The following is a 121,896-nucleotide window of genomic DNA, read 5'->3' as shown; positions in this document are numbered from 1 at the left end:
CACAGCACACATCTTTTTTCTATTATTTGGGCAGATTGCAGGTGTTGCCACCACTCCCCATATGCTCAGTCATGCTTAGGATAGGTGAAACTGACCATGGGGAGGGAGGCCTGGAGTGGGTAGGGGAGGAGAAAGAAGGAAGAGGGGAAGAGAGGAAGAAAGGGAGAGGAGAGGGAAAGGAAGGGAAAGGCAGGTCTGATCATTTGCGTGCTTACTAAGTTCAGTGGGATTTACTTCTGTGCAATCATGCTTAGGATAGGTAAAACTGACTTGGGGGAGGAAGGAAGGGGGAGGGGAGGAGATTGGATGGGTAGGCACTGGGCAGAGGAGAAGCCCCTTTCCTTTCCAAAAGGAAACCATTGTGAACAGTATCATTCTTTTTCAGGGTTTCCCCCACCTTAGGTAGGCACATGTAGCCTCCCACCCAAATTTAAACCAAAGCTGTCCATGGCCACATCCACACCAGACCTTTATTTCAGTTTAGTCATGGCTTCCCCCAAGGAATACTGGGAAGTGTAATTAGCAAAGGGTGCTGAGAGTTGCTAGGAGATGCCCTGTTCCCTTCACCAAACTTCAATCAGAGCAACTGACTATTAAACCACTCTGGCCACTGGAGCTCTGTCAGGGGAATAGGAGTCTCCTCTCAGCATCCTTCACAAATTACACTTCCCAGGATTCTTTGAGGGAAGCCATGATTGTCTAAAGTAGAATAAAGGTCTGGCGTGGGTGTGGCCCCAATTAGCCAAGCCAAGCAGCTGTGAGTCTAGCTTTTAGAACACTGACAGTTGGTTCTTACTGAGCATGATTCGCCTTATCATTGAGTTCAATGCTAAATTTCTTAAATTAATTAAAAATCAGCCAGGCATTGTTTTTAACTTTTAAACTGCAGAAGATGAAGGTCAGAGTATGGGGCAAGGTCAGTAATAAGATTACAGGTACTCTGTGAACATGGCTGATTTTGAGATTATGAGAACTCTGACAGAAAAAGTCCCAAAGGAGTCTGGTTTTCTCTCTTTACACTTTAAACTCTCGATTCTCTCTGTTTTGTGTATCACCATGAAAATTTAGAGGGTTGTTAAGCAAGCGTTTCTGATTTCCGGACTATAAGTTTTGTAAGGTTTTGTTTTGAAATGAACTTATGGGAAGCATCAGAATGGCATGGGGGTATTTTGAATTTAACATTGCGGAATGTGAAAAATCCATGCTGACTATAGTATACAGACATTCTTGTGGCTGTAAGATTAGGTTGTCTAATCTTAGCAGGGGTGTGGCTGTAAGGGGGCATAGCTGTGACTAGCATGAAGGGCCCCTACACTTCTGAATTTGCCACTACATTACTGTGCAGCATCAATATCCCACCTTTCATGTTTGAAGGGCCAAGGTGAACCATTTTGTAGAGGTTGGCTCTCCCACACTTACACATTTTAATTATTTTAGGGAAACCTTAAAAAAGTCAGAAAGGGCAGGAAACAGTAATCCTGCTCCCTCTGCAGCCACCTCACCCCCAGTAGGGGTAGAAAGGTGAAATCCCCTCGCCTCTTGGCGGCTCCCTGAGTGGTGCCAAGGGCTGAGAAAGCAGGCGAAGGAGGGCGCTGGTTCGCCGCCAAGCCAAGGGCACTGGCGGCTTCTCTCCCCTTGACGCCCAGGACTATGCGCCCTGCCCCTAATTACATATTAGCCTGGTAGCGGTCGGCAGCAGCAGCAGCAGCAACAACAACAGAAATGGGGCGGGAATGCGAAGGGCCAGGATGACTCTGTAGGAGCGGGCGGCAAAGGCGCGCGAGGCCGAGAAGGTAGCGGCTTTGCTGGCGTCATGGCGGGCACGCAAGTGCACATGTGCCAGACCATATTTCCCTCTCACGCTAACCACCTCGGGGAGCTGAGCGCTGGGCAACTCCTCATATGGATCGACACCACGGCCTGCTTGGCTGGTAAGCGCGAGCGCCCTCCCCCTTCTCCCACCCCCTTCATCGCTCAGAATGGCCGCAGCGAGGAGCCGTCTATCCGCGACGCGTAGCGGCTATGGTAGCTCTCTCTTCTCCGGTGAGGTCCGAAATAGCGACAATGGTTGGCACGCTCTCCCCAGTCACAGACCTTCTCTGCCTTGCCAGAGTTGCATGACACAGGCAGAAAGTCAACTGATGCAGCTTTTATCTACCTAAAGAGATGAAGCTAGGGAGCAAGCTTCACCTGCTGGACTTTCGCTTGTCTGTAAAACAGAAGACAGCAAGCCATCAGCTGATGAAATTACTTCCTCCTTTACATACTGTGGAGAGAGAGGATTTGTAGTGTCTGTCAGTAAGGCCAGGTTCCAATTTACCTGGGAGGAAAGCTTACTGAACTCACTAGGATTAACTTCTAAGTAGACACAAATGAAATGGTGCTGTCAATTCTTTAGACTGCAATCCTGACTATATCTACACAGAAGTAAGTCCTATTGAATTCAATGGGTCTTATTTCCAGGTAGGTGGGTTTAGGATTGCAGCTTTAGTGATCTTTTTTGCAGATTAAGAACACAGAAACAAAGAGGCTCCCTTATACCTAGGCAGATCATTGGTCCATCTAGCTCTATTGTGTAAATGACTGGCAGCCGCTTTCCCGAGTTTCAGAGACTTTTGTCAGAGTCATTGAACTTTATTTGCAAATCCAATAAATAGCAGATACTGTTAAGCCCAAAAATAATGAATGATGTGTAATTGTTTTCTTTGTGTGGTATTGTTATAGAATTGTATGATGATTGTGCTTTTGCTTGCCCTTTCTAGAGATTTTTTCCTCCCTCAATAAGGATGGGGCATTTGTAGTACACAGTAGCTTCATGACTTATTCTGTTGGTAAACTATCACCAGGGGTTTAACACCTTAAGACTATCTTTAAAAAATAAATAAAACATAATTGCTTTTCTCTCTTCTGTTATATTTATGTATTGCCCCAATTACTGAGTTTTATCTTTATTGTCACAACATTCCTATGAGGTAGGAAAGAGTAGTTAAGCCATGGTTCGTCAAGCATTTTGGGCCCATAGGCAAATTTGGAATTTGGAGAGAGTGCCATGGGCACCACCCCTTTAGTAGATGCTCTTCTGGCTACTGTGGATCATTACCCCCCAAAGTCAGAAACAAAGAATGCGTGCATGCACGCACGCACACACTTTGCATTTTCATGGGGTCTGGACAAAAGTTGGATCCAGTAGAATTAAAACAGATCCTCTTGAATTTCTATGATTTTACATGCCCCCCCAAAAAACACTGTGAAATTAAACCTTATATTAGTAGGCTGCACAACAAACAGCAGGGATCTACTGCTTGCTAGTACACACAACAAATGATGCAAAGCAGGGATCATCATGGATCTTCATGATTTTTACTAAAAATGACAACAAAGCAACTAACAACTCATAGAACACATATGTGGACAGAGAGGTGACCTATGAATTGATGGTTTTGAGGGGATCTCTTGTAAAAATAATGAAGATCCATAAGGATCCAGGAAGGTGAGGGGGAGAGAGAGAAGACTCAAAGGCTTCTTGAGTACCAGGGAAAGTCCCGAAGAGGGCCATTGCACCGATGGGCATCACATTGGTAAGTCCAGTGTCAAGCCGTATTTTACAAAGCCAGAGCTGGGATTTACAAACAGGATTCAATAAAAGCTTATATTGTCTTCTCTGAACTTATACAAAACAACTATTGAACACTCTATCCACCAGGCCAGTTTCTCCATGGAGATTAGTATATTGTTACAGCTGTTGGATGACATTCCTTTGTTAATCCAGTTGCTTACTAATAATCAGGAATGATTGGTTGAAGTTTTTTCAGTGGTAACTAATGACTGGAGTTGTTTTCCTGACTGGACAGTTTGCCTGTGAGGTTGGATCTGAGACCACTGATCTGCCAGGGAGTCTGTGTAGCAGAAAATACATTTATTTGCATCTGAGACATGATGGAGAGAACTGAGAGTATTTAGCTGGAGTTGGCCAAAAATGAGGCATGGTGCAAGTGCCCTGTTTGGAAACCCAATGTAAGATTAGCATATGTACTGCCTGTTTCCAGTATTGGTGCTTGCCTATTTGCAAGGAAACAAAAGTCCCCAGTCTCTCATCCAAAAGTCTCCCATCCAAAGGAAATGAAACCATGCAGTTCTGCCCCTGGACTTCTAACCGGGAGAGGGCGGAACATTTAACAACAAGGTTCAAAAAATTGTTGCTTTGGTCACATCCACCCCATGCATTTAAGGCACATTTATAGCACTTTAATAGGCATAGCTTCTCCCCAAAGAATCAGGGACCTGTAGTTTACCCCTCACAGAGCTATAGTTCCCAACACCCTTAACAAACTACAGTTCCTAGGGTTCTTTGGGGGAAATTGCACATGAAAGATATGGTGTAGATGTGACCTTTGTTTTAAGTGAAGGGCCAGCATGGTTTAGAACAGTAGTCCTCAACCTTTTCAGACCAAGGGCCCACCTTTCCCTCAAACATGCATTTGGGGACTCACTTTTTAATTTTAGACCATATATTCAATTGGTGGTAGTGTTGTTGCTACAACCCACCAGTTGAAGACCAATGGTGAGAAGGCAGATAATTAAATTTAGCTGCGTGGGACCTGAGTCCACCCCTCCCCCCAAGGTATTTATCTCAGAGGTGTGCAGAAGATAGCTCACGCAGTAGACTGAAAAGAGTTTCTGACTCCCAGTTGTTTAACAGTGGCAACAGTTGGGCTTCCTTAAATTAGGCTTCTGAAATGAAGAAAGCTTTGAGTAACCAGAAACAGACTTCTCAGAATGTGCTCAGAGGCACACCTTGTATGTGTTTTGCGCTTGGTTCTGGGGTTCTAATTTTTAAAAAAGAAAACCTCTGATAATCCTGAAGCCTACACACCACTAATGTACCTTACAGGGTTATTCTGAGAATGAAATGGAGAAAAATCTATAAATGTCCTATGCTTGGAGGAACAGTAAGGTATAAATGTCACAGATAAATAGAAAAGTTTGCCATCTCTGCCTCACCCAAGAGGATATAATCTAAATTATTTCAAGCACTATCTGAACCAGTACCATTTTATCTATCCCACAGATAGCCCATTTTCATGTTCATAGTTGCTTTGAAAGAGGATTAGGCTATCAATGGCTATCAGCCATGTTGACCATGTTCTTCCTCCACTGTCGGAGGCAATACGCCTCTGAATACCAGTTGCTGGGAAATGCAAGCGGGAATATTGCTGTTGCATTCAGGTCCTGCTTATGGACCATAGGCATCCAGTTGGCTACTGTGAGAGCAGGATGCTGGACTAGAACAACCTTAAATTTGTTCCAGCAGGGCTCTTCTTATGTGATTACTGCTGCCAATGGAGACTTTGTTGCTAGAGTTGAATTGCTTTATAGTGGTTCTTAAACTTCTTACCGCACTTTTACTCCCATTTTTATTACTGCTGTCTCTTATTAGTTCATTTTTAACAATCCTTCAAGTCATTTTTATGTAGGTATCTCCCAAAGATAAGCATTTTAACAGCATTTTTTTAAAAAAATGCAGTTTTATATACAGTATCAAAAATATATATAGAATAATATAATGCCTTTAATATCTGTATTATATGATGGATATGCCCACTTCATTACCATGACTTGTGTGTAGACAAATGACATAACAGTGTTGGTGTACTGAACCTTGTACCATCGAACAAACCTCTCAGTATATTTGAGCATGAGATTTCCATCTGAAAGGATGGCAGATTTTGGCTCACCTTGAATAGTGCAGTGAAGTGTATACTTTCACACAGTAGAGTGATAATTGCTAACACAGAGATTTACCTGCCCTAGGAAGAAGAGTGCATGGGGCTTAATTTGTTTTGAGTACTCTACTATTGAAATGTATCTACATAATCAGACTAACTGTTATTCTAAAAGGGACTTGAATCCAGACATACAATTTAGTTTGTCTGTGTTTGCTTGAAAAGATTTTACGGATTTTATCAGTTCTTTTAATCACAATTATCTTATATATATTTGTTTTTAACAATTTTGTGGATTTTAGCTTTTATTAATAACCTTATTATGTATGCAACTTAAAGAATTTTGTGATTGTATAGTATATATCATAGGAAATTCTCAATTAAAAAAAGAGAGATTTATTTGTTTATTAAATGTATATCCCACCCTTCCTCCAAGACTGAGCACAGGGTGGCAAAAAAAAACCCCACCAAAAGTACCTTAAAACATCTCAAAAACAAAAAACTTTAAAAGATATTAAAACAAAACATCTTTAAAAACATGTTAAAACAAAACATTTTAAAAACATTTTTAAAAACAACTTTAAAAGCACAGACACAGACTAGCATAAGGTCTCTATTTAAAAGGCTTATTGAAAGAGGAAGGTCTTCAATAGGCACCGAAGAGATAACAGAGACGGCGCCTGTCTAATATTTAAGGGGAGGGAATTCCACAACACTAAAGGTCCACTTCCTATGTTATGTGGAATGGACCTCCTGATAAGATGGTATCTGCAGGAGGCCCTCACCTGCAGAGCACAGTGATCGACTGGGTAAGATGATCTTTCAGGTATCCTGGTGCCAATTTACATAGGACATTGTACACCAAAACTAGAACCGCTTCGTCCAGTAGCTAATGGGCAGCCAATGCAATGCTTTCAGCAGTGGGGTAACATGTTGGCAATACCCTGACCCAGTGAGCAGTCACACTGCTGCATTTTGCACCAGCTGCAGATTCCAGACCAACCCCAAGGGCAGCCCCACATAGAGCGCATTACAGTAATCCAGCCTGGAGGTTACCAGTGCATGGACAACAGTGATCAGGCTATCCCAGTCCAGTTTTGTGATTAAGCAATCTAGAAATCTTTCTAAATAAATAAATACAATTTAAAAACACATTTTGGGGGATATATGCTTGTTGGGAAGCTGCGTCAGAACTAGTGTATGTAATGTAAAGGCAGTAAAATAGTCATAGGATAATAGTGTGCATATTTAGAAGGAATGCATTGTATATGTAAAGTGTCCCTGATAATCAAATTCATTGTGTTTAAAAGCATGCTGAGAGAAAATTGACTGATATTTGTAACTGTCCCCCCCCTTCTTCAAAGCGGAAAAGCATGCTGGCATTTCCTGCGTGACAGCATCAGTGGATGACATACAGTTTGCAGAGACTGCCAGGTAAAACTTTGCAGTTATTATCAACACTTACCACTGTATTCTTTTATTTTATATGTAACAGAGATTAACCAGAACATATAAAATTGGAAAAAACAATCCTAGGAACATAGGATGTGATTCCCTAAGAGTAATAATTCCCCTAGGGCAGGCATGGGGAACCTTTTTCCTACGGGATCTCCGGGGTGGGTTAGGTTTTATACTGTACTAGTGTAGGATGGTTTAGATGATTTGATATTATATTGTGATTGTTATGTATATGTGGATATTGTATTTTATATTGTGTACGTCGCCCAGACTGTCCGTTAAGTCGGACAGATGGGTGACTAATAAATAAAAGTTTATTTATTATTTTATTTATTTTTCAGCCTGAGAGCTACATCCTCTCATGAGCAACCTAGGGGCCCCATAGCTATGGTTGGATGGGCAGATGCAGAAGTAGGCGGAGAATGTTACCTTTGTATTCCAGCCATGCAAATATTAGATACACATCTCTCCGTTCAGTAGCATTATCACAGTCCAAGGAAACATGCCAGCCAGACAAAGGCATTCAAGGAGGGCATGGGTGAGGGGCATGGCCCAGGGAGAGGTGGGTAATGTGGGGAATTCAGATAGAGAAACCTGCCATAGCAGCACAAATTTGTTTGCTATGAGATGAATGCACCCATTTCCTGAGAAGGTAATTTTTAAAAAAATCTTACCATTTTCTTTCTTGATCTGACAATAAATGGCATTCATGCATAAGAAGTCATAAATTAATATTTATTCCATTTTTAAAGATTATACTTTTAATAGATTCATAGTAGTACAAGGAGTTCAAGAAATAGATCTTGCTTTTAACTTCCTGAAATGAGAGGGTTTCTTTCCCCATCTAAAGCTAATAGCTAGCTATTTGCCAGTCAAGTGTTTGTCTCAATTGTTAATGTGGGGGAAAGTCTGACAGTTTTATAAAGTTATCCTTTCACCTGAGTGTTAATTAATTTAAAAGGCTATAATTAATGTTAATGTTCATTAAATTTGAAAACTGAGATAACATTTCTTTCTGCTATGTTATGAAAGGATGCCATGACTAAAAATACAGTGATTAACTTCTGCAGGATTTTAGACTGTCAGTCTGTGTGTTTTCTTGAGTAGCAAGGCATCGAGGGTTTATGAAATATTTACTAAATGGGACAAGTCTGTGAGCACAAATACATATGTAAGTGTCATATCTATGCACAGCAAGGTCATCTTGTTGCAATTATTTCTGATATGAAGAAATTATATATCTGCAGTGATGTTCCAATTGTAGTATTATGTGGATTCTTCACTTTTCATGTGGCTATTTCAATCTTATGCATACTTGGTAGAGATCAAGCCTTACTGACTGCAACAGGGCTTTCTTCTGGGTAAACATGCATATGCTTAGATTGCATATGCTTAGACTCTCCAGGCTATTTTAAGTATCCTCCCCTCAAAAACAAATTGTTACTGTGCCATGTTTTTATGTTCCTTACTTGTCTTTGAGATGGTTAGAATTTTTGAATATCTGTAAATATGTTATTTATATGTGATACCTATTTTGGTGTTCTTTTAGAGAATAAAATTTCCACCATTTAAGCTGCCTATGGGGGAAAAACAGTTTTTTACACATTAAACAACAAACCACTGTTCTTACATTGGGTGAATTCATGAGCACTGTCTATTTTACATATGTTTGTAGTTTAAATTCTTTTCCCTCTTTTTGCATTTTCTTCATGTACCCTTTCTGAGAGCATTCAGTCTGCTGCACTTCAAAAGGCCCTCATCAGTTACAAATGAGAATGCAATGGTCTGTGACACAGCAGTGTTCCTTGAATTCCAATTCCCAGGGTCTATGTTCAGAGCAAGTGACTTTCAGGATGCTCTTCAATAGTGACAGTGGAACTTCCGATGTATAAACAGAATTATTAACCATAGACAGAATGTCACTGGCCTTACAATGACTCTTCAGAGTGGTTATATAGTGTTCCGATAATGTACATACTCCAAACTGCAGGGGCTCAAGGTTCTAGAGAACGAGAGTAGATCCTAAACATTTCAGGGAAATATCCTGAAAAAGAAAGGGTTTTCCTGGTGCGGTTAGAAGAATAAGCCTGAACCACATAGCCACTGCTTCACAGAACTTAGGGGGAAGGAACTTAGGTTGGTGATAGCATGCATGTTTGGCATGCCAAAGACCCCAGGTTTAATCCCTGGCATCACCATTTAAAAAGGATTAGGTAGCAAGGTCTGCCTAAGACCCTGTAGAGCCATTGCCCGTCAGAATAGACAATGCTGGGCTAGACAAGTACTCTGACCTGGTGGAAGGTACTTATGTTCTTAAGTAAGTAATGGGCAGAAAAGCAGCCAAGTGGTTTGGGCTCCAAGCAGCAGCAACAACATAAGGACAATGTGTGAAACTTGCCTAGGGAATACACCAGCCTTGCAAAATAAGCCCATGAAAATTTCTGACATGCAAACATTTCTACTAGCATGATGAAGGCTGGCAGGGGAAGGACAAGGAGTTATATCCTTCCCCTAGCAACTAGAGGAGGACAGCCCACTTGGTTTCTATAGTAGGCACAGAGGACAGACAGAATGGTCCATCTCTCTTCTACTGGACCACTCGCTTGCTTAATGGAATTCCTTGTTACCATTAGTTACCAGGCAAGTGCTTAAATACAAGGCTGAGAACCCCTTTCTTTGTTAATACTTCACATGTCCCAGGTGTGAATCATAGCAATGAAAACAGACTCAGGTCCAGGTCAGGTCCAGCTTGGCTCTAATTAAGACCTGCTACACTCTCACTCACACACACACAGACACACACAGACACCATTGACAGTGGAATGAACTAGTCTGCCCGGTATCCTTAACATTAGCATCTGAGGAAATAGCAAAACAACACTGACCTGCATCCACTTATTCCAGCTATAGAAACCCCTTGCAATTTGTAGTTAGGCCAGAGTTTTGTTTAAAGTCCAAGCTTGGCTGTAGGCAGTGGGCAAAGGCTGACCAAGTATCAAGCATCAAGTAGACTTGATGGCCTTATAGGCCCCTTCCAACTTTACTATCATATGATTCTATCCTTCCTTACCATTGCTCAGCGCATACCCTGTGGAATCAGAATGCTTTATTCCTCTCCCTCTGTCTCAGGTATTCATGACTGACCCTGCAGTAGCCAGCAGTGTAGTGTTGTCATTGTTAGCTCAGGCCTAGTACAGCCCTGGCACTTCTTATAATATTGTGTTATATTATGAGATTATGATGCTTTTTCTGTTAATAGAGTTGGACAAATTATCAGCATTAATGCTAAGGTAAACCGGGCATTCACTACCAGTATGGAGGTAAGAATCTGCATTTGTTTGACTAGGTTTGTTTTAAGCTGAGATCACGTATGTTATTTAGGCAGAATGAAGCAAATCAAGATATGAATTCATTTTAATTCCTCTGTATATGACCATAGCCAACAGAATGTATTGAATGGGGCTCATGTCTCTTCTCTCACTAGCTTGTATCCTTTTCCCTACATCTCATAAGCATGTCTTGCTACAACCCAACATCCCTTAGCTGCTTGGAGCTACTGTCTTTCTCTCTGGCTGTCACATATGCCTCCATTCACCTTGACATTGTTTCAATCGATCCACTCCCCAAAAATCAGTCCTCTGATCATTTTTGTGGTCAAGGTTATCTCACCAACATTTGTACTCTTTATCTAGAACTATCGCTATCTTCTGTTTCAAATGAACCAATATCTGCAATTTTGCAAACTTTTAAAATGTTTATCTTCTTTTTGTTCAAAACATTTTGTCCCAACAGTTCGTTAGAGAGTTGAGTACAGAAACTGAAGGAAAAGTTCATAAATACAAAACATCTGCAGGTTTATCAGTTCAAAATGTACCCTCAAGTCTGTTTTAGTCTTTACGGGGTTTAGTCCTGCATGTCTATATTTATTTATTTATTTATTGTATTTATATACTGCCCCATAGCCGAAGCTCTGTGGGCGGTTTACAGTAACTAAAAACATTAAAAATAATAAAGACTATAAACACTATAAGGAGAGCCAGAATGGTGTAATGTTTAGAATATTGGACTAGTAGAGATCATGATTCAAATCCCTACTCAGATCAAAGCTTGTTGGGTGACTTTAGGTCCGCCTAACCTGTTGTGATGCGTCCTTCCCTGGCTCTCCCTGTCAGGTTCCTACCTGCTCGTGGTTACTGCCTGTCTCTAGGCACCACCAGGGACTCCACCAGTCCGGACCGCACTCTCTTATGGTTTACCTATCCGCTCTAGCACAGATCTCAACAGATTCCCCTGCTAGGCAACCACCAGTAACGTCCCAATACTAGTATTCCCAGAGACTCTGAATACTGGTATTGTTATTCTCTTCACCGCTGCCACCATTTGTTACAGTTCCCCTTCAGCCTTGGTCATTACCTTACCCTCCCTTCTGGTCTGTGAAACCCCAGTCAAGGATCAGGCCTTTGGTAAACCAAATTAAGTATTTATTACAGATAACAAAGCTAACAAGATTAACAAGATTTCTTCTTAAGGCACATAAGCATATGGTTTTACTCAATACTAATCCGAACTCCACCTCCCTCCTTCTTCACTCTCTCCTGGCAAACAACTCTCTCAAACCCCACCAAGCAATCCACTCTTTCTCTTCTCCCCCCCCCCGATTCCACTCTCACTCTTCCTTTTATACATTCAGCCATTTGAAACACTCAGCCAATCATCTCGCATTCTACTGCCCATTCACTCCCCCTCCTCTTTCACTCCACTTACCATGTATCTTCTAAAACAACAACACTTACCATATATACATTAATATAGGAACATCACACCTGTCTCATTGGGTGTTGTAAGAATGAAATGTGAGAGCGTGAGAACTATATATCCTCCTTACTTGTAAGAAAGGCAGGATATAAATAAAATAAATATTAGCTGAAAATGACCAAAGTGTTTGCACCCCACCTTCAGATCCTGTTGTATTAATTAACCACCAATTAACATTCCATAGGATTAGCACAGTTGCTTAGGTTGCAGTCCTTAATATGTTTACCTGGCGGTAAGTCCTACTGAGTACCCAGGCTGAAGTTTTGAGTAGACATGCATAGGATTAGACAATTGGGAAGTAATGGTGATAATAAAGTATTTATGAAAGCTTGGTGTTGTCAGTTATTTATTAAGATGAAGGAAGCAATTCTTACTACATAAAGTGGTTTCTAAATTATGTAACTCCCTGTAATTTAACAATGTTATTATTTGCATGTAGGTCGGTGTCAAAGTTATGTTACAGGATTCCCTCACTAACTTTCAAAAACTGATTTGTGTGGCTTTCTCTACATATGTGGCAAGACCAGTATGTAATGGCAAGGTAATATATTTCATGTAAAAAGGTCTAATGGCACAGTTTCTTTTGCTTTATGAAGTTGCTGGAAGCTTATATTAGTTATTCACTGTATTGGCAATTAAAGGACTATAAAGTTTAGTTTTAAACCCCAGTCCTATGACCTCCAGATTGATTGGCTGAATGATGCTACCTACATCTGATTTTGCTACTTTTACCAGCTATTCTTTTGGGGGAGAAACCCCCACAGATCTTATTAATTTTATGACCGTCAAACACAAAATGTTCATTAGTTATGTTAGTGTTATTTCTTGGTTAAATTTTGAAACTCTGTTTCAAAATATCATAAAACTGTTTAATTTTTGTTTTAAATTAAAAGTATATTTTTCACATGTTTGGTGCTGTAAACAACAAATACACACTGTAGCCCTATTAAACTAAGACGGACCTAGATGTGTCCAGCCCATGTTTTCCTTGTAAATCAAATAAGGGGGTAGAAAATTACCTGTAAAATAGAATTGGCAGGTGGGAAAGGTGGTGCATAACACTTTACCACCCACTGATTTCCCACTGCAAATGCCTCCCAGTCCAACTTCGATCATCCCCCACATAGCTGGGCTTTGCACCCAGAAGTAAACTTATCTGGGATAAAATTGCTGTGGGACATTTGCAGGAGAATTTGTAAATGCAGAAGGAGTTAACCACCCCAGTTCTACTTTTGCAAGTTCCCCTTGCCAACACATTCACATTGGCTTCCTTCTCATATAACAATTAGCCATGTTCATTGGCTTATCAGTATTAAGCAGCATGTTGCACAGTTGTTTCTCCCATAGTGTAAGCAGGAGCAGCAAGCCGTGAAATTTTGCTTTGGCATTTACATCTGATCCTGGGATTGTGGTTTGTTTTTCCTCCACAATCTACAGAAATGAAAACATGGTTTGTTCTTGGCTTGCTGATCTTGGTTTGTTAGGAGTAAACAAACCACGATCCTGGTTTGTACATAGTGACAAGCCTAAGTTTCATGGCTTGCTGCTTGGTTTGTGCCAGAGAAGGAGTGAAGCAGAAGTGATTGGGCAGCATGCACTATCGTGCTACTTCTTTCCAATAAGCCATAAACGATGGCTTATATGTGAACTGAGCCATAATCTCAAATGGAAAATGCTAAACATAGAACAGCATAATCTCAAAAAAATGCAGATTTAAGAACATCCATTTCCTGAGGCTATGTGAAGTTCTGCGTTTCGTGAGATAACATGGACTTCAATTTTCACAATTGATATTTTAATTGCTTTTAGCATTTTCCATGTGCAATTCATTCTTAATGTCTACATTTGGGAGAAAGGGTGAGGGCTGATCTGGATCAGGATTGGGGGTGGGGTGCAGTTTAACTCTTTTCCAATGTTTTCATTCTCCCAAAAGCTGCTCTTTTCCTTAGAGTGGAACCCCCTATTGGTGAGGGAGTTCACTGGAAAACAGTGGGAGAGAAAATGGATTTGTATGGGAATATCTAGTTTGGGCCCTTAGCTTCACTTCTGGAGCTCTAATCCATTTAAAGTCCATGACAATAATTTAGTATCTAAGTGCTTAGTTTACATGATTTATGAAATGATCTGTAGACTGAGTCACTATGTCCATAGAAGCTTATTTAAATGTAATTTGTACCAATATTGTGTGTTTTATAGCTTTTTAACATCTGGTAGGAGAATTGTAGTGGGCAAACATGGATCAAAAGATTTTACTGTGAGAATTTGACAGTAGCTTACCTAATGGGAAGTATCACTATTTCATTGCATTCAGTGAATGCCATACACTGCATTTCTAGTTTTGTTTTCTGAGACAAATTTTCAGGAAAGCTAACCTAGGTTGATTTTAGTTTGCCATTTGTGTGTGTGTGAGATCAACATTTGGTACATAAGTGAAATGTGAGAAAAAGTATGTCAAGACATTACCAGTCCATTATTTCTTTTTATCTAGTATTAATGCTTAATACAAAAGTGACAGAAAGAATGATAGATATTGGTGTTGTTAATGTATTCAAAGTAGAATTTCACTCTGGCTTGACAATCAATTTGCAATCAATTTTAAAAAATCTTAAATGTGTTTAGGTTGACTTAAAACCAGTGAAGCTTCTCACTGCACAAGATTTCCTAAAGCATACTCTGGCTGCTGAAAGAAGAAAAATCCGACTGGATCATGAACACGTCTGTAAGAACCTGATGGAAGAATGTGGCATGAATGATGGTCAGTAATATATTATTCATTATTATTCTTGGATAATTGTCCTCCCGTCAACACCCAGAGTGGCTAACAATAACAGTAAAAATAAAGTCAGCATAAAACAATAATTCAAATTAATTGTTAGCAGAATGACTTGAATAAAACAGATATAGTCCAGAGAGAAAAGAATCTGATAATACTTTACGGGGGGGTGGGGGGAGACTTAACAAAAACAAGGTATAACTTGAGGAGTAATAAACAGAGTTTTGTGTTTCTTAGGCCAGGCCTGGTACATAGCATACTAAAACATACAGGGGAAAACTCCCTCGGAATTACATAGCCAATTAAAGGACAAGTTATCTCAGCAAAGATCATGTCATTCTGACTAGTTGTTAGGAAACACCACCACCAATTACCTTCTTGGTTAACTGGCTAACTGTACACAGAATTAACCCTTAGGTTGCACACAGAATGATCTCTGCTGTTGCACTTCCAACACCAATATCAACAATGAAATGCAACACAGCAGACATAAATACTTGGAGTGGAGTTCAATACTACAACTATGTACCAAAGCCCTGAACAAACAAGTATTTTTTAAGTTGTCACCTGAAAGATAAGAGATAATTGTGCAGGGCACAGCTTAAATAGAGAGATTGGTGTGTGCTTCCTACTTCTGAGTGGTGAGGAGTTCCGGGGTACCACTATCCAGATTGGGTTCCCGTGGAGGACCAATCATTCACTGAAGACTTACCACATTTTATATTATTTATTTATTTACAAATGGAGCATAAAGTAGAAGCAAGCAGTCAACAGATCTGCTAACCCACATCAGATCCCCAAAGAGAGATACTTACACATTCAAGGTGCCTTCAGTTCATCACTCTCTCTGCTTCTTTTTTGGTTGTGTTTTTCCCCAAACTGCTTTTGTTCACACACACACTCCTCCCCCTTCCTTTGGTCAGAAGCAGCTCACTGGGTGGAACAGAGCACTAAACTAGCTTCCCAGCAGGTGGGTCACTATTGCTTTCTGGGAGTAAGAGAGGTGAGGCAGCAGGGAGGTCGGCGTGGTGCAAATGCACCAGCAAAGCCAATCCCATATTATGCTAATTTAGTGTTGGATTTTCTCTAATAGATCAACATGGCTGCACACATTTTTTATTCCCATATATCTAAGCTATCTGCACTGAAAAAAGTTTTGAAATATATTTGAAATTTAAAAAATGCTCCTGTACAGGATGCATAGTTTTTGCAGTTTTCTTAGACTAGCTGAAATCAGTACAGGTGATATAAGAGGACATTTCAACCTATGGAATTGACACCTGTTCATAAAAAAAAACCCAAAAGGCACACTGTGACACTGAAAAGCAGCTCTTCTCTTTAAAATACACTACCACAGCCAGCACTCGCTTATCAGTGATAAACAGCAAAAAAGTATTGAATTAGTTTGTGCTAAGATTGCTTTCCATTAAATATCTACAAAGTGCATGAGCAAAGTGCAATTTGTCATCTAAATACAAATTCTACAACTTGATAAGTAGGTCCAAAGTGCAAAGCACTCGACTGGATCCAAACTACAACACAGGGGATTGTAAAATGGATGTAAGTAGGGCACAAGGCAAACACTTAATTCAGGTCAAGTGGAGTCATGTGACAGATTAGCATGACTGGCATTTTTTTTTTAGAAAAAACATCTTACCTCTTTGATGGAGATCTCTTCTTTCCTGAAGACAGATTCCTCCTTCCACTGTTGAGTTAGGGGTCTCAGATGGACCTGTAGTCCAGCTTCATTTTATTTTTTTAAGCATACATTAATGCCACTGTCATTCTAATTGACCCATATAGTCTGAATTATTGGAAAACAGGATCCACCAATTAGCTCTACAGCAGAAGTACCCTGGGCTCAGTCTAAGCACAGCCATGGAATGTTAGGATTTTTCTTATGGGATACATCTCACAAAACCTATACTAGACTAGTCACCCTGTTGATTTCTGTGAGGCTGCTCTGGGATAAGAAGTTTGAGAACTGCAGCCACAAAATTGGACTGTAAAAGTGTAATTGGACTGGTTGGTAACTTTGCTAACATCATTGGCTGTCTAATTCATACATTTTAGACCATGTTTGCAGTAAAGAAGATGCAATTTCCACAGATTTCACCCATGTGCAGAACATTGAACTTGTCTTGCCTCCTCATGCCAATCATCAAGGAAATACATTTGGTGGCCAAATTATGGCTTGGATGGAAACAGTGGCTGCTATTTCAGCAAGGTTATCATTCTTTTTCGTTCAGCATTCTTGTGTGTTACAAGTTATTGGGCAAGTCTAGTGAGATATTGCAAGCCTTTCTTTCTTTCTTTCTTTCTTTCTTTCTTTCTTTCTTTCTTTCTTTCTTTCTTTCTTTCTTTCTTTCTTTCTTTCTTTCTTTCTTTCTTTCTTTCTTCTAGTTTAATGTTTATCTAATCACGCAAAGAATTCCATCATCCCCCTGTAGCTGGTACATGTAGCTCTCTCTCTCTTTGCATGTGTGAGACATGAATTTCTATTAGAATTCCCTTCACACACCAGTGGGCCTGATTCATTGCCAGGGTGCTGGATGTGTCATTCCCATTCATTATTCATGTAGCTCTGATTTGTTACCTGAAGTTATACCAATAATAACTGGCTTTCCTTTGTTGCTGGATAAACAGCTCATTTTATTAAAATTGCAAATCTGTCACAGGTTTTACACAGTCATAACACCAATGACCCAAGTGAGCAGCATTTATATGTAAGCACACAAGCTCATTTATATATCTATATCTATAAACAGTTCCCAAATAACCCTGCAATATATCTGGTTCAGAAAAATGGGGATCGGACTTTGTTGTAACAAAATAACGTATCAAACACCGAAAATATTTCTTTTTTGTACTTAAAAGTGATGAGCATTATAAGTGAGGTTAAAATTACCGAAATGTAGTGGAAGCAATGCTAAATGGTGACAGAGAGCTGTCTATTTTGCTTGACAAATAGCTGACCTTGCTACAAAGCTTTTGTAAAACAGCTCACAATTAGATTTGACCTTTGAAGGTGCCAGTTAGAGTTGCTATGGCCACAGACTTACAAGGAATGAGAATGAGGTTTATAAAAACAAGCAGTACTCCAACAGCAAACTGAAGATATGCTCAGAAAGATTTTTCTAAAGTTTATGTCCTCTTTTAAATATTGTGATACTAACCAAGCAGTAACAATGCTGAACTCAACAAAAATCCACTAGAACAGATGTGGGGAACCTTTGGCTCTCCAGATGGTGTGGAACTACAACTCCCATCAGCCCTAGCAAGCAGGGCCAATGGTCAGGGCTGATGGGAGGTGCAGTTCAGCAGTATCTGGAGAGCCAGAGTTTCCTCACACCTGCACTCCAATGATACCTGGTTTGTTAGGTATAGTATGAAACCTATACAAATATGGAAGTCTTAACTTTCTAGTAAAACAGTATCAGGTTTGCAGGCCAGCCTTAACAGTGAAAAAAGACTGCAAACGTAATCTACTCATTTTCACCTCCGTTCTTGACATTAATCTGCTTGTGTCTTTATTGTTGTGAGTATCGCAAATGAGATATTTAGCAATTTAAATAGGAGGAGCAAATTGTTCCTAATGAAAAACCAAAGTAATTTGAATGCATTATAAAGATGCACAATTCAATTAATTAGAAACAGATAATTGTGCACACTTAACAATTCTGGTACATCATAAAGGGTAATTGAGTTGAGACTAAAGATAAATAATGGTCTAAAACAATGTCATCTCTAAGCTAAACAAAGGTTAGGAAGAAATTTCAGCCCTACAATATCACCACAGCAAACCAATGCTTAGTCTCAGCAAAGTTTTGTAGAAGAATTATACTCTTAAAATAAATCTAAACAAGGACTTGATACATTTGTCACGTATATAGGAATGTAGCTTCTGCCTTTTTTTGGCTTTTTTAAAGATATAGACATAGAGTTGCTTGCATAATTATGTGGCAATGCAGAGGCTATTAAGTGCATAAAGTGTCATTGTTCCAAATATTGGGCAAAAGATTCCTTTGATAGCATAGGAGCTCAGCCAAGGGCTATGGAGGGATCCTAGCAGTTGAGCCGAAAGGGCTAAGGCCTTATTAGGGCATGAAGTGAACAGCATGGCAGGTGATTGTCCATGGTTGCATTCTATTCTGGTCCAGTAATGCATGATATGAAGAAATCATTTGGAGAATCCCAATGTCAGAGAAATCTCCCTCGTGGCAACATTGAAATGAGAACTTCCCATATGATTTGTTGCTGTTGTATATTCTCATCTTTTTAATACATTACAGTATTTTAACCACTCTAATGCTGCTTTTTTTTTTTAACTGTAAGTTTCTAACATTTTTATATAAGCTGCCTTAGACATCAGTTTGATAGAAAGGCATTATTCCTGTATTTTACCCACTTTCATGGATGAAAGATTTTTCAGATGGTAACTATATAGAAAATACTGATATTTTCTCAAACACGATAGTTCTTGTTCATATTCTTGCCATATGCACTGAATACACAAAGTCCTCCCTCCTTTTTTGATTCGTGCCATGCAACCTTGGTGGTCTCCAGCCCACCTCAGAACTGTCTCTCCCCTCCTTCCCCAGGTTACAACAGCTTACAGTCAGCATTGTCAGATGATGTTCTGTCTCATCCTTTAGCAAGTCTTTATAAATATGAGCAGCCACAAAGAACACCCCATTAAAATCACTCATCAAATAATTTTGAATTGATTAGGAAAGTAATCTTGATTAGTGCAAAATGCAGCAGCTTGACTGCTCACTGGGATGGAATATCACCATCATATCACTGCTGAAAAAAATCATACTGGCTGCCAGTTAGCTACCAGTCTAGGTGCAAAGTTCTAGGATCAAAGCGGTATATTGCTTGGCACCAGGATACTTAAAAGATCACCTAATCCCCTATATACCAACCAATCACTGCATTCTGCATGAGAGGGCATCCTGCAGATACCATTCGATTAGGAGGTCCATTCCGCATGGAATCAGACCTTTAGAGTGGTGACACCTACCCTTTGGAAGTCCCTCTTATTTATTTATTTATTTATTTATTGCACTTGTATACCGCCCCATAGCCGAAGCTCTCTGGGCAGTTTACAGCAATCAAAAACATTAAAACACAATTTTAAAATTTAAAACAATATAAAAACAATTTAAAACTCATGCTAAAATGTCTGGGAGAAGAGGAAAGTCTTGACCTGGCGCTGAAAAGATAACAGTGTTGGTGCCAGGTACACCTCGTCAGCTACATCATTCCATAATTTGGGGGCCACCACTGAGAAGGCCCTCTCCCTTGTTGCCACCCTCCGAGCTTCCTTTGGAGTAGGCACCCGGAGGAAGGCCTTTGATCTTGACCGTAGTGTACGGGTGGGTTTGTATCGGGAGAGGCGTTCCATCAGGTATTGTGGTCCCAAGCCGTGTAAGGCTTTATAGGTCAAAACCAGCACCTTGAATCGAGCTTGGAAACATACAGGCAGCCAATGCAAGCGGGCCAGAATCAGTTTTATATGTTCAAACCGTCTGGTCCGTGTTACCAATCTGGCTGCTGCATTTTGCACAAGCTGCAGTTTCCGAACTGTCTTCAAAGGCAGCTTTGAAAGGCAACTAAGAGTATTATTGCAGTAAGCTAACTTGGAGGTTACCAGAGCATGGACAACTGAAGCCAGGTTATCCCTGTCCAGATAGGGACGTAGTTGGGCCACCAACCAAAGTTGGTAGAAGGCACTCCGTGCCACCAAGGCTACTTGAGCCTCAAGTGACAGATGGTTCTAGGAGAACCCCCAAGCTACAAACCTGCTCCTTCAGGGGGAGTGCAACCCCATCCAGAACAGGTTGGACATCCACCATCTGGTCAGAAGAACCACCCACTAGCAGCATCTCAGTCTTGTCTGGATTGAGCCTCAGTTTATTAGCCCTCATCCAGTCCATTGTCGCAGCCAGGCACCGGTTCAGCACATTGACAGCCTCACCTGAAGAATATGAAAAGGAGAAATAGAGCTGCATGTCATCAGCATACTGATGGCAACGCACTCCAAAGCTCCAGATGACCGCACCCAACGGTTTCATGTAGATGTTGAACAGCATGGGGGACAGAACTGACCCCTGTGGAACCCCATTCTGGAGAGTCCAGGGTGCCGAGTAATGTTCCCCAAGCACCACCTTCTGGAGGCGACCTGCCAAGTAGGAGTGGAACCACCGCAATGCAGTACCTCCCACTCTTATTGTATCTCAGACAGGCTATTTCTCTATTTTCTTTTCAGAGCCTGTAAAAGAAATTCCTCTTTCAACATGCCTTGTGAAATCTTTATCCCTGCTAGTGACTGTCTTGGATTTGAATTGATTTTTTGTATGTGCTGTTGTTGTTTTAAATGGTTTTTATATTTATAATTGTGCTTTTTAATTGTTTGTATATATGCAATTATTTTAACTGTTTTTATAAGTAAATATTTAGTATGTTCTTTTATTGCAAATCACTTCAGGATGCCTCATGGGAAGCAATTCATAAATGAATTAAATAATAAACAATTAGGGAAGAGATGGCACTTTTATACATGGAAGGGCTAAGCCAAACAGTTCACTTTTTTTGTACAGATATGGACATTGAAACCACAATTCTCAACTCCGACTGAAGATACTCTTTTTATTTCAAAACTTTTATTGAAACCGAATTAGCTTTAAACTTGGAATTTCTATTTTATGTAGGCTTAGTTTGTTGTGTAGAAATACTGCACAGTTGCACTGATATGAACAGAAAAATCATGATAATATGTTTTACTTCACTGTCCTTTTTTCTTTCAATTCAGTCGCCTGTGTAAGCTGCATCCAACGTTGAAATCTGTAGATATGTTTAAATTCCGGGGCCCTTCAACTGTTGGTGACCGCCTGGTCTTCAGTGCTATAGTTAACAATACTTTTAACAAAAGGTAAAAATCTTGTCTCAGTGCACTACTATGTGGTCCAAAATGTTTCAGTTTGCGGTAAGAATATAAAAATTAAAACATATATTGAAATGATTCTCTTTTGGTTAGAACACATACATTAAAAGCTTCAAACAAAGATTATCTCTATATTTATTGTAAAACAGCTGGAGACTGTAGTTACCTACATGTGTACCTTATTATTTATGCATATTACCATTGGCCAGTTGTTATGTGCCATTTTCTGTCCTAGCCTAGTAGTGACAGAGCCTAGCACATTAGTAGATCTGACCACTGAATAGGATGGTGCGAGGCAGGAAATGTAATAGGCACAATACACTTGGTGTGAGATCCTAACTCACATTTGATGTACTGTAGAGATCAAGAAATATCAGTCTCTCTAAACAGCCATCACAGAACAGGATATAGCACTGTCTTCATGATATTATGATATGTTGTTCTATTGCCTTCTTTCTGCTCCCCTCTGCATCTTTTCACCAGTACTTGTGTTCTGCTGCAAAGTTGTATGCTTATTTCAGAATCTATAAACCACCCTTAGCATTTGAGATATGGTCGAGGTGGTGGTGCTTAGGGATTTGGCTACATACTTCAAAGTTTTGGGCAGAGCCATGTGAATGCTGCACTTTTTTAAAAAAAGTTAACCTGCTGTTAGGCACAGTTGATATTTTGCTTATTTTTGCGTATTTTATTCTGTTTTGCTAAATACAGAAAGAGGAAGAAAGCTATGTAGATCACTGTAGACCTACTGCAATATCTTCTGAGGATTCACTGGGCTTTGTCTGCATACATTCAAGACTATCTTGGGATAAATACTAGAATTTGGGTGTGTTTTTTATAGAGGTTCAACAGGAAATTGAAATTTGCAACCAATGTCAAATTCTGTGCTGTTTTTGTACGTATGTAGAACTTTATGCCAAGTACAATTGTGGGTTGAAGTTTATCTGGATTTACACAAGGCAGTCAACTCCACTTGATCTAATTATAAATTATTCATCTGGGTTGGGAAAAAATTCATTGAAAAATCAGTAATTTGAGGTCTTTTTACTTTCAATATCATATTTTATTTCATTGCCTTAATCACAGCTTTAAAAAACTCATCCAAATGAAATATATTGCTGTGTACTGATATAATTAGTTAATATAGTACTTAGTGCTATATTCACTAACAAGCAAAAAAAACTTGCGGTTTAAGAGCTTACCTATAGCCCATAAATATTTCTATCAAACTTTAAAAAGTAGGGAAATTGGGCAGCTATAGTGAATGCACCAGGGGAGCAGGAGACCTGACCTCCTCTTTGAGATACTGTACTGCCGTACAAATTGGTCAAAATGCAAACACTATTTGGGTTGGTCTTTCACAGTCCAATCCACTTCCTATGTAGCTTGGAAAAATTTGGTAACGTGCCTCTGAGCATGTGGTGAATGGTGGCAACACCTGCAATCAGCCCAAAGAGCAGAAAAAAGACATGTGCTGTGCTGATCTTGTTTTAACAAGGAGGAAACAACAATATTAAGATTGTTGATATAGTTCAGATAGTCACTTTAAATATGTTTGATTTACTTTGCAATTTTAGTGAAGTTTCCTATAGTAAATCATTTTCTTTTGCTTTCTGTGAATATGTGAAGTAAAGCAACACTTTGCAAAATTTACACTAAGAAATCTCCAAAAACAACTGTGGAATAATGGCACTCACTGTTCTGACCAGGGCCGGCACCAGGCATGCCAGGGCCCTTGGTCACCAGCCTGCCACGGGCCCTGGTACCTGCCTGCACACCCCACCTACCTTTCCCTTGAAGCAAATGCTGTGCGCGCATCAACTAAGAAGGCAGCAGGGGCATCAGCCCCATAGGGAAACCTCAGACACCATCTTGGTTGATGGTAGGCATGTGCCTGCAGCATGGCCAGCATTTACTTCAAAGGAAAGGTAGGTGGCGCATGCAGGTGGGCATTGCGGGCCTGCACGGTAGTAGGGGGGTGCCTGGGAGCTCCCTCTCTATAATCTGCGGCAGGGTCAGGAGCTGACACTGCCATGGATTGTGGAAGGGAGCGCTACCCACCCACCCTAAGGACCTGGCCACCCTCTGGCACTGGCCCTGATTCTGACTATCCTGGACTGTGAAAGACAAACCCAAATTGTGTTTCCATTTTTACAAATTTGTAGGGCAGTACAATATCTCAGAGAGGAGGTTAGGTCTCTTGCTCCCCTGGTGCATTCACTATAGACACCCAATTTCCCTGCTTTTTAAAGTTTGATAGAAATATCTGTTGGCTATAGGTACGTTCCTAAACTGCAAGTTGTTTTTGGCTATTAGTGAATTTCTCTGCTTTTTAATTTAGGAGGTAATAAATGGGATCCTGTGCAAGTTTGCTGGGAATGGATTGATTATCTGCATGCTTATTGAGTTCAATGGGATTTACTCCCCTGCAATCATGCTTAGGATAGGTGAAACTGACCACAGGGGGAATGGGCAGGGGAGGAGGAAGAAGGGCAGGGGTAGGGGAGGAGGAAAGGCAGAGGGGAGGAGGGCAGGTTTGATCATTTGCATGCTTATTGAGTTCAGTAAGATTTACTCCCATGCTATCATGCTTAGGATAGGTGAAACTGGCCATGGGGGAGGAGGAGGAGAGGGAGGGGGAGGAGGAGAGGAGGGCAGGTCTGATCATTTGCATGCTTTTTAAGTTCAATGGGATTTACTCCCGTGCAATCATGCGTACAAAAGGTGAAAGGGGAGGAGGGTTAGGGGGGAGAGAAGAGAAGGATGGGGGAGGGAGGAAAGGGGAGGGGAGTGGGAAGGGGAAGGGGAGTTGAGGAGATTGGATGGGCGGGCACTGGGTAGCGGGAATCCCCTTTCCTTTCCAATAGGAAAACATTATGAACAGTATCATTTTATTTTAGGGTTTCTCTCACCTTTTTATTCTACAGCAAGCACATGTAGTTTCCCACCCAAATTTAAACCAAAGCTGTTCCTGGCCACATCCACACCAGACTTTTATTTCATGTTAGACTAGGGTTGCCAGGTCTCTAGTTTTCACGCGGAGACTCTGGTTTTTGGGGGTCCGCTCCGGGTCTCCATCTGAGTCACCTTAATCTCTGGACTTTTAGCTTTCATTCTAAAAAAAAGTAAGTTTCTAAGTGGTCTGGTTCAAAAGATATAAACCAAAATGTCAGCCCCCCCCACAACTTCTGTTAGTATTGGCTACTCTAATCTCTGCCCTTTCAGGTTTTTAGCCAATAAGTGAAGTCAGGGTTGTGATTGACAAGATATGTTGACACTCAAACCCCAGCCAATACCTAAACCCCATTTCAAGTTCTGAGAACAGTTTCTTTTTCCTGCTTGTCTTATGTCAAGAATTCAGTAAATACATAGCTTTCAGCAGTATAAAGAATATTTTCTCTGTACAGGATTGGAACTTGCTTCTGAGTAAACATGCATAGGATTGCACTATAATAGAAGATCACAGCAGGATCTTAGTAGGCATAAAAGTGTACAAGCAGTAAGTGTACTTACTTGCAAAAATGGCATATTATACATTTTATCTTTCAAATTATTTTTGAACAGAAGTTTTAAAAAGTGTACATGCTGCAGTGTTATACTTTTCTAATTAAGGAGTCAGACAAGTTTAAATTTTACTGGACTGTTGAAGAGGGCAGTTTTTTTGTCTTATTCATAACCTGTTTTGAAAACGTTCCCAATATGAAGCATTTCTGGGAGTAAAGCTGCAATGCTAATTCCACACACTTGGGAGCTAACCCCATTGAATTCAGTAGGACTTACTTTTGAGTAGTCATGGTTAGGATTGTGCTGAAAATCAATGGGACTTTTGAGGGAACATAGAAAAGGATTGTAAATCCTTCTTTCCCCCTCCAATCCTTTTTTTAAAGCAATTATGCAGGGCTTACTTAGGTATCACTGTTTTTATTTGGCAGGAAACTAACTAATTTTTAAAAAAATTGTTCTGCAATGGCCAACTGGTTTTGACAATTATATACCCCTATTATATGGGGTGTATGTATTTTTACATTTCCAGTGTGTGTGTATATGGAATATTTCCAACAGCCCTATGGGGTAAGGTTGGAAACCAAGGCAGCTCACAACAAGAAATAAAGCCATTTAAAATTCAACAACCATAAAACAGGTATAAAACAGTAGCAAAACAGCTTAATGATTGGATTGGGTGAGTGAAGTTCCTTATCACAGAATTGCAGTTCTGTGCATGCTTCCCTGTCTGGGTAAGCCCCATTGAATACATTGGGAATTGCTTCTGAGTAAACATGCATAGGATTGCACTATAAATATCTTTACAGGTTGTGTAAATATAAACATATTTGACAGTCATGCTTCTATAAAAAATTCTTCATACTATGTCTGGATATGTATCTTATTTCACACTATGGTTGTAAATTATTATTTACAGTTTATTATTTCCTCTACATTTTTAGTATGCCCTTCTTCCTTGGGGTGGTCATAGTTCCCCTCTATTGTTTTCACCCTGAGAGGCAGATTTGGCTAGGAGATGGTGCGTAGCCCATGGTCACCCACTAAACTTTGGGGCTTATTTCCATTTTAAAATTTAATTAAATTTATATGCAGGCAAAGTTCATGCAGATCTACATAATACATTTAAAGCACATCCAACTCACATTTAAAGTGCATAACTTCCCCCAAAGAATGCTAGGAAGTGTAGTTTCCCCCTCACAGTTATAGTTCCCACCACCCTTAACAAACCACCATTCCCAGGATTCTGTGGTGGGATTCATGTGCTTCAAATGTATCTTGAATGTGCTTTAAATGCATGGTGTGGATCTGCCCTAGTATGTTGTGCATTCATTAGTGAATTGAAAAGAACAATTTTAAAATATACTTTTTAAACAGGGCTGTGTTGCATGCAAAGGTCCAAAATTCAATCTCTGCGAAAGACTATGGCCTGGAATCCTGGACAGCCAATGCTAGTCCATGTTATCATTACTGAGCTAGATGGTACCAAATGGCCTGACTCGGTATAAAAGAGGAAGGAGGCCCAAGGGCCACAGTGACTCTGAAATTTATTTATGTATTTTATTTACAACATTTATATACTGCTTTATTGTAAAAAAAAAACCCTCAGAGTTGTTTATAGAAGCAATTAAAACAATAAAATGATTGGCAAAAACAGTTAAAGACAGTATTTAAAAACATTCAAAATAATAAAACCAACAATGAGTTAAAAACAGATAGAAAACATAATAGCTTCTACATGCCTGGGTGAAATGGAAATGGATTGCCTGCAAGTCAATCCTGACTTATGGCTACCCCATGAATAGGGTTTTCATGGTAAGCAGTATTCTGAGGCTAGTCGTCCCCAGCTCGCTAGGGCCTGCTCAACTTGCCACAGCTGCACAAGCCAGCCCCTTCCTTGTTCTCAACTGCCAGCTGGGGGGGCAACTGGGCTCCTTGGGACTATGCAGATTGCCCACGGCTGCACAGGTGGCAGGGCATGTAACCCCTGAGCCACTCAATGTGGGGGTGATCTTTAGCTGGCCCTTGACACCCAGGAGACACGAGCAGGGATTTGAACTCACAGACTCTGGACTGCCAGCCAGGCTCTCCTCCCCACTGTGCTATACCAGCTATTACATGCCTGGGTAAAGGTAAAGGTGTCCCCGCACTTGTGCGAGTCGTTTCTGACTCTTAGGGTGATGTCTTGTGACATTTACTAGGCAGACCATATATATGGGGTGGGATTGCCAGTTCCGTCCCCGGCCTTTCTTTACCCCCCCAGCATATGCCGGGTACTCATTTTACTGACCACGGATGGATGGAAGCCTGAATGGACCTCGACCCCTTTTACCGGAGATTTGACTTCCTCCTTTCATTGGAATTGAACTCCGGCCATGAGCAGAGCTTCGGCTGCGTTACCACCGCTTACCACTCTGCGCCATGGAGGAAGCCTTTACATGCCTGGGTAGGCTAAACAAAAATGTTTTTAGCAGGTGCCAAAATGAGTACAATGAAGATGCCTGCCTAATGCCAATAGGAAGGGAGTTCCAAAGTATAGGTGCTGCCACACCTTCTTACAAGAGCAGAACAAGTACTATGTGGAACCCCTATCATGGAAAGCAAACCTTGAACTTGTCCTGGTAGCAAATCAGCAACCAGTGCAGATGTCAGAGCAGAGGTATTAAGTGCTGATAGGGTCTCATTAATGTCAGCAATCTTGCTGCAGCATTCTGCACTAACTGCAGCCCCCAGGTCAGGTTGTGCTGCATGGGGATTTCTGTGACCTTGGATGACTGGCTGCCAGGATTTTTTTTAGTTTTGATTAGGAAACCTGACTGGTTGTGGGATGCTGAGTTTTCTGCCTTACTCATAGGAATTTTGTGGTTGGTATGGTATTACATTTAGGAAATTATCACTGTCTTTTCTTTTTCTATTTGCTTTGTTTACCTCTGACCTTACTCCCTTATATCCATAGAAGCAACAACAGTGGTTCCATGTGGTTGGCTCAACCCCCTTAAATCCACTGATGATGCATGTTATTTGCATGATCGTTTGTTTTTTCCCCAGTAGTGGTAAAAGAGAATTTACATACTAGGAAGTGTGGCTTCAATTGCTGCTGTTCCCAGTCTACTTCCTGTAAAGGTAGACCAAACCATGTGTGCTTTTTCTCTGTCAATTATTACTCACTGGAATTGGGTTGACTGTCAAAGTGAGTTTATAGCAGCTCACAAAGTAGGCAGGAAAGAGTAGAGAATCTTCTTAACCCTTACTCATTTCTCAAACCTCTCTCTGCAGTGAAGGGTCAAGTCTGTAAAGACGTTTGGAGCAGCCACGTTAAAAGGCAAGCAGGGCATTCCAGGCAGGGGGTTGCCAACCCTGCTTTCATATGGATATCATTGCAGAGAATCCCTAGTCAAGCCTTATCAACAGCACAATCCTAACACTATGTACTCAGAATTAAGCCTGTTGAGTTCTATGAAGCTTAGTCCCTTAGTGTGTTTAGAATTGCCGTCTTCAGGGGCATCCATCTTTCCTCCTGAGTGCTCCCATCTAACATCTCCACAGCACTAGACTTTCTTCCTACAATGGCCTTCTGGTGATTGGCCTGGCCTGAGGGCACTTAACCCCTTCTTGCCAGAAACAAGTAGGCTAGATTAAATGTTTTCTTACCTAGGCTCTCTAAGCAGGTGAGAAGGAATGATCCCATCACTTCAGCTGGACCTGGATCTTAATTTCCAATCAGAGAAATCTTTTTGAGTGGAATGCTCCAAGCAACTGTGGTTGATGCCTATTGTATCATGCTTAATGGCATCACTAGGGCACACCCCCTATGACATCACTAGGCACACCCCTGAAATCTCAGGGTTTGGGATCCTTCTGACCTGGCAACTCTAGACAGTCATGGTTTCCCCCCAACAATCCTGGGAAGTGTAGTTTGTGAAGGGTGCTGTGAGTTGCTAGGACAGGCCCTATTCCCCTCACAGAGAGACAATCCCCAGAAGAGGGGCTGACTGTTAAATCATTCTGGCCACTGGAGCTCTGTCAGGAGATAGGAGTATCCTAACAACTCTCAGCACCCGTCACAAATCACACTTCCCAGGATTCTTTGGGGAAAGCCATGACCTTCTGAAGTGAAATACAAGTCTGGCCTGGGTGTGGCCACCTGATTAGCCAAGCCAAACAGCTGTGAGTGTGGCTTTTAAAACACTGACAGTTGGTTCTTACTGACCATGCCCAACACTATAATAGACTTCAATGTTAAATTGCTTAAATTAATTAAAAATCAACCATGCATTTTTTAAACATTTAAACTGCAAAATATGAAGGTCAGAATATGGGGCAAGGTCAGTAATAGGATTACAGGTACTCTGTGAACATGGCTGATTTTTAATTAATTTCAACAGATTATGAGACCACTGACAAAAAAGTCCAACAGGGGTCTGGATTTTTTTTCTCTTGTTTTATACTTTGAACTTAGGGAGTTGTTAAGCAAGCGTTTCTGAGTTCAGGACTATAAGTCTTGTAAGGTTTTGTTTTGAAATGATCTTATGGGAAGCAGCAGGATGGCATGGGGGGTATTTTCAATTTAACATTGCGGAATGAGAAAAATCCATGCTGGGTATAGTATACAGCCACTGTCGTGACTATATAATACATATACACATAGTGGCAATACTATAGACTTGCAGTGCAGTCCTATTTAGGTTCATTGAGTCTGACTCCGAAATAACTATACATAGGGTTACACCCTATGCATGTCTGCTCAGAAATAAATTCTCTTTAGCTCAATAGTGCTTACTCCTAAATGAAAGTGTATGGGATTGCAGTTTAAACAATTTCCTTCTTTTTTCAAATAACATATAACTTCTCTCTATAACAGTGTAATGCAGTGCTTCATCTGTCACACTGTTATTCACTGAAAGCTCTTCTTTTTCAGTATTGAGGTTGGAGTTCGTGTTGAGGCCTTCAACTGTGAGGAATGGGCCAATGGCCAAGCACGTCATATTAACAGTGCCTTTCTAATTTTTAATGCTGTAAATAAACACGGAGAGCTTCTTACCTTCCCCAGAGTCAGATACACTACAAAGGTTAGCTATTTCTTTTTAATAGGAAGAGAACAATTGTATACAGAGACAGGCAGAAACAAGATTATCAGATTGTTAATTTAATCTTGTAGTTATAAAATTGATAGACTAGCAGAGTAAGTGAAGATTTAAACAATATTGTAAGACAATTTATATTTTATTTTATTTTCATATTCCTCCCATTTGGGGCACAGATTCTAAAGTGCTTTAGATTCATATTTTACCTGGAAGGTTATTAAATCACCATGACCAAGGACTGAAGTACTCCATCATTCTCACGTGAAAGGCCTCCTTGTTGGAAGTGTGGCAAGAGCAACTCCTATTTGATTCTCTTTGCATTCCTAAGGGGATATAGGGAGAGGGTTCTCCAGATGGTTAGGCTGCCTATCCTTACCTGTATTCCTCTTCCTGTCTTCCTTCCATTGTAAACTGATACTCTGAGGGAACTGATTGATTGATTGATTGATTTTAATATTTCTACCCCGCCTTCCGGCCAAAAGGCCCTCAAGGCAGCTTACAAAAAATATAAAAATACACTAATAAAACATCAATAAAATATCAATAAAACATCAATAATACATCAATAAACAATAAAAACAATACAATTTGTAATACAATTCAAAGTTAACACAAACTACCTCCCCCCTCACTTTGGCAAAATAGGTGTTATAGACATTGGGCTACTTTGCAAGGCTAGCCACACTCTCTCTGTCATAGTCCTATCCCCATAGTTCTGGGAGTGGCGTGGCCCTCTCAGCCGGTGGAAGTTCTGGCCCTGGAGCTGCCAGTTCACCTTGCGAGGGTCCCAAAGGTGGAGCCCGATAGGGGGGGGGAGGGAGAGCAAGAAGCCGCTGGAGGCCTTTCCTCGCCGCAGCCTTCCTGCATCTTGGGCCACAGCAGCATCCGTGGACAAAAAGCGAGCAGCCCCTGAGAGGAGACAAGCGCCGGAATAGCTGTATTGAACTGGAGTGCAGGGTCTTTTTCGCCCCCCCACGTCCTCCTGCAGCAAGACGTAGAGCATCCCGATGGAGTTGTGCATGCCGAAGATGGAGCCGTTGCACCAGGTTTCCAGCGTTGTTGATGAGCAGGAGCCGCTTGAGCCAGCCAGCTCCGCCGCGGAGCGCCCACCCAGCCTGGAGCACGCGCTGCAGCCCCTTGTCCGAGGCCAGGTCAGCAGGCAGGCCCTGCACGCGCAGCACCGGGCAGGCAGCACGCAACTTGCCCTCCAGCTTGCCCAGGGCGCCGGCCGAGCGCGCCACTAGCAGCAGGGCCGAGCCGGGCGCCAGCCGCCAGCCGCGGGGCCAGCAGGTGCACCAGGCTCCGGCCCAAGCCCTGCGAGGCACCCATCACGATGCACATGGCTCGGCCCAGGCTGCCGCCGCCCGGCTTGGCCTCCATATCCGCACGTATCCTCACTTCCAGCCTCTCCTTCCTTCCTTACTTCCTTAGACCAGCTGAGAGAGAGCCGATCTTCCTTTTGTGTCTCTCCTCTAGCATGGGGGCAATGATCAAGCCTGGCCATTGCACTTCCAACTTAGATAGCTGGACCTAGAGCCTTTCTATCAAGTATGCATTTCTTTTAATAAAGTATATTCCTTATTTTAAAACAAGTCTAAAGTCTCAGTGATTCAAAGCAAGGTAAAAATTTGCTTTCTCTCAAGGAAACCATACACACACACTGCACAGAATGCTGAACAAGCTATACTCAGCTAAACTCTTAACTGTTTTGTGACCCTAGGACAAACCAGAGTTATGCTTTTCAGGCAGCTTTGTAGTTAATATACACCATTTGTGTAAAGTGCTGGCTTTATCTTGTATCATCAGTCTGTGTTGTGCTCTTTAAAAAAAATTGAAAATATAGTCTGTCGGTTATTCTAAAAGTTGGCAATTTTTATTCTAAAAACTGCACAATTTTTTTAACTAATTGTTTTTTTTTCTTGCTTTGCTCATTGTGAAGGATGGTTTAAGGAGATACCATGGAGCTATTGCACGGAAGAAAATTCGATTAGCCAGGTAGAGAAGCCTCAACGATAACATAAATGTTTAAAATGGCATTAACAATACAACTGACGTTATTTCTTAGCTACGGTTGTAGAACTGATCATATTTGGTTCATGAAATATCAATAGAAATATACAGTAGTGTGGTATAAATCCAGCTTCAACTAATAAATTAAGGACCCTACTCCTCCATATGGGATTGTAATGGCGGTGGGGGGGTGCTTTAAGGATTTTGCAGCAGCTCCTAGCTTTCCCAGACATTCAGGTCCCATGACATGTTTTTTATCAACTTTGGTGAAGAAGTGGGAAGTGTCTGCATCCTGTCCCAGTGCTTTACAGAATATGAAACCCTGTGTAAACAACTAATATCTAGGGATTGTATCCAACATCAACCATGTTGATGGTCCCAGGCTATAGTCTGAAGGCACATGAAGCCAGCACCCTGCTGAAGCTAAGCAGGGTCAGGTCTGGTCAGTGCCTGGATGGAAGACTGCCTGGGAACCATATGTAAACCACCTTGGGTTTCTATCATGAAAAAGGCGGGATATAAATGTAAATAATAATAATAACCATATTCCATTTATATTAATGTACTTTACTAGCTTGGGTTCATTAATTCCAGTGGGTTTATTCTGTGTATAACTTAGTTGAATACAACTCTAGATATTTTTGCCAGAAACAGATTGTATTTATGGAGCCTATGCATATGCAGAAGAGCCAACCATCACAAGGTCAAGGATGGGACTAGTAGATGTGAACCTGGCCCCATCCCCTCTGCCCTCCACACCCTGGATGTCCCTGGAAATCTCCATGCAAGGACCTGGCAATCCTAGCCATGACTGTTGCAAGTTAAGAGAATTAAGCACTTCTTAGTGATGGAGCACTTGCAGGTTGAAACATATTTGAAAGAGGCTGAATGCTATGTCAATTTGTCACTTACTGTATATATCTTGAGGAATTTTTAGAAGTCTGGGGATTTCCTTGGCTTACTTTTGGCCTTCTTTCCACATCACATGAACTGCAGAAAATATGTTCTTTTGAAGAAGGAAGACAATTGCACTCCTGACTTCTTGGACAGAGGCAATCAGGTAACTTCTATATCATTTGCAAGTATGCGTATATAATGTGCATTCAGGCATTTAGTCAAATGTCAAAAATCTAGTGTAAATATTGTATTTTTATTTTGGCCTACTGTCCCATGATATTTAGTTATTATCAGAATTATAGGGAAATACCTGGGATATTACCTATAACAAGCCACAGAAAGAAAGCTATGACTTCTAACATTTCTACAATTTTGTTGTATTAATTTTACTTAGCTGTGCACAGACAGGTAAGTTACATGCATGTTGGCTTTTTAAATGCTTCATCATCTAAAAAAGAGAAATACTTGGTATAAATTATGTGTATAGCGTCCTTCAAATATTGCTCCAATACAACCATCAGTTTCTCAATATGCTAGTGTTGCTAATTGTGAAAATTAAGGCTGCAATCCTGAACTCAATGGGATTTACATCTGAGCAGATATTTATAGGATTGTACTATTGAGATGCTAAACAAGTCAGTCTGTGTTGCATATTTTATAGGACGGGTGTCATTCCTACTCCTAAAGTGGCAAGGAAGAAACAATAGAATCTAGTGGACACTGCCAAGGAAGGTGATGTCTTGAACTAGATCATTTTATCCTTCCTAGAAGATATAAATTGACCAATTTGATAATAGGAAAAATATTTTAAGAGTTTGCACATTTGAGGTATACAAAGATTTTATCGGACAGAATCAAGACTGCCAGGTCTTAGGCTAGTGATGATGCCTTTATCTTTAGTTTTTCTGAGGTGCCAAGAGACACCACAGCCCCAGGAGCATCTGCTGTGCTTCCTAGCCTATTTTCCATCTTTTGCTAACTTTCTTCCTCTATGTATTGTTGGGCAAGTTAATGTTTGAATCCAAGCCCCTCTCTAGGCAGCTCTTACCATGCCTTACGTGCAACAGTTAGGCCACATCTGCACTGTATATTTAAAGCACTGTGATGCCACTTTAAACAGTCATGGGTTCTCCCAAAGAATCCTGGAAACCATAGTTTATTAAGGGTACTGAGAGTTGTTAGGAGACCCCTGTACCCCTCACAGAGCTATTTCCAGAATTGCCTGGGAAGAGGGATTGATTGTTAAACCATTCTCGGAATTGTACATCTCAGCACCCGTAACAAAATACAATCACCAGGATACTTTGTGGGAAGCCATGACTGTTAAGTAGTATCATAGTGCTCTAAATACATAGTACATAGTCCACTCAGGAAGTGATGTTTGCACTGTGCAGGCAACCAAGACTGCACCACTGATAGTTGATATGGACTTTGGGTCATCACTTCTGCCCTTTTGTGTTTCTTCTATGACACATCCATGTTCATAAACCTGTTTCTGCACATGGATCATCATATATGTATTGGTCATATGTTGCAGACCCTCAGGAGTAATCTGTCAGATACCATACACCGGCATTGGGAGGGGCCACCACTTTTCTCTTTCTGCCACTCCCTTTTCTCCCACCACATCCCCTCCCTCCCTCCCCCCATTTTTCTTTTCTTGCCACCTATATGAATTAAGCCCAAGGGCTGTAGTTTGTTCACCCCAGTTTAATTCATCAGTGAAACACAGATTAGTCTGCTTTTAAACAGAATTATCTTGATCTGAGAGGTATAATCTAACTCCCACTATTGAAAGAGTTCAATTCGGACATGTGTCTTTTTCTAAAGAGGAAAAGAAAAACCACTGTTTTGCAAACATGTGTTACTAAATTCCAGAAATTAAAGAACATAGGAACATAACAAACTACTTGGTATGGAGTCAGACCATTGGTCTATCTAGCTCAATATTGTTTACACTGACTGGCAGGGGCTCTCTAGGGTTCCAGACTGGGTATCTCCCAGCCTACCAGGAGATGCCAGGAACTGAACCTGGAACCTTGTGCGTGCAAAGCGGATGCTCTACCACTGAGTTACAGCCCTTCCCCTAATCTAACCCCATACATTTTCCCTCATTGGTTACTGTTTTGCTTTTTGTTTCAGGCATACATAATCAAAAGCAATGTTACAGCACTGACTGTTTTGACAGCAAAGCCTGGATGGGAGATAATAACCAGCACTCTAGACCATGCAAGTACTAAATTGTACAAGAGTCACACATATGTTTTCCTACCCTTCTAAAAGAATTAGTATGAATGTGTGTTTCTTTCTTAACTGACCTGAAATAGAATGAAAAATCAGGAGACAAAATACCATCACATGGACAGCCACATAATCCATACTAACAACTTTACAAGGCTGTTACAGAAGGGGAGGAGGAGTTACTTAAAATATATACTTTGTCTTCAAACAGGAGTTTACAAATAATGTTAATAGTTTTAGAAAATACCTTAACACTGCATCTTCTAAATTGCAAAAATGTAGAGGACAATATCTGACATAGAATTAATGACACTATAGTCTAAAAGATCTTACTGTACTGGGACATGATACAAATATGCTTTCCATTCTCAATTTACTGGACAATGTACTAGTAAAACTAGCCTGAAATGATCTGTGCTTTGGGGTAAATGACTTCTGATGGGATAGATACATATTATAGTACTTATGAACTGATCACAAGTGACAGTTTGCAAATAAATGAATAACCTGTAGCTTTTATTTATTTATTTTCAACATTTCCTACATCTATACAAAAATAAAGGCAGCAAACAAGAAATTAAAGTAATATATCAAACATTGAAAACATTTATAAATGAAACCAGCAGTCATAATTCTTATTAAAAAGCAGCACCTGAAAAAAACTGTTGCTAAAAGAACATCTTAATTGCTTGTGAACAGTGATGGGGCCAGGCAGGCTTCCTTTGGCAGATATGTTGCCTACCCAAGATGAAAGGTCTTGACTGTCGTGCCTACCCCCCCCCCCCATTTCAGATGTCTGGGGGATACTGAGCAGGCATCTCAAGTATCAGACTGATTCATATGGGGAAAGGTGATTCTGAAGTTACTGTTCCATATTATTATATCTAGACCCATTGTTATCAATATTCCTACCACAATTATACTCTTCCACCTAGGGCAAACTGATAGATCAAATCTAATGTCATCTCTCCTAAGTTCTATTTATCTCTTCCTCTTACGTGAGTCCTCTCCTATTCGTTGTATCTCCAGCTCTATCCACTCTGTTTATCACTGAAACTTAGTGGGCAGACCGATCGCAACCCTGGCTGTGGGGAAGCATAGTAGAGCAGTGAATTGATCACCACTGGATTTTAGTAGAAACTGTGGAGTCTTTTGTAATATTGTACGGCTGATACTTTTTAAAATTGTGATCCACATTTCCTTGAGGATTTCTTTTTAAAACCTAAAGGACCCACTAAAGTTGTTAATTTGAATTCATAGTTCAATATATATATTCTTTTAAAAAATACAATTATTTTTTAGATAAAAACGTTCACTCTAGAAGAGACAGATGCTTTGTCAATCAAGGTTGAAATGCAAGTACGGATACCTTCAACACTAGCATTTTCTCTCTTATCTGACTTCACACATCTTGTGCACTGGGCTAAACACTATTCGTAAGCATAATTTTTTATTTTTAAGTTTATATCCACTCTCATGATCTGGTTTAAGTAGATGCTGCCTTCATTGAATGACTGACCAAAGTGAGCTGTCAAATTTATTTCCGTAATATTCAGTACTGCAGTGAGGGAGCATTGAGTAAAACATACACTGAACTGGGGAAATAAATATTCTGGTGAAGGGAATGGACCAACCAAAAGCATAAAAAGGGAAATTACTATCTGTCAGCTGTAGCTCTTATACACCACTTTGCTCTTTCCTGATCATTTTGTTGCCATGCTGAGCTAAGCCATGACTTAGTGCTACGTTGGATACAACCCTGTTTTATTTTGGCTTATAAAGTTTGGCAACAAGTATCACTGGATGAGAGCCAACATAACATTAGCACAAGAAGTTGGCAAGCTGCTGTTGTGCAACCAGTAGCAAACGTGGTAGTGCACAAACTTAACTGTCACTCAGTACAATACTAATACGAGTTGCACTAGGTGTTGCACAGCATCTTTTGCAAGCACAAGACACCCATTGGATCTGGCTGTTGCACTGTGCTATGAATGAGGTTCTTGCCAGTGGAATGGCTGTTGTGTGAGTGGGCTACCCAACTGAATATCAGTCGAAGTCTTAAAAGAAAAAGGTGCATTAGCAAATATCTAAAGCTACATTAATTAAGCAAGGAAATAGTTCTGCAAAGTTGTGCTCTTTTTCTTTTTGGGCTCATCAGCTGTGAAAGTGTTGAAATGGCCCAAATATATACTACATCTTAAGGTTTAAAAATGATTATCATTAATTTATTCCAATTTTGCTCCGTGTAAAATGCTGAGGAATAACTTGGGCTGCTGTCCTAAACACCCTTCATTAGAGAATAAGCCCCACTGAACACAGTGGGACTTACTTCCAAATAAACAGGTGAAGAATTGTGTAATTAGTCGGGCTGAAATGGAAAATATGGACTGTTACCTAGGATAATTGATATAAGGTACTGGACTTCTTTTATTTTATTGTATTAATTATTTTATTTTTACCTTTAAGAGTGCTATCAGGAAGGCATTTAAAAGCAGAGCAAAGGCAGAAGAAGAGAGTCACTGAGGCAGAGCTAGTTAGGCACATTTTAATAGGAGCAGGTTTGTTTAAGCTGGATTTGTAGTAAGAAATCACTCTTCACCTTTTGCTCCATTTTGCCATTCTCTTGGTCTAATTGTTTACATGGGGAAAAAATGAAGTCATGAGTAGCAGGAAAAAGTACTACAGCCTAGCTAAACAATTATTTAATCTGAAAAGAAACCACATCTCCAGTCACAATTTAGATGATAAAGAACATGTCCTTTGACTTGGCTTTACTTCAAGTACCAAACCCTATTTCTGTATGACTCATATACTTGCAGAACTTGTGAGGTTATCCAGATTGTGACTGAAGATGACAAGATATACCACATTACATCCCTACCAGATAATGGAAATAAGCCCAATGATTTTTTAATTCTAGTGTCTCAAAGAAAACCCTACCAGACTGGGTAAGTAGTGAAAACACAACCACTTAAATTTGTAACTTTTTATTATAAAGCAACAGAACCCACACTCCCAATAATTACATTCTGTGAGAATTTGAATGAAATTATTGATGTAAAAATGTGGGAATTGTTGATTACTCAGCATCTCTAGGTGTAACGGAACAGCAAAGTAAAACCTATTACATTAGAAAGTCACACATGGACAAAGGTGCATGAGTGGAAGGACACTTGTGCAGCACCCACTACACCAGGAGTGGGGAATTGGATTTGGATTCTTATCTCCCCATCCCCATGGGTAAAGCTTGACAGGTAGGCAGGGTCAGTTGCCTGACATCACAATGTTGTCGAGTGGACCATCAGCTCCTTGTCAGGGCTTGCTAGCACAGCGTGTACAAAAAGCCTTTCCCACGATTAACAGTTCTTATGAATGCTTTTTATCTCTTTGGTCCCACTTTCTATGTGACAGGGAGTGTCTCCTGAAAGAGAAATCCCACTATTGGGTGGATCAGTCCATGGCGATAGTTTACAGAGAGATTTCTTGCCGCTAATCTGCAAGCTTAAATGTCTTTTGTGGCAACAGCAGCAGCAGCTAGGCACATCTGGGAACCAGTTCACCAATGGCCCTGCTGTGGAAGGCACGTAGTTGCAGAGAGAAGAAAAACTCTGCAAGGGTAAAGGGGGAGAGGGAAAGAGTCTTCTCCCCAACCCCATCCACTCACCACAAATAGTTGCATATGCCCACTTTTTCATTTTATATTGTGCACTTCATAAACAAAGAAATACAATGACAAGTTCTAATTTGGTGCAATCATGACTTGAGGTTTTAATTTAACAATCCTCCCCCTGCAAAAAAAAACCCCAAAACCCAAAATTGAGTAATAATGGCTGGTGACCAATACAGTAGCTCTAAATATGTCAGCTTCAAAAGTTAAAAAAACACACACACCGAAAAACAGCATTTTGGCAGCTTAGATTTTTGTTGTGCTTTGTTGATAACATTACTCTTATTAAATTTAGAGAACCTTACATAATAGCTGTGAGGTCAGTTGCCTTGAGATCTGTTCCACCTTCTGAGAATTACTGCAGATGTGAAATCCCATGTGCAGGATTCCTGATCTACCCTGATGAAAATGCCTCTTTTGTAAGTAGCATTATAATTAAATACAAATTTTTATACGCTTTACTCTTTCCTTCCTCTGTCTCTGTGATATGCATATATAATCTGATCCACGCAAATAGTGTGTGTAAATGAGTATGGATGATTCTGCTTTTCATCCCAAGGCATGTGTGCAGCTCTTTAAAGAATGCTATAATCCAATCCAGATCAGCTGTTGTGGAAGGTGATAGAGAGGTGCAGACTGCAGGACTAAATTCAGTTCCCTGCCTGTTCCCCACCAACCATCTAATCAGCTGTTTCAAAAGGCCCTGCATATGTTGTTGAATTGGAACCAAGGTATACATCTAAAAGCTTCAACAATCTTACCATGAGTCCAGTTTTGCTCTTCCGTTATTTAATAGTTACTTATCCAAATAATCACAAGTCTGTTAAAAACCTTTCATTTCCAAATATATGAGAAATGACTGCTCAAAACAGCAAATTATTTCCCTACCAGCATTGCACTTGCATTTCCTTCATACCACCTTAGAGATTATCACATATATACTTGAGGTCTTTTGTACCTTTTATAAGAGGGATGGGAAATCTCCACCCATAGGGCCAAATGCACCCCCCCATTGCTTAACTTCATACCCAGGGGAGAGCTGAGGCCAGCATAAAAGGGAGGGCACCCATTTAGAAAGAATAATAGAATCATAGAATAGTAGAGTTGGAAGGGGCCTATAAGGCCATCGAGTCCAACCCCCTGCTCAATGCAGGAATCCAAATCAAAGCATTCCCAACAGATGGCTGTCCAGCTGCCTCTTGAATGCCTCCAGTGTCGGAGAGCCCACTACCTCTAGGTAATTGGTTCCATAATCGTATGGCTCTAACAGTTAGGAAGCTTTTCCTGATGTCCAGTCGAAATCTGGCTTCCTGCAACTTGAGCCCATTATTCTGTGTCCTGCACTCTGGGACAACCGAGAAGAATTGATGCAGTGCCCGGTTAAGGAAGGTGGCTCTGGACCAGGTCCAGCCTGCCAAGGGGAATGAAATGGGAGGACAGAGGTGGAGGGGAAAGTCAAGAAGCTGAAAGAGTGGAGCTGAAGTTTACACAGCCAATAGAACTAACTGATCCTGCATTAGGCAGCAAGAAACGTCTTTAAAAAAGGGCAACAACTTGTTTGCATAGAATCCACTGATATGTGGCATCTACTCCATAGAAGAATATTGAAAATCCTGATACAGTAGGTGAAGCCACACACATGCTCCTTCTGTCTCATTCTCCTGTATTGGTTATGCTATTGTTCCTATGAGTCAGTGGATCCCAACCTGAGCAGCCAGAGCATCACAAAAAAGTAACAGACCTGCTTAGCTTTGGCAAGGTGGTATCCTCACGTGCCTTCAGGTTGTACCGTTGGGTGCAAGAACATTTCAGCAATCTTCCCCCATGAATGCAGCAGACTCATGGTCATGCCAGTGCTACCTGCACTTCCTGGGTGGCCTAAAACACCAACATAGTTTTTCCTAAGCAATCTGGCAGGCTGACATGGAAAGCAATTGAAATGTTCTTGCACATTCATACTAGCAAGAAGGGATACAATGAAAGCATGAAGCCCAAGATATTAAATATGAAGTAGAATGAGGTTATTGCAGTGCTAGTTATGTCAAATTACTCATGTTAACATTCTATATATTTAAAGGTGTCTTACTGCATCCAAAGTTCACCTGGTATTATGCCTTGCGTTGCTGCAAATCTTGCTGGTGTATCAAAATCAATTGAGGATACGGCTTCTGTGTGCATCCAGTTCTTGGAGTTAAATAGCAGCGCAATGAACTGTATTTAGCAAGCAATACTGGTTGAAGTGACCAGCAGACCTTTAACTCTTATGTATAAACTGTCATTAACACTAGTGCTTATCAAGCTGGCAAATCAGTTCCTACTTGCTTTTATGATCTGGATCTGTATATGCTATCACAATATGCCATATCATTGTAGTGTCTGTTGGATGACAAATTTAGTAAATAAATACATTTTCTGTCACAAAAATTTCATTCTTTTAGAATCCTCAGAAAGCTTGTCAATGCAATACATACACAACATTTAAAATATACAGATTTTGTTTTTTTAAAAATCACTTTGGATGTAAATGTACATTTCTGTTATAAAGAATTTGCCTATTCTATTGTTAATTTCAGGTGACAATTGTTTTTATGTAATTCATGATTTTGCAATTAAGACTGTTTTACATAGGGTCTATACATGCCTTACACAGAGTCAGATCCTTGGTACACAGAGCTTGGTATTGTCTGCACTGTCTCCAGGGTTTCAGACAGGGATCTTTCCAGCCCTACCTGGAGGAGCAGATGACTCAACCTGGGACATGCTGCATGCAAAGTTCTAACACTAAGCTATAGCCCTTCCTCAAGCTGTGATGCTCCTCTAAAGTAAATGAAAACTAATATTGCTGGGAAAAGTTCTTCCAAAAGCCACATGGGCAGTGCCATTATCAGATCTGCCAGGAAACATACCTTGGAACTGCTGAAGTAATTTTAAGGCAAAAAATGGTAGTTAATGACTAAATATGTGATTATCCTGATGTCACAGCAGACAGTAAGTAGTCAACAAAAAAGAAATTGCAAACTATAATACTGCAAAGAATACAATCATTCAGAAAACACAAGAACTAGGTACATAAGATTTTATTATATTGGTTTATTGGGCGGGGGGGGGGAGAATGACTTTACCAAGTAGTTGATTCAACTGAAAAAATAGAATAATGTCATTGGCATTAAGTTACTCATGCTGCAAGATCAACTCTGCTTCCAGCAATGTTTTAACATGGCTTTTAGATACTCATTTATACATGCAAGTATCCAGTTTAGCTGTCCCATTTCTATGTCCATGGTGAGGATGAGAACTTCAAAGGATAACCCTAGCAACACTAAAAGAAGATTCAATTTCATTTTGAGATATCTTTTGTCACAGCATTGAGTTTCATTTATAAAAAGGAGACTGGCCTATTATCTCCCCTTGCCCTTTGCTTATTGGTATCACTACATCACTAAGCAACATGTTAATGAGTGACAGGCTGGTTGGTAAACCAGTAAACCTTACTGTTGAGACAGATACTGTCATACAACCACTTTCTGCAATTTGTCCTCCTGTACAGCATTTCCTTTCCTACCCAGGAAGCCTCCATTTGAGTTAGGATTTTATTTAGTGAACAACATCTCAGAGAGTGATAGTGTGATTATGGCTTCTCCTAGAACTATAGTTCACAGTCCACATTTATTACTACAAGTTTAAGTCTTACACTGTGAGTCATTGTAAAGAATGATGGAAGATAGCAGTTGTCAGAAATTAACAACTTTAGTTACTTTTGGTTTGGGTTTTTGCTGTTTAGGGCCCTCTAGAATTTCTTGGTAATCTGCACTCATTCCTCTGAGCCATCGACCAACAGTTACTACTCGATCTATGAAACAAAACAAAAGAAAAATGCATGAAAAAAAGATAAGAAATGGCTCTGTTTTATCTCAGATACATAACTAAATGCTGAAGAACAATAATATGTAATTCAGCAATGTAATGTAGTCCCAGTAAGTATTTTAAAGCCCAGATTATGACTCCAAAATAAGTACACTGAAGCCAATGGAGGATACGCCTAAGTTTTGTTCAGTTTTGAAAAAGACTTTCTGAATGTCATATGTGGGTAGCAAATTCCAAGGCAATATATTTCCAGTGTTGGAAGGATGGCAGGATATAAATAAAGAATAATAATAACTATGAAACTTGATAATTCAGTTCTGTTCTTCACTACTGTCACAACAGCAGTACAGAAGCCACACATATTGAAACCAATGCAGTCTCTACCTTTAACAGGAGATACACTGGATCATATGTAGACTTAGCATCTTATGGCCTGTTTAAAGGTGTGGCTACTGAGTAGCACATTAGCATGCCAATGAGGTGAAAAATGAGGACTGTACAACTGGTTTTATAATTCATATTTACTAGCCAGAGTTCACCACCTACAGCATGGTTCACACGTATACAACTATACTTTTTGATAAAGAAAAATTATTTGATCCCTCACCTGAATTTTGATTCTCTGGACAATCTTTTTTAAAGTGCTCCACAGATCCACAAATCCTGCAAGAACCTCCTATAAGAGAGCAAAATACACCCATGCACAAAAAGTATTTAACTGCAATATATGAATTATGTTAATACATTCCAAATGTCAAGTGTACAATTACACCATTATCCCAATATTGCCAATTATTGCTCTTGTGAATGGTCACTTTGATCATCAAGCTTTTCATAGAATTGTCACATGCTGTACTTTTTGCATTTCATTGCCATTTGGACCCATTTTTTTCTTCTTTAAACCTTCGAGTGAAACCTGCTACGTAGGCATTCAGTGGAGCCCACAGAATCTGATCTTTCATTTTTTAAAAAAGTAAGTCTCTAGCCGTCCTACAAAGAAAGTTATGAAGCAAACTGTGCAGTTACCCTTCTAAGCAATTTATGTGAAATAAGCCCACCTGGATCCTCCTGCCTGTCAGTGTTATTAGCCACTGAGAGCTGTGACTGATAAATGAGTTGATTGGACACCCTGGAATAGGAATCGCTGGGGTCCTAAAGAGCTACTGTTTTCCCCTCCCTTTTAGTGCACTTTTCCCACTTCTGCCTATTTTTCTAATCCTTGGAATCTCCCCTTCCTTTTTCCTTAGCAACCAGGATGCATCTTTACTATGCTGGGTTTGCCTGAGATCAGGTAGTGCCTAGAAGTTATTTTCTATGAATTCACTCATACTTATTGTGTAGTAGTATGTTAAAGAATCTGCCTCCCCCTAAAAGTCAATATGAAAACTTTGGAAAGAGGCTTCGGCATGTCTTCTGCTTTGCAGGAGCTAAAGACCAGGGAGTCATTAAGAATTTCCTGTATAGCTACCTTACACCACAATGGTATACATCTCCACGCAGAACTAAGTCTTTGTATTTAACAGGGCTTACTTCCAGGTAAGTGGATACAGGTTGGCAGTTTAGGGTTGGCATTGGTGAAAAGCAGGTTTCCTGTGCCCTTAACAGCTGTATGGCAAGCAAAAATTCAACATCAAGCCTTTTCTAGTATGGAAATATAATTATGGGAAAAGCTTCACCATGACTACTCTCTAAATTTGTATTATGCCATGTCCCCATGGCAGCCATTTTGTGTTCTTCCATGCCCCCATGGCAGCCATTTTGTGACTGGTGTCCCCAGCAATGTCTCAAAATATGAAATGTGCCCTCTGGTCCAAAAAGGATGGCGACCCCTGGTGTATCATATACTCATAACAAATTAGGATAACACCTCATGCATCTGATAACATTACACTACAATAAGAATAAAACTGTTTTACAGGTAAAAATGTAAAGTGCATTTATATTAACCACCCCGCTTCTACTCTAGGAAAATTACAACAACAGACCTTTTCCAACCTAATGCCCTCCTGGAGTTTGAGTTACAATTCTCATCAACCACAGTAAGCATGGTCAACAAGCAGGGATGATGGGAGCTGTAGTTCCACATCCCTATCCAGGTTGGGAAAGACTGCTTGAATTAAATTTTACTATTTAACCATTTCTTCAGCCCCTGAATGACCCACTTCTAATTCTCATTTTGGTCCCAAAACATCTATATAAAAACATTTACCACTGAAATGTTGTTTTCCCAGGATATTTATCTTTATTAAAATAGCCTGCCAAAATGTTCCCAAACTAGCTTTTATCAAAGGTGACCCAAATGCCTCCCAATAAGTTATTCAATCTAGGCATACACAAAGCTAGACCTTTAATTGACTTTCCAGAATACGTTCCTAGTTTCGCAGCGTTATTAACTGGTTCCACTGGCTGTGATTTTGTATTCTATATTTCGTACTTTGTTTATTGGTTGATCAACTGTAATAAACACTTGATTGACCTGACTTTCCAGAACTCAGCAAGTTATTTTCAGCGTATTTCATGATGTCGCATGCAGTGTTGCAGTTGCTACTATTTGTAGAGGGTGGGTGGAATCAATAACAATCTATGCTGTACATACACAGAGAGACAGGTGTGTAATGGGTTTTCTGGATCAGGATCAATATAGCCAACCTTTAGAGAGAATAATTGAATATTACTCTCATATATCTCTAAAATTATGTTATTTTTTAAAAAAAATTATCCATGTAAATACTTTGAAAAGCCTCTGTGACAATCCTCTTGGAATTTCAGAAGTGTTTCTAAAGTAACTAGTACAAAAAAAACAGTGATACAGGGCAAAAAAAAGTATTTGGCAACAGAACAGAATTTCTCAACAGTGATGTAATCCTTTATTAAGCTCTCTCTTTTCACTGAAGTTGTCAAAATAAGAAAGAGGAAGTGCTTTCAAGTGTATCATTTAGCCACCTTTTGGGGGGACAAACAGTTGTACTCACCTTCAGCATAGAGTCCTTTAGGATTATCAGGACATGACCTTGAGAGATGTCCCATCTCACCACAAATAAAACATTTCGCATATGGAAATTCACCTGTAAGCATTTAATGTTATGATTGAAAAATCTGTACTAAAATTACATAAAACACTGCAATGAGCCAGCATTACCGTAATGTGGAATAGTTAAAGTAATTAATATTCTGAGAACTGTTGAAAAATATTCAGAGAGGCAGTAAATTTTAACATGCCCACCATTTACAGAGTTGTAGATATTGCACATACCAAGAGCTGGATCTATTTTTGCTTTGCATTTGCTGATTTCATGCTCTGTAGATCCACAACGGTAACAAATTCCAGTTCCCATATCTTGGCTTTCAAGTACAGCTGGGCAATCTGCAACCCCATGTCCTGGCTTTCTGCAGTGGAAGCACACCTTTGACAATACAAGATGAATTACTAAGTGAGCAAAGAGAGATATGAACTCAGAGCAATCTCTTTTTCTGCTAGCCACATTTCAAATTAATCTTACCCAAAAAACCAATGTGGACTGATAAAGCAGAAGCCAGTACTCAATAGTTAAGAGTAACACAGCATCAGTGTTTTAGGGCCAATCCTTGCATTTAACATGCAGGTTAATGGGACCAATAGGGGTTTCCTGCCAATGCAAATATCACCTTAACATAAGATATTTCTTTAGGAATACGAATTCTGCTCTCCTTAACTGTGCAAGTACACACACACACACATATATCGAAGCTAATGGAATTTGTATTTTTAAAGATCTGCACATTAAATGCAGACACCTTTAACATAATGCCTAGTTTAGTGATTAATCTGAAATTAAGATTCCTGAAGTGAAAAGCCATTCCTCTTATCTGGTCCCTCATTTAAAAATTGTATTAGAGTAACCCTATCCAGAGAAAAAAGCCCGGGCACAAACCTTCTTGCTTAGGATCCTAAATATTCAGTGCCATTACCTTTTTTCTAGCCCTAAGCATAACCTATGATGCTCATGGAACCCCATTAGAAGGCAATTCCTCGAACCATACTTAAACATGAACACATTCCACACAAGTTGATTATCTAGTTAACCTTGAGTAGGATCTAGCTTATGTATTCATCTTTCCAGAAAATTATGTTATTGGTTATTCAAGTTGCAAAAAAAATACAAAAAAGGATACACTGATGCCAAGAATACCAAATTCTACACCATTGTTGTTGTTACGTGCCTTCAAGTTGCTTATGACTTATGGCAACCCTATGAATCAGTGACCTCCAGTAGCATCTGTCATGAACCACCCTGTTCAGATCTTGTAAGTTCAGGTCTGTGGCTTCCTTTATGGAATCAATACATCTCGTTTGGCCTTCCTCTTTTTCTACTCTTCTGTTTTTCCCAGCAGTATTGTCATTTCTAGTGAATCATGTCTTCTCATTATGTGTCCAAAGCATGATAACGTCAGTTTCATCATTTTAGCTTGTAGTGAGATACTTCTGGTTTAATTTGTTCTAACACCCAATTATTGGTCTTTTTCGCAGTCCAAGGAATCTCCTCCAAACCACATTTCAAATGAGTTGGTTTTTCTCCTATCCGTTTTTTTCACTGTCCAACTTTCCCATCCATACATAGAGATCAGGAATACCATGGTGTGAATGATCCTGACTTTAGTGTTCAGTGATACATCTTTGCATCTGAGGAACTTTTCTAGTTCTCTCAGCCCACCTCAGTCCTAGACTTCTTCTGATTTCTTGGCTATTGTCTCCATTTTCACCCCTAAATACCTTGTGAATCCTGGAAAATAGACATTGTTCCAGAACATAATCATCCCCAGTGAAGGAACATAACTAACCTACTGGTGGATTATTGGTGCCAATGCTCTCTGCAAACCTAACCTAACTCAAGGGGGTTGTAAAGAAACATAAAATAAGAATTTTGTCTCCCTCTGCAGTACATGACTTAGTTTGCTTCTGAGAATCCTTGTGAGCTATTTGCTCTGTAGGCAGCGTCTTTTACAGCTCTCTGGCTGTGAGCTGAACTGCATATATTGACTCTGCATTTGAATCAGTTGTAATGCATGCTGCGGATGAAAAGTGCTATAGAAAACATAATTAGTACGCAAAAAAACCCTCCTGATTTTCATTTATCAATATTTTATTTCCCATCCCTTCAATCTGGAGAATGACTGAATTATCACTCTGCTGTAATACAGAGAATAAAAAGAAACCTGTTTTAAGACTGCCATATACTAATGGAAACACAAACTTTCTTCATTCATGAGCATTTAAGTATAGCAGTCTCAATGTCTGTGGTAATATACAACTAACTTCTATTTCTATATTTATATTTTGAATATGAATATTTAAAGCAAAACACAGCCAGTTAAAACACTATAGAATATATGAATAATAAACATACATCCTTTTCCAGAAATGCAAACCAAATTTCAGAAGTAAGTTTTTATAAGCAGATAAAGCTGTACTGTGTAGACACAAGTCTCCATCATGAAAAAACATATCTAGACATGTTTTAAGACACAGGTGGGGAACCTGTGGCCCTCTAGGTGATGTTGAACTACAACTTCCATCATCCCTGACTATGCTGGCTGGGGCTGATGAGAGTTGAACAATATCTGGAGGATCACAAATTCCCCATCCCTGTGCTAAAGTATGCACAACAGTATCGGAAGCCAAGACACACACTACTAGCAACAGTGTGCTTGTAGTGTTTTAGTGTGTCTACAGTTATCTGGATTAAGATGAATTATTGTGATCTCACATGTCTCTGTGAGTAGTTTTGCTTGCACTATGAGAAGGAAAAAAAGTAATAGCCTCCAAAAGGAAGAAAAACAACAGAATATCATTGTACCATTGTGTTCTTCTTTATTTCCTGTCTTTTCATTCTTCTCCCCTCTCGCCGCTGGTCTTTTTTCAAGACGTTTGCTATGTCATCCTTTGCTTCATGACTGTGGATTACCTGTCCTTCATGCAACACCTGAGAGTTCTGTTTTAAATATTCCATAAAACCATTGACATCTTCATTCAAATAGTCTTTTTTCTTCTTATTTTTCTTTTTCCCCTGGGTACTCTTCAAGGAAAGCCAGTTTGAAGAGCTTTGCTTTCTATTAGTTGTTGTGGTTTCAGTGGCATCATTCTTCATAGATTCCCATGGAGTTGCATCCAGAGCCTTCTTGTTGTGTGTGACATTAGCTCGAGCCCACCTGGTCATGACTTCATCCAAATCTTCCTACAAGATTTTAGAACAAATACTGTTAGGTCCCCAAGGCTGGATTCTTATCATTTACAAGTTCAACTGTGACTAATGAGGTGGGTATGTTTGAGTATCAGGGAATTATGAGATCAGTGAGAGAAACTTCAAAGATCACTATTATCTTACAATAGGGATGGGAAACCTGTGGCCTTCCCAAATATCAATGGACTTCAGCTCTCATCATCCCTGACCAGTGGCCATGTTGGCTGGGGCTGATGGGAGCTGAGTCCAACAACACCTGGAGGACCACAGGTTCTCCACCCGTGCCCTAGACTCAGGACTTAATAAACATTTCTATTTGATAAGACAACACAACTGGGAGTTGTAGTCCAACACACCTGGAGAACACCAGCTTAGGGTGTTTAGATGCTTGGGATTTTCCCATTTTGACGATCTTATTTGCTATCACCATCATTTTAAAATGTTCAGCTTCATTCCTAGTCTCAGAGTTCCTAAAGTCAACCTCAGATTCCCATGAGTGTTGCTGCACTGAAAACATCCATTCTTTCATCTTGTTTAGAATTCAGTTCCCAAGAATTACTTATCACAACCTATCTGTATTTTCCAGCACTGAAACAGAAGATAGGGTGCTGTCAATTTCACATCTGGTCACTAATTCTGTATTCTTCCCTGTTTATCTCAGGAAACTCTGTAGCTGCTAAAGGCTGGCAAACAGCTGCCAAGAGAACTACAGCAAAAACAACTAAGAACTGTTTTTTCCAGAAACCGCATTAACAGACCATAGACAATAAAACAAGCAGGGTTGGTCTACCCTCAAGAATGAGATGGAATTTAAAACAACAAAATGCTAACAATAATTAGAGTTTTAAAATTCTAATTAAACATGTAGCAAGGAGAGGGGTGGGGAGATGAGACCTTGCCTCTCCTCTCCTTCCCTATGACTGAGACGGGTCAATTCTGCAGGGTGCTGCGATGCCTTCAGCACCCCTGATCAATGCCTCAGCGGAGGCACTGCAGCACCCTGCCGAATCATCCCCTTCACTGAACAGCTGACCAGCAGAGGAGGCAATCCTGCACTGGTGATGCTCAACAAATGGCTTTCCTAAAGGAAATTCTGCACAATGCAGAACTGACTCCTCCACTGACCAGCTGACCAGCTGGGGGTGATTCTGTGCCGGTGATGCTGATTTTGCTCGGGCCTCAACCTAATATGGAGCACAGCAATAATAATAATAATAATACAGCCACAGGAATTATTGAATACTATAGTCAGCATGGATTTTTTTTGCATTTCGCAATGTTAAATCGAAAATACCTCCCATGCCATTCTGATGCTTCCCATAAGCTCATTTCAAAACTATAGTCTGAACTCAAAAATGCTTGCTTAACAACCCTCTAAATCTTCCTGGCGATAACACAAAACAGTCAGAGAGAATTGAGAGTTCAAAGTGTAAAAAGAGAGAGGAAAAACCCACCCCTTTTGGACTTTTTCCTGTCCGAGTTCTCATAATCTGTTGAAATTAATTAAAAATCAGCCATGTTCACAGAGTACCTCTAATCCTATTACTGACCTTGCCCCATACTCTGACCTTCATCTTCTGCAAAGTTAAAAAAATGCCTGGCTGATTTTTAATTAATTTAAGAAATTTAGCATTGAACTCTGAGCATGCTCAGTAAGAACCAACAGTCAGTGTTCTAAAAGCCAGACTCATCACTGCTAGGCTTGGCTAATAGAGGCCACACCCACATCAGACCTTTATTTCACTTTAGACAGTCATGGCTTCCCCCAAAGAATCAGAAGTGTAGTTTGTGAAGGGTACTGAGAGGAGACTCCTATTCCCCTGACAGAGCTCCAGGGGCCAGAGTGGTTTAACAGTCAGCTGCTCTGATCAAAGCACTGTGAGGGGAACAGGGCCTCTCCTAGCAACTCTAAGCACCCTTCACTAACTACACTTCCCAGGATTCTTTGAGAGAAGCCACAACTGTCCAAAGTGAAATAAAGGACAAAGACAGCTTTAGTTTAAATTTGGGTGGGAGGCTACATGTGCCAGCTGTAGAATAAAAAGGTGGGGAAAACCCTGAAAAAGAATGACACTGTTTCCAGTGTTTTCCTTTTGAAATGGAAAGGGGCTTCCCCTCTGCCCAGTGCCCACCCTTCCCATCACCTTCCCTCCCCCTTCCTCCCTGCCCCTCCCCCAGGTCAGTTTCACCTATCCTAAACATCACTGTACAGGAATAAATCCCACTGAACTCAAAAAGCATGCAAATGATCAAACCTGCCCTCCCCTCCTCCTATTCCCTCCCTCTTCCTTCACCTTCTCCCCTCCCTTCCCTTCCCCTCCCCATCCCCTTCCTCCTCCTCCCCCTCCCCTCCATCCTTCCCCACATGGCCAGTTTTACTTATCCTAGGACTATGACCTGGGAGACCAGGGTTCGAATCCCCACACAGCCATGAAGGTCACTGGGTGACCTTGGGCCACTCACTGTCTCTCAGCCTCAGAGGAAGGCAATGGTAAACCACCTCTGAGAGGAAGCAACAATATCAAAACAGTTGATAAAGTTCAGATCATAACCTCCAATTTGAAACACAAAAGGCTGTCTTCACCATCATACGACATTGACCAAAAAAAGGCTTTGAAATTAAAATAAAATTGACACAGGTTTCTAGGATGAATAATGAGAGAAAGATAATTTTCTAGGTTAGATTCTCTGTAGAAACAGTAGTAACACAGAAAAGAAGCAAAGTATGAACACCAACAAACATACAAAAATGTAATTCTCCATCTTTGAAGATGGCAGGTGTTGTCACCACTCACCATATGCTCAGAGGCACATGTTACCAAATTCTTCCAAGCTACACAGCAAGTGGATTGGACTGTGAAAGACCAACCCAAATTGTGTTTGCATTTTGACAAATTTGTAGGGCAGTTCAATATCTCAGAGAGGTCATGTCTCCTGCTCCCCTGGTGCATTCACTATAGCTGCCCAGTTTCCCTGCTTTTTCAAGTTTCATGGAAATATCTTGTTGGCTATCAGTACATTCTTAAACCGTAAGGTTTTTTGCCTATTAGTGAATAATAACTCCCTGAAAATAAGTGATGGGTATTAAATGATCCTAGTATGCAAGGGGTATTACAAATCACCAAGCTAAAATTCATTTTCTGGGCGGAAACACAAACTCTTTGCAGTTTCGGAATCCCAGCCTCCAAGTACTTTAGCGGCTGTTCTGCAGACTAACTATTGGATACAGACATGGGCAGTTCCAGGTTATTGTGGAACCATTTCAACATGTCTGGGGTCCCCCATCCTCCTGGAACCACAGGTGGCCCTATTCAACAGCATTCTACTGCCAAAACACAAAGAGAATAGTGGCAAATCTCACACCTGCTCCCCTTCTATGTGGGATATTAGGGAGAACTGGGCCACTAATATTGCAGTGTGTTTTTGAAAGAAGTTGCATGCACAGGTTGTCATCTCTTCCTGTTTGCTCAGACTCTCACAGAGTAGTGCAGGAAGGACTGGGCCGCACCACCCCAATCCTCAGAGTGAAGGCAAAAGTGCGCAGCAGCTATTAGTGCAACAATCAGCACACCACCTCCTCTCATATGTTCACCTACACTCCCAGGATGGTACAGCACTGGGAATTGGACCCAGCAAGCCCAGTCCCACCTACTGCAGAGGGAAAACAAGCAAGTAGAAAGGCTCATTCATTCATTCTGGGGAGCCCCAGTGGGCCCAATCCTCTCTGCTGCACCATACAAACAGAGCACAAGCTGTCATGCTCCCAACCTGCTAGCACTCTGCCTTTAGCATGGGGAGACACGTTTTCTCAATCACACTATAACAATGCTGCTTTAGGGACTTTGCCTTATTCCCCCGCCCCAGCCCTTGCTAACCAAGGTCCAGGTATACAGTCAAACCCACCCCCGTCCACCTCTCTGTCCCTAGAAGATCACAGCCCTGGGTTGAACCCCTTTAACATGCTACAGTTACTCTTCCGGGTACTGCCACCATTGATACTGTAGCCACCTTGGTTTATCTCTTGCCCCCCTTTGAACTCTTTGCAATAGCTGGCCAAGAATCAAGAGTGTTTCAAACCCCAAACAGATGTTATTTAACAGTTGATATGACTAAAGTAGAATACTTTTAACTCAGATCTCAAGCATGTGGTTACAAACTGAAGTTCTTCAGTTCATTCAAAGTACACTCACTGAGTTCCTTAACTGCTATAAGTACGACACTACCTCCCTACCCACTTCGAACCACCCCTCCAATCCTTTCCCTCTCAAGTCTGTGTCCTATCTCTTCAAACTGTTAATTCTGTATCTGTCAGCTGTCAAGCACTCCCCTATAAACATTCAACCCTGATACTCAGCCAATCACAAACCAGACCACACCAACATTCTATCTCACTCATATCCCCCTCCCATCACTCATCACTTACCTTATTCATTCTAATATTCTAACTCACCATACATAACATAATACAAACACATACAACATTTCAAGATACAAGTGCAGAACATCACACAAGCAAGCAAGCAGAGCCTACTTGAGAGAGAGGGTAAACAAGTGATTGGAAGCAGCAGCAGCCGCCATTCCTTGCAATCATTACTTGCCCAATCCATTCCACTGCACCATCCAGAGGGAAAATGCAGGCAAGCAGGAAGCTGATTGTTGCAGGAGCAGCTGCTGCTTCCACTTGACTGCTTACACACACACTGCCTCCCCATCTCTGCCTCAGCAGTACAGCAGGGAGGGTGGGAGGAGGTACTGTTGCAAGAAGCAGCTGCCACTGATTCTGATACTTTGCATCCCCCCCCTGTTGTATTGGGAAGGATTAGGCCCAGTGGGTCCATCAAGAATGAGCGTACCTGTGGAAATTGTGCTGTCACTTCTACTTACTTGCTCTCCCTGAGCAGCACAACAGGGAAAACTGAGCACCTGGACCCAATCCCAACTGCTGTGCCTCCTGACAGAGAGCACTGGGGGCAAGTGTGAGGATGAGGCAGCAGCTCCTTGCACAGGCAACTGGCTCTGCCTGCTCACAAACTTGTAAACTCCAGGCCCAATCCCCTCTGAAGTGATGCCTAGAGAGAGGGCTAGCAAGTTGGCAGAGGCAGTAGCTCACATTCTCTCTGGGCAGTGCCACAAGATTCAATCCTTCCCACAATGCCACCCAAAGAGAGGGTGAGCAAGAGAAAGGAGCCTTTCACTGCCCCCCCCGGCATTCCCCTTGGTCTCACGAAGACAGAGAGAAGCAAGCCTCCTCCTCTTGCTCACCTCTAGGCAGAGCCAGAGACCAGATCATTACCCTTTCACCTCCCAGAGCAAAAGGGCATAAAAGTGATTGGAGACAAAGGTGGCTGTGCCTTCCAATCACCACTGACTTACCCACTTTTTACCTACCTCATTCACTGAGACAGCCATTGGTCCATCTAGTTCAGTTTTAGATAGACAAATGGTCTGATTCAATGTAAGGCAGCTTCCTATGTCTACACCAGGGGTGTCTACTGCTAGATTTGTGGCAGATTTCAAATAGACTGACAAGAGTTTTGAACTCCCAAATGTCTAAGACAGCCTTTCCCAACTAGTGGGCCACCAAATGTTGTTGGACCACAACTCCCATCAGCCTCAGCCAGCATTGCCGATGGTCAGGAAAGATGGGAATTGTGGTCCAACAACATCTGGTGGCCCACTAGTTGGGAAAAGCTGGTCTAACAGCAGCAACTACTATTTTTCCCTTTTCCCACCGCAAAATAAGGCTGCTTTAAAAGGGGGGGAAGCGGGGGAGAGAACTTGAATTTCTGTGCGAAAGGACTCGTGAACTTGGTTCTGGTCCACAAATTCCTGGGCCCAGCAGGTGTTCAGAAGCACCCCAGGATTCTAGTAAGAGCAAAGTAGATCCCGCAAGCCTTAAGTCTGCCCACCTGGTCTACACCGACGGGCAGCAGCTCTGTAGGATCTCAGACTGGTATACCCCACTTCAGTATGCTCACTTCCGTGGACACGTGCACAGCTGTTATGCAGGGAACAGAGCAACTCCTACCTAGTCAAGAAGGCCCAAGCCTGCCGAGACACCACCTTTCCAGCAATCGAGCGGCAGAGGGCTCTATGGAAGCAACTGTCTGACGGGTACCGACCCTACAGATGCTGTTTCACCTTCCCTTCCGCGTCCGAAAGGGGTTCTCCGGCTCAAGGGGTTACTCACCGGTATCAGAAGGCGAGAAGCACGTCGCAACTCCTCCTGTGCAGTAGAATCTCACAGTCTGGAAAGGAGAGAGCGGCACCGGAAGCGTCCGGAGCCCGATCCGTTGCACTTCCTGGAGGTGGGCAGGGTAGAACTGTTGCTATGGGGCGAGGTGGAGGCGGAGGCGGAAGCCGAAGTAATACGCGGAAAGCGCAAGGTTACGGGAGAGTGTTTTCTGTCATTCAAGAGTGTCTGGTTCAGCCTGATCCTATGGAGATTTAGGCGCGCGTAATACATTGAGCTGAGAGGGCTGGACAGAGCCTAATTCTGTATAGGTTTGCAGCTTTACGGTGCGGTCCACGTCGTTCCGGCTCTTGTCTCCGAAAAATGCCTACAACTATAGGCAGCCGTGTAGCTGCCTACAATTCACAGACGAAATAGGTGCATGCGTGCAGTTACTGGTCTGAAGAGGTCCACATTGGGTCTGCGGTGAGGTTTCCCCCCCCCCGCGGAGTAGATGATATAGCATTGTCAGGTGCTAGTTTACTCGCATATCTTAGGAGGTGGCAAACACACACATGTAGTTTGGGGCCTGTGACGATCCCACCGCTGGCTCTACCTGTGATACTCCCACCAGGGCCACCACCTGTCAGGATCTCGGTTTTTATTTGTTCTCTCACACGCTCTAGCACAGATCTCACAAGATCCCACTGCTAGGCAGCACCACCAGCCACTCCCTGTAAACAATACTGCTAGAGACTTTGCCTTAGTCTCCCCCTATGGCTTATTGTTACTTTGTGTCTGGGTACCCTTGCCGTCCACAACCCCCTTGTATCTTTGTCTATAAAGCATACAATCCTGGGTTGCTCTGGATACTTGAGGATGTTACAATATCTCCCTTCACCGCTGCCACCATTTATTTGATACTGTTTCCCTCCAGCCTTGGTAATTACCTTGCCCTCCCTTCTGGTCTGTGTATCCCCAGCCAAGGATCAGGCTTTTGGTAAACCAATAAAAGTATTTATTTGATAACACCAGGAAATAACAAGATTACTTTAGGAATGTTCAACAAGCGTATGGTTTCATTTAGTGTCACTCTTTATGTTTCCAGTCTTATATAGTCTGCCTAAATACCAGCCAAATATAATCCAACCCACAACCAACTCCAATCCACACTCCACAACCAATCACCAACAACCCCCTCAACTCAACTGTCATCCTCTCATTTATACCTTCATCCATTCAAACACTCAGCCAATCATCATCCAACATTCTCCAGCATTCTAGCCCATGTACTGCCCCTCTTACTCAGTCACTTACCATATATCACTTAATAAACCCGCACTTACCATATTTACAGATAGTAAAATACAAGGACATCACAGGGCCCAGTGGCTGGATCCCTGTGGTTGCTTGAAGGAAAGGCACTTTTTGCATTCTCAAAAGAGGATTTTCATAATTTCTTTATCATTACAATACCATAGTCAAAGTTATAAAACAAATATCCATGCATAAAAAAACAAGAGAGAAAAGATCTGTATTATAACTAAATACATTATAAATTGACTTGTAACATGGGAGTCAGGAATATCTTGCAAAACATTGCAAAATCACCTTTGATTAAGGAAGTAACAAATTGGCCATGCAATATTCAATAAGATTTCCAATATGCGAAAATAAAATTTTGTTTTGCACTTGCCTTTTTTATTCTGAGAAAGTATGTCAGTTTTGCCATTGAATGAAAGTCCCATATTTTTCTTTCCATGCTGCTACTTTTGGCTTTCGGGTGGTGGTGGTTGTTTTTGGTTTTTGGTCTCAGTTCATTAGGATACAACAACCTTGTGGTTTTACCATATAGTAGATGTGGTGCAACTTTGGCCCTCCAGATGTTGCTGAACTACAACTCCCATCATCCTTGGTCATTGGCCATGTTTGCTGGGGCTAATAGGAGTTGTAGTTCAGCAACATCTGGAGGACCAAAGGTTGTTTTAGGTTGTCTTAAATTGTTTTTAATGTTGTCTTCCTGCCATGGGATCTTTAGGTGAAGGGCAGGTAATAAATGTTGTATTATAAATGATAATAGCAATATCATCATCTGGAGGGCCATAGGTTTTCCACTCCTGCCATATAAGTAGTTAATTCTTTATGCCCTTGTCTTACAGTCCCATCCGTGAGATTTAAGAGGAAAAAACACTAGAATATTATAAACTTTTTTTATATATTAAACATATTATGGTTTTCATAGATAGACAGATGCCTACTGGGATTGCCACCATATATGATAATCTCCTCTTTCCTTGGGATTGGTTCCTCAGAATGAAAGTTACTGGAGAATGGTAGTGTTTCTGTAATATATAAGGTTTATTTACACATATACAGGCTGAGCAAGGCTCACAGCATTAGCACGCCAACAGATTCAGCTCTCCCATTAGGTTTATACAGTGCTTGGGTTCCTCACACAGCACATTAGGTCTTTGGGTCTGTTTCAGGTCCAGTTTCAAGACAGCCAGTCTTTTTATTCTCTTTCACACAATGACACCTTGGTGACATCACCTCCAACCAGGGAGGAAGGACAGCATGCCTTCTTCAGGTCACCTTTAGCTATTTAGTTTCTGTGGCACCTCTTTGGTCCAAACTTACATGACTAAGAAGATGCTTAACAGACCTGGCCAGGCATACTTAACAAAGGAAAGTGGTTTCACTCTTTTAGCAGTCCCCTTTGCAGATGCCAGTCTCCCAACTGTAAAATTACTGGGCTCATAGGGATCCTGAGAGGTCCTAGGAAGCTGCTTTATACTGAGTCAGACCATTGGTCCATCAAGCTCAGTATTGTCTATAGTGACATGCAGTGACTCTCCAGGGTTTCAGACAAACATCTTCCAGCCCTTCCTGGAGATGCCAGGGATTGAATTTGGGACTTTCTGCACTCAAAGCAGATGTTCCTATGACTATATTTAGAATGTGTAGAACACTGATTGTGACTCAAGATTTTTTTAAAATGTTTCCCAAACATTTTTAAAAACTGATGCTTGAAGTAGTTTTTAATTGATTTATATGAATAGGTCTCCATATTGTACAAAAATTCAATAACATGCTTTTCAATTAGTATTCAGCACTGATATGCATTCTGGGCTCAGTGACTACACTTGGATGTCATAACAAGCTATGGTATGCTGTGATGGAAAGTCACCACAGCTACCCTTGGGCTCATGTGTTTCCCCTTCATCTTGCCACCTCCTTCGAACATGAGGGAGAGAAAGTTAAAGCTTCCAATTGCAATATTTCATCTGAATATAGGGAACTAGTTTGTCAAATTATGGTTAAAGTAGGATCAAACCACGGTTTCATAAAAGGAACATGGTAGCGGGAGTCTACTACCAACCACCCAATCAAGGATAATAGAAGGATGAAACCTTTAAGAAGCAAATTGACAGTGTGTCGAGGAGGCATGATGTAGTAGTAATGGGGGATTTCAATTTGTTGGGAGACAAATTCTGCCAAACACGGCCCCTGCAAGAAATTCCTGACTTGTGTTGGAGATGTAGAGGAAGGAACTAGAGGATCAGCTATCTTTGACTTGATTCTAACCAATAGAGATGACCTAGTGGCAGTTATGGGGGCCCTGGGAGAAAGTGAGCATGTTATACTTGAGTTCTTGATTTTTAAGGAAGCAAAAGCTGAGAGTCACCATGGACTTCAGGCAAGCCAGTTTTAATAAACCTAGAACAATGATAAGATTCCATGGCAAGCAACCCTAATGAGAAAAGGAGTCCAATATGGGTGGGAGTTTCTAAAAAAGGAAATTCTAAAGGCAGAATAGCCAACAATTCCAACAAGGAAAAAGGTGGAAGACAGCAGAAGCAGCCAATGTGGCTTCACAAAAAGCTTAGAGATGACCTGAAAACAAAAAAGGGCACATACAGGAAGTAGAAGGAAGGCCAGGGCACAAAGGAAGAGTACAGACAGCACAGAATTGCAAGGATGGCATCAAGAAGGCTAACACTGAGAATTAGCTGAGGGTAGTGAGGGATACCAAGATCAACAACAACAAAAAGCTTTCTTCAGGAATATCCATAGTAAAAATAAGAGAAAAGAAATGGTACAGCTACTCAGTGAGGATGGCAAAATGATAACTGATGACAAAGAAAATGCAGAAGTGCTCAATTCCTACTTTGGCTCAGTCTTCTCCCCAAAGAGGGTCTTTGATCCTCCTGGCAAATGTGAAGTTGGAGAGGCAGGATTGCAGCTTGAGATTGATAGACAAATGGTCAAGGAATACCTAAACACTTTGAATGAGTTCAAATTTCCAGGGCCCGATGAACTGCATTTTAGAGTATTGAAGGAACTGGCTGAAGAACTCTCTGAACCACTGTCTATTAACTTGGCGAAATCATGGAGGATGGGTGAAGTGGTGGATGACTGAAGGAGGGCAAACGTTGTCCCTATCTTCAAAAAAGGCAAAAAGGAGAAACTTAGGGACCACAGACTAGTCAGCCTGAGGAAATTCTGGAGCAGATCATAAAGTGGTCAGCGGATTATAAAGCGGTCAGTCTATAAGCACCTTGAAAATAATGCAATGATTATTAGAAGCCAGACTAATCTCATTTTTTGTTCAGGTAACTGTGGGAAGACTGTGGGAATGCTATGGACATAATATATCTCAACTTCAGCAAAGCTTTTGACAAAGTGCCCCATGATATTCTGATTAGCAAACTAGCTAAATGTGGGCTGGATGGAACAACTATCAGGTGGATCACAGTTGGCTGCAGAATCGTACTCAAAGAGTGCCTATCAATGGTTCATTCTCAAAGTCAAGGGAGGTAACAGGCAGGGTACCATAGGGCTCTGTCCTGGGCGCAGTGCTCTTCAACACTTTATTAATGACGGGTGAGGAGGTAAAGGGAATGCTTATCAAATCTGCAGATGGTACAAAACTGGGAGGGACAGCTAATACCCTGGAGAACAGAAACAAAATTCAAAGTGATCTTGATAGGCTGGAGCATTGGGCTGAAAACAACAGAATGAAATTTAACAGGGATAAAGGCAAGGTTCTACACCTAGGAAAAAGAAACCAAGTACGCAGTTATAAGATGGGGAATACTCGGCTCAGCAACACTACATGGGAGAAGGATCTTGGGATTGTTGATCACAAGCTGAATATGAGCCAACAGTGTGATTTGGCTACAAATAAGGTAAATGCTATTTTCAGCAGCATTAACAGAAGTATAGTCTCCACATCGTCTGAAGTGCTAGTTCCCCTCTATTCAGCACTGGTTAGGCCTCATCTTGAGTACTGCATCCAGTTCTGGACATCACACTTTAAGAAGAATACAAACAAACTGGAACAGGTTCAAAGGAGGGCAACGAGGATGATCAGTGGACTGGAAGCAAAGCTCTATGAGGAGAGACTGAAAGAACTGGGCATGTTTAACCTTGAGAAGAGAAGACTGAGGACAGACAAAATAGCATGGTTCAAGGACTTGAAAGGTTGTCACACAGAGAAGGGCCAGGATCTCTTCTCAGTCATCCCAGATTACTGGACACGGAATAATGGGCTCAACTTACAGGAAGTTAGAGCGATACGATAGTGGAACCAATTATCTGGGGAGGTGGTGGGCTCTCCAACACTGGAGGCATTCAAGAGGTAGCTGGACAACCACCTGTCAGGTATGCTTTAAACTGGATTACAGCATTGAGCAGGGAATTGGACTTAATGGCCTTATAGGCCCCTTCCAACTCTATGATTCTACAATTCTATCCTGGTTTGTTCACTAAACTTTATTGGTACAAACTTTCAGACAGAAAAGCCAGTTTGTTCCTAACCATAGTTGGAAGCTTTAAATCTTCTCCCTTCACATGTAGAGGAGGCGGGAGTACACGAGCCCAAGGCCTGACATGGCATATTCTCATAACATTAAACCATGGTTTAGCATCATACCTGAATGTGGTCAGTTCAGTCTTAAGCATATTTGTTTAGGATTAACTGAACTCAATGAGATTTAGTTCCAAGTTAACATACTGCCTCTCCCAATATAGCTGCTTATGATAGGATACAACAGTTCTAACAATGTGACATCACAAAATATGCCATAATCTTAGGAGTGTGGGATATGAAGCTACAAGGGTCTTCTTCTTGGCACTGGTTCAAATGTTCAGGACTGAAAGATTTGTTGATTTTACTAAATTAAATTTACCAATAGAGGGAGTATTCTATTATAGTTGATAATTATTTACCAATAATGCAAACATTTTGGAATTTTTCACTTTAAAACCTAAGCTTTGTAGTCTGATCCTATAGAGAGTTATGTGTACTTAATCCTATTGATTTTCAATGGGTTTAGATGTCTCTCACTCTGTATAGGATAGGGCTGTTCATACATAAATATATTCACTAATAGGCAAAAAACCTTGCGGTTTAAGAATGTACCTATAGCCGACAGATATTTCTACCAAACTTTAAAAAGCAGGGAAATTGGGCAGCTATAGTGAATGCACCAGGGGAGCAGGAGACCTGCCCTCCTCTCTGAGATACTGTACTGCCCTACAAATTGGTCAAAATGCAAACACCATTTGGGTTGGTCTTTCACAGTCCAATCCACTTGCTGTGTAGCTTGGAAGAATTTGGTAACATGTGCCTCTGAGCATATGGTGAGCGGTGGCAACACCTGCAATCAGCCCAAAGAATAGAAAGAAGACATGTGCTGTGCTGATCATGCAACCAACAAGGTGTATCAGTGGGTTTAAGGGGGTTGAGCTGTTGTTGCTTCTATGGCTGTAAGGGAGTAAGGTTAAAGGTAAATGAAATGCAAACAGAAAAATAAAAATAAAAGACAGTGACGATTTCCTAAATGCAATACCATATCATCCACAACACAATTCCTATGAGTAAGGCAGAAAACTCAGCATCCCACAACCAGGCAGGATTCCTAACCAAAAACCAAAACTGAAAAACTCCTGGCAGCCATGGTCACAGAAATCCCCATGCAGCACAACCTGACCCAGGGGCTGAAGCTAGTGCAGAATGCTGTGGTACGATTGCTGACAAGAGTAAGACCCTGGGCTCCTGCTGGGAGGAAGGGCGGAATATAAATCAAATAATAAAATAAAATAAAAAATACCTCTGCTCTGAAATCTGTGCGGGTTGCCGATTTGCTACCAGGCCAAGTTCAAGGTGTGCTTTCCATGCTACAGGTGCCACATAGTTCCTGTTCTGCTCTTGTAAGAAATCAGTCCTTTAGTGTGGTAGCACCTACGCTTTGAAACTCCCTGCCTATTGACCTTAGGCAGACACCTTCATTGTACTCTTTTTGGCACCTGTTAAAAACATTCTTGTTTAGGCAAGCCTATCCAGGCATGTAGAAGCTATTGTGTTTTTATCTGTTTTTAACTCATTGCTGGTTTTATTATTTTGAATGTTTTTAAATACCTGTCTTGGTTGCATGACGGTTTGTTTCATGCCCAATAGTGAAAAAAGAGAATTCACATACTGGGAAGTGTGGCTGCAATTGTTGTTCCCGAGCTGCTGTCTGTGAAGGTAGATCAAACCATGCGTGTTTTCTCTCTGTCAATTACTACTCACTGGAATTGGATTGGCTGTCAAAGTGAGTTTATAGCAGCCCACAAGGTAGACAGAAAAGGGTAGAGAATCTTCTTACTCTTATTCATTTCCCAGACCTCTTTCAGAAGTGAAGGGTCAAATTTGGAGCAGCCATGTTGAAAGGTACGGGCAGGACATTGCAGGCAGAGGGTTGCCAACCCTGCTTGGATATGGAAATTTTTGCAGAGGATCCCTAGTCAAGCTTTACCAACAGCACAATCCAATCCATATCTACTCAGAAGTAAGTCCTCTTGAGTTCTATGGGGCTTAGTAAGTGTGTTCATGGGCATCCATCTTTACTCCTGAGTGTTCCTATCTAACATCTCCACAACACTAGGTTCTTTTCTTCCTACAGTGGCCTTCTGGTGACTGGCCTGGCCTGAGGGCACTTAAATCCTTCTTGGCAGAATCAAATAGGCTAGATTAAATGTTCCCTACCCAGGCTCTATCTTTCAGCTAAAATTTCTATCTTAATTTCCAATCAGAGAAATGTTTTTGTTTGAATTGTATGCTCCAAGCAACTGTGGTTGATGCTTAATATATTATGCTTAATGACATCACTTGGGCCTGCCCCTGTAACATCACTACAACTTGCCCCTGTGACATCACTATGACCTGCCCCCATGATATCACTAGGGCCTGCCTCTGAAATCTCAGGCTTTGGGATGCTTCTGACCTGGCAACCCTAACCTGCACCCAAAAAAGACTTTGTTAAAAGGAGCTTTGTTAAAATTGATTTGTTAACTGAGATATTACTGTATTGGAAAATGGGCTCTTAGAAGCAAGGGCACTCCTGCCTATGGCAAAGGGCAAGATGGTACCTCCCCCAATCCATGAACAAAAGCCAACCAGACTGGCAGTTGAACTAATAAATTCAACACTGGTGATCGGACAGAGCCTTTCACTGCACCTGAGGGCAGCAGACTAAGTTAGGGAGTGAAGGGCCACGTGGCACACATAGCTCTGTCCTTGCCTTGCCTCTCGTAATCTGCAGCCTGAAGTGGCCACCTCACTCCACCTAATGCTAGGGCCTGGCCTGCCTATAGGAATCAGTGGCCTAACCATTTCGCATATTTTGATCATAAAACGGCTTTCCTAAAAGCAGATAGAGCCTAAGCTAGGTGTACAGTGTAATTATATAATGTCTACTTATATGTAGGCCTCATTAAACTCATAGAGTTCATTGGAGCCTTCTCCCAGATACGTGGATATAGGACTGCAGTCTTATTTATGTTTTGGTTGCCTTTCCTAGAATTTACTGAGGTTCAGAATGTAATCTATCCTAGAAACACTAAATATTCTATTTTACATTTATTGAGAACATATTATCACTCTGATCTGGCTCTGATTTGCATTTCCCCCTTGTTTTGTATTTATCTTTGTGATTTGATCTCAAGTGTGGAAGGGTTTTTATTCTTTGTTATCTTAATTTCTGTGTATGAGGAAATCCAGTACTATTTTATTTACATGTTTTTATTGCTGAAAATATTATGATATACTCTTGTTTTGTTTTACTATTATTTCCTACTTGAAAAATAAAACGTTTTTTTAAAAATAATGTAAAATTATTTATTTTTCATTTTTTGTTGAATAATAAAATCAATAAAATACTGACATATCTTCCTTACAAGATTCATTCTACAACTGCAAAATTATTCATAGGCTACCTTTTACCATCTTCATGTCAAAACTGCAGTTTCCATCCTCATAAGTCTAAGTTTAGACATTGCTTCTCTTTGCTGACATTGATGTCATCAAATGTGGTTCTGAAGCAAAGTTTATACTGGAACTTCAGCAACATTTGGGATTATTTAGCCTCATTCAATTTGCTGTGCATACTATTAAAATCCCTATGTTTTTACTTAGTTACACATCTACATAACACAAGAGACATTCAGTCCTTGTTATTGGTTCAAATACTTTCTCTTAAAAATGGCTGCTAAAAATATTATTTATATATTACCTTATCAATGACCTTGCCAATTATATTTGCTTCTCTACTGAAATGCTGACTTTAACTTTACAAAATTTTACCAGTAGGTGGAGGTATGTGCAAAGAATCAGTGTATTTTACTATTCAGTTCTTCCTTCCTGACAAAAGAACTGGCCTTGGTTTTAAAAATAATTAGAATGTGCTTACTACAGGCAAGAAAAATCAATGAATGGCATTTTAAAATGGATTTTAATAAGCTGCAAAATAAATACTGACTTTTTTGCTAACATACTGAAGATTTTAGGGAATGAATTGGTTTCCACTCTAGCTTCTCTGCAGCATGAAAAATATATGAAGGTACTGTTGCATGCCACCCCAGTCTCCGAGCAGTGTGAGACTTCCAGGGGTCCCTGCGCTTACCCGAGGTTTCGTTTCCTTTGAAAGAAGGTCAGCGGAGTCTATGGTGTCTTTATGAAATATGGTTTATTTACACACATTCACAGCCTGAGCATAAGGTTCAAAGCATCAGCAGTCCAATAGATCTTGCTTGTCCATTAGGCTCATAGGAGATATCCTGAAGCCATTGTGCAGGGAGCAGGCTTCTCTGTGTCTCCAGTTCCCAGCTTTCCTCAGGCTCAACTAAAAACACAAGCCTCTCTTCAGGGGGGGCTTTCCTGAAGAGTTTCAATAACCATAGGATCTCCCTGGCCCATCTCCAGTCAATGGGCATTTGACAGACCCACCTGTCCACTCTATTAGATTAACAAAGGAGACTCATCTGACCAATGGAGCTGGTTTCTCAGCTGCAGAGCCCACCTCCAGGTGCAGGGTTCCAAATCAGAGGCTGGAAGGGGATTCATAGAAATCATCTATCTCAGTCCCCAAACTCATAACAGTACGATGCACAATCCAACAGGCATTTTCCCTTTAAGCTGTACAGAAGGTATATCTGCCTGCAACAACTGTAGCTCCTACAGATGAAAGTCCAAGAACAACTGCTTTGATACAATGTAACTACTGGACAGTAGTTACCACTGATTAGTTAGAGCCATTTGTATTTTATTGAGAACACAGTACTTTCTAATGCTTTTCAGAGTAACCTACAGACTAAGCTAGAGATGGAGAAGGTCTGTAGCTCAGTGTTGCAGCATTTGTCTTTGCAGGAGGTTCTAGGTTGAGTCTCCAAGATTTTGAGGCAGAGATGGGAATGTCCTGTGTCTGAAACCCAGGAGAGTCAATGCAGACAATTCTGAGCTAGATGGACCAATAGTCTAACTCAGTATAAGTCAGCTTCATGTGTTCCTATGATAGTGCATTTGAGACTACTAGGTGACAAGTTTTGTGACACTTGCTTGCAGTATTCAATACCAGTTTTAAGAGAAAGTTGTTATCATTCTTTGTATTTGACTTCTGTCATCCGTTCCCTTCCTTCTCTTGTATGGTTGTATTACATAAAGGTACTCCTACAGCAGCACCTTGAGTTTCAGTTCTTCAGGGTTTCTTTTGTATAATCAGGCAATCAAACAAACAAACCAATCAATCAATCATCCAGATCTTAAAAATTACAAAAAAATCAGTCATTCTGAATAGCCTCAATTGTCATCTCTAGAGATTAGATCTATGTGGGAATCCTAGACATGCATGTAGAAGCAAATCCTATTGTACTCAGAGGATGGAATCCAACTGGTGCCTTTGGGTTCCCAGAAAGGCTTCTGATCCAGCGCAGGATTCCTCCTCCCCCTCTGGCCTCTGATCTCCCTGAAAGTCAGCTCCAGAGAGATATGGGATCCTCCAGAACACAACAGAAGGTGGGGGGGGGACTGAGCACGGGGAGGGAATTGGCAAAATTCGCATTCCTTCCTCTCCCATGACTAAAAGTCCTTCCATGAGTGCAATGGCATTGCTTGTATTCCACCTAAAGGATCAAATTTCCAATTAAACATGCTTAGAATTGATATAGGTATGGGGTGAGGCATATGGGAGAGAATCTGTGAAGGATGGCATGCATTCCTTCCCACTGCCCTTACAAGTACCCTGGCTCTCCCTGTCAGGTTCCTACCTGCTCGTGGTTACTGCCTGTCACTAGGCACCACCAGGGACTCCACCAGTCCGGACTGTCCTTTTTTATGGTTTCTCTCCCCGCTCTAGCACAGATCTCAACAGATCCCCCTGCTAGGCAGCACCACCAGTCACATCCTATAACCAGTATTCCCAGAGACTCTGCCTGAGTCTCTCTATCAGGTTACCTCTGTGACTGCGTGCTTAAGCTGTCCCAATCCCTTTGTATCAATGCTGATAATTCTGGTTTGCTCTGAATACTTGTGGTGTTATATTTCCCTTCACCGCTGCCACCAATTGTTACAGTTTCCCTTCAGCCTTGGTCATTACCTTACCCTCCCTTCTGGTCTGTGAAACCCCAGCCAAGGATCAGGCCTTCGGTAAACCAAATATAGTTTTTATTAAATATAACAAAGGTAACAAGATTACTTTATAAAGGCACTTAAGCATATGGTTTCATCTATTTCTGGTACTGGTCTTAGTATTAATCCGAACTCCACACTCTCCCCACATCCACCAACTCTCCACACAATCTCCTCTCCAAACCCACCAAAACAACCCTCTCAAGTCCACCAACGTCCCCCAGATTTAACTGTCATTCTTCCTTTTATACTTTCAGCCATTCAAAACACTCAGCCAATCATCCAGCATTCTATTGCCCATTCACTCCCCCTTCCTCTTTCATTCCACTTACCATGTATCTCCTATACAAACAGCACTTACCATATTTACACTAATACAGGATCATCACAGCACTCTTATAGCACTTTAACAGTCATGGCTTCCCCTCCCCAAAGAATCCTGGGAACTCTAATTTGTTATGGGTGTTGGGAATAATAGCTTATAAGGGGTAAACTGCAGTTTCCAGGATTCTTTGGGGAGAAAGCCATGACTGTTAAAGTGCTATAAATGTACTTTAAATGGATGATGCAGATGTGACTGTGTCCAGATAGATAGTTTGGTAGACAGTCGTTTAGATAGTTTGGTAGACAGTGCTGGGGAGGAGTCAGTGGTCGTGGTGCACGTTAGCACCAACGGCATGAGGAAATGCAGCCGTGAGGTCCTGGAAGCAAAATTTAGGTTGCTAGGTAGGATGCTGAAAGCCAGGACCTCCAAGGTGGCTTTCTCTGAAATGCTACCGGTTCCATGTGCAGGACCAGCCAGACAGGCACAGCTTGGATCAATGCGTGGATGAGACAATGGTGTCGGGTGGAAGGGTTTGGATTTGTTAGGCACTGGGGAACATTTTGGGACAAGCCGGGCCTGTACAAAAGGGACGGGCTCCACTTGAACCAGAATGGAACCAGACTGCTGGCACTTAAAATTAAAAAGGTGGCAGAGCAGCTTTTAAACTGACTGAGGGGGGAAACCCGACAGGAGCTGAGGAAGGTCTGGTTCGGAATAAACCTCCCCCCAGGATAAAGACCAAAGAAATGATGAAATTGTAAAAGGGGTAGGCCTAGAAGTAGGCATTGTGAGAGCAGGGGCACAGGATATCAATTCAGAAGGGCAAAATTACCACAGGCCAAACCACAAGTGCCAAAGACACTTGAAGAGAGACACTGCTTACAAGTGCCTGTACGCCAATGCTAGGAGCCTCCGAACCAAGATGGGAGAACTGGAGTTCTTGGTCTTAGAGGAGAGCATTGATATAGTGAGCATAACGGAGACCTGGTGGAATGGAGGAAACCAGTGGGATACGGTTATCCCTGGATATAAACTATATCAGAAGGACAGGGAAAGATGTATTGGTGGCGGAGTCGCTCTATACGTGAAAGAAGGCATTGAATCCAGCAAGCTCGAAACCCCAAAAGAGGCGGACTCCTGCACAGAATCGTTGTGGGTAGTGATACCATGCCCCAGGAGGGATTTAATTCTGGGAACGATCTATCGTCCCCCTGATCAAAATGCTCAGGGAGACCTTGAGATGAAATATGAAATTGAGGAAGCATCCAAACTAGGAAATGTGGTAGTAATGGGTGACTTCAACTACCCAGACATAGACTGGCCGCATATGTGTTCCAGTCATGACAAAGAAGCAAAATTTCTAGATATTCTAAATGACTATTCCCTAGACCAGTTGGTCATGGAACCGACCAGAGGGACGGCAACCCTGGACTTAATCCTCAGTGGTGACCGGGACCTGGTGCGAGATGTAAGTGTTGTTGAACCGATTGGGAGCAGTGACCATAGTGCTATTAAATTAAACATACATGTAAATGGCCAATTGCCAACAAAATCCAACACAGTCACTTTTGACTTCAAGAGAGGAAACTTCACAAAAATGAGGGGAGTGGTAAAAAGAAAGTTGAAAAACAAAGTTCAGAGGGTCACATCACTCGAAAATGCTTGGAAGTTGTTTAAAAACACTATATTAGAAGCTCAACTGGAGTGCATACCACATACCAGAAAAGGTACCGCCAGGGCCAAGAAGATGCCAGCATGGTTAACGAGCAAAGTCAAGGAAGCTCTTAGAGGCAAAAAGTCTTCCTTCAGAAAATGGAAGTCTTGTCCGAATGAAGAAAATAAAAAAGAACACAAACTCTGGCAAAAGAAATGCAAGAAGACAATAAGGGATGCTAAAAAAGAATTTGAGCAGCACATTGCTAAGAACATAAAAACCAACAACAAAAAATTCTATAAATACATTCAAAGCAGGAGACCATCTAGGGAGGCGATTGGACCCTTGGATGATAAGGGAGTCAAAGGTGTACTAAAGAACGATAAGGAGATTGCAGAGAAGCTAAATGAATTCTTTGCATCTGTCTTCACAGTGGAAGATATAGGGCAGATCCCTGAACCTGAACTAACATTTGCAGGAAGGGATTCTGAGGAACTGAGACAAATAGTGGTAACGAGAGAGGAAGTTCTAGGCTTAATGGACAATATAAAAACTGACAAATCACCGGGCCTGGATGGCATCCACCCGAGAGTTCTCAAAGAACTCAAATGTGAAATTGCTGATCTGCTAACTAAAATATGTAACTTGTCCCTTGGGTCCTCCTCTGTGCCTGAGGACTGGAAAGTGGCAAATGTAACACCAATTTTCAAAAAGGGATCCAGAGGGGATCCCGGAAATTACAGGCCAGTTAGCTTAACCTTTGTCCCTGGGAAACTGGTAGAAAGTATTATTAAAGCCAGATTAACTAAGCACATAGAAGAACAAGCCTTGCTGAAGCAGAGCCAGCATGGCTTCTGCAAGGGAAAGTCCTGTCTCAGTAACCTACTAGAATTCTTTGAGAGTGTCAACAAGCATATAGATAGAGGTGATCCAGTGGACATAGTGTACTTAGACTTTCAAAAAGCGTTTGACAAGGTACCTCACCAAAGACTTCTGAGGAAGCTTAGCAGTCATGGAATAAGAGGAGAGGTCCTCTTGTGGATAAGGGATTGGTTAAGAAGCAGAAAGCAGAGAGTAGGAATAAATGGACAGTTCTCCCAATAGAGGGCTGTAGAAAGTGGAGTCCCTCAAGGATCGGTATTGGGACCTGTACTTTTCAACTTGTTCATTAATGACCTAGAATTAGGAGTGAGCAGTGAAGTGGCCAAGTTTGCTGACGACACTAAATTGTTCAGGGTTGTTAAAACAAAAAGGGATTGCGAAGAGCTCCAAAAAGACCTCTCCAAACTGAGTGAATGGGCGGAAAAATGGCAAATGCAATTCAATATAAACAAGTGTAAAATTATGCATATTGGAGCAAAAAATCTGAATTTCACATATACGCTCATGGGGTCTGAACTGGCAGTGACCGACCAGGAGAGAGACCTCAGGGTTGTAGTGGACAGCACAATGAAAATGCCAACCCAGTGTGCGGCAGCTGTGAAAAAAGCAAATTCCATGCTAGGGATAATTAGGAAAGGTATTGAAAATAAAACAGCCGATATCATAATACCATTGTATAAATCTATGGTGTGGCCGCATTTGGAATACTGTGTACACTTCTGGTCGTCTCATCTCAAAAAGGATATTATGGAGTTGGAAAAGGTTCAGAGGAGGGCAACCAGAATGATCAAGGGGATGGAGCGACTCCCTTACGAGGAAAGGTTGCAGCATTTGGGGCTTTTTAGTTTAGAGAAAAGGCAGGTCAGAGGAGACATGATAGAAGTGTATAAAATTATGCATGGCATTGAGAAAGTGGATAGAGAAAAGTTCTTCTCCCTCTCTCATAATACAAGAACTCGTGGACATTCAAAGAAGCTGAATGTTGGAAGATTCAGGACAGACAAAAGGAAGTACTTCTTTACTCAGCGCATAGTTAAACTGTGGAATTTGCTCCCACAAGATGCAGTAACGGCCACCAGCTTGGATGGCTTTAAAAGAAGATTAGACAAATTCATGGAGGACAGGGCTATCAATGGCTACTAGCCGTGATGGCTGTGCTGTGCCAGCCTAGTCAGAGGCAGCATGCTTCTGAAAACCTGTCAGCTCTGCACTGAGACAGCAGTGCCGGTGGGGGCTGGAAATTCCTGGGTATTTACCAGGGCGGGAAAGTCCTTAGCTGGCAGCCTGGTCGTAAATCTGCCAAGCTAACAAGGATGAAACGTGATAAGGGCAAGGCCCTTCCTAAGCTTACATGCCAAGCCAGAAGTCCAGAAGTGAGGTCAGTAGAGGTCCGGGTTCAATTGCCAAGGGGTCAGTCCAAGATAAGATTCAGGGAAACTAGAAACAAACGAAGCCACGGCTGACATTGTAGTCAGCAACAAGCTGAACCCAAGGTTTGACTTTTAAGGAGCAGGTTTGTCAGCAGGTGTGAGCCCTCAGCATTTTGGCCTTAAGTGGACAGGCCTGCCCCTTTTCTGCCTGACCTTCTACTGTCTATGTTCTGCAGGTGAGGGGGGAGTATCCTGTTCACTGTCTGTGTCTGGCTGAAGGGCTTCTGCTGTGTCTGGAGTGCTCTGCAGCTGAGGGGGAGAAGGAGCTGGGTTCTCAGGAGTTTCCTCTGTTTCTCCTTCTGGGTCTGCTGCTTCTGGGTCTGCTGCTGTTACTCCCAAGTCATCCTCGTCTGATGAGTCCTCTGACGGGGCCATGACAAAACCAGTTGCTGGAAACCTCAGGAGGGGAGAGTGTTCTTGCACTCAGGTCCTGCTTGTGGGCTTCCCCCAGGCACCTGGTTGGCCACTGTGAGAACAGGATGCTGGGCTAGATGGGCCACTGGCCTGATCCAGCAGGCTCTTCTTATGTTCTTATGTTCATATGGGGGATTATCTCACAAACAGGTTGTTCAGACCTGGTTTTTCCATGTGCACATTTGAAGCATGAGGGTCCAAAAACTTTTTCACTCACCATATTCATTGTTATTCAGTTGCTTGCCATTCACAGTGACTCCCCAAATTACTTTACAGAATTCAGTTATAGTTTTGTTTTTGATTTTTAAAAAATATATTGATTTTTGTACAATTCTGATTTAATAGAGAGGGGAATCAATCAATCCTGATCTTCTCACTCCTTTTAAAAACCTCCCAAGAGTCCCCTGCAACATACAGAAGTCTGAGGGGTAAAGGAAGAGGTAGCAAGGGGATTTCCTTCTGCAAGGAAGCACCTTCCTGCTGTTTTTTAAAAATCTCTCTGATAGCTCCATGTACAGGGTTTCCTCCTCCTGCAGAAGACTAGTGGAGAAGTTTGAAAAAACAGCTTGACTTATTTTCTAGCAGAACAAGTAGTTCCCATATGCAAATTAAACAAGAGGATGCAAGAATCTCAGATTCCCTGTATTACCAAGGTGACCTTTCATTGTTGTTAAAAGCATGATGCACACAGCAACAAAATTGAGTAGGATTATTTCTTTCCACATATTTTTATTGCTACTGTCTGTTTTTTATTTTTTGTTATTTTCTTCTGCACCCTTATGTGAGGGTAGAACTGCAATACTCATGATGAATGCATATATATTCCTTTTGTTCATTAAAACAGCACCACATATTTTGATAACATTTTATCTGCGCTAGTGTTATCCCAATGAAAGGCCAACAGCTAAAAAAGTGATTATATTTATAATACAGCACTGAATGATGGAGTTTGCATGTATTAATTTAGCAATCTGATTGTGTCTCTAGTTGAGCATCTAATCACATTTCAGTTTTCTTACCACATGGATGGAGTTTTATTAATCTTTCTTCCTTACATTTGGTACATTTCCATGTAATTGTACTGATTTACATGTAATTTTAATGACAATGCATGGTCTCATTCTTCTTCATTTCCCAAAGACTGTAGGATAACTTTGGTCATATCCACACCAAACATTTAAAGCACTCTTATACCACTTTAACAGTAATTCCCCCCCCAAAGAGCCCTGGGAACTGTAGTTTGTTAAAGGTGCTGGGAACTGTAGCTCTGTAAGGGGTCTCCTAGCACCTCACTGGATCGTCACCTTGTAGTGGTGAGTGGGCTTGCGGGTTCCAATGAACCCTGTGACTGATGCTGTCGGGAGTCATGTACTCCCAGCAGGGTCACACATTGCGGAAAGGTCAGGGGAGAGAAACCAGACAAAGTTTGATCCAAGAAAGTCCTCAACGGCAGAACAGGCGGAGGATAACAATGTGTATGTTACAACGGCTGTGAAGGCGGATGAAGGCTGCAGCAGATAAAAGACTTCCAGTCATCATGGTATCCATGCCATTCGATCAAAGCCTTTTCCTGTCAAGATTGTGTGTTGATTGTCGTGCACCGATCTCCCCACATAAAACAAATTCACGCACAGGTGTCTTCCGAGCAAACCAAACTTCCATCTGGAAACATATGTCCTCACTGAGAGAGGCTGTGTGGATCCAGAATTGGCCTCCACAGTCACTTACGGACCCACTGTTAAAGACCTTATCTTGGAAGACAATCTTACTTAGCCACGAGTGATTGCCAATGAGCACCTATAACAAACTACAGCTCCCAGGATTCTTTGGGAAAACCATGACTCTTATAGTGATACAGGAGTGCTTTAAATGTATGGTGTGGATGTTACTGAGTGAGAAATGCTTTCTACATAAGATGCTGTCCAGGAAACTCTTCTCTCCATCTCCCCATGTGCTATTTCCCCCCCTCTTCTGTGGGGCTTGTACAGGAGCAGCAATTGATAAAAGGCACATGCTATCTGTGTTATTTGCCTTCTGCTCTTGCCTTTCTACCCTCTCTACTCTCCTAACCTTATTCTGTACCTCCAGGTTTTCTATTATATTCACTTCGTTTAGCTGACTTTAAGCCATGTGACACTTCCATACACATTTCAGTCTGCTAGTTTGTTTCTGGTGCATCCTCTTTGTTACCATTTAGGTTTGAAACTATAGCTGTTACCACCAATTGTATACATTTTAATCCAAAACCTTACAGTCTGAAATGCACCCAATATCAGTATGTAGGATGTCCTTGGTGTGGAGGACGTCTGAACATGGAATGAAAGAATCTCCCCCCCCCTTTTTTTTTTTTGCAGAGAAGATGAAATCATAATCAACATGCTCCTTTTATTTCTGGCAAGCTCTCTGTGATGTTTGTTTCCTGCTACACATTTTCACCAGATTCCTTTCTCTGCAAAACACTTGAGCTGTCACTCTTGTGGCAATCCAAGTAATGATTTATAGCAGAAGCCAAAAACAGGATGTACTTGGCTGGGATCTAAACACTGCCAGCTTCATTGAAAACTAGCTGAAGGGACTGTGGCACCAATGGGTGATATAAACAATAAAGTATCATGTTACTGGGATATGCCAAGTGAGGAGTGTGATGTTCCTGTAGGTTAAGCATCTGTAAATATGGTAAGTGCGGGTCTATTAGGTGATGTATGGTAATTGACTGAGAGAGAAAGGGGGAGTACATGGGTGAGAAGCTGAAGTACGCTGGATGATGATTGGCTGAGTGGCTGGCTGGCTGAAGGTATAAATGGAGGTTTGTGAGTGATGAGGGGGGAGAAGTTGTTGAGTTGGTTGGAGTGAGGTTGTTTGGTGAGGGTTGGTTGGCAGAGTTCTGAGGGAAGTTTGGATTGTATTTGGCTGATATTTAAAGAGTATATATATGAACAGAAACATAAAGAGTGACCATATATGAAACCATACGCTTGTGAAACATTCCTAAAGTAATCTTGTTATTTCCTGTTGTTAGTAAATAAATACTTTTTTGGTTTACCAAAGGCCTGATCCTTGACTGGGGGAATATACAGACCAGAAGGGAGGGCAAGGTAATTACCAAGGCTGAACAGAAACTGTATCTAATGGTGGCAGCGGTGAAGGGAGATATTGTAACAAGTCAAGTATGCAGAGCAACCCAGAGTTGTATGCTTTATATACAACTTTATATATGCTTTATATATAAAGATACAAGGGGGTTGGGAACAGCATAGGCACACAGTCACAAAGTAACAAGCTATAGAGAGACTTAGGCAAAGTCTCTGGGAGTATTGGTTAAAGGACGTGACTGGTGCTAGAGCGGAGTGGAGAAAACATAAAAACGACAATCCTGACTGGTGGTGTCCCTGGTGGTGCCTAGGGAAAGGCAGTAGCCACAGGCAGGTGGGAACCTGACAGGGAGAGGTAGGGAAGGACGCCACAAGGAGCTACAGGAATTTGCTTATTACAATGTCTGGAAAGACCCTACGCACACCATGGAAAGCAGACCAAATTTGGAAAGGGGACGGGCTAGAAATAAAAAAGACATCTGAAAGTTATGTTTGAATAAATATTTGTTGCTTGTTGTGTGCTGTTGTGCACAGATGCAGCACCTCCATTTCGACTCTTATGTAATTAGTCAATCACTGAATATAAGTTCAGATCTGTCTGAGGGGAAAACCCCAGCATTACCAATACTGTCAGTTCAGTCTTAGACAAATTCGTGGAGGGTAAGGCTATCAATGGCTACTACGTCACAATGACTATATTACCTCCAGTATTGGAGGTAGTCTTCCTCTGAAGACAAGTTGCTGGAGATAATCTTGCTTGTGGGACTCCAGCTGGCCACTGTGAGAACAGAACGTCAAACTAGATAAGGCTTTCATCTGATCCTGCAGAGCTCTCCTGATGTTCTCAAGCATACGTGGGCATCAATCCAACTGCAATTTTACATCCGAGTAAACATAGTGTTGAGCTGCAAGTCTAGATGCAACATTACATTGCTCTTTTCCACCGAACTGCAGGCCTGGTGACAGGCTTGCCTCCTGTACGTTTGCTGTATTTTCTCTTGCCATGTGCCTGTAGTTTCTTTCCCTTGCCAGTGTGTCATATGCAGTATTATTAGTGTTGTCTGTGTTGAAATCATTGACATCCCACAGGACCTGCAACAGGGGTGGGGAATCTTTTTTCTGTCAAGGGTCATACTTCCTTGGGGTACTCTGCCAGGGATTGCATGCCTATGGTGGGCACAGCTGGATCTGGGAGAGGCAGTCCTCTTTCTCTCTCTCTCTCTTTTTATATATATATATGGGTATGTGGGTAGCCTTCCTCAGAGGCAGCTCCAGCTTTCTTAATGAAAGTCGCTTGCAACAGGAGGATGCAAGGTGGTGCTGTTTTCTATTCTTTGGAGTGTGCTGGTGGGTTGTGCATGGAGAGGTGTGTGCCACCAGGGTATCATGTCATTCCCAATGTTGCTACCAATTGGTTGGCACCTACCTGCATGGGCACTGTAGGGGTGTCAGTGGCATACAGCATTGTGATTAGTTAGTGGTGGCAACATTCCCAAAGGTATTGTAAGAAGGCATTGACATATTAACTTTTGTTTATATTTCTATCGTTTTGCATTCCATTTTGCTGCTGGGATCACATAGATGTTATGCTGGCGTAACACACACAGAGAGAGAGCAGGGCCATAGGGTTGGCCATGGCATGTCAAAAGCATTTGGAGAGATGTGCAACATCTGAAGCATCAGGTAGGATTTTATTGAACATGCTGCCAGGATCTTATTTTTAATTTTTTCTGTCTGACAAGTTACAGTTTTTAAAGAACTGAATATACAGATTCAATAGTGTGTCACAACAGACACATTACAGGTTACTCAATACTCATTGGAAGCAGCTTCACTTCTTTCCAAACTGGGGCAGTGGTGGTGGTACCTTGATGTCTTGACCTCTCTCCAACTTCTTCTCACAATCAACCATATAATTAACACCATCAATAACAAGCTGAACAAGTTCCACCTTGAATAACAACAAGAAAAGCTTACTGAGGTTATGCTTTAAAGTTGAGGAAACTCTAGATGGCTCCACTGACAATTATTTACCACAGAGTATATTGCATGTTCAGTTAAACTAGGTGGTAGAGTCCTCCCTGGACAATATCATTTCAGACTGCTAGTATACCATTTCAGACTCCCTGGAAAAACAGTGAGAGAAAAAAGCTAGCCTACAAACTTTCCATATGATATGCAACTCTTTTTTAATGTGAGAAGATATTTAAAAAATCATTCCTACCTCTGCATTGGAATGGTGCAGTCCAGAAGGGTTCCACCATGTGATACTGCTGAATGGGTAGCATGGCTGTCAGATTATACAATATCTCAGCAGCATTATGGCCCCAGTTCTCTTCAAAAAGCCTCAGTCAGAGGATGTTAGCTATCATATGTGGCATCCTTGATATATTTGCTATCACAATAAAATTGTTATAGATGCAAATATTAGGATGGATCCTGAGAACCATGAGTAGAAGAAAATTCAAGGAAGGGGACAGGGCTGGGGCTGGCGTGTTTGGCGCCCCCCTGCAAATTATAAATTGGCGCCCTTACCTTTTATAATTTTTTGTGTTCATTTTTCAATTCAAATGTTAGTAATTTATTATTAATTTTTCCAGGTGTTTTTTAAAAAGTTTCTGGGCTTAGGGGCGTCTCCGGCACCCCTCAAGCGTTGTGCCCTCCTGCCATGCTTACCTTGATTACTGTGTTATGCTGGCCCTGGAAGGGGATGTTCCTGCCCTTTCTTCCCTCCCACAATTGCCCATCCCTCTCAAAAAACATCTGTAGACTAAACTTTATAGGTTACAAGGATTCTTTGAGCAGAGTGGGATGGGACACAGGCAGCTGCTGGAGGGAGAAGAAATTGGCTCAAATCTGCTGAGGTTTCTTGCATGAGCCAGGAACTGAGCCAAGGCGTGTTCACCAAGAGGCTGAGCCAGGGAGGTACAGCCAAGAACACAGAAAAAAAGAAGTCATTGCTCAGATATTTCAAGCTACAGTTCTGATAGCTTGCCACAGAGAGCAGCTGCAAACAGAAACCTAAGGTTCCTGGCTTCAGCATCGGCAGCTTCTGTCATTGCCTTGGTGCCATTGGCATCTGATTACATGTGGCGATGGTACATATGGGCTGGGTGGTTGAATCAAAGTCAGAGGACTGAGACAGCAGTGGTACTATACTTTCTTAGCATGTTTCAGTGCCCCTGATGATATTCAGCTAACTATACTGCTAATGTTTCTAATCCTCATGAAATGGCCCATTAACAGCATTGAATAGTGTCTATGCTAAATCCCAGTGCTTCTTGACTGTGGCAATGACTGATTCTAAATTTATTTTTTTTATTATATGAGATGTTTCAGTGATTTAGTAGTTTATTTTACAATCTTTTTACAGGCCATCTGTGCAGGGAAATCAAAAGTCTTGTTTTCTATGTTCCAAGATGGAAACAAATCTATAAGATTTGCATTGACCAACTGAAGCAAACCCAAACCAAACAGCTTTATGTTGTATAAGTGGGAACATTACTGAGTTCAGGGAAAACATTTATCCTATAATTACATTTATTTTATTATATATTGTAAAATACATGTCTAATAATGAAACTTCCAAGTCCTCTTGGGCTACTCTGTGTTAGGTTATTTGGTTTGAAAGTACTTTGGGGATGATGAATATATCTACTTTATTGGTTCCCCCCCCCCTTCCAGACAACTGATCCTTTGTCAGCTGAATACAGAAATGAGAATACAGTATAAGGGTGGCTTGGGCCCAATAAGACATGCTTCAGAATAAGGGGATTGATTAAATAACTATTTAGGATCTCTTCTAGTCTGGCATGATTTTATGCAGTTCTCACTAACTTCACTGAAAATACACTCATGGGCATAGGCTTACACAATCAGGCCATTGCCCTGATACATATCACCATATCTTGTAGTCTATCCCATTCATTTCAGTTTGGAAGAATAGTTCAATGCAGGCATACATTTGCATGTATGAATGAAGAAGCCCTTCTGGGTGGTAGGGCTCCATGTGGCCACTGAAGGTCCATAGCTCAGTGGTAGAACATCTGGCTTGTTTACAGAAGGTCTCAGGTTCAATCCCCAGCATCTCCAGTTAGGGTTGGGAATGCCCCCTATCTGACACCCTAGAAAACTGCTGCTAGTCAGTATAGACAATACTGAGCTATATGGGCCAATGGTCTGACTCAGTATAAGGGAGCTTCCTATGTTGAAGCTCCCATACCTTTGCTTCTAAAGGATCACTATACTCAGACTGTTGTTGTTATGTGCCTTCAAGTCGATTATGACTTATGATGACCCTATGAATCAACGACCTCCAATAGCTTCTGTTATAAACAACCCTGTTCAGATCTTGTAAGTTCAGGTCTGTGGCTTCCTTTATGGAATCAATCCATCTCTTGTTTGGTCTTCCTCTTTTTCTCCTCCTTTGTTTTTCCCAGCCTTATTGTCTTTTCTAGTGAATCATGTTTTCTCATTATGTGTCCAAAGTAAGATAACCTCAGTTTCATCATTTTAGCTTCTAGTGACAGTTCTGGTTTAATTTGTTCTAATATCCAATTATTTGTCTTTTTTGCAATCCATGGTATGCGCAAAGCTCTTCTCCAACACCACATTTCAAATGAGCTCATTTTTCTCTTATCCGCTTTTTTCACTTTCCAGCTTTCACATCCATACATAGAGATCAGGAATACCATGGTCTGAATGATCCTGACTTTAGTGTTCAGTGATACATCTTTGCATTTGAGGACCTTTCCTAGTTCTCTCACAGCTGTCCTCCCCAGTCCCCAGCCTTCTTCTGATTTTTTGACTATTGTCTCCATTTTGGTTAATGACTGTGCTGAGGTATTGATAATCCTTGACAAGTTCAATGTCAACTTTAAAGTTACATAATTCTTCTGTTGTCAATACTTTAGTCTTCTTGACGCTCAGCTGTAGTCCTGCTTTTGTGCTTTCCTCTTTCTTTCGTCAGCATTCACTTCAAATCATTACTGGTTTCTGCTAAGAGTATGGTATTGTCTGCATATCTTAAATTATTGATATTTCTCCCTCCATTTTTTACACTTCCTTCATCTTGGTTCAATCCCGCTTTCAGAATGATATATTCTGCATATAGATTAAACAAATAGGGTGATAAAATACACCCGTCTCACACCCTTTCCAATTGGGAACCAATCAGTTTCTCCCTATTGGAAACCAATCGGTTTCCATATTCTGTCCTTACAGTAGCCTCTTGTCCAGAGTATAGGTTGCGCATCAGGACAATCAGATGCTGTGGCACCCCAATTTCTTTTAAAGCATTCCATAGTTTTTCATGATCTACACAATCAAAGGCTGGACTGAGATACATGTGTCTAAATAATCAAAGTGATACAAATGTTTTTAATATCGTACAAAAGAATGCTTTGGGCACTTCAGATGCATTTCATGCTGTTGTACTGCTTGTCAAGTAAATGCAAGCTGATGCTACAGTTTTCTGCTAACAATACATACACGTGTGTAAAGACATTAAATGCTGATCTTGAAAATATTCCATAGTATCAATAGTTTATGTAAGAAGTTGTCTCCAAGTTTAGTTCCAATTTAAAAGTGGGGGGGAATCTTACCTCTGATCGACCCATGCGATCTAGATTGGAGATATCATATATATCTGCTACAGCAGCTGTGTCTACTCCACCAGTGCCACGCTTCTGAAGTCTCAAGCTTTCCAGGATCTTTGCAAATCTAGGATCCTACCATAAAGGAGAATTTATTCTCTTTTAAATATTGATAGTTCCTTATGATGTGTATGTTTGCAAACACTTAAGTTGTCTAATTTTCACTTTACATTTTTAGGTGAAGAGGTTCACACAGGCAGACAAATTTATCTGGATTGTTCTTACTGACATTCATGATCAAAAGCCATTTTAATTGCTTACACACCTTGCTGAGTTTTGGAAGCTTAACATGAACTCCAGCACGTAATCCTGTTCCCAGGTTGGATGGACAGGTCAAGATGTATCCTAAGCGTTCATTCCACATAAACTCCCACCCTCTTTCTTTTATTAACTTTTCAACCTACAGGGGAAATAAAATGCAATGAACTGCTACATACAAATAATGCCATTTGTTAACAGCGCTGGTTTCCTGTTAAAGTGCATTCTAACTCCTAGCAGCCTGTATAATAATTGAACCTGATCTATGTTTGCCGTCAGCAAAAAAATCCACTCCATCAGCAGTGTTCCACAAATGAAAGCAAGGGCAGAATATTATCTCTAAACTGAAGCTTCAGCTTTGGAGGTTCGATTAATCTCTGTATTAATTCTTCATACCAAGTATTTATAGAAAGAAAGAAAAAAAAGTACCTACTGACTTTCAGTGGGACTTCCTTCTAGTGTGGTGAGGACTGCAACTTTCCTGGAAATTGTAGCTCAATGAGGTCAGCACTTTGAATAAACGACAGTTCTCAGAATTCTCCATGACAATTAAAGAGTTATGACAGTGCTATAAATGTATGGTGTGGATATGACCCCCTCATACATATCCTCAGTATGCAAACTAGTGCTGTAACCCAGTTGAACTTTTACTTGATTAATCACCTAAAATGCATCAAAAGAATCAATCCGTTAAAATACACTTGCTTATGATAAAAAATTACTTTTTGTGGTTTTAGATGATGCACACCTGTGTTTAAGTTTTCTAAGCAGCCACCACATGTTTCCTTTATCCCTAACTAACCAGGAGAATAGTGATCATAGCAGCTGAGTTAGAGGGGTCCACTCTCAGAAAGTTAGTACCTGTTGGTCTAGGTAGGGAAGAGATATGGGCATAATAAGGAGTTCCTACTGATGTTTCTCTTGCTGCGCTCCAAAAATCATGACTTCCAGCCTGGCAAATTATTAATCTTTAGCTTCAGAATTTGGACACATCTTCAGCCATGTTTACTGCAATATCAGTTTGGTAGCCTTGTGGATACTTTGTAAAAACAATTGGGAAGCTCCAAAATAACTAAATAATTTATACAGATGCTTTTGCTCAAGTAGAGTAGTCATATAGTTGTGGGAACACCTTGTGTGATTTATAAGATCACACTTGCACATGCGCCTTGCAACTCCATTTCTGTGGGGTATGCATGAAAGTAAGGGCTGGTGCATGGTGTCAAAGGGGAAATTGAAAAATATAGAGTATATGGCATATAATACAGAAAGTGGCATTCAGGTTGGCCTGTGTTTGTTAAGAGGCAATTCCTTTGTACTACAGAAGCTGACTCAAATTACTGCAGATAATGACAGTGTTTGCATGTTATGGTAAGACACAAACCATGGCTTATTGTGAATGAATAACATGTTTGTGCATGATGCTGAATTTTTCCTGCTTCACTCCACCCTCCTTGGAGCTTGCTGCAACCCTTGGCTTACTGTGACATGAAAACTAGTGCTCATAGTTTGTTTCTCTCCAAACAAACCACAATGATATGCCAAGGTTTATGGCTAACCATTATGTGGGCATAGGGCTACTAGGTGTTTGCCCATGTCTTAAATTAAGGAAGAAAGACTTCTTCTGTTGGATTTTTAGAAAACTCCTTGCAGATGGGGGAGTACCATTTTTGAATGATCCTTTATATAAAATAAAACAAAACTTCCTGCAAGTTAACAACAATCAGCAGTAGATTTTAGGCCAGGCTTCTCTCTATTATGCTGGTTTTTTTGAAGCCATTTCCATTTTCTGCTTGCAAGGATTTTTTGACATAATGGAGAATAGAGATGAATGAAAAATTCAATTCAGTTCACATTTAAATCTGAATCTATCAAATTCACAGTTTCCAAAACAATATGAGAACTGAAGCACAGCAGTCTTTCATAATTTGTACTTATCTAAATTTTGCAATGTCATTCTTCAACTAACAAATGTTTACAAAAATGCATATATTGGGGGAAAGTGTGCATAAAAATGAATATATTTATAAAAAGAACATATAAAAATGCAATATTATAATTTGTTTGCAAAAATGTGTACATTACTCAAAACTGCATACAAAAATGTGTTTATTCTGAGAAATTTACACTAAAATGCTGAAGAATTTTAATGAGGATTTTTGTAAATTGTAAATTGCTGCAGTTTAAATTTGCAGTTTAAGATTAGAAAAATGAGAAACTAAGAAAACTGAAATTGACAGATCTTCCATCCCTAGTGGAAAATGGAAAAGTAGCAATCCTCAGCTCCAGTACTATTTTACTACTTCATGATTCTACCAGCTCTTTCTGCAGCCCTTGCTTTCAGAATTTGAAAGGGCCTATGGGTACTACTAAGGCAGGTAGAAACATTAGCTGCAATAGCACAACATCATAGCACAAATTATGGCTGTTGCAATAACTCTTAAAACCTGGGGGGATGTTAAGTGACAAAAAAAAGCCCACCTCTAGTAATCCACGGCAAAACCTTTCAAAGACCCGTTTCATGTTGCCTCCCTTTTCCATGGAGATCACCCTGGTGTGATCCTCTTCATTGATCCAGATGAGAAATGTTTTGTCATTGTTGTGCCTGGTTGGAAGCAAACAAGAAATTGGTATTATTGTCACACAAGCCTTCAACAACAGTTCTCACAGATGCCTGACTGTTTCATTTCACCTCTCCCCTTTCTTATCTACAGTATATCACAGCTGTGGATGGGACAAGTGTTATATGATGATATTACTGTGGCAAGGTTAAGCAAAAAAGGTTACTGAATTTCCACAATTTCATTCCACTAACCAAGCAGCAACAATATAATTGTTCCTGTTTCTAGGGTTATATAAAGAGCACTGCTCCGTTCCAGTCCCATTGGTACTCAAATGCTGCTACACTACATTTTGTCCTCTGAAATGAACGCAGCATGCGGCATGTGCTGCTATGGGAACTGAGAAATGGGAAACTGTGGACTCCCTTTTTAGTTGGGGAGGAGGGAATGTGCCGCTCTAGTTTAGAACATTTTGAAATAGGAACTTTGAAAGTTAGATCCTAAGCCTAAACCATATTGCATTCTTCTTTAAAATTAGTTAATTTTTTTGTGTTCCACATCCTGAGTGAAATACTTCCCCACCCATAAGCACATAAATGCAGAACCGCAAGTGGTGCACACAGCAGCATCAATGTAGCTACAATAGCATGCTTCCTGAAGCAAGTGTGTTCTGCATCATCTGTTTTCACTGATGCTTCTTAGCAACTGGAAAGCATTCAGGACAATGCATGGGCATACTGTATACATGACACTTCATGCCTCCTGATGTTTAAGATAGGGTCTCATAAGGTCTGTTGTATTGTTCTATGGTCCTATTCGTAATGTTTTAAATTGTCTTAGTATCTTAAGTGTATGTTTCATGGTTTTAATGTCACGAATAGTTTAATTCTATTTTAATTGTATATTATTGTATGTTTTTTTACATATGTGTAGTTTTTATTTGAAAGCCGCCCTGAGTTCCAGTTTTGGAAAAAGGGCAGGGTAAAAATAAAGATTCATTCATTCATTCCTGTTTCTGTATGATATCCAACACTTTTGTGTGATGCTACAAGTAAAGCTGTGTGATATTGCAAGCCTTGCTTAATAAAGTAGCACAACACTTGATATATTAGGATGTCAGAAGCTGCTTTATCAGGAATTTACTCTGCCTGATAGTAGCCCTCCAGATTCCTGAGATCCTTTAACTGGAGATGCAGAGTGTGAAACCTGGGTCTTTTACCATGGGTACATTTTGCCATGATATCATTCATTTGTACACAAAGTACTTTTTCTCCAAAGTACCAATCTTATAACTATACTATCATGTATACTATCATATATTTTTTACAGCAAAAAAGCAAAAACACATGCTAAGAATGTTCCATTTATACAGCCACAGACTACATAGACTATTTGAGACTCAGTGTGGCGTAGTGGTTAAAGTGTTGGATTATGACTTGGGAGACCACGGTTCGAATCCCCACACAGCCATGAAACTCACTGGGTGACCTCGGGCCAGTCACTGCCTCTCAGCCTCATGAAAACCCTATTCATAGGGTCGCCACAAGTTGGAATTGACTTGAAGGCAGTGCATGCACATAGACTATTTATGTCCATACTTTGGTACACTGAAGTATGACAATAGCTCCGCAGACTCATTCAAAGAGAAAGCAATAAATTCTATTAAAAAAAAGTAATAAAGAGAATTAAATTAATACACTGTCATGTTTAAAGGTTCATATAAAGTGCCAAACACATTTCAGTTCTGAAGCCTTCATTCGTTATGGTAATAGTAAGGCATCACTATCCTTCCATCTCTAGTGGAGAATTGACATTCCTTCAAAACATCCCAAATCTTCACACTGCTTGAAGTTAATTCAGAACACCAGGAAGAAGGCAATGATATTTCATTCAAATCATTTAGGTTTCTCTCTCTGCCCCCTTTCATTCCACTATTTACTGATAAATCAAACTGGTTTTATTTTACTGAATTTCTAAAAGAATACCAATTCAAAACTGCTTTTAGTATAAGTAAAGAACTCATATGTCCATGTACCATAATTTATTATAATTAATGCCTTCCCCCTGCCCCCTCAGCCCCCTCTGTTCAGAAAGGTCCCCTTGGCCCTTGAGAGAAGATTTTTGGGGAGCTACTGAGGGAGGAGAGGGCAGGAAGTCAACTTTCACCAGTACCCATCCACACACTTTTCTGTGGATCCAAACCAACATGAACCGAAGAAAGAAATCCAGTTCCTAGCCCCCTAGGCTTATACATTACCTTTTCCTCACAGTTAGTGTGTCAAGCACCTTTGCTTTTTTTTATGTATGCTACTGCATTTCCCCTAAAAATTGATTAATGGAAGAAGATTAAAAAGGTATGTGTGAGCAAAGCATGCAGTCAGTGTTAGGAACAGCAGCTTGTGTTAGGAAGGAACTAATAAAACCGTTCACAAATTAAGCTTGCACAGTTCAAATTCCAATTCATACCAGATTCCTCTGGCATCTGGCCAGTCACGGGCCATCCCGGCACATGTTAGCAAAGGGGACACTGGTTTATCAAACAGGAAATGGTCCTGCAGACCAGCATATGCAAGGCAGAGGAAAAGAAACAAGTGAATTTTGTGTCTCATATTCATCATTGCAAAGACGGTCATACAGGCACTACAAATGAGTGTATAAAGCTTAATACTGGATTGTTTTTCACTGCAAATGAGATGGCCCTTTCCTGAGATAACTGGTATGTTTTTATTTTGATGTAATAATGATTCTAGAGAGCTGTAAACACACTGAGAAAAAATTAAATTAACGAGAAACAATATGCAGAACCATAGAGTAAGGATTCAAATGAGTTATTATTCTAATGAACCCACATATATTAATAGAATCATAGACTCATAGAATAGAATCATAGAATCACAGAATAGTAGAGTTGGAAGAAGCATGTAAGGCCATCAAGTCTAACCGCCTGCTCACTGCATGAATCCAAGTTAAAGCATAGAATTTAAAGTATACCCATAGAATATAATACTTTTACAGACAGTCTAAATTTTAATAAAACCCTGAAAATAAGCTTTTTTCAGACACGAGACTTGCTAAAATTCATGATAGAAATTTAAAGGTCAGCTGGGTCTGACCTTACTGTATTCATGATTCATTCTGTGCTTCATTCCCAATTCTGCTTCTACTCATAAATAAAGCCCTACATACAATGGAGTTTCTCACTGGAATTATTTTCCCCAAGCTTTGTCCCTGTGACGATCCCACCTTCGGCTCCACCTGTCAGATTCCCACCTGCTTGTGGCTACCGCCTTTCACTAGGCACCATCTCAGGACACCACCATTTATGATCGTCGTTTTTATTTTTTTTCACTCCGCTCTAGCACAGATCTCTCAAGATCCCACTGCTAGGCAGCACCACCAGCCACTCCCTGTAAACAATACTGCTAGAGACTTCGCCTTAGTCTCCCTATGGCTTGTTACTTTGTGTCTGGGTGCCCTTGCTGTCCACAACCCCCCTGTATCTTTGTCTATAAAGCATACAATCCTGGGTTGCTCTGGATACTTGACGATGTTACACTTTCTTCCTTCACCGCTGCCACCATTAGATACAGTTTCCCTTCAGCCTTGGTAATCACCCTGCCCTCCCTTCTGGTCTGTATATCCCCAGCCAAGGATCAGGCTTTTGGTAAACCAATAAAAGTATTTATTTGATAACACTAGGAAATAACAAGATTACTTTAGGAATGTTTAATAAGCGTATGGTTACATATAGTGTCACTCTTTTGTTTCCAGTTATATATATTCTGTCCAAATATCAGCCTAATAGAATCCAAACCTCCCTCAGAACTCCGTCAACTCAATCCCAACTGCCTCCCACTTCAACTCCTTTCCAAACACTCTCCTCTCAACTTCCCCCAACCAACCTCTCCTTTATACCTTCAGCCATTCAAACACTCAGCCAATCATCATCCAACATTCTCCCGCATTCTAGCCCATGTACTCCCCCCTCTTACTCAATTCATTTATCATATATCCCTATATAAACCCGCACTTACCATATTTACAGTTTTTAACATATAAGGACATCACAGTCCCCCCCCCAAACAAATTTTCATTTACAGGTACATAAATCCCAGTTCAATTGCGCAGAATTTCGTATGTATGGATTTATCTGAATATCTTCCTGGATTGAGGAGTCTCAGTTAAATGGTCTTGTTTGCACTGGGTGACCTTGGGCCAGTCACTGCCTCTTAGCCTCAGAGGAAGGCAATGGTAACCCCCTCTGAATACCACTTACAGTGAAAACTGTATTCATAGGGTCGCCGTAAGTCAGAATTGACTTGAAGGCAGTCCATTTCCATTTTGCAGTGCCATCAATGAGTTGAAGAACTGCCATTCTTCTGTGTGTGTTTTAAAGTTCAGAGTTTGTTAGGACATCCATGCATGCACAGTTTGCCACAGTTTTAGATGTACATAGTTCTTCACTGTACAGGTTACTAATAATAATAAAATAATAATAATATTTAATTTGTGTGTCGCCTATCTGGCAGATAGCCACTCTAGGCGACGTACATTAAAATGAGATAAAATACAATAATATCAAATGCAGTCACATTAGTCTCAATAAATAAAATACTGGACAGTCATCAATACATTTATAAAATATTTACATTTGCAGCATATAATAGATGACAAAATCATGGAGATTAACCCATCCCAAGGATCTCAAAGGCCTGTTGAAATAGCCACGTCTTCAGGGCCTTGCGGAATACATCCAGGGAAGGGGCGTGTCGAAGATCAAACGGGAGGGAGTTCCAGAGAGTGGGGGCCACCACAGAAAAAGCCCTCTCCCTAGTACCCACCAACCTAGCTGTTTTGGTTGGTGGGATTGAGAGAAGGCCTTGCGTGGCTGATCTGGTCGGGCGGCATACTTGGTGGCGGTGGAGGCGCTCTTTCAGGTAAACTGGGCCGAAACCGTACAGGGTTTTAAAGGTTAATACCAACACCTTGAATCGGGCCCGGAAAACAACCGGCAGCCAGTGTAGATCAAATAACACCGGCGTAATGTGATCACGGCGGCGGCTGTTGGTAAGTAAGCGCGCCGCTGCATTCTGTATAAGTTGCAATTTCCGGGTCGTATTCAAGGGTAACCCCACGTAGAGCGCATTACAGTAGTCCAATCGAGAGGTGACCAGGGCATGTACCACGAGTGGAAGCTGTTGAACAGGGAGGTAGGGTTGCAGCCTACGTATAAGATGTAATTGATACCAAGCTGCCCGGCTCACAGCCGAAATCTGAGCCTCCATGGACAGCTTGGAATCAAGAATGACCCCGAGGCTGCGGACCTGGTCCTGTAGGGGCAACCTCACCCCGCCAAACACTAGGTCAACATCTCCCAACCCTCCCTTGTCTCCCACAAGTAGTACCTCGGTCTTATCAGGGTTCAGTTTCAGCCTGTTCCTACCCATCCATCCACTCACGGATTCCAGGCACTTGGATACGGTCTCCACAGCCCTCTCCAGTGAAGATTTAAATGAGAGATAGAGCTGAATGTCATCCGCATATTGGTGGCACTGCAGCCCAAATCACCTGATGATCGCTCCCAGCGGCTTTACATAGATGTTAAATAGCATGGGAGAGAGGACAGAACCCTGTGGCACACCACAATTGAGAGGCCAAGGGTATGAAACCTCATCACCCAATGCTACCTGTTGACGCCTATCGGAGAGAAAGGAATGGAACCACCGTAAAACCGTGCCTCCCAATCCCAAACTCTCCAGGCGATCTAAAAGGATACCGTGGTCAACGGTATCAAAAGCCGCTGAGAGATCCAGGAGGACAAGGAAGGTGAATTCTCCCCTATCCAATGCCCTCCTCATATCATCTACCAGAGCGACCAAGGCTGTTTCAATTCCATGTCCAGTCCTGAAACCCGATTGGTATGGATCTAGATAATCCGTTTCATCCAAGTGTGTCTGCAACTGATTTGCCACCACTCGCTCAATGACCTTGCCCAAAAATGGTAAATTCGAAATTGGGCGAAAGTTGTTTAAAATTTGGGGATCCAAGGAGGACTTCTTTAAGATGGGTTTTATAATAGCCTCCTTGAGGGCTAGTGGCATAACACCCTCTTGCAAGGATGTATTAACCATTGCCTTGATCTCTCTTTGCAGCTCATAAGGAGCCACGACGGGCAAGGATCAAGTAGACAAGTGGTAGGCCTTACAGATGAGAGCACCTTGTCCACATCCTCAGATGGAAGAGGCCGAAATCGCTCCCAATTGACCGGTTTGCAACTGGCCAACTCTAGCTCACTCACTGTATCCACGGCGCACGGAATCGAGCTCCTCAGGTGCTCGATTTTATCAGCAAAGTGCTTTGCCAATTTGTCACAGGAGGCCTTGGACTGTTCCAAGGGTTCCTGAGCAACTGGACCGACCAGGCTTCGGACCACCTGGAACAACCTCCTGGGACAGCACTCTGCTGATGCAATAGAGGCAGCAAAGAATTCCCTCTTTGCTACCCTTACTGCCACCTGGTAGGCAGCTATTGCTGCTCTAACCTGTGTCCGAGCATCTTCGGAGCGCGACTTCCGCCACCGGCGCTCTAGTCGTCTCACCTCCTGTCTCAATACGCAACCGTGGTGTGTACCATGGTGCTACCTGAGTTCTGTTCAGGGGGAGAGGACGTTTCGGAGTCACTCGGTCTAATGCCCCGGCGATCCTCTCATTCCACTCCGTCACCAGGGCTTCGACCGGGCGACCTTCAGCAGGTTCCAATTCCCCAAGTGCCGTCAGGAAACCATCTGGATCCATCAGGCGCCTGGGGTGGACCATTCTAATAGGACCTTTACCCCTGCGGAGGGCGTGTGGCATCGAGAGATCCATCTTTACCAGATAGTGGTCTGACCATAACACGGGGGTAAAAGAAATAACCCCTAACTTCAGCACACTACCCTCCCCCCCTGGGACAAACACAAGGTCAAGAGCATGACCGGCTACATGGGTGGGCTCACTATTACTAAGGCGCAGTTCCCAGGAAGCCATGGTTTCCAGGAAATCCCGAGGAGCTCCGATGAGAGTGGTCTCGGCGTGTATGTTGAAGTCACCCAGAACTAACAGCTCCGGGGACAACATTCGCACATCCGAGATCACCTCCAGCACCTCGGCCAGGGAGTCTGCCGTGCAGCTGGGTGGGCGGTACACGAGCAGGATCCCTAAACTGCCCTTCAAGCCCAACCTCCAGTACATACAGTCAACAAAGTTAGTCCCACGAAGAGGAGGTCTGGCAAAGATCAACGACTCTTGATAAATAACTGTCACTCCCCCTCCCCGCCTTCCCACCCTCGGCTGCTGTGCGTAGCGGAAACCTGGTGGACACATGGCCTCAAGAATAGGAGCTGAGGCTTCATCCAACCAGGTCTCCGTAATACATGCCAGGTCTGCACATTCATCCAGGATCACATCACAGATGGTAGATGTTTTTTGTACTACAGACCTGGCATTACACATCAGCAGCCGAAGGTCGGTAGGAATCCTGCGTCCCCCAGCTTCCTTCTGGTTCTGGACAGACCTGGAACAAGGGACACAAGTGTGTAATGCATATTACTAAATCTCATCACAAAAAGGAATTTTGATGTAACTGCACATGTATGAAAACTTCAGCAAACTACACATTCACCAATTCTGAAATTAAATTTAGTAAATTGTCCATGTTAAATTTAGAGGTAAGCATAGTGCAATTTGGGGAACAGCCAGTCCATGGAACAATGACAAAATGGAACATAGGAAGCTGACTTCCAAATAGTAAGACTATATGTATTATTATTGTATACTCTGACTAACAGTGGTTTTCCAGGATCTCAGGCAGTCTTTCACATCACCTGCTATCTGATATTTTGACTGGAGATGCCAGGAGTTTAACTATACTTCTGTATGCAGACCATGTGCTCTGCCACTGACCTATGGTCCCTTCCTGAACCAGGGACATCTGCTAGGTTTTGGCTATTCTGCATAAAAGAAAACCAGTAAGAGAAAACCCAAGGGAAGAGATTCCAATGCTACACCAATGCACTTGTTGCTCCCTATCATATAAGCATAATGGGTAAGATCCAACATCAGTTCAAGTAAGTCCATTGGGCCTACTCGGATATCATGTTGGAGTAAACAAATATTGCATGGTCACTTTAAGGGATATTTGGGAAATATCCCATGTACCTGTTCACTATGATGTAACTTCCTAATGGGTGGGGTTTAGTTACCTGACTTCCTTCTCCTTTGTCCTGGAGGATTTTTGAATATCCTCCTCTGCTGATCTTCCTACCATTGAGAGAGGCCGCGTGGCACAGATGCTCTCTCTGACAGCATCTATTATCAAAGACCAAGATGGACTGAGACTATTTTTCTTTCATCTAAGCTATAGATAAGCTATGTTCCTAACATATGAGGTCATAAGTAAACATTCTTTTTCTTTTACCTAAAGGATTGTGTCTGTTGTTATTTATATAGAGAAAGGTGGGGCTGGTTTATTCTCATTCTGCTGCTTGTATTTTTACAACTCTGCTAAGAAATAGGACCAACCAAATTAGTTCTTATTTCTGTGTGTATTTTTATAATACTGAACATATCAACCCATCAAGGCTATAGTTATTTAGTTGTTATGTAGTTGTTAATGCTGTTTTACACATCACTATTTTGTAGACATTGGTATCCTTCCTATTATTTGTAGATATGGGTAAATATAATGATCTAGGAAAGGGTTTGGGTGAGGGGGCTATACACTTTTACTTTCTAGAAGGGAAATTGTTGTTTGGTCAGCTCTAGATGTTTCACTCCCACACACACAGTGGTGGCTGGTACCCATTGGGACTGGTGGGGCAGGAAGCAGGAAGGCCGACTGTAGGTTGAGTCAGAGCCAATACCAGGCAGAGCCAACTGAGCCTAGTCTCGTCCCTATCCTCCTTCATACTGTGTTCTATTAGAGCAAATCTGAGTAGGAAGATAACAGCCAGGGCCATCCCCTGGACTGCTTATAATAAAGAAGGCAGGCAGGTGGGAGCTGGCTGATGGGAGACTCAGGTTGGTGAGGCAGTGCCCCATTTGCCCTAAAGGACCAGCCTCCACTGTCCACATAGACACACTCGAGTTTGGGGTTTGACTGAAAAGCAGCCTAAAAATAGAGTGGAAGAATGCTGGGGAGAGGTGGGGGAGGTCTGCTTGACCCTTTCATTCCCTGCCATTTGTCTGCCCAAGCAGACAGGGGGAAATTTATGGAATTCCTGCATTTTTTCCCTTATGGGGAAAAAAGCAAGAGTATGATTTTGAACTGAGAAAAGGGCTAAGCAACTTCCCCATCCTACCATTCCTCTGCTCAGACTGCTATTGGTTAAAAAACAAATTGCAATGAAATAATACAACTCTATAAATCTAGACTGGCATTAATTTTTTTTTAAAAATCTAGATTGGTCCTAAATGTAATAAGTCAAACAAAACAAAGGTCTTTCATTTGGCATACCCGAGCTGAAGCCTTTTGCAACATTTCAGGCTGTTTCAGTGACTTTTTCCAGCCTATTTTTAGGCATTTAAGATTCAAATAAAACATTAACAATAGCTTCATTATCTGTGCACAAACATCTGTATACAAAGAAAGCAGTGGTATGTTCTTTTTAAGCTTCCAGGCAGGGCATTGTACTTACATCAATGAGCTGTTGTTGTTCCTTCTCGGACATTGTGGTCAGGCTATAATACTTCCCAGCAAGGTCTCCTTTCAACCCAGCCAAAGCAGTGACTACAACACTTTCTACTTCTCTCCTCTCTGCCCTGGAGCAGGCAGGTGGTAGGCTTATCCCCCGAATACTGCGGCCAGTGCGTACACGGGATGATAAAATGTAGCGTTCATCAAACTGTCCTTGAGTGATCTAATACATGCATAAAAAGTCATTTGAAGAGCTTTATGTTACAGAAAGGACTATCCAGGACTGGCCACATGGACATTGATCTGCCTGAGAACAGCAAATGGTGCCTCCCCCTCCCCAAGTCAAGTTCTCCAAGCTGGCCAAGTAATTTTGGCACCCGAGGCAGAAAATTCCACAAGCACATCTCCCTGGGAATAAAAATGTAATAATAAAAACTGAAATAAATTTTCTGTTCTTTTATGTCACCCAGAATCGGTTGTCTGAGGACAGTTTTCTATTTGAACGGCTGTTAGAGGACAGACCTCTTTTTGAAGGTCTCCTCTACTGAAGGACTATCTGGTTCAAGTCTTACTTAACTATAAAGAACCATACGAACAGAGAGGCCTTGAAGTTGCCCATTGACAGTTAGCATCTAGAAAGCAGACTGAGCAGGTGCATAGATCACCTGGTCATAGTGATGGCAGTCATCTCATTAAGTACTTCTACTTAAATTATAGTAATTATTTATAAATTTATACTTTTGTATCTGTGAATATAAATTAGCATCTGCAAACTGTATTCAAATCTGTGTCCTCTTTTTTCTTTTGGCAATGCATTTCCTCTTTTTTAGGAAGATGTAAGTGGCTGGCCCCAATCAGCTGTTTTACAACCGTATTTTTTATGTCACATTGGTATCTTATTGTGTCACAGAGGCGCTTGGATAGTCAGTAGTTCTATAGGCATTTACATTCTAGGAACATGCTCAGAGATTAATTGTTTTACTAATTTACTAAATTATTTTGAATTGTGCATGGGTAAGAATATCACAAATAGCCCTAGGGTGCGTCTTTGTTGTCAAGTGGGCAAGTTTGGTTAACCCATGGCACTTATGTCTGAGCAGATATTGATAGCATCGTCTATATAATGTTAATAAAACATTGACCTATGTGTTATAAGAAACATTGTTTGGAAAATATAAGTACAGATATGCTAATTTTGTCCATTGTAATATCCCTTTATTCAGGCCCGGCTCCAGGCATGCGGGGGCCCTTGGGCATCAGCTTGCCCCGGCCCCCTGGTGGGTGGGTGTGCATGCACACACATATGTGCATGCATGCCCCCCGCACGGCCCCCCTACCTGTCTAGTCTTTACCATTGCCCTTAATGAAGATGGCAGCCGCGGTTTCCCTAAGGGGAAATGAAGCCTCCGCCGCCATCTTTGTTGATGGCACACATGCATGCTACACGCGCACATCTCTGCCATCAACTAAGATGGTGGCAGAGGCTTCAGTACCTTAGGGAAGCTGCAGCCACCATCTTCATTAAGGGCAATGCTAAAAAGCCAGCTACAGGTAAGTGGGGGGCATGGATTGTGGAAGGGGAGCGCAGGGCCCCTCAGGGGCCCCTCAGGGGCTCCTGTAGCTCTGGGGCCCTCAGGCCAGTGCCCAACCTGGCCGCCCTTTAGAACCAGCCCTGCCTTTATTTTTAATCTGAATCCCATTTTCTCTGCTTATAAGAATTCTTTTCTTGGCCCTATATTGGGTCCTACCTTGGAAGAATCCAGGTCAGTGTGATGCTTCATTACTTTTGGATCATACCCATTGTGTCTCACTTTGATAACTGGGTCAAAAATTTCAACAAATACCTGTAGAGTTAATTGAGTACATTATTATTATTTTCAGTCTCTTTGGTGGTTACATTTACTCTGTGTAGTCTCAACTAGGGTTGCCAGGTTCTTGGCCTGAGACTGATCCTGTATCTTTAGGAGAAGAGAAAGCCAGCCAAGTGCAGGTGTTATTGCAATGCTGTAATGAGAAAAACCACAACGTAGAATTCTTTTTTCCCCCTGCACAACTTTTAAAGATACAGAAGACCTCTTGTATCTTTAAAAGTTGTGCAGGGGGAAGAAAGAATTCCACCTTGTGGTTTTTCTCATTACAGAGTTGCAAGAACACCTCCACTTGGCTGGCTTTCTCTTCTCCTAAAGATACAGGATCAGTCTCAGGCCAAGAACCTGGCAACACTGATACTTTTCCCTCACTTTTTTGAACCATTCCACTAACCAGATCTTATATCTGGAGCAAAGAGCTATATAGAGAATAAGAAATAAGGTGGATAAAGGAAGTGATGGCAAAGGGATATTGGGGAGAGATGGAGGTAGGATGCAGAACTTTGATATGTGATCTGTCAAGAGGGTAAGAAGAAAACAACGGTAAGTAAATCTGACTCCTATTCTTTGCCTTTAAGTTCTAAGCAGAGCTGTATTAATAAGTTCAGGACAGTGATGTTTTTTGCTGTGCATACTACTAGAGAAGATGAATATAGCCATGTAGGTTGTTAAACCTGACAGCTAAACCATTGAGATTTAAACATATCCTGGTATGTGCTTGTGGAGAAATGCTATGTATGTGTTTGTTTGTGTTTAAAGAAATGTTATATGATCTCTGTGACTGCCATGAGGCCTTGTTTTGGTACACTGTTGGAAGTCTGCTTGGCCGTGGTTGCTTGGTAACAGGTTCTCAAAGGTGAGAGACAGGATCGGTTTAAGATTCTAGTAGATGGGGCCTGGAAAAGCTAAATTCTTTCTGATTGACTGAAGATTCCAGGCAGTAGGGAATTAACTGTCAGCCAGGGTTAGCAGTTAGAGAGCAGTTGGAGTTGGTGAGAGTTGGTTGGTGAGAACAGTTGAGGGAAGAACTGAGGCCTACATATTATTACCCAGGGTATAATAGGAAGATGAGAAGGGGGCCAGTGACTGAGTTAGTCTGAGGGGCCACCCTGAAGAAAGGTCTTGCTGGAGGAAAGTGACACAAGTGGGAGGTATAACACTGGCAAAACTTGCCAGGAGCGTAACCAGAGGAGCTTTGGGGACAGAGAGGCAGATTGGCCCCAGTAGCTGGACTGGATTATGGAAGTAATTGGTTCGGGTGGGGGTTTAGGGAGATTGGCCTATGGGGAGAGCCACTTAAGAGCAACGGTGGCCCTGGAGGCTTTAGAACCCGTCAGCAAGCCCTAGTAAAGTACCAAAATAAGTAACCCTATTCCCTTTTGTAAATAATATATCCCTTTAATAAACCTACAACAAAGTTTGAGATTTATACTGTCTCTCAGTGGTGGTGTCATCTTAAACCCAAAGCCTTCCATACATGCTACTAGAAGGGTTTCAAGAGGTATTATGTGGGAATTGGTGGCAACTAAGAGTTAAGGAAGCCTGTTTATATGTGATATCAGGCTGAGGAACCGGGGAATCCCTGACAGTGCTCAAGAAGTTATGGACAGTACACTTGATTAATATGGTTCTTTTCCATTGTCTTTTCAAAGTAAGGCTGCAGTCCTTAGCACACTTACTAGAGAGCAAGTCCTATTGAACCCAGTGGGGCTGCTTTATGAATAGACATCCTTAGGTTCATGCTGCATGGGATTTAGCTGCAGGATTGGTCAACCAGTTTTTTAAGGCAGAATCCTGTTGCTGCTTCCCAAGACATGCACTGACCTGTTCTTCCAGGTTTGTGTTATGTATGCAACTCTTAAAGCAGCACAGTATGTGCATGCATAGTTAAGCACATATATCATAGAGAGATTGCCTGTGCAAATAGTTCGATTCCAGAATATCTCAGACAGGAGAGCCAAAGTGGTGCCCTCCTAATATTGTTTGATTAGAACTCCAATCACCCCTGATCACTGGCCATGCTGACTGGGGCTGATGGGGGTTTAGTCCATCACTGGCTACCCTGACCTCAAAGAAACTAATTCTCCCTTATGATCCTCCCCAGGGACTTAGGTCATCAGACTGGGCCAAGCTCCACGTGCCAACATTGTTTGATGTTAGCTTGGCTGTCACAAGGGGCAAGTCATTCTTAGTGGCAGCTTCCTTCTTTTGAAACTCCTTCAACAGAGATATTTGGGAGATCTAATTTTTTTCTGGCAGGCATTTGGGGAGATGTTAATTTTATCCCAGACTAACTTTATTGTTTTATTAATAGTTGCTGTTCTATAACTGATATTTCTGTGATTTTCTTTTTAAAAAACACAAATATATTGGTGGGATTTTATTTTAATTGTCAGCCATCTTTTTTTAAGGCAAGAAGAGAATAATCTAATAAACAATACACCATCGGTACCCCTCTCCCCTCTGTTGCTGAATGAATTGGTTAACTACATCACTTCCATGCATGCACTTTAAATCCCACCCCCCTCAACTGTCCTAGACAGTGGCTTAGACTTCCTTCCAGTGCCACTGCCTTGAATAGTGATCATATTTTCAATTGACTTTTTGGTTGACTTTTGTGGTTGCTGGCCTTATGGTTTGCTGTTGACATCAGGGAAGTTAAAGCAAGACTGGAACAAGTGTAGGCTGTGTGTGTGTGTGAGAGAGAGAGACTTTGCATTCAATTTAATGTATATAGCACTAAAATTGAGATCTAAATCAGAGAGAGAGATGTATCAAGACTTTCTAGAGACTGTTAGCACTTTTGTGATGAAAATCTCTTTCAGCCCTCTACAAAATTATAGTTCCTATCACTAACTTTTGCTTCTAATTACACTAATTAGTCAGCATGTCTGGCAGTGGCAGTTTAAATGTTAAGGAACACCTGACATAGCCTTCATCTCCTCTGTTTTCCTCAAAACCTTTATTATTTCTTCTTGTGGGTTTTGAAATCCACTCTGACTGTTCCATCGTAGCCTGGAAAAAAAGCCCTATTGTGCCCCAAAATTATGCTTAGGTTTTTCCTCCAGTAACAAATTTTATTTTCCGCCAATAAAAATATTCTACTTATTCTGCTATCAGTATGCCATATTTAGATGCAAATAGTTAGGTAATAATTTCAGATCATTTTTCTGAACTTTTGAAGCCACTCTTTTTGGTACAATGACAAGATGTTTGGATACTCACTGACTAAATCAGGATCAGGATTATTCACTGTTGTTAGCTCAATCCTATATAGTGTATGGACAGAGTGCTTGGAACAGGGAGATCTGGATCCATATTTTTGCTCACCCCTAAAGCTCACTGTGTGATCTTGAGCCAACCTCTGTTTCTCAGCGTGACATTTCCTAAAGGATTGTGGAAAGCCTTTAAAAAAAACCCTTTAAAAAACCCGTTAGAAAATTGGGCAACGGGGAGGAGGAGGAAGATGTCCAGGGCTCCTTATACATACCCCGAGAACCGGAGGGGATTCAAAGCCCTCATTGCCACCCAGTACACCGGTGCCAAGATTAAGATCCTCTTCACTCCACCACAGTTTTACTTTGGGCAGACCAACAAGACCTGGAGTTCCTGAGGAAATTTACAGCCGGGGAGCCCCTCCGCGGCTGCGCTCTTTGGGCCGTCGGTCCTGCTTCCCGCTCTTCCCTGTCTCTGCCCATCTTGTCAAGTTGGAGCTGAGGCGGAGCAGTCGTTGGAGAGTGAGGGAGAGTGCGCAGCGGGAACAGGAGCCGGGGCCCAGCAGTAGCGCTTTTAGTGGCAGCAAGAGCCCCACCGCCAGTGCCACCAGTAGCGCCGCCAACACCAGCAGGCCCACAGAGACTCTTCCCTGCACAGCATGCCCCTTCCTCATCCCAGTCCCGCAGCTGCCTTGGCTCGGCCTCAAGCACACAGGCGGGCCAGTGGTGGCGGAGGCTGCCACACCATCTCGGTGAAGGAGGAGGCGGCGACAGCAACAGCAGCAGGTCTGTTTCTTCAGGAGCCTTGCCTGCGTGTTCCTTCAGGACTAATTAACTTTTGCCTTCCTGAGCCGCTTCAAGGAGCGAGTTAGCTACCGGGAAGAGTCTACTGTAGGCACCAAGCCGCCTTCCGTCATGGGACTCAAGGCAGCGTATGTGAGGTTTCTTTGCAGATATCCATCCAGGCCTGACATACCCAGACCTGCTTAGTTCCAGCTAGGTAGTGGACTCATGGACTTATGTGCTTTTAGATGGTACCTTGGGGCCAATTTTAGCGCTGCAAGTGTTAAGTTGGAAATGTAGATTGTGATGGTTATTGTTATTTAACTCTTGTAAATTGTGTTTTGTAAGTCGTATTGCTTTATTGTATTGCTTTATTGTTTCATTGATGTATTCTTATATTGTATTTTGATATTTGTGTCTTCTGTAAGCCACCTTGAGGGCCTTGGGCCGAAAGGTGGGGTATAAATAAATAATAATAATTATTATTATAATAAAAATCTAAAATGAAAAAAATGGATATGGGGGGGAACTGCTATGATTTTATATTCCCAGGGAAGTTCAAAGGGCTGCTCTTGGAATGACCAAAACTGAAAGAAAGAAAGAAAGAAAGAAAGAAAGAAAGAAAGAAAGAAAGAAAGAAAGAAAGAAAGATGCACAGTATTTTAAGAGTGTTTGTAGTGGCTGTTTTTTTCTACATAACCCAGGCATGTAATTTTAGTGTGTAATTTCATGTGATTTTATGCAAACTGCATAAAGGTCTTGGCGGTATATAAATTTTGTTTACTACTACTAATAAAAATAAAAATTGCCAGAAATGAATAACTAAAATAATAATAAACTATAACAACAGCAACAACCAGAAATAGATGTGCTTCTGAGGAATTGCCACAGAGAGCCTTCTGCCTTTTCCATTCTCAGTAATTATCTATTTCCTCCTATTTCTTGAAATTAATTTGAGTTTTGCTCTGTTCTGAGAGTATCGGGGGGGGGGAATGCGAGGAAAGACCATGCTATGGGACTGTTGCTTGTATCCTTTGGGCAACCCCCCCCCCACAGATCCTGGGCTTCCTCATTGATTGCTTACAGCTTTTTTAAAAAATCTGCCCAACAGTAAAGTGCAGGAGGTTGTTATGAAGAAAATAAATAAGAGTCTAATGTATTTTAGTTGGAACCCTGGAAACCAGTGTGTAAATATTTTTGTTATTTTAAAAAAAGTTTTTCCATTCAGATTTTGCTGTTCTCCTGTTAGAGTGAAATGAACCTTCTGATACATGTTTATATTGTTCATCTGTCAAAATATATTTTGGTTTAGTTATTTTTAATTATTATTCTTCATTCTCATTCAAGAGAAATTCTGTCATAATTTTTGCTGATATATGAATGTATGTGCTCTGTTTTTACAGCAGAATTTCTTCTTCACTCCATTTAGTTAACAAGGTTCCACATTTTTACCTCAAGCTGAATTTACCAGCAGGAGAAGATGCAGCTACAGGCAGCAAATAAAATATTGTCTTCTGTACCTTCATTTGTTATTCCAGATATCATTATACAGAGTGCCTTTAATGGTGTTTTCTCTTCACTGAACTTCCCGCTGGGGGGGGGGAGACTGTAAAATCTCATAAAGAAGAGAAACAAGTACCATCATTATCCATGTGGCTTGTGTGTTTTGTACACTCTAGTGTCCTATTTTCCTTAAAAACTACATTCTGTGTGAAGAATCTGTGCTTCGCTAACCGTTTCATGTGGTAAACGCACAAGCTAAACAAGTGGACACAGCATATAATAAAAATGCTTCACCTCATAAGATTCTTCATCTCCCGCAACCATGCCCACAGTTTTAATGAAAGGGTGGCCAGGATTGTCAATGCCAGTTTGGATGCACTGATCCAGTGTATAGCCATTGGGAGTCATCTTGTCCCTCAGTTTGGCGTAGATTGCTGGAGTGAGGCATTCAGCCATGCAGTTGTTGTGCTTACGAAGATCAGGATAGTCTGCACTAGGTAAAAAGATATGTAAAACAGTCATATTGATCTGTAATGCTCAGTTGTATTTTTATTTTTGGTTGTATTTTCCAGTTCATACTAGGGAAGATGGACAGAAAGAGCATCCTACTTGTCTACTTCCCTTTATGCCTTAAGCAAAGGAAGAAGGAGAAGAAGAAAACATGCATGTGAATCTTTTGCTGTGGATTGGGAGGTTTGAGGAAAACAGCAAGGCTTCCCAGTGATATGCTGGCTTCCAGCTGAAACCACAGAGATAGTTTCAGAAGAGGACAGAAGCACTTCAGCAGACAGAAAGGAAAGAAATGACCCTCAGAATTCATATTTTTGTGTTTATCTGCTAAATTCAAAATACAAGTCAAGTTAATGTGATGAACGGGCAACTGGAATGAATCAATGTAATTCAAGCAGAATTGCTAGAACTGTATTTGCTCACACAATTTGCAGGCATGACCCTTTTACATTACTATTTTGATAGATACTTTTTGACAGTATTACAGAAGTGAATCAGAGTGGTGTAATGTTCAGAGCAGCCTTTGCCAACCTGATACCCTCCAGATGTTTTGGACTACAACTCTCACCAGCTCCAGCCAGTGCTGGTTGAGGCTGATGACAGTTGTAGTCCAAAACATCTGAAGGGCATCAGATTGGTGCAGGGTGGTTTAGATTATTGGACTGGGGCCAAGGAGTTTCTGGCTCAAGTGTGGTCAACCATGAAACTTGTTATGGGTTTGGGCGTTGAGATAGATGATTTCTATGAGTCCCCTTCCAGCCTCAGATTTGGAGGTGGGCTTTGCAGCTGAGAAACCGGCTCTGCTGGTCAGACAAGGCTCCTTTGTTAATCTAATAGAGTGGCCAGGTGGGCTAATGGGTCTGTCAAGTGCTCATTAATTGGCAAATTGGCCAGGGAGATCCTATTGTTATTGAAACTTCAGGAGAGCCTCCCCCCCCCCCCCCGCTTGTGTTTTTAGCCAGTCAGAGGAAAGGCTGGGAATTGGAGACATGCAGAGAGGCCTGTTCCTTGCATGATGGCTTCAGGATGTCTCCTATAAGCCTGATGGAAAAGCAAGATCTATTGGACTGCTGATGCTTTGAACCCCTCCGTTTTATGCTGAGGCTGTGAATGTGTGTAAATAAACCATATTTCATAAAGAAACCATAGACTCTGCTGACCTTCTTTCCAAGGAAACCAAACCCTGGGCAAGTGCAGCGATCCCTGGAGATCTCTCATCGCTTGGAGATTTGGGTGGCATGTAACACTGTCAGGAGTGGGGTTGAGTTGCCTGGAAGAAGCATTGTGTGAGTAAGGTGTGCCTGAGTCAAAACGGAGGGAGAACTAGTAGCACTCCTGGAACAGATGAAATTGATGTTCCAGCAGTAAGCAGAACAGATTGAGAAAGATTGCCAGGAGAACCAGCAGCAAAGGCAACGAGAACACCAGGAGGACCGGCAACAATTTGCAGAGAGAATGGAAAGCCTCTTTGTGGAGAAAGGGGGGGCCCATGTGAGGAGGAGAGAGCCCTGCCTGATCAGCTGCTACAAGGGTTGAGAGTGACTCAGGAGTCCAGCTGCAGAGCACCCAGATGGGGGTGGCTAAAGAGACCCAGAAAGTGGAGTTGCAGTCAGTAGTGGAGGAGGATGAAGAGGCCTTTATAGTCCAGGAGCCTGCCAGTGGAGAAGACACTAGAAAGCTGGAAGTAAGGCCCCAAAATTGAAAAAGGAACAGGCTGGAAAATGAAGAAGATGCCTCAGAAGAAAGTGGAATACAGATGGAGAAGAGATGCTGCTCATAGATTTCTCTGCTCCATGTGCGCCTGCTGTTGAAGAAGTAGTGCAGGAGAGAGAAAGGGCCTTGGAGAAACATGAATTACTGGCTGGAGAAGAGCAGCTGTTCATAGATTTCTTCACCCCATGCCAGCTGTGGAAAAGGAAGTGCAGGAGGAAAAGTTGGAGGCGTGTGTCCGAGCGGAGCTGCCAGCGCCTGGAGAAATGGCTGTGCAAGAAAAAGTGCAGGAAGAGAAGCCTGAGATGGGAGTGCGAGTCCAAGAGGAGCTCCCACCGCCTGGAGAGATGGGTGAGATAAAATCCCCAAGTGACTTTGCCTCATGCGTGCCCTATAATGGCCTTATAGGATGGGTACCAGCTCTTAGGATGGGTGCAGCCCCTGAGCAAGCTCCAGGGTTCTGTGAGTTTGGAGGGCAAGAGACACTGGGAGGGTTACCTGCCTCTGTTTGGGCCCATGATTTATACTGGAGATGATGAGGGAGAACAGAGAGGAAGATTTCTTTCTGCCAACCTGGGTGGGCTGGACCAGCTAGGCCTGAAGAAGATGCCTCCAGATAAAAATTTGTGGCAGGACTTTGATTTGGTGTTCGGAGCAGGGTATGAGGTGGACTGGCTTAAAGACTTTTCCCAGGGCAGAGAGTGGGAGGAAGATGGCTACAGTCTGCCGTGTGCTCATGAGAAAACAGATGTGTTCCTGGAGATATGTCCCAAGACCCTGCAGGGAGCAGCAGGGAGCAGCTTGGACTGGGAACTCCATGAAGCCCCAAGACAAAGGGCCATGAGGGCAACTGCATGGTTTGGGGGTGGGGTTGTGCTTATGGGACTGTGTACTGATTTGCTGTAGGAATTCTTCCTGATGATTTTAGCATTGCCTTTTGAAATGCTTTTGATTTGTGCTTTTTGCATGCTTGTGGGGATATGAACTGTTTAATTATTTTTTAGGAATTATGCTGATAAGTTTTCACTTTGCTATACTATGCTTATTAGATTTTGGTTGCACGCAACTCTTTGGGGGAGTAAGGAAAATGTGTGCGTGTTTGAGGGCTGCTGTGCTGCAGTGGCACAAGGCAGGACAAAGGAGCTGCAGTGCTGAGGCTGTAATCTGGTTTAAACATGTTGGGAACTCACTATCTTGGGCACTGCCAAATATGAGGACTGGGTACGTGATTTGGATGCAGAACTGTGACTGGAAGCTCCAATAAAGATGAGGAAGCCAAAGAGAGAGTAATAAACTGTAAAGGAATTGATTGTTTTTGTACTTGTGTTGTGTGAAGATGCAACTGTACTATGACTATATTTTTGATTATGTATATCTCAATGTCTTACTAACCTGTATCTGTTATTTCTTCATGAGAAAAGCTGTTACTATGTTGTTTATTTGCAGGTCTTGGACAGACTTTTTCAGGGAAGGGGGTAGTGTTATAGGTTTGGGGGTTGAGGTAGGTTTCTATGAGTCCTCTTCCAGCCTCTGATTTGGAACCCTGCACCTGGAGGTAGGCTCTGCATCTGAGAAACCGGCTCTGCTGGTCAGACGAGACTCCTTTGTTAATCTAATAGAGTGGCCAGGTGGGCTAATGGGTCTGTCAAGTGCCAAATGGCAAATGGGCCAGGGAGATCCTATTGTTATTGAAACTCTTCAGGAGAGACACACACCCCCAGGGCTATAGGGAGGCTTGTGTTTTTAGCAAGTTACAGGAAAGACCAGGAACTGAACACATGCAAGGAGGCCTGTTCCTTGCATGATGGCTTCAGGATGCCTCCTATAAGCCTGATGGAAAAGCAAGATCTGTTGGACTCATAATACTTTGAACTCCTCCATCTTATGCTCAGGCTGTGAATGTGTGTAAATAAACCATATTTCATAAAGAACCCATAGACTCCGCTGACCATCTTTCCAAGGAAACCAAATCCTAAGCAAGTGCAGGGACCCCTGGAGATCTCTCACTGCTTGGGGATTGGGGTGGCACACAACAAACTCATGGAGTGACCATGGGCCAGTCATTCACTCTTAGCCTAATCTACCTCACAGGGTTGTTGTGAGGATAAAATAGGGAAACACTTTGAACTCCTTGTAAGAAAAATGAGATATAAATGTAGAAAATAATGCTACTCAGAGAGAGGGGTTAGTATTTCCACAGGAATCTTTGCGATATGGAGATTTAAAAAATATCTGCATATTAATTGCTCCTCACTGCAGGTGAGATTGACCTGCTTGCACGCTTCCCACAGGCATCTGGTTGGTCACTGTGAGGACAGGATGCTGGACTAGATGGACCATTGGCCTGATCCAGGAGGCTCTTCTTATGCTCTTTATTATAAGGAGCAGCACTATGACTCTAACTTACCATTTTCTGTCCATCCAAACTCAAATCAGTTTGTGAAGTTCAGCCTCTACTGTTCTATTCACCTCAGTTCATCCTTTTACTTTCCTGGTGTCACTCTGCTGTATTTCCTCCACCCCCTTCCTCAGTCTTTTGACTCAGTTTTTTCACCCACCCACAGAATCTGGTGTCTAAGGTAGCATATCCACACCATACATTTAAAGCACACGGCTTCCTCCAAGAGTCTTGCATAGTTGGTCAAGGGTACTGGGAATTGTAGCTCTGTGAAGGGTAAACTAAGTTTCCAGAATTCTTTGGGGGAAGCTATGACTGTTAAAGTGGTATAAATGTACATTGCAGATGTGACCCACGTTTATTGCCAGTTCTGTCCTGCTTCCTTCAGCAATCTCACCTGCTGCCCCTCAACATCTTTGCTTCTTGGGCTGTCTTTCCATTCAACAGCCCAGTTTTTCTCTTTACCCAGGAACTGCCAAAGACTTTTCAATAGAGAACAGGCCCTTCAAGCAACATTCCCCAACTCTTATTCAGCAATTATTTGAATCAAAGTATTTACCTTGGAGGAAATAGTCTGGTTCTTTCAAAGGATCCAGCTTTCACATTTTGCTGATTCAACAGGTATCCAGTGGTCAAGGCCCCAGTGCTAACTGTTGCAAAGACAACTGCAGTTCTTCGACTAGCCAGGAGACATGAGAATGTACTAGCCATCTTTTTTCACCTAACAGTTTTAGAAGATGCAAAACACACACAAGCCTACAATGAGAGCTGAAATAGAACAATGGGCACATAACTAATAACAATAAGAATGGTAGTTATGGGGCTAACTGACTGATGGCCTCATGGAGGCAGACATATATCTAGCAGAAGTATCAGACATACATCACATATTCATACTGGTTATATTGCACCCTTTGTGAGATAGGAAATGCAAACTAGTTTAGAATACAACTGCCCAACTGTTGATAACTGTCAGATATAGTGATGGGCTCTGTTTCTGCAATAATAGGATTTGCCATCGGATTAATTATTTCTGATATTCTGTTTGTGGAGAGAATTTTGAAGTAGCAACTCTCTGCATCTGGTTTCTGATTAATTCTTTTTTCACAATTCATTTTTTTAAAATTCACTTTGAAATCATTGATAGTGTGTGATACTTTTATCAATCTACTTTCTATGTGAGCTCTTCAAATGTGTATTCAATTATCAATCTACTTTCTATGTGAGCTCTTCAAACGTGTATTCCCTTTCATTGATGTCAATGAAGTGTTGATTATAACTGACAGACAGAAAGCAGCGGGGGTGCATGAGGTGTTGATTGTAAGCAGCAGGGGGGAAGACACTGACTTGATTATCTGCCTTAATCTGCTCTGCAATGCACTTGAAAAGGAATATAACAGGCATATATATATATATATATAAGAGATCAGAAAGATGTAAAGATATCGGAGGAAAAAGGGGCCACACTTAAGAATGAAACATAAAATAGGAGAGGATTCCATCCCTAATGTATATATTTATTCACATACACGTACATAATTGTGATTAACAAAACAGAGATTTTTATTTTACTAGCAAAATGTTTTATATAGGCTTCCAGTTTGTTTCCAGGCCCAACTGAAGGTGCTGTTTTTGACCTTAAATCTTGGAGTGGTGGTGGAGATCACAAAGAAGAAGGTAAGTTAGCCAGTACCCACACTATTAAAGGCTTTAAATGGCCCGGGTCCTGGCTATCTCAGCATCTTCTCCTTTATTATCCCCACCCCCTGGGAGATTTAAAATCATAAAGTAAATTCTTGCTGCTGCTGCTGCTGCTGCTGCTGCTGCTTTATTTTCACACAGGAAATTTATCTTATGGGTCTGAAAAGGTTTGAAGCACAGTGCGTTGCAGGCTGAGCCATCATATACATGAAAGTATTTGCAAAGTCCTCTGAACTAAGCAAGTTTTAACACATAACATTTTTTCTTTTTCCCAAGTATGTGGTTGCATGAAGAAATGTACCATGTGCACAAGTAATGCACAGATACATTTTGTGATCACAGCTGCTTCAAAAGAAAACTGCTAGGTGAAGCATATTTTCCCATCTAATTAGGCATGAATGTGTCAGGTATTTGGTTTGTTTTTAAGAAGGTGTGACCATAAGCAGACAAGGGCTTTCATCCTGCTGCAGGTCGTGCACACACTGCCATGCACATCCAGCTGCCTATTCAATGTGCCTTTAACCCAAGCACTGATTTTCAAGAAAGCAGAGAAGGCCTTTCCATTCTGCCCTTTCACATACTCTACAAAGGTAGCTAGTGCTGTCAAAAGCTAACTTCACTCACTCTCTGCCAGATATGGAGCCTGATGCAGTCACTGAAACCATGCACAGAGCTCTGGCTATTGATGGAGAGTTCCACCCAGGAGAGTCACTCATATAGCAGCCTTTTGTGCATGCAGAAACTAATCCAGAATGTTTCCATATGTAAAGCCTGCTAGATCACAAAAATGGTATGCCAAGTCCTGATTTACTGCTAAGAGTTGACCAAGGTGGTTCATCAAGTCCATTCCAAATCTCTGTGTATGTGCTGATGGAAATGATCACTATGCTTATAGTGTTTTTCTCCTCATGGCCAGAGGATAATTTCATTATTTTCCTCTAGACAGAAGCTAGCTGCCAGGTTTATAATGTACCCCCACGGCAACAAATCTGACATCAGGAGAAGAGGTTGTCCTGAGCTGAGTGAGCAAGAGAGAGAGAGAAAGCCAGCTACCTTAAGCTCCCTAAGTCATCCAATCTGCCATTAAATTTTCTCAGAAGCACATTCCTTTTGCTTAATCATCTTTCAATCCCTTTTGATTTGAAAGGCTTTAACAGTGTTAACACTGTGTCCCAAAACACTGTCTGTGACAAGAATAGCATCATTCTTGAACAATGATCCTTCAAGCCCCTGGGTAAACCTGATCATAGTCATTAGTTCTTCTTTTGATTCTTATCACGGGGTGACTGCCATACAGTTCTTTAGCTATTTTCTTGGATGGAAAAACATTTTTTGTCTTTAATGTTTTTCTGTCTTGTGACTGCAATCAAACCACTTTGTTACTTATGTACGTAAGGTTTAATGCTTCTTCTGTGTCTGCTTTAAACTGTTTGATGCCAGTTACCATTAGTCCTTAGAGCAAAGAGTATTTGAAAACACATCAAACTGTCTCTGCATTCCAAACATGCACATTCACATATCCGGGGTTAAATCACTAAGAAGCACTGACCTACTGAATAAAGGAAAGAAAAAAGCAGGTCAATAATTCCCATAGTTCAGTAGAAATGATTGACTTAAAACACAGGCAGCAGAAGCAGACCTCATGCATCAAAATTTCTTTCATAGCTTTGAGAACCTTGGAAATTATTCTGATCTATAGTTATCTCAGAAACAACTACTAAATGCCACCCCATTGTCATGGTCGGACCAGTTCCTGGTGAAGTTTAGACTTATGGCTCTGATCCTCCCCTGCAGGGATGGTGGACAGATTAAGATGGTCCACCCCTGGAGACTAATGGAATCCACTGGATTACTGAATGCCCTGGGGGAGTTCCCAGTAGATCATAGTCACTAGTTCTTCTCTCTTTAACCATTTCTCCTCTCTTTCTTCCTTCTCTCTTTAACCATTTTAAGAGTTCCTGCGCTTACCCAGGGTTTGGTTTCCTTGGAAAGAAGGTCAGCGGAGACTATGTGTCTTATAGGATAAATGATTTTGATTTACATTTATTTGCAACCTGAGCTTAAGATGGAGGGGTTCTCAGCTTGAGCAGTCCATCAGATCTTGCTTTTCTATCAGGCTTGTAGGAAGGTGCCCCAAAGCCATGTTACAGGCAGCAGGCTTCACTGTCTGTCCTCCTAGTTCTCCCCACCTAGGCTAAAAACACAACCCTCTCCTTGGCTCCAGCTTGGGGGCAGGAGGGCCTCTTTCCTCAAAAATGTTCAAATAGCCACAGGATCTCTCTTGGCCGCAACCCTTTGGATATGCAGATTGCCCATTCAATAAGGACATTAACTCACAAGTTGACCTGGCTAAACTATTCAACAAAGGAAGCTAATTTGACCAGTGGAGTGGGCTTTTTCCACTGCAGATGCCACTTCTAGATTCAAATTTACAGGCTTGAATGGGACCCAAAGAAATAATCTATCTCAACCCCCAATCCCATAACAATATATATAATTTTAAAAGCACTCCTTAGTTAACATGAACAATGAGAGAAGCAAATTCAAAGTTCTGTCTTTAATAACAGATCCAGATTTGTGGTTTGGGGATCTAAACTGTAGATCCAGACATTATATAGATGAAGGAAATGGGAACATGCAACCCTCCAGATATTGTTGGACTCTAGGCCCCCTCAGCCCCAGCCAGCATGGCCAGTGGCCAAGGATTATGGGAGCTGGTAGCCTCACAACATCTGTAGGGCCACAGGTGCCTTATCCCTCGTATGCTCAAAACCTTAACAGCATAAAAAAATTCCATACGGATCAGATCAGCAGTGCCTAGGCAGATGCCTCTGCAATGGGATCATAGAATCATAGAGTTGGAAGGGGCCTATAAGACCATCGAGTCCAATCCCCTGCTCAATGCAGGAATCCAAATTAAAGCATACCCAACAGGTGGGTTGCCAGCCATGTCTCTATGTTTGAGCTGAAGTTTCAGGGACTCTAGGAGAAGAATTGAAACTCAGGGCAAGAAACTATAAGAAAATAGGCTATTTTCTGCTTGGTTCAAGAAGTTTTGCCATTGGCCACCAAACCTACTCCCTCTCCCAGTCCATCAGATTCAATCCTGAGGCTTTAGCTATAGCAGAATTCTTCCAGTGACTGGTGATGCACCAGCCTCTGCTTCCACTGGGCAGCATCAGGCCTTGCCCCTATCCAATCATGCTCTGCTTCCTAGTCTGGGAGGCTGTACCCCTGCATCTCAGGATCTGAGCCTCGGGAGACCTGGTAACACTATTCTAGAAGTACACATGCAAGACATGATTTAGTTTCAGCTTATGGCTTACTGCCTCTAAACATCGGGATTTCATCTGGCTATAGTGACTAATGACAGAATGGCAGGGGATACTAGGCACCATCTTTCAGTGCATCATCATTACTTTGGTTCACTGTCCATTTGGCAAGAACAATGTCAGAGAGCAGAAAATCGTTAATCTTATCTGCCAGACTCATAAGGTCATTGCGAGCTGCTGTTTCTGGGTCATATATAGTCTGAGCATAGTGGTGGCATCAGAGCTGGACTTTGAGTTAGACTTTCAGGGACTGATTCAGCAGAATGAGCAGGAGGGCGTCCCACTGAGGTAGGACTAGTTTACTATATTTGAAGTAAGTGAAGTAATGTACATTATGAGAGCCACCACTGACCATAAAATCATTTAAGAGGGATCTCCTTGTAAGACCACAAAGTCCAGAGTGTAAAATGACCTGCCTATCTGAGCTGTCTGAATCTAGAGGCCTATGGTCATCCTATGAAAGATGGAGAAGTCAGGTCAGAAGGACAACAAGACTGATAGCATCTTTGTGAAGCTGCAATTGTTCACCACAATGACATCAAGCAAATACACTAAAGAGTGTGCCAAGATGGTGGGGTGCACCTCCTATTGAGGGCAATGGTCTGTGGTTGGAGCTCTTGGAGTACACTAGACCATTATCATAAAAGGAAGGGTAGGCGCAAGGTAGATTCAGGATTTGAAGTAGATCAGCAAGGATTTCTGACACTCAATTGTTCAGCGATGAGAAAAATAAAATACCCCTCCCCCATAGTATAGTGCTGAAATGAAGAAAGTGAAATGTGACCAGGAGTGGATTTTTGTGAGGCAGGACTGTGAGCTCAGTTCACTTCTGGTTTCTACAAACAAACTCACAGGCCCAGAATTCTTTAATTGCAAGTGTATATCTTTTGCACTTGGCTCTAATTGGGGGATGTTGGGGTTTCTAGTAAAGAGAGAGAGAGAGAGAGAGAGAGAGAGAGAGATCCTACAGGCCTGAAGTCTGTCCATTATAAGGCATATATCTGGTTTTGCCTCTGGTATGAGGGTAGTTCCAAGGCCAGGCACACTAATGAGATGACATGGATCTCCTTACTGGTGGACAGGGACACAAGTGTGGAGAAGACAGAGTAGGAAGGTGCAGCTCTACCTTTCAGGGCAGCCTTCTTTAGAATTAGTGCAGTAGATTCACAACCTGAACAGTTGCCACGGACCCTCAAGATCATCTATAGATGTCAGCTGGGATAGAGAATCTGTCAATTTCACTTTGTCTCAGTTTATCATTTTTCCAGTGTTAAATTCAGTTCTTCATATTTCCATATTCAGTTTGTGATTTTTTTAAATAAAAAAGCCCTCATGAAAATTCAGCTACATTTTAGTGTGTATCCTAATATACATGTTTTTGTATTTAGGTTTGCCTAATATAGTGTGGTGTAGTGGTTAAGGAGCTGGACTATGACCTGGGAGACCAGGGTTCGAATCCTCACACAGCCATGAAGCTCACTGGGTGACCTTGGGCCAGTCACTGCCTCTCAGCCTCAGAGGGAGGCAATGGTAAACCCCCTCTGAATACTGCTTACCATGAAAACCCTGTTCATAGGGTTGCAATCGACTTGAAGGCTGTCAATTTCCATTTCAATATACAGTTTTGCAAAACCAGTTTACCAATATAATGCATTTATGTATGTTATTTTCACTAATTACATGCATTTTATGCACGTTACACATTTTTATACTTTTTTACATATTACTAGGCTGAAGAATTGCATTGCAAAATTCAGATAACTGCAAATTTTGAAGAATGGCTGTGTTTCAGTGCATGTATTACTTTGGAATCTGCAAACAGGTAAGTTTGCCAACTGAACTGAATTTCTCCCCCATTTCTAGGTGTCAGTCAGAGCTCTGTGGCTAGTGTAGTCCTGTTTCTCAGCAGCTTAACCTGACAGGTTACATAAGGAAGATTTACTTCTGGGTTCCTGCACTGCCTCTTCTCTGCATCCTTTACCTGGCAATTGGTGTTGGGTTTAGGTGTGGGTCTGTGTGTTTGTGTTTCCCATCCTTTCTCCCACTGTGTGCAATGCACATTTGCTGTACAGTTACTCACATTGCTGGTGCCTTTATTACTTCCCTGTTTTCTCTTACTGTCAATAGAAGGTATAGTATTAAATGAGTGCAACATTACTGGGTTGAATGTATTTTGTTTACTTTTACTGTGATATATCCTGATTCACTAAAGCACAGGCCAAAGATGTGTCATCACAACACTAATCCCTCAGATACTTAATGGAAAAGATGCATACTGTTCCAAAGGCGTGTTTTTTTAAAAACAGGCAGCTTGATCTTCATCCATTACAAGCATCTGGAAGGGGAAGGGGAAATAGGAGAGGAAATACTGACATGGATCTTCCATCAACCTGATAACCTTATATGAAAATATGTTTTATGAAAATTGTAGTTACTTATGCTGTTCCCACACAGTCTGGAAGCTTGTACACTGAGCCCATGGAGGAGACACCCTTTTTATGTAAAACCTGCATGTTGCACACAGCCTTTTACCACAGAGGAACAATGAATGCAAGGAGGTTGAGCGAGGGCATAGTGAGCATGATCCTGCTTCCTCCGCCATGCATTCACTGCATGCCCTTCTAAAAATACGAAAAAAATGGTGCTGAGGACAAGGCATTTTATGCATTCTTCAGTGCAGTTTCTTCTTTCTTTTCCATATTCTAAGCCTGAATCCACACATGGAAAACAAGATTTAGGGCTCAGCCCTAGTTGAAATCATGCTATGATCCATAGCTTGGAAGTTGGCAATCCTATTTAGACTTCCCACTTGCCCAGTTGTAGGATGCATAGATAATTTAGCACATTTGTCAACATTACACCGTTTTGAAGGCTCAGTTCTACCAAACTAGGTTATATTAGATGCTCCTTTCAAGTTAGATGAGCAAGAGTGGTCTGTTACGGGGGGAAAGCAGCAGAGTCCCCTTTTTGGTTTATTGCTGTGACCAGGGCAAGCCTGACTTGCAAATGTTTATAAGAGTCAGGCAGTGTCACATGACCCACTGTGGACCATTGCTATTAAGAAACACCTTTGCTAGTCTGGCTGGTTTCCTTATAAATCCATTTTTTTGGCTGGTGCTTGGCAGCAGCAGCAGAAGCATCCCAATGAAATCCTGCTTGACTTCTTTCAGTCTTGCTGTGGGCTTGAGTCCTACCAGACATGAAGGCTGCAATCCTATACCTAATTACCTGGGAATATGTCCAATTGAATTAAACAGGACTGAGTACATATGGATAGAATTGCACTGTAAAGGTGGCTGTTTTGCAAGACGTTTTGATCCTATCCTGGGCAGCTTTCTTAGTCCTCTTCTATCTGAGGCAGGTAGGTCTATGGGGGTCTATAGTTGTTTTTATGTTGTTTTGTACATTGCCCCAAGGCTTCCTTGGAATATCGTGCACACGTTCCCAAATAAAATAAATCAGTACAAGACATAAGTCCAAAAGACTTCAGCTTTCCCTAGGAGTATATGAATTGGCCCCACTCGTCCTGAGTGGTCCTGAGAGTTGCATCTGAAACCAGTAGGAACTAGGTCAAGGATAGGGAGATATGAAGCTGCCTTATACTAAGCTCAGACACTGGTCCATCTGGCTCCATGTCATCTACTAGACTGACTGGTAGCCATTCTCCTGGGTTTCAGATGGGAACCTTTTTCAGACTTGCCACCTGGAAATATCAGGAACTGAATTCAGGACTTTACCACAGGCTTTACCACTGACTTACAACCCTTCCCCAAAGATAGACTGGTCCAGTTTTTTTGTGCTTTTGCCAATATATGCCAAAAGAGAAAAACGTCAGGCTACAGCAGTGGAGACATTCAGACCAACCAGGACAGCAACGGTTGCTAAGCACATTTACTGCATCCCAGTTCCATTTTATAAAAGAATTAGAAGAGAAATCAATACATAACATATTGTGCATCAGGACTTACACGAATAGTCATGCAAAAGATGAAGCAGCTGATTTTGTGTGGGAGTAATTAACAGAGAGTACTGGTGACTAAAAACACACACCATTTAAATTTTGTACACAGATTTAAAAGCTGCCCTTGCAGCTAATTTGTTGTCACTGACCTTTCAAGCAAATTCTGACTGCCACAAAAGAGAACTGAAAACCCAGACCAAATTTAATTGCTTTTTCTAGAGCAACATTTCTTAACCTGGGCCTGATATATGAACTTCAAGAAACTGAGAGCAGTCAGTATGGAAGGACACACACCTGAAAGCTTTCACCTTTCTCCAGAATTCCTTGAAGCAGATTTGTGCATCAGTTGCAAGTGAAGCTTTTGAAGCAGACGTTTCTTGTTCATTCAATGAAAGCAAAAACAAATACTCTGCAGACTAGCTGGAGGTTTAATAGAGGCTCCTTGAAGAGTTTGGTAACTAACCACTAAAACTAGTACAAATTATTCTTAACTGCTACCAAGGAAAATCTTTTTATCAGGGCTATCAGGAAATATCCCCTCCATACCTTCTGCTGAGAGATTTATCTATGTTATTATTCCTTAGGAACTCCTATGTCTTCAGTTATAATGAGATATAAGAAAGCAACTGCAGCAAATGTTCCTTCATTTCCATTTGATCTTGAGTATATCCAAAAGCAGCCCCTTAATCCTTGCTTGGATTCTTGCCATTGCCTTAGTGAATTTCTGACACTTCCCACTGAAACCATTGAAACCTGAAATGAGCTCCTTCGTCTTCTAAATAGCTGTAGGCAAAACAGTGAGTGTCTTGTGCTCACTTGCACTACAGGACAAAGTCCACTGGGTGCACTGTCCCATCTGCATCAATAGTGCACCCCTACCTAAGAATATTTTGAAAAACACACCACAGCTTCCAATGGAAAAACAAGAGTATGTTTTAGAAGAGGAAAATGTCTGTTTTAAATCAGTGGTGATAGGCTCCCCATAAATAATTTTATTCATTTAATCTGTCCATTCTTATCCTGTTTTTCAGCTAGCTGGTTCCCCAAATAGCGTACAGCAATAAAAATAATCAAATTTTAACATTCAATAAAACCACAAATAAAATTGCTCTTGAAATCCATTACTCAAAATAATCCAGGTCATAGGAAGATAGACTGGTAGGTAACAAAAGGCTTTGATAACCAATGTGGAGTCTGAATAATATGTCATAGCAAGCCACAAAGTGGTCACAAGAGAGCCTGTCATTCAGAAGGCTTTGAACTACCCAGAATAAACTGCTGGCTAACACTTCACTGTTGAAATAACGGCCAAGAAGTAGGATCACTTTGGCTGTTATCACTGCCATTGAGTAGACACTAAAATGAACTCTAGCCCATGTTTGGCTGGATTTATTGTGGCAGAATTACTTCTAGCTTCAAGTTCTCATTCCTGTTACTTCCTGTATTGAGACTAGAGATGTGAAGGCCTAGTTAAAAAACTGGGAAAATTTGAAAGGTAAATGTTTTTTTAATCCTCCCCCATTTTCCCCCAATATTTCAGGGGAAACAATTGGGTGTGGGGGAAATGGGGCAACTTGTTAAAAACTTCATTTTTTTCTGGGCTTTCACATCTCTAATTAGGACACACTCCAGGGGCTTTAGTCAGGAGAAATTGTAGCACTCCAACAACCACCTACTTAACCCAACCAGCCCTGTCCATTGAAGATTTCCTAATGTTCACAGTGGGTTTTCCAGCAATTCATAGACACTGGCTTGGTTTAAACATAACGCTAAGCCAAACCATGGCTTAACTCTGAGTAGCATGGCAACAGCAGGACTATGGGAGGAGTGAAATGGCCACATTTTTTACTGTATGTACCCTCACACTCAGGTGTTCATGCTTAGCCATAGTTTGACTTAGCATTCTGTATAAACTGGACCACTAAAATACATGTATTCAACTAAGTCCTAAGAGTAGACCCATTGAAATTAATGGACCTATGTTAGTCATGTTTATTAACTTCAATGGGTCTACTCTGAATAAGGCTAGCATAGAATACCACCCATAAACACTTGGACTTGGCCCTAGGGTTACAGTTTAATTCATTAGGAAGAAGTTGATGATTTCCCAATTTGAAACCCTGCCAGGAAATGGCAACAAAGTCTGGCTATGGCCATGCTTACTGCTCTTTTGTAAGAAGGGTGCCTGCACCTGTGTTGTATATAGCCAAAACATGTCCTGTTGAAAACACAAAATCCCTCATCGGATCAGGAGCCAGACCCTGATAACAGTTTTCAGTTTAAAACATGGATTTCATCAAAATGGACAAAATTTTAACAGCTGAGCAGTATCTGTTGCTAGACCGGGAATGGGGGGGGGAGATGTTCTTGGACTACAACTTCCCTAATCCCTGACCATTGGCCATGCTGGCTGTGGCTCAAGGAACATCTGGACAGCTGCAGGTTCCCCATCCCTGTGCTAGACTGAAATTTAGAAACCAAAGGAGATGCCAGTACCAAAGAAAGGCTTATCTATTTGGCCCTTTATCCATCGTCTTTAACCACTGCCCCTATTTTAGTCCTCACCTTCCACTTTTCCTTTTCCTATCCTTAAAAGACAAATTAAATGTGTGCAAGTTTGTTCATTATAGAGGTATTTTTATACTGCCCTTCAACCATAATCTCAGGGCAATTTATGAGAAAGAATAAAATGATTAAAATATAGTTATCAACATAACATAGACTAAAAAGGGTGCAAGATCACAAAAATGACATGAAGCAGTCAGCTTTAGAACTGTATCGGACAAGCCTAGAAAAATAAATGTTTTTGCCTGGTACCAAGAAAACAATAAGGGGAGAGTGTTCTATGACTGAGGCACCACCACCGTTAAGGCCTTCTCTCTGGTAATCTCCAGCTTCACTTCAGATGGATGGGGCACCTGCAAGAGTGCTTTGCTGAAGATCAGCATACAGATAAGTACATGTGGAGACAGACAGTTCTTCAAGCTTAATTTGTATTCTGACTGCAGAATTTGGCTTTTCTTTCATCAAGCGATTTTAAGCACAAGTAATATAAATGAAAGCAAAGAAAATGCTTGTAGTACAGCAATTTTCCTTTGATTCACACAGGTATCAATACTCCCAAGAGTTCACCTTGGAAACTATTTTAGTCAAGGTTCAGTCCCAGGAGTATGCATTGAACCAACTGCTAAAATGAAGGGGGGGAAACTTCCTTTTAGCGGTGCCTTGCTCCCTGCGAGGTGCTTTGAAGTTCTGACTTTGGAACTTGAAATCATAAAATCACCTTACAATATTTATAATGCCAGGTGATTGTCAGGTGGGCAGCCCCACCCACCTGTCAAATTTGGCCTGAGAGGCAGATTCTGATAAGGATCTCGCCCATGGAGCCAAATAGGTTCCTTACTCCTGTTATATAATGATAAATTTGGCTGTCTTGATTGACATAAATAAGCCATATATTGAGGTTTTGCCTGATAAATTAGGTGGGTGATCAGTGATCCAACAAGAGGTCTAAACTCTCTAGCCTTTTGAATAATGCCCATGATAATTTGTGTGAGGGACAGACAGAGTGTGCAGATGTCTCTTCCCCCACCCCCGTGCATACATTGAACAGATGGAGGGGGAAGCAGGATTGTCCCTGCAACACATTTGTAGCCACTCATTCACCCTTACACATAAAAGCTGAAAGTACAGCCACTGGAGTGTGTGGCTGGTAGACATTTTGCATCAGGGTCTGTGGCTAGCAGACATGACTTTCTCCACCCCAGCATTCAATGTATGTGCGAAGAAGGAACCACTGCACTGAGCTAGAGAGACCGCTAGAAGGATTTTTTTTCTGATTGAATTTGGGCAGAGGCATGGGGAACAAGTTCTGAGATGAAGCACCTTAGGGTGCAGTTGCTCTTTGGAGACTTTGATGCAGGATTAGCAGTTGTGTTGCCTGCTTTAGGAGACTGCTTACTTTCAATGGGCTTTGCATCTATATGTGTAAATATGTAAATATTACAAAAGACATTGTATGTCTTCATCAAAGGAATTGAAACACTGGAGTACTGCCCATGGACTTCTTCATGCTTGGGAAGTGGGAAACACAAAATATCCATACTACTCTGCTATATCCTATAGGCTAATCCTCATAAAGAAAAACACAATATATCTTCCAGCGAGGTCAGTGTTGCAAACCCACTGCAGCGAGAACAATAGGAAATCCAGTTTTTTGGCACTATATTTCAGTCCAGAGGACACCAGTGTCAGGCCCCATACTCTGTTTTAGGTGCAGGTGCCAAGACTTGTAACCTGAGCCTTACATACCATGTGAGTTGAGACTGCAGCATTTAAGCTGTGCATAAAGGAAATTTTCCTCATTGCTAACTAAGTAATTAGCCATCCCCACCCACCCCACAACACATATGAATTTAGGGAAAGGTCTCCCAGGTCAGAGGATATACATTACACTAGACCTGAGCTGCAACATTTCCCATTTGTTTCGATTTAAGAACAGCAAAGACTCCTCTTATTACTTTCACCAGGAGTTTCAGAACAGACCTAAAGTTATCACTTCCTATATTGGCAACACTTTCCAGGACAGTTGTCCTCTTGGCTTGCATGTTCAAATGGTGTCAGATTAAGCACAGTGAATTTACAAACTGAATGTCAGATGTTAAACCGCTGAAGCTAGAGATGCATTTAAAAGCAACCCTGCTAAAGGAGAAGTGGTTTTAGTAGGAACACTAAAAAGGTTTGACTCTTTCTCTTTGCTAGTTTTCTCTCTCTCTCTTTCATTCATATTAGTAAGCATATGGGGCTTGTGGGGTTTGTTTGTTTTTTGGTCAGAGAAGGAAAGAATCTGCAGGCAGGAAACTCAGCCGTTTAGGAATAGGAGTAGATATACTACTGTAGTGGTAGGAATAGAATTGCATCATGTGAATTGTGACTCTTGACTTTTTCAAGGGATCTTAAGCTGCAGCTTTAGCTAAATGTTATGCATCCACTGAGAAACTGCACAGATATAATTTAAATAGCAAAGAAGAAAAACAAATCAGAATAGAAAGCTGGTATATAAACAAATCTCTATTTTCAGTGGTAGTGGCTAAAAAAAACCCCTAACGTAATTTTTAAAAATGTAAAACTTTTAGTAGATACATTAGTGCATATGTATTCAACAACTAGCTCTGTTCTCAACAAAATAAAACAATAATGGCTGCCGTTATATGTTTTATTTCTTGAATACATAAAAAAGGCATTCAGGGTTTTGTTAATCAGCTCCTGATCCATTGCCCTGGGAGTCTGTACGGAAGGAGGAGTTCATAAATTCACAAAATAGACAGATGAGTAAAAATCTTAATTTTGATCATAATATTTGTTTAGTACCATTGAAATATATAAGCACATGAAATAATGCATTTCAGGTGTCAGGCTGGTATACAGTCTGTGCGTTATCATAAAGTACTAGCAGTTTTATATTATGTATCATTTAATTGTTGACACCAGCATGGTAAAGAGTAGTTGAAAATAATCCCCTTTGCCTACCAACTATTAAACTACACTACCTGAAGAACTATTTATGCCATATTATTTGGATCGAAGCTGGTTTGGTGTGTGATCCTAAGCACTTGGATTTAAGTTGCATTCAGAGAAAATAGGTGTATCTGACTTAGTCATACTCAGATTAGACACACTGAAATTAATGGACATAAGGTTTTTTTTGCAACAGCTTTGTTTCTATTGTATTTTTAATGTTTTTATTCTATGGTTATGGTTGTTGTTGTTAACATGTTATAAACTGCTTCAGTGTTTTTAACGAAATAATGGTACACAAATATTTTTATAATCAAGCAAGTTACTTAAACCCATGTTAAAGTATTCTAATATAACTAATCCGCCAATTAGATATAAACATACAAGGAAAGGTTATTATTCGTGGTAATTAACCTCTCTGGCTCTTCTGTTAGCTAAATGAGATCTGTTTGCAGGTTTGCCAGATCTAAAATTTAAAAACCAGGAGTACTCTAACAGAGCATTCCTAAGCTTATTTATCTGGAAGTAGGTTTCATTGTGTTCAATGGGGCTCACTTTCAAGTAAGAGTATTGACAATTGTTGCTTTAGGGTTCTGTGGAATTCTGTGGTACAGTGTTATGAAATATGGAGCAATGAAAAAAGACAATGTGCTTTTCTGGGCTCCTTGTAACTTGTTCAAAACTCCAGTGTCTGATGTTTTCTTCTTATACAAAAATACTCATTAATTTGGGCTGCAATCCTATAATCACCTCAGAGGCAGTCTCATTGAGGCTTACTTCTGAGTAGACATAATGAATAGGATTGCACTGTAAACAAAAGAAGGCATATAAAGCAGCATTCTTCACTAAGGTCAGGGGGGCAATTTGGAGAGATGCTGGGCAATTCAGGCAGAGATAAATCTGGATACTGATCACATCTCAAGATACATTCTTTTACAGGAATAAAACAAACGTCTGCAATAACATTTCAGCTCTTTCTAGTTAATGAAAGACATTTTTGGACAGTGTTGACATTTTTAAGAGGGCTGCTCAGCAGGTTGCCTGTGGAAATGCTATTACCATTTGCATAAGAGAGGTTTTATGTTCATATATTTAACATGTTGTTTCAGTATCACTATCTGGAGCAGAAGCACTGTGGCCTGACAAATCTCACTGTCACAGTTTTCTGAGCACTTATGCAAATGAGTGAACTGTATCTCCTAAAAGGCTACAATCTATGGCATTTTGAATACATTTTTAATAACCCTCCCATCTAAATGTCAGTGCTGATGGGGAATAAACAGAGGCAAGTGCAACTGACCTTGAAGTTGAAGCTGGACACGTCCTGCAAGCCTGGGAGCCAACAAGTGTGAAGTGAACAAGTAATTTGTGCTGCGGCAAAATTACAGGTCATATGAGGAGCAAAACGAGACTGGGCGGGGGAAGAAAGGGAGAAGTATTTCTTCCACTGGCCAATCCCATTCCATTTCAGTTGATTCAAAACATTGGGTCACATAGCCATGTCCTTGAGGGCACCAAGAGGATGACCTGGTGAGACACCCTCCTGGCACTGCTCTTAAACTGATGTTTGCCGCTGTCATATGCATTTTTTTAATACTTGAAGCAAAATATCAAAATGACACTCCATGTGACATACACACACACACACACACACACACACACACACACAAATGTATGTATGTATGTATGAATGAATGAATGAATGAATGAGCAGAGGTGGGGAACCTCAGGCCCAGGGGCCAAATATGGTCTTCCAGACCTCTCTAGCTGGCCCTCAGGACTCTCCTCAGACCGCACCTCCTTCTTAGCTACCTCCTCGCTCTAGGCCACACCCCTCACCATCCTTATTTTATACAACCTCGGTGTTTTTGCATGGCAGGAATGTTATCCTTGAATTCTAATAATGCCTCTTGGTTGCCTGGATGGAAGACAGAGAAGTGTGTGAGTATTTGTAGAAACGAGCCTACTGTACAAAGGTAAAGTTTTTGTTGCTTTGCCCACTTTTGCCTCTTACCCCACCCACCACCACCATCATGTGACTCCTGGAAGGTTGCCCAGATGGGAATGCAGCCCTCAGTCTGAAAAGGGTTTGCCAGCCCTCAGTTAGAGGCTGGAGGCAGAAAAATGTCATTCCCCT

At 41.5% G+C, this 121,896-nt stretch overlaps 3 protein-coding genes and 1 long non-coding RNA gene across 10 annotated transcripts in view; 2 read left to right on the top strand and 2 right to left on the bottom strand.

The window, feature by feature from the left end:
• The first annotated feature begins 1,675 nt into the window (after positions 1-1,675).
• Positions 1,676-41,556, top strand: ACOT12 (acyl-CoA thioesterase 12). Of its 4 annotated transcripts, none has more exons than XM_061621750.1 (15): positions 1,676-1,931; positions 7,088-7,157; positions 10,441-10,501; positions 12,436-12,537; positions 14,616-14,751; positions 16,879-16,996; positions 21,587-21,706; positions 30,138-30,288; positions 32,243-32,298; positions 33,310-33,373; positions 35,353-35,439; positions 36,754-36,887; positions 38,271-38,399; positions 39,414-39,537; positions 41,196-41,552. In XM_061621750.1, the coding sequence occupies exons 1-15, from the start codon at positions 1,814-1,816 to the stop codon at positions 41,337-41,339; spliced, it is 1,614 nt and encodes a 537-aa protein (XP_061477734.1). In that variant the 5' UTR covers positions 1,676-1,813; the 3' UTR covers positions 41,340-41,552. The 4 variants fall into 4 exon arrangements, with proteins under 4 accessions (XP_061477734.1, XP_061477727.1, XP_061477750.1 ...); XM_061621743.1 differs by having other exon boundaries at positions 16,843-16,996; positions 41,196-41,545; XM_061621766.1 differs by lacking the exon at positions 38,271-38,399 and having other exon boundaries at positions 16,843-16,996; positions 41,196-41,556.
• ZCCHC9 (zinc finger CCHC-type containing 9) lies at positions 41,196-55,514 on the bottom strand. 3 transcript variants are annotated; one of them, XM_061621775.1, is made up of 6 exons: positions 55,391-55,514; positions 48,817-49,194; positions 46,236-46,386; positions 45,955-46,047; positions 43,590-43,658; positions 41,196-42,968 (listed from the first exon to the last, which is right to left on the bottom strand). In XM_061621775.1, the coding sequence occupies exons 2-6, from the start codon at positions 49,174-49,176 to the stop codon at positions 42,850-42,852; spliced, it is 792 nt and encodes a 263-aa protein (XP_061477759.1). In that variant the 5' UTR covers positions 49,177-49,194; positions 55,391-55,514; the 3' UTR covers positions 41,196-42,849. The 3 variants fall into 3 exon arrangements, with proteins under 3 accessions (XP_061477759.1, XP_061477763.1, XP_061477768.1); XM_061621779.1 differs by lacking the exon at positions 55,391-55,514 and adding an exon at positions 55,229-55,378; XM_061621784.1 differs by lacking the exon at positions 55,391-55,514 and adding an exon at positions 55,110-55,211.
• A 21,274-nt stretch (positions 55,515-76,788) lies between these two features.
• On the bottom strand, positions 76,789-121,128 carry CKMT2 (creatine kinase, mitochondrial 2). Its single transcript, XM_061621721.1, has 10 exons — positions 121,060-121,128; positions 105,808-105,969; positions 100,925-101,123; positions 95,010-95,105; positions 93,263-93,484; positions 86,056-86,141; positions 83,510-83,633; positions 81,036-81,170; positions 80,720-80,845; positions 76,789-77,067 (listed from the first exon to the last, which is right to left on the bottom strand). The coding sequence occupies exons 2-10, from the start codon at positions 105,957-105,959 to the stop codon at positions 76,948-76,950; spliced, it is 1,260 nt and encodes a 419-aa protein (XP_061477705.1). The 5' UTR covers positions 105,960-105,969; positions 121,060-121,128; the 3' UTR covers positions 76,789-76,947.
• Positions 118,894-121,896, top strand: part of LOC133382076 (uncharacterized) — an 18,104-nt gene continuing 15,101 nt past the window's right edge. Inside the window, exon 1 of one of the 2 annotated variants that reach the window (XR_009761787.1) lies at positions 118,894-118,980. This is a non-coding gene — a long non-coding RNA (uncharacterized LOC133382076). The remainder of the gene's footprint in view (positions 118,981-121,896) is intronic. The other variant, XR_009761786.1, reaches the window with a different exon arrangement.

This window comes from Rhineura floridana, chromosome 1, assembly GCF_030035675.1.
Source record: "Rhineura floridana isolate rRhiFlo1 chromosome 1, rRhiFlo1.hap2, whole genome shotgun sequence".
Lineage (NCBI taxonomy): Eukaryota > Metazoa > Chordata > Lepidosauria > Squamata > Rhineuridae > Rhineura > Rhineura floridana.
Note: the sequence above shows the minus strand (reverse complement) of the source record. Positions and strands in the feature narration are given on the sequence as shown.

Bases quoted from the DNA above. Each gene is read 5' to 3' on its own strand.
- ACOT12 (XM_061621743.1), top strand. From the start codon at position 1,814: ATGGCGGGCACGCAAGTGCACATGTGCCAGACCATATTTCCCTCTCAC. The intron at 10,502-12,435 runs GTAAGAATCTGC...ATTTGCATGTAG, and splicing joins CATTCACTACCAGTATGGAG to GTCGGTGTCAAAGTTATGTT. The intron at 36,888-38,270 runs GTAAGCATAATT...ATATACTTGCAG, and splicing joins CACTGGGCTAAACACTATTC to AACTTGTGAGGTTATCCAGA.
- ZCCHC9 (XM_061621775.1), bottom strand. From the start codon at position 49,176: ATGACCAGGTGGGCTCGAGCTAATGTCACACACAACAAGAAGGCTCTG. The intron at 46,387-48,816 runs GTACAATGATAT...GTATTGTCAAAG, and splicing joins AAATAAAGAAGAACACAATG to GTGTGCTTCCACTGCAGAAA. The intron at 46,048-46,235 runs GTATGTGCAATA...AAATGCTTACAG, and splicing joins AAAAATAGATCCAGCTCTTG to GTGAATTTCCATATGCGAAA.
- CKMT2 (XM_061621721.1), bottom strand. From the start codon at position 105,959: ATGGCTAGTACATTCTCATGTCTCCTGGCTAGTCGAAGAACTGCAGTT. The intron at 93,485-95,009 runs GTAGGACCCAAT...TGCATGTATTAG, and splicing joins CTGACCTGGATTCTTCCAAG to ATCACTCAAGGACAGTTTGA. The intron at 77,068-80,719 runs GTAAGATTCCCC...TTGTTATTCAAG, and splicing joins ATCGCATGGGTCGATCAGAG to GTGGAACTTGTTCAGCTTGT.